This window comes from Lissotriton helveticus, assembly GCF_964261635.1.
Source record: "Lissotriton helveticus chromosome 1_1 unlocalized genomic scaffold, aLisHel1.1 SUPER_1_unloc_49, whole genome shotgun sequence".
Taxonomy (NCBI): Eukaryota; Metazoa; Chordata; class Amphibia; order Caudata; family Salamandridae; genus Lissotriton; species Lissotriton helveticus.
In genome coordinates, this window is record NW_027611691.1 from 363,753 (window position 1) to 507,931 (window position 144,179).

Genomic DNA, 144,179 nt, shown 5'->3' on the forward strand with positions numbered 1-144,179 from the left:
TTATTAGACAGTTAATTAAGAACTTTAATATCATGCGCTGAATCTCGGCTTTCCTTTGAGACATGGCATCACTAATACTTTGTGGGTCATCCCCTGTACGGATGAAACGATATATCCTGTCTAGATCTTCTTTCATATTCGGCAGGGTGACTAGATACTCGGTCACTCTCCTTACGCGTACGGAATATAAAACCATATTAAACTCGCCTGGAACTGGGTCATAGACACATTCGCCAAGGGTTTGCCTGATCTCTGCAACAGACTTATTATTTTTAGGAGTACGCTGTGATGCTTGAGCATGTAATTCGAGTGCTGATAAACGCTTGTATGGCGGCGGGGTTTGAGGAAGACCTCCTCCTGCAGCCCCTAAACTAGAATCATCAACTGATGCTTTTCGTCCTGGCAGGGTGGGTAATTGTAACGTGGGCTGGACTTGTATGGCGGGCTGACCCGGGGGGGCTGTTAAGGGCACCCCGGTGTCTGGGGGAGTAGGAATTACCTGATTTACAGGGACTGGCGGAGCGCGGACAGGATTTACATATTCAGGGATTGTGTCGTCCAAATAGGACGAGATGAAAATATCAGCTGCGGTCGGTTTGTGACGTAGCTTGGTCGGAACTAACGGTGGCGGGAAATTACTGGATGCCTCTGGGGTCGCTTTTGGCAAGCCCTCGGCAAGAAGAGGATACATACCCTTAATAAGGGCATGCCTCTGTCTGTCTGATTGCTCAGTTCTAACTCGTTCACCTATCTCGATTAATTCCCTTTCTTGGGCTCGTTCTTGGGATTCTCTACTTAGTTCTGACTTTCTGATTTCTTTTTCGGTTCTTTTATGAGCTTCTTTGCGCCATAGCTCGATGGCATCTTTCTGTGATTGTCTGGCTTTCTTTTTCCATAATGCCTCTTCTACTCGCATGATGCACTCAGCATCCCATGTACCCGATACGGGCCATCTATACTTTTCTTCTAACTGTTTGGTATACTCTACCCATAAATCTAAATACAATATGGCGTTTATGCCATGTTTCTGATACATAAAGTGACTTGGACTGTCCCTAGGCGGGACGGGAACTGCTGCTTCCAGCAGACCCTTTCTAGTTTTTAACTGACGTAACTTGGAAAATATGGGCATGACTGAACTGTAATCTAGACACAATATAATACACAATGAACACGATACTTATACCCCATTCATACCACGACATTAAAATACATGAAAAACATTTAAAAAATAACAGTTCGAACAGAATACTACCTGGAAATACTGAGAACAGAACACATACATTTTCTCGAGTACAGAACTGACTAGAACAGAAACTAGATGCACTGCTGAAACAGTACGAAACTTACCGGTCTCTTAAAGAGACACGTCAGGACCCGCATCCACCGAAGTGGACACTTCGTTTGTGGGACTGTGTACCACCAACCCACAGACCAGAGTCAATTAAATTGACCCTGTCTAGATACCACCCCAGTAACGGTACTCACCGGGCAGCAAGAACGGAAGGCCTCGGACTGGACTGGACTGCTACGACGACGGACGACGAACTTCGGACTTCAGTTACGGGTGGACCTCCGGATACCTCGGACCTTGTACTCTTGGCTTGGGCTCTGGTCGGGACTCGCCGCGTTCCTCCACCGTCTCGTTTGGATGCTGGACCGCCTCCTCCGTCTTCTCCGTGGGTCTGAGGGATACTTGAGCAGAAATATCTGCCACTGCGCAGAAGAGTTCCGTCACGACTGCAGAGGGTCAGGGGGTCGGCGTGGCTTCACCGACGCGCGGGGAAAGGGCAAGTCCCTATTCGGGCGCCATTATGTGGTAAATAAATAAATAATACCCTATTTTTGACTAGACATATATCATAACAGATAGCTCAATAAATAAGAGTCAAGATTCGAGGTAGTAGGAGTTTTGCAGGTTTAATACAGCATAAGGACAGGAACAGGACAACCTGCATAGGAATAGGATGACAGGGCCCAGCAGCTGCTGGGGCTGGATCTGGGATGAGCGCGCTGACTTTTAATAACAATACATGAGCATATATACATAACGCAAACACATAGCATTACATTGCAGTAGGCGTAGCAGTGGGTGGAGCAAGAGGCATGACGCGAAACAGTCGCGAAAGATAAGGGCTAAAGAGGGTGTAACTGGGTGTGCACATAGACATGTGATGCAAATGTAACAGAATATGTCATGAATGGGCGGAAACATTGGAGGGGGCTACCTAAGGAGCCGGGACCTCTAACCTGGTGGTGCGCGCAAACTGGCAATGACGTATTACTAGGAGAAGCTGGGGGCTATGAACTCTGTGCTAGGAGCAGAGACTGAAGTCTGGAGGGTCGGAGCGACATGTACCTAAACCCTATCTAGTATCTGATGTTTAGGGAACATGTTGATATGAACTAGAAGTTAGGAGGGGAAAGGCTAACTTGATTCTAAGACTGGACCATGCATTATTCTACATGTAGTGCGTGATGAAGAATATGAAGAATATGAAATGACCATTAAATGCAGTATTGCTCTAACATGGAGACGTGAAGGCTAGACAATGACGGAAACTATTGATGCGATTCAGCAGCTTGGGAATGCAGAGAAGGAGGACTAAACTGATAGCTGGAATCATAACATAGTCTTGGCAGACTCAGAGGCAGAGCCAAGCTGCACCGGGCACTGCGAGGCAGGAAGTAAGTGAAAGGTCGAGGATACAGGTGGGGGCTGTATCGCTCCTCAGCGAGGCTTCAGGAGACAGGAGCTGAATCTGGTGTCCGGGCCCTGTTGAGGCCTAGAAACGGGGACTTTCAATGAATTAACGTGCACACTGAGAAACGTGGCAACATAACTTTACATAGGCCTGACACTCATATTACTCACGAGAACTGGGAAATGACATACCAGAGGTGGACACAACTATAATTGCGTCATTAATCGGACATGGGGAATACATATGCATATTTAATCATGCACACATAACATATGATGGATGACACGTAGGGACATAGAACATGACAAAATTTACTTTTCCACAGTGCAATGGTCAAGTGCTGAGTCTGTGTTCGGTTTAAAAGAACTTCCACGGAGTGTGGAACTTGTACTGTCAGGGAGTGTCCTAATACTATGGAATCACTTTGTCTGATTGCTAGAGCTGTGGCTGCAACTGACTTGAGGCACGCAGGCAAAGTCTGGGCTACTGGATCTAATGTGCTCGAAAAAAAAGCACAAGGCTTGTACTGTCCGGCTTGATCTTGTGTGAGAACAGATAATGCAGTACCATCACGTTCTGTGACAAAAAGTGTAAAAGGCTTACTGTAGTTCGGTGTAGCTAGAACAGGTGCTTGGCATAAAGCTTTCTTTAACTCATTAAAACTAAGTGTATGTTCAGATGTCCAAGGGAGGACAGTCGATATGGCTGCCTCCTGTGTCGTTAACTGTATCAGTGGCTTTGCTAGAAATGCATACTGAGGAATCCATTGTCTGCAATAAGAAGTGAGGCCAATAAAAGCACGTACCTCCTTCTGTGTCTTGGGCTGTGGAAGACTCGCTATTAACTGGATACGGTCTGGTGTCAACTGCCTACCCCACTTGGACAGTAAGTGGCCTAAGTAGATCACTTGCTGGACACAGAATTGAAGCTTCGAAGGGGACACCTTGTGCCCCATCTCGGCTAGGAAATACAGAACTGTAAGTGACGCTCGCTCGCAGTCACGTTCAGAACGGGCTGTGATCAGTAGATCATCTACATACTGGAGCAGGGCAGTGTCAGTTGGCATGTGAATATTGTCTAGTTGTCTTTTAAGTGCTTGACTGTAAATACTAGGGCTTTCTGTGAAACCTTGAGGAGCTCGTGTGAATTTATAGCTCCTTCCATTTAAACAAAAACCGAAAAGGTACTGGCTGTCTGGATGAATCGGGACACTGAAAAATGCATTCTTGAGGTCTATAACAGTAAAAAATGTAGCTTCAGAATCAATAGCTGTCAATAGAGATGAAATATCTGGGACTACTGGATACTGGGGTATGATACATTTATTAAGTTCTCGAAGGTCAATCACTAATCGATATACTGGAGGTGCATTTGGATCAGTACGTTTCATGACTGGAATGATAGGATAATTACATACATTGGAGTCAGTTTCTACGACTACTCCTTGAGCAATGAGCTCGTCAATAATTTTGGAAAAGGCTGCTACAGCCTCAGGTGGCAATCTGTACTGTCTGATCCGTGGCAAGACTATACCTTGCTTGAGGGTCACACGATGGGGTGTGATTCGCATAAAACCTACATCAGTTGGACCTTGCGCCCATAAATGCTGTGGAACATTGGACAATCTTGGATCAAAATCACGTAATACATAATGACCTTTAAAGTCTCTTAAAAACAATCGTATTCCTTCTGGAGAGCAGCAAATAACTGCACCTAATTCTTTTAATGTTTTAATGCCTAACAAATTTTCTGGACATGACTTCGTAAGTAACAAATCAGTAGTTCGGGACAATGGACCAACTTCTAGAGTAACTGGCTTTGAAATCTCGTTAACAATAGGCTTTCCTGAAAATCCAAGGGAAACATTTCTAGAGCCTGAGAGCGGAGCCCCTGGAACCTCGTCATGACTGATAGTAGTCCTACTTGCCCCTGTATCAATCAAAAACTTTCTGTCTTTCCCCAATACTTGACTATGTACATAGGGACCCTCTTGATCTACAGGTATCTCGATGAGAGGCAAGCCTACCTCCCTCTCTAGGCTGTTTCATGAATACGGTTGATACTCTGGATACTCTGTCTGGGCATACTGGTACATCTGCTGTGTAACATGCTGTGTTGCAGCAATAGGCTGCGGTGCTGGAACTGTCTGTTGTGCATTCTGTGGTGTCTGGGAAGTCTGTGAAACTTGTTCTTGTCTAGGCGGACGTGGTCTTTCTTTAGTCTTACCAGTTGCTATGTTGTGTTTCAGAACTGCACACTCGTTTATAAAATGACCTGGTTGTTTACAATAATTGCATGTCCCTTTAACGGGAGCTGCAGGATGACTGGCTTGATTCGGACCCCTCTTCTGACTGTCTTGTGGAACAGATTGTGCAACTAGTACTTTCATTTTCGTGTCTTTCATACGTCTCCTTTCGTGTTCTTGCTCTTCCCTGATTCTATTCTGGTGATACTGGAGCATCTGTAACATTTGTGACGGGGTACTAGCTTGCCAGGTACTTTCGACTTTCAAAACTCGATTTTTAACTTGTGGGCTTGAATTCTCGACTAGTTTAGTAACAAAAAGATGAGGGTATGACTCGCTACCTGTCTTCAAACCACTGTTAATAATAAAACATTTTTCAAATCTAGAATAAAAATCACTAGTATCTTCATCCTGTTTCTGTTTACATGCTGAGATTGCATCCCAATCTTCCTTTTTCGTGGCTAATAACCTTGGCAAAACTTGTATCAATAACTCGGGCAATTCTTTACATTTGTCCCCAAGACCGGTACCTGGTACTCGTATTTTATCTTCAGCTTCTAGAGCTGTCCAATCAATCTTTTTCTCTCCCACCTCCCATTCCTTTTCCTTGAGTTTTTCATATACCCCTGCGGGCAACAGGACCTTTAACATTTTAATGATATCTGGATACGTGTATTCTCCCATACGGAGCATGTCTTTTAATTCTCGATGGAACCCTGCTGGATCTTTGTCGTGACAGGGAATTAATTTCTTCATCTCTAAGAGTTCCATCTATGTGATAGGGGTGTAAACAAATACTCGTTGCATTTCACCACCCGGTGTCCTAACTGGGTGTACTTCTCGTAACGGATGCTGTCTATCTATGTAAAATGGTTTACTTTCTGGAGGTGAGACGTGAACAAAATGCGGGTTCAGAAACGTTCTATATTTGTGGCGCTGTTCTAGAATGACACTACTTAAATCGGTACCTAAACCTTTCCATTTATACTGGAGTAACTCGTTCAGAATATCATGTAACGGATCTGGATCAGAATGTTGTCCTTCATATAGTGTAATGAGGTGCTGGATCATATACATACCCACCAGTCGTTGCTCGGCTGGGGGCAGTTTCAGAAACATTTGTGCCACTATTTCGTCTGGAAAAGTGGTAGAATCAGTAATCCATCGGACTGCTGATCGGGCTAGTTCTTGTTCATGCATGGTACTAAGTTCACTATAACCGATTCGTGATTTCAGAATGTGATCGGTAGCTTGAAATACTTGTTCTAGAGAATATTGTTCTGGTGCTGGAAGATGAAAGACTTTCTTGTGTTCTAGGCGTGAATGTCGGTCTGGAAATCTAGATTTACCTACATACGCTATTCTGCCGGTATTCTCGTCTTCTACTTCTTCAGTATCAGAGTTATCTTCTTTCTCGCTTACTTGTGCTGTTTTGCGTTTCTCGTGTAACCTTATTATTTCCTTACGAATTTTCTTGTACATACTGTCTATACTACTGAGTGTCTTGTGTCTTCCCTCGGCTATATGATCACTCCACTTTGTCAGGACTTTCATTTCGATTGGATCTTTGTCTGGATAATCTTGTTCCCTTATTAAACAATTGATTAGAAACTTTAATAGCATGAGCTGAGTCTCAGCTTTCCTTAGAGACATGATTTCGCCAATACTTTCTGGATCTTCTCCTGTACGGATGAAACGATATATTCTGTCTAGATCTTCTTTCATATTCGGTAGGGTGTCCAAATACTCGGTCACCCGTCTTGCGCGCAATGAATATATAACCATATTATCATCGCCTGGGACTGGATCATAACGGCATTCGGTGAGAGCTCGCCTGATATCTGCAACGGACTGATGTTTGGGCGTACGCTGTAACGCACGTTCATGTAACTCGACTAACGTTATACGTTTGTGTGGCGGCGGGGTACCCGGAGGACCTCCTCCCGCGGCCCCTAAACTGGAATCGTCGACTGATACTCTTCGTGCTGGCAGAGTGACCGATGTAGCGGGAACTTGTACTATGGACTGGACCGGGGGTACCGTAACAGGTGCTGTAACAGGTGCCCCGGTGGCTGGAGGAACAGGAATTACATTATTTACCGGAGCTGGCGGAGCAGGATTCGCATATTCTGGGACTGTGTCGTCCAAATAGGACGAGAGAAAAATATCAGCTGCGGTCGGTTTGTGACGTAGCTTAATCGGAACTAATGGCGGCGGAAAATTACATGGTGCTTCCGGGGTTGCTTTTGGCAAACCCTCGGCAAGAAGAGGATACATACCCTTAATGAGGGCATTTCTCTGTCTGTCTGACTGTTCGGCTTTAACTCGTTCACCTACTTCAATTAATTCCCTTTCTTGGGCTCTTTCTGAGGATTCTCTACTTAATTCAGACTTTATGATTTCTTTTTCTGTTCTTTTATGAGATTCTTTGCGCCATAACTCGATGGCGTCTCTCTGGGACTGTCTGGCTTTCTTTTTCCATAATGCTTCTTCTACTCGCATGATGCACTCGGCATCCCACGTACCTGATACGGGCCATCTATACTTTTCCTCTAATTCCTTGGTGTACTCCACCCATAAATCTAGATATAATATGGCACTTATGCCATGCTTTTGATACATAAAATGACCTGGACTGTCCCTAGGCGGGACAGGAACTGCTTCCTCGAGCAGACCTTTTCTAGTTTTTAACTGACGTAACTTTGAGAACAGAGGCATAACTAGGCTGGAGTCTGGACACAATACAATACACGATAAACACAATAATAACTGAAAAACGAATCATTCATACCACGACATTGAAAACACATGAAATAACATTTTGGACAGAATATTACCTGAAATACTGAAAACAGAATACATGAATTTCTCAAAAACAGAACTTACTGGAACAGAAACTTACTAGAATGACTAGATGCACTGCTAAAACAGTACGAAACTTACCGGTCCCATAAAGAGACACGTCAGGACCCGCATCCACCTAAGTGGACACTTCGTGTTGGATCTGTGTACCCAAACCCACGGACCAGAGACAAATCAATTGACCCTGTCTAGATACTACCCCAGCAATGGTACTCACCGGGCAGCAAGAACGGAAGGCCTCGGACTGGACTGGACTGCTACGACGACGGACGGACGAACCTCGGACTTTAGTTACAGGTGGGCCTCCGGATACCTCGGACCTTGGACTCTCGGCTTGGGCTCTGGTCGGGACTCGCCGCGTTCCTCCACCACCTCGTCTGGACGCTGGACCGCAACCTCCGTCTCCTCCGTGGGCCTGAGGGATACTTGAAGCAGAAATATCTGCACGTGCACGGTATGGTTCCGTCACGGCTGCAGAGGATCAGGGGGCCTGCGTGGCTTCTCCGGCGCGTGGGGAAAGGGCAAGTCCCTATTCGGGCGCCATTATGTGGTAAATAAATAATTAATTACCGGTTCTATTTTTCGGGATACTCATACAAACAGATAGCTCAATAAATAAGAGTCAAGATTCGAGGTAGCTAGAGTGTACAGGCTTTAATCAGGCATAAAAGGACAGGAACAGGACAGCCTGCATGGGAATGGGATGGCAGGGCCCGACAGCTGCCGGGGGCAGGATCTGGGAATGATGCGCATAACTTTTAATAACAGAACATTAGTATATATAGTTAAACAAAATACATTGCATTCAATACAGTAGGCGTAGCAGTAGGCGGAGTTTGTAGCAGTCGCGAAAGATAAGGGCAAAATGAGGTAACAAGAAGGCGTGTACAGGGCGTATACACAGACATGTGATGTAAACGTAACAGAATATGTCATAAACGGGGCGGAAACATGGAGGGGGCTACCTGAGCAGCTGGGACCTCTAACCTAGTGGTGCGCGCAAACTGACAATGACGTGTTACCAGGGAGAACTGGGGGGCTATGACTTCTGCGCTAGAAGAGGAGACTAAAGTCTGGAGTGTCAGAGCGACATGTACCCAGGCATATCTAGTATCTGGTGTTTAGAGTACATGTTGATAGAATCCAAAAGTTATCAGAGTAAAGGCTAACAGACATTAAGACTGGTGCATGCATAATTCTACATGTAGTGCGTGTGCGGGGAATATTCTATAAATATTAATACAGTATTTCTCTTACATGGAGACATAAAGGCTAGACCATGACGGAAACTATTGATGCGATTCAGTAGCTTAGGAATGGAGAGAAGGAGGGCTGGACTGATAACTAGAAACATAACATATTCTTGGCAGACTGGGAGGCAGAGCCAGGCCGAGCCGGGCACTGCGAGGCATGAAAGTAAGCTAAGAGTCAGGGATACAGGTGGGGGCTGTATCGCTCCTTGGAGAGGGTTCAGAAAACAGGAGCTGAATCTAAGTCCGGGCCCTTTTGAGGCCTAGAAACGGGGATAATTCAATGAATTAACGTGCACACTGTAAAACGTGGCAACGTAGCTTTACATAGGCCCGATATTCGTTGTATTCACGAAAACTGGAAACTGGCATACTAGAGATGGACACAACTATAATTGCGTCTTTAATCGATCATAGGGGAATACATGCATATCGATCATGCACATATAACATAACATAGGGAACACGTAGGCACATACAACATGGCAAAATTTACTTTTCCACAAAGGGGTGGGTATAAATAACAGGAGAGTGAAGGTTACTTACTTTGTTATTGAGAGTGATAGATTTAGTGAGTTAATTAGTGGGAGATAGTTAGTGAGAGATTGAGAGAGTTAGTAAGAGTGATGAAATTAGTGAGAGAGTTAGTGAGAGTGAGAGAGTTAGCGAGTGAGTTAGTTAGTGAGAGAGAGTTATTGAGTTAGTGAGAGTGAGTGAGATTTAGTTAGTGAGAGTGAGAGAGTTAGCGAGTGAGTTATTGAGAGTGAGTTAGTTATGATCACCAATTATAAGTGAAATGGGAATGTCAGAATTTCATTGCTCCGGTTTACTCCACCCAGGAGTAAAGAAAAAACAACAACTCCACTAACCCATGTCATACACTAACTACAGACAGCCAGTAAAGCTGTACCGGGGCCACACCGGCGTGACGGTGAAGCACCCTCTACAGGGACAGGCTACAGACGGTAAATTCTCTACTCTGTCCACCCAACGGCAAGGACAGGATACAGCATCCAAGGCCGAGTCTACTCAGGACAGAGGTGAGGGACCCGAAGGCATGCACAAAATACAGCAATTTGTTAACATGCTTTGTAAGGTCCACCCCGGAGCAACAGGAGCTCCCCTAGCAGGGGTGGATAGCAGACCCTGCTCTGGGAGGAGTAAAGTTTAATAGATGACTGACTTGGAAGAGGGGTGCAGAGAAGGATCTGCTTTATTCCAAGCCCCATCCAGCGAAGATGTAATGGCAAGAAGAGGAATTTGCCTTTCTGCCATTCAACAGACACCAGAGCTCAACGCCCTGGCAGTGGCGGGCAGGTAGGGGCAGTGCAAGGATTTCAGTGGTGCAGGCGCGTAGTGCAAACAGTATGCATGGGAGGGGGTGGGCCAGGTGGATAGAAGGGACACCAGCAGGTAGCTACAAGGCCTTCAACACCCACTCCACTCAAAAACAGCCGGTGTGGAAGGAAAAAGCAGGATGCACCGCACAGCACACACGGACTACAACTCCCACTCCACTCAAAAGCAGCCGGTGTGAAGGAAAAAGCAGGATGCACCGCACAGCACACACGGACTACAACTCCCACTCCACTCAAAAGCAGCCGGTGTGGAAGGAAAAAGCAGGATGCACTGCACAGTACACACGGACTACAACTCCCCCTCTACTCAAAAGCAGCCGGTGTGGAAGGAAAAAGCAGGATGCACTGCACAGCACACACGGACTACAACTCCCACTCCACTCAAAAACAGCCGGTGTGGAAGGAAAAAGCAGGATGCACTGCACAGCACACACGGACTACAACTCCCACTCCACTGAAAAGCAGCGGGTGTGGAAGGACAAAGCAGGATGCACCGTACAATACACACAGACTACAACTCCCAATCCACTCAAAAAGAGCCGGTGTGGAAGGAAAAAGCAGGATGCACTGCACAGCACACACGGCCTACAACTCCCACTCCACTCAAAACAGCCAGTGGGGAAGGAAAAAGCAGGATGCACCGCACAGCACACACGGCCTACAACTCCCACTCCACTCAAAAACAGCCGGTGGGGAAGGAAAAAGCAGGATGCACCGTACAGCACGCACGGCCTACAACTCCCACTCCTTTCAAAAACAGCCAGTGTGAAAGGAAAAAGCAGGATGCACCGCACAGCACACATGGACTACAACTCCCACTCCACTCAAAAACAGCCGGTGTGGAAGGAAAAAGCAGGATGCACCGCACAGCAAACACGGACTACAACTCCAACTCCACTCAAAAACAGCCGGTGTGGACGGAAAAAGCAGGATGCACCGCACAGCACACACGGACTACAACTCCACTGTACATGTCGAAGTGACCGGTCACCTGTGGACTGCGGCAGCGCAAGCAAGCAGCATCTCGCCAACCTCTTAAGACACAGCAGAAGCCTTTCATGATCGTGGCCTCCACATAGCATGCACCTCACCCGATGAACAGCGCCTAGACGCCGGCGTAGCACTTCATAAAGGTTATTATTGTAGCAGACGAGACAGCTCTCGTGGTCTCACTTCACCAGATGGTGAATAGTGAGACTAGTACAATATAAGGCAAGGGAGACACTTCTAGGCATGGCTGGTCCCAAACAGATACTCTTGATGTTGAGGTTCAGTCTGCTGCCGGTGCTCGCCAGGTAGAGAGCGAGAGGTGCAGGACGAGACATTCGTGTCACAGGTTCATGCAATCGTGGTCAAGTGGGGAAGCCAAGGTTACGATCACACCCTTCAGACATCATCTCATCAACATCGCCTTTTACTGATCACCTTGAATGATGTACATTTAGGGGTCACCTGGGGTGGGGATTACCATCCACAGTGCCCCCTGAGAGCCCCCCCATGCAGGCCGAAGCAACAAACTCTGAGTTCCAGAAACAAAGTGGGGACTATAGGAAAAGCGCCACCTCGAGTCTGCATAAACATGCCACAGGCTGGCCAGCATAGACTTCATTGCACGTCTACAAATAACAAATCCCTCGATTCATGCCGCCCTTCGAGGCTCTAGCTTGCTGCAGGAGTTCTTACCAACAGTAGCTAATAACAAGATCAAGCAAGCATTTGCAAAACCAATGGTGCTAGTGTAGAAACTAAGGTCGGGGACAATCGGTATTTGCCCGGCGGTATCGCCTCTTTAACCCACGAAACATTAATCAATGAAGAGGCAGGCGCTGGAGACTGGAAGGCAGGAAACAAGGTTTATTCTCTCCGGAGGAGAACACGACAAATCAGACAGCAGGTATCGTCATGAGGTGCTCTAACTTATTTCTGAGGCCTGGCCCCTTATATACAGGTTTTTGTGGCTTTATTACAGTTTACATATTCATGGCAATGCTTTGATGTACGGAAAGACATTCCCGGAATCTCCCCTTCGGGCCCGTTCCCACACACATTTACAGTAGAAGTCCCCACCCCGGTCACAACAGGTGATGGTTATCGCGCAGCTGGATATTCCGCCGATTCATGGAGTGTGGGGGGTTCGATCGGATCTCGTGGGGTGGGGGCTCTGATCAACTCGGGGGTCCTTTGATGAGGGAAGCTTTCAACTGTACGGGGAGGGGCAAGGAATAGTATCGGCAGAGCTAGGTGTCGGCCTGGGAACAAGGAAGACAAACGGGCACAGGAAAAGGGGTTTTTTTTGTATCAAAGGGCCGGGGACTATGAAAAGAATGAAGGGAGGGGTCGCGCTGGGAACAGGATGGGGCTTTGAGGCAGAACTGCGCTGAAGAGGGGTTTATGACTCAAAGCATGTGCGAGCGAGGGGGGGTTGGTCAGCGTGCAGGCTTGGCGAGAGCGAAGGGCTATGTTGGGGGCCAGTGGCGTGCAAAAGGGATGGTCCTGATCGAGGCACCTAAAAAAATGGCGGGCGCGCACGACAAAAGTGTGGCATCAGGGGAAAAGGCAAGATGGCGCAGATAATGTTTACCAAACCGTACTAATTTTCCACAGTCCTCCCTTTAACATATTCAAGACATCTTGCTGATCTATTTCCTATTCAAGTCTATTATGGTGGGCATAAGAAAAAGCAGTAGGACCCCAGGTGAAGGAGTCGTAAACACTACATTTAAGATCTCTAGTTTTAGGAGGCGGGCCTATTGAAAAACTTTGATAAACTTGTTAGCAGGAAAGTCATAGTAAGGTAATACAAAAAATGATTCTGTAGCGAGCAGTCAGTACATTGCATACAGGTTATTATATACAGGCTCCGTATATATTTGGTTGGAGCATAATCAATACAATGGTGGCTGGGAGAGAAACGAGACGTAGCAGAAACGATGATTGAGGGTGTCAATGTTCGAAGTTACTGAGTTCTCAGTCCTTTGTTGGCGCTGTGGAGCACCGGCGGTGGAGCTAAGGGTCCAGCTCTATTCTAGGTCCCGTGTTGCAGGGCACGACCTTTTCCTCGCGTTTCTGGTCGAAAAGGTCTTTTTCGCCCTGTGTCTTTCGGAGTCGATAGTCAAAAAGTTCAGGTGGAAGAAGAGTGTACAAATAGTCCATAGGGTAGGTCGGAGAAAAAGGGGGGTGGAGCAATGGCCAGGTCGGGAACAAACTAGGGGAACGAGAGATTTCAGGTAGGCGGGCTTATGACCGAGTTTAGGGAGCGGGGACCTTTCGGCACACATTTGAACATTGGACAGGGGCATCAGGTCAGCCCTCTCCTCTTGTTTTGTCGGAAATAGTGCCTCGTCCTGCAGCTCCGTTCTGTCGTGGTCTCGCCTTGGCCCATGCCGCAGACGTTCCATAGTCTGTAGTCAGGCCACGTGCTCCCACATCCGGTCCTTCTTTCCTCCGACAGCTGTACCCTTGAAGGAGTTTGAAAAGACAGTCTTTAGAGAATGGGCAGAGGAAGGTAATCACACAAGTCTATTTCTCTCCCAGCTCCAGGTAAATGACAATAGAAACGTCCGTTATATTAGGGTTCACAACTGACATATAAATGATCGATGGTGGGCCTGCTGGATTTACTATGACTTTCCTTCACAACTGTTTACTATAGTCACGACAGTTCATCTGATGGAGACCCACCTTCGTAATACAAGCCTGACAAAGCTATACCGTTCTCTAGGGGTTTATATTTACAAAAGGGTGTTGTGAGCTATCAACATGGTACTAATAGGTATCTCGCTGAGGGACGAACATAGGCTAAACATCTTTCATTTTATCAATGCATCCTGCCTTTTAACTAAACATTTTCGCTTTCGACAAGGTTCATTGTAATGGTTTTCTTCGCTTCGGTCTAATCTTTAACTTTGTAAAACATCATTCTGGTTCCTATGCAGCCTCTCGCGGCCTGATTACTAAATTAGAAAAGACAGGGGTCTCATGGGAAAATAACTAGGGACATAGAAAACTGTGATGGGGGGGCATCATCTTACTTTGGGTTATAAGGGTACTATCGGCAGAAGGCCACAGTTCAGTTGGTGAGCGTTCAGTGGCATTTCTCGAATTCCAAACTCTGAAATTTGCCTATCGAAAAAATCATTTCTAGGGACCACAGCTGGCCTGCGTTAGTCGCAAGTCGACCCATCTCTTACGATCGGGGGGTGAAGGATAGTTAAAAACTCTTATCGGGGGCAACTGAACGCAATACTGGGTGCGTCCTGGGAAGATGGGGAGGTTTCGATTACCTTTACGGTTTGGGTATTGCGACAATTCGGAACGGGGAAGGTCGCGTCATCTGAGGCATTTTATCTCATAATAGGACCCGCTGACATGTAGTTCCCTCATTACGGGTCAGATTAGGGAACCTCAGTCGTCTTACCTGTCCTTTCCCTTATGGCCAATTCTCGGTTTCGTCAATTTAGCAGAAAGGAGAGGTAGTGACACGGTCTCATGGTGATTTTATTAAAGACAAGTTTTGTGCAAATACTGGCGGTATTTGGAGCCAATTGGGTGGTGCGCTAGGGGTGGCAGTCTGCCAATTTCGGAGCTAATCGCTCGGAAGAGTGGGAGTGTGAAGGAGAGAGAGAGAGAGAGAGAGAGTGCAACAGCAGGCTAAATAGTACACGTGCGACATGGAGAGTGGCAGTGTATTTAAGAAAGGCTATTTAGTGCATTACACGGCAAAGGACATTTACGGGTCTGCGTTAGAATCTTGAAAGCATGCAGTTTGAGGTGGACGAGCATTAGACAGGGTAGAGGGGACATGCTTTGAGAAAAAGGAAAACGGGTACCACTGTGTCGCACTTTCTTGCATTCTTGGTCCTTCGACCAGTTGAGTCAACGCTTCAGTCACACACACACATTCTCTCATAGTTTCGAATCATACGTGACATGGGTTCATTCGTGCAGCATGGGTTAAGGGTGATCATTTTTCATCAGATCATACTAAATTTATGGGCTCGTTTGCTACGTGAGTAGTTTGTGGGCGTGCTTAGGCGCCACCTTGCAGCGTTGGTCCGCTTCGCGTATCAGACGGGGCAAGGCTTCAGATCTTCGCCATACCTCGGTTGCGGCCCCTGATGTAACCTGTAGAGGGAGGGAAAAGAGGGGAAGGGAGGGGGACAACATTCGCGCATATCAAATACATGGATTCGAGAGTCCTTTACTTACCTCATACTCGTCTTTCCTCCTCGGGGTAGAATCCCTGGGGTATGGTTTCTGGAGTCGGGGGGGGCAGTGTGTCCTTATAGGTCGTGTGCAGGGAAACGTAAAAAGGAAACCAGAGGTACCTAGTGCGAGGTATCTAGTTAGTAGATGTATCTCACTATCGGGATCCTTAAATCTCCTTCAATGCTGTGACGTTCTAAGGTTCTTCAGTTCTTTGGTCAGCTCTGTTCCCTAATACCTTTGAGCGTCGTACTTTATAACATTTACATCGTTTTATTTTACCCTTCTTTTACATTCCATTATTTATACCGTTTCGTTTTACCCATCCTCAGAAGTCGAGGTCTTTTCTCCACGCGAGAGTTCATGAGTCAGTCGCGTACCTTGAAGGCAGAGTATCGTGTCGTAGATCCGATCCTTCCTCCGGGGCTGGGCAACCATCTTCTAATAACCTTAAAGAGAGAGCAGGGTAGGGTGCACAGAAAAGAACTCTCCCGCCGATCCCATATTTCAAATAAAGCATGCAATACCCGTTCATAATTTCGAAAACCTTTATTTTTGCAAAATCATAGTACGTGGATTTATGAGGGTGCAGTCGTATTTGGCCGGACACGGCAATGGCTAAAGTGCGTACAGTGGGGGGTGTTGTTTTGCAGCAATAAAAAACATTAGCAAGTTTTATCAATTCATTTGTAGCAAACTAAAACGTCTATCAACTGGCTGGGGGGGTTCGGGGGCATTTATTTCATAATTTAGAAGCATAGTCAGACTAGTTGCAATCAGATTTCCTATATGCATACCGTGTGCGTGCGTCATAAGCGAGGTTATAAATCAGCTATATATATATAAAAAATATAATACATTGTACATTTGTAATCATCATTTTTAACGGGATCCTTTTTACATGTTCGTCGAGTGAGCTCTCCTTTCTTCTTGTCAAGTGTACAAAGGATCATATACATGTCTCAGAACATCAAGTTTTTTTTTATTTAGCAAAAAGAAACACCACGAGGTGTTCGTAAGTTCCTATTGATACCGGCGCCATTTTGGGCGGGGCCGGGTCAGTCCGGAAGTAGCATCAGGAAAAAGTTTCCTACAACCGGCAGTTGGACCAGAGTCCTTTTCGGCAGTTCAAGAATTCATGCTAACAGAAGGAGTGGCAATGTCATGTTTATTTTGTTGGCGATCAAGGCAGTTGTCCCTTACCGGAAGCCTGCAGGGGCCGAGGGCTCCGCCGGGTACCTTTGCAGACTCTTCAAGGCTGTGGAGATGTTGTCGGAGGTGGGGGCTCGTGTCCCGGTGGGCAAGCGACCGAGTTACATTGCTGTTCAAAGTTACTCTAGCGGCCGAGACCCGCCTTCCAGCGGACCCAGACGCCATTTTGAGGCCCTGCAGCAGTCCCCTCTCATCGAGTCTGCAAGAGTGGAAGAGACCTTTCTGAGGACAAAATAGGGAGTGGAACTCTGTGTTGTGGAAGCGGGACATTCGGCTGGGGTGCGGCTGTGATGCCCCCGCCTGGGGGGGGCAAGGGAGACTCGTTCGCGCCGTCTCCTTCTCCCGGTGCACTCTAGGCCGTTCTCTTTCATGGGCATGCACGATGGTCTCTCCACACCCTGTGCTCCACAAGGCCCATGCCCAGTGCTACGGAGGTATGGCCACCTGCGGCGCACGTTCGGTGCTGCGCAAGTATCGGTGCAGTCATTGCATATTCGGTGCTCCGAAAATATGGGCACCGTTGCACGTTCGGTGCTGCGCAAGTACTGGGGCACCACCATGGTATGTTCGGTGCTACGAAAATATGGCACCACCGCCTGGCTGGGGGAGTTCGGCGTTGGGCCGGGGGCTGGGAGACCTCCTATCCGTGGAGGTGGGAGAGGCTTGTCCGCGTCGCCTCTCCCTCCCAGCCCAACTTGGACAAATTTCTGCAGAGGTATGGACAGGACATCCCGCCGCCCAGAGCTGCTGCGGCTGTCACGGAGGGGAAAAGGAAGAGGTGTCTCGTTCTTCTCTGGACCGGGCTTGTAGGAGAGTAGGGTCTGCTATCCTATGGTCACCCCAAATTTTTGCTTTTTGCTTCACTGGTTTTCGACTACTGAGGCTGTGGGCCTGCTGATCAGACCCCCAGCCTGCTGTTCTCTCACTAAATTAATGACACATGTGCTATAGGCACATACCAATTGGAAATGGACTCCTTGTCAGCCCCTGTAGAATGCACTATAGGTGCACAGGGCACAGGAGCCACTAAGGCCTACCAGGGGCTGCAGCATATCTTTTGCCACCCCTGGCTGGTTCTTAAATTGACACAACTGGCTGATCACTCAGCTGGGGTAAGGTGGTGTACACACCCCTTGCTTAGATATAGTACACCTATGTCTAAACCTACATCTGGACACATGTAAACCTGTGAGCCACTCCTATAGACAGGCCTCACCAATCCTGGAGGCTGGGTGCATGGTTTTTATGTGAGATGGAGCTCTAGCATGAGCTGAGCCTGTCTGCAGCCGTCGGGAACAAATCCCTAAGCTGTTTCAGGATAATGCCATACCATATACTATTAAGTGCCTTATAATCCTCGCGGTTATTTAGCAACTCTGGTTTGGCTTTATCAAAACATGTCGTGTAAGGTGTCATACGCTTTGGAATACCATCCCCTCGCCAGTTCTGGCGACGGGGATGGCATTCCACCCCTCTAGAGGGGTAAGACATGTTACTTCACTTTAATGCGGTTGATTTCTCCAAAGGCCTTAAGATCCACAAAATGGATGCCTCTGCCACAGACAAATGTCTGGACCCCTGGAGCTGACCGAAACCCAGTCAAGGGGGTCCTGGACAAAGGGTTTCCTGTCACAGGAGGGTGTCACCGCCCTCCAGACAGGAGATAGTGTATTGTAGCAGGGAGGTTTGAAAGAAACCAGACACTGCCTGGGGCGCACAAGGCTGCCCCTTGCATAATCCGGCCAAACCGGTTCTGGGGCACTCCAGCCCTCGTGCCAGGGCGGCCTGGATCAAAGGAAGGGGGTGTATCCACCCACTTCCTGGGTCCCACCCATAGGAGGGGACCTAGCAGGTAATCACGCCCACCAGATTCGAATAAGAGTGGGAGCAGTGCCAATGCACATCAGATTTCCTGGAAGAAACATTTGAAACGATATTCTGGACCCTTCGCCCTCCATCTCAACGTGGAAGCCCGAAGAATCTCCCTTGTGGTCAAGGAGTGACCACCCTGCAGCAGCAGGCACCATCCAGCCCTCGACGTCTACTTAGTTGCAGTTCCCGCCGGAACTCGAGCGACTGAGATCGACGAGATCAAGCCTGCCCAGCTTCTAACAGCCCGATCCACAGTCCCTGCAAAGCTGAGACCCGTGGAGGCGACCGGAAGCGTGGGGCACGCCATCTTGAAGTGACCACGAGACGCTGACCGTGCAGCCCACGAGTGACCCTCGAAGCTGTACACCGGGGTTTGAGAAGCCCCCACCCTGAGCTACTCCTGAGCCGAAGTTCAGCCCTCCACACTCGACGAGTGCTGCGTGGGGCCCTTTGGCACGATTTGGCTCAACGCGTTGGCCCGGTCACTTGCCAGCTGGCTTGTGGTCCCTGTGCCGACGAACTACCAAAGAAGACTCGTGAATCTGGTTGCTCCAGATCCACACCAGCTCCCCTGGAAAGGAGCCCCGACTCTGACCTTCCTGGTCCGAGTGAGAAGCAATCTTCCGATCCTGCGTGGATTGCTCTTACCAAGGCTTGTTTGCTCCAAACCTGAAGCCGACTGCACCGACGGTGAGAGCCTGCGTGGGACAGATCGTGACCTGCTCCTGGACGTCGCAGATGCCCCAGAGCCCACGTGACAGCGGAGAGAAGCTCCTCGACGACCACCTGATTGCGCCCGACATTGCCTGGTTCCGTCCTGGTTCCACCCTGGTCACTGCTGAGTGACCCAGACTCTGTCCCCTCTGCTTTCAGGTACTCTACAACTTGAGTCCACCCTTGGACTCCACCGGACACTTCGTCTTCACCCTGCCTGCAGCCCTTTCAGCTTCAAGCACCAAGAGCCTGCGTGTCAAAACCCGACGCCACTTCGACCCTGTGCACCCACTTCCTGTGGGTGAGGTAACTTTGCTCCGCCGGTGTTCCCACACTGGTGCACACCTCTAGGGTCTGTGTGTTAAGTTTTGTTCCTCTAGGTTCAGCGGAAGTGTCCTTAAACTTTAACTATTTGACTTTTACGCACCATTGGTTAACATTGGTGCATGCGTGCGCTTTCCGCACATCTCCCGAATCCCGAGGGCCATTCCCGACTTCAGCATTGCTTGTCCTGACTGCTCCCAGCGATTCCCTAGGCCCTAGGCCTAACCACTGTTCGAGTGGCCTCTCTTATACCACTTGTTTAGTATATGGTTTGAGTGGCCCCCTGCCCTCATCCATAATTGTGCAACTTGTATGTTTAAACAGTGCTTTTGATTTAACGCTTGTGCCCCTTTATTCATAAAGAATACTGGGGATTGTTTTTAGTAATAAACACATATATTTTTATAATATATACTTGTGTGGTGTCCTTTCATTTGGTATTACAGGATTGTATGTGGTAAAACAGCTCGCTTAACACGACCTCTTAAGTTAAGCCTTTAGGCTGCTTAGTCCATGCTACCCCTAGGATAGCTTGTCTAATAAGGTTGACTTACAACCAGACACCATAAGGGATTGTTTGGTCAGGTAGTAGGTGGTTCCAGAATTGGAAACATCCCCTACCAGGCCAACTTCTCACATTGGTGAGCAGCGGTGCGGATTTGAGCTTGCTGTTGTTTTACCATTGCAATCTTTATATCAAATTGAAAGATCACATCAAGTACCTCTAGGTACATATAAAATCAAAAGCTTAGCATATTAAGTTCTACTGAACTTAGTAGTTGTAGGTTGAAGGGATTAGCACACCCTGACTACAACTAACTAGCAAGGTACAGTAGGAAAACACTTAGTGTAGGTAAGTGCACCACTTACACCTCACTAGTAACCATGTCTGACACAGGAAAAGCCTCAGGGTCTGCTCCTGTGACAGTTGACCCTACCCAGGCAACTTTTGGATATGACAAACTAACCCGCAGAGACTTGATTGCCTTGTGCAAAGCAAGAGGGTTAAAAAGGGGCAGAAGCCCCACCTGCCTAACCCTGGTAGAAATCCTAGAACAGGATGACTTAGAGAAGGCTAAAGCAGCTTCCCTAGACACAGGAAATGGAGAGAACCCCCCTGTAGTTGATCCCCCTGAAGAGGAGGATGATGATGACTTGGATGAGGACTCAGATGTTGGGGACTTAGAAGTACAGGATCAGGGTAGCCAGGTTCCAGTTGGTAGGCTTAGCCAGGCCAACTTGGACCTACTGGGGAATGGAGAGGGCCAGCACCTCCCCAGAACCCAACATGTGATTCTCCCAGGCAACAGAAGAGTGAGATCTCCCTCAGGGGACTCTCATCTTTCTAGTGCCTCCAGAGAATCAGAGAGAGGCATGAGTGCTTCTCAGAAAGCTGAGCATAGGGCTAGAATGAGGGCTGTCAGACTCCAGATAGAGAGAGAGGAGGTAGCCCTGAGTCAAGCTAAGCTTACCTTAGCTCAAGCTAAACTTGCCTTGGCAAGAGAGCAGAAATTAAGTGGCTTAGATGTCACTGGTGGCAGCAATTTTCCAAGAGAAAAAGACAGGGCCTATGACAATAGAAACCTGACCAAGATTGTGCCCCCCTTTAAAGAAGGGGATGACATCCACAAATGGATGACTGCTCTTGAGAGAGCCTGCATGGTACAGCAGGTTCCTGAGAATCAGTGGGCTGCAATTTTGTGGTACTCCTTTTCTGAGAAAGGGAGGGACAGGCTCCTCACAGTTAGACCTGAGGATGCCAAAAACTACTCTGTTTTGAAGAGTGCTCTCATTGAAGGGTATGGCCTAACCACTGAGCAATACAGGTTGTTGTTCAGAGACACCCAGAAAGCACAGACTCAAGACTGGACTGATTTTGTGGAGTGTGCCACTAAGGCTTTGGAGGGTTGGTTACAGGGAAGTAAAGTTTCAGACTATACAGGATTGTACAATCTTATGATGAGAGAACAGATCCTTAATAACTGTACAAACCAGCTGTTGCATCAATACCTTATTGACTCTGATCTGACCTCTCCCCAAGAATTGGGAAAGAAGGCAGACAAATGGGTCAGAACAAGGATTAAGCAGAAACCCCAGAACCAAGGTGGTGACCAGAAGAAAACAGACCAGAAGGGTGGTAATCAGAATCAGAAAGATAAAGAAAAAGACCAGAAGTCTTCAGGCCCCCAAACTAATAGTAAGGAGGGTGGTTCCCAAAATGGTAACAAGAAGAAGAAGAACAAAGGTCCAAAGACACCTTGGTGTAATACCTGCAAATCAGTTTCACACTGGGGCAGTGAGTGCACCAAGGCAAATCCAGTTCCCACCACTACAGCTCCTAAAGCAACTGCAACCCCAAGTACAGTAAGCAGTGGTGGAACACAGTCCAAGGGTGTAGCTGGGTTGACCCTGGGTATTGAAGTAGGATCTGGCCTAGTCAGAGTCCCTACACAGGCAGTTCTCCTGTATGATGTGGACATTGAGTTGCCCACTGCAGTAAGCCCCACTAACCTGGGCAAATACAGGCAGACTCCCTTAATAAATGAGAAACTGGCTCAAGCTTACAGGGACACATGTGCTAGTGTCACCATGGTGACCCCTGGCTTTGTGGACCCTGGACAGATTGTACTAGGAGAGAGCTACCTAGTAACCAATGCAAGCAACTCCACTACCTCCCATAGTGTGGCAGTTGTGAACTTCTCCTGGGGAGGGGTTGATGGCCTAAAGAAAGTTGTGGTGAGTGCAGACCTACCAGTAGACTGTCTGTTAGGCAATGACCTTGAAAGCTCAGCATGGTCAGAAGTGGAGTACAGGACTCATGCAGAAATGCTAGGGATTTCAGAGCATGTCCTTGCCATGACAAGGGCTCAGGCTAAGAAGTGCCTTCCTGAACCAGTGGTGGATCTTGAGACAATAGACCAGCCACAACCCAAGAGAAGGAGCAAGAGAGGAAAGGCCTCGCCTTCCACCTTGCCCCAGGTTGAGGATCAGGTTTCAGAGGAAACTGATTCTGCAGCCCAAGAGGAGACTGTCTCTGAGGAGCTTGAACCTGACCAGGTTGAGTTTCTGGGGACAGGGGGACCCTCAAGGGCAGACCTGAGGCAGGCTCAATTAGATTGCCCTTCCCTTGAACCCCTCAGACAGCAGGCTGCTGCTGAGGCTGCTGGGGATGCCCAAGGTACCCATACTGTGTATTGGGATGAGGGACTCCTTTACTCAGAGGCTAGAGCCCCCAAGCCTGGCATGACCAGGAGGTTGGTGATACCTCTGCAGTTTAGGGGATTCCTCCTTACCTTGGCCCATGATATTCCCCTTGCAGGACACTTAGGCCAGAACAAGACGTGGGACAGGCTTGTTCCACACTTTCACTGGCCTCACATGTCAGAGGATGTCAAGGAGTTTTGTCGCTCCTGTGTCACTTGCCAAGCCAGTGGTAAGTCAGGTGGCACAACAAAGGCCCCCCTAATACCACTACCTGTGGTGGGGGTCCCCTTTGAGAGAGTTGGAATTGATATTGTGGGTCCAATGGACCCCCAAACAGCATCTGGGAACAGATTCATACTGGTGGTAGTGGATCATGCCACCAGGTACCCAGAGGCTATTCCCCTAAGGACCACCACAGCACCTGTGGTGGCAAAAGCCCTCATTGCAGTTTTCTCAAGAGTGGGCTTTCCTAAGGAGGTACTATCAGATAGAGGGACAAATTTTATGTCCAGCTATCTAAAAGCAATGTGGAAGGAATGTGGAGTAAACTATAAGTTTACCACCCCATATCATCCACAATGCAATGGGCTTGTGGAGAGATTTAACAAGACCCTTAAAGGCATGATAAAAGGATTACCAGAGAAGCTCAGGCGGAAATGGGACATTCTTTTACCCTGCCTGCTCTTTGCTTACAGAGAGGTCCCACAGAAGGGGGTTGGCTACAGCCCTTTTGAACTTTTGTTTGGCCACCCTGTGAGAGGTCCATTGTGTTTGGTGAAGGAAGGATGGGAGTTACCTCTCAAAAAGCCCAAACTAGACATAGTGGACTATGTACTTGGTCTCCGCTCCAGGATGGCTGAGTACATGGAAAGAGCATCCAAAAACCTGGAGGCCAGCCAAGAATTGCAGAAAGCTTGGCATGACCAAAAGGCTGTGCTGGTAGAGTTCCAACCAGGACAGAAGGTATGGGTACTGGAGCCAGTGGCTCCAGCAGCACTCCAAGACAAATGGAGTGGACCCTATCCTATTATTGAGAAGAAAGGGGAAGTCACCTACTTGGTAGACTTTGGAACACCCAGGAGCCCTCACAGGGTAATCCATGTGAATCGCTTGAAAGCATTTGTAGACAGGGAGGACATGAGCTTGCTCATGGCCACAGATGGGGAACAGGAGGAAGAGAGTGACCCTCTCCCAGACCTGCTTTCCCAGAACCCTGATGATGGTTCAGTTGATGGAGTAGCCTTGGCAGGCAGCCTCACTGACCAGCAACAGAGGGACTGCAGACAAGTTTTGCAGGCTCACAGGCAAATGTTTTCACTCACACCCAGCCAAACTGACTGGTGTACCCATGTTGTGGACACTGGTGACAGTCTGCCTGTCAAGAATAAGATCTACAGGCAACCTGATCATGTCAGGGATTGCATCAAGGCTGAGGTGCAAAAGATGTTGGAGCTTGGAGTGATTGAGCCATCAGAGAGCCCATGGGCCAGCCCAGTAGTCCTGGTGCCAAAACCTCATACCCAAGATGGTAAGAGAGAAATGAGGTTTTGCGTGGATTACAGGGGTCTCAATGCTGTCACTAGGACAGATGCTCACCCCATTCCAAGAGCAGATGAGCTCATTGACAGATTGGCTTCTGCCAAGTTTCTGAGCACATTTGATCTGACAGCTGGCTACTGGCAAATCAGACTAGCTGAGGAGTCAAAGGCCAAGACAGCATTCTCTACCCCTAGTGGGCATTATCAGTTTGTGGTAATGCCCTTTGGTTTGAAGAATGCACCTGCCACTTTCCAAAGGTTGGTGAACCAAGTCCTTACTGGGTTGGATGACTTTTGTGCAGCTTATCTGGATGATATTGCTGTCTTTAGCTCCACCTGGGAGGATCACCTGATCCACCTGAAGAAAGTTTTGGAGGCCCTGCAAAAGGCAGGCCTAACTATCAAGGCCACAAAGTGCCAGATAGGGCAGAGTAAGGTTGTATACCTGGGCCACCTAGTAGGTGGAGGCCAGGTTCAGCCACTGGAAAGCAAAATCCAGGCCATACAGGACTGGGCTCCTCCAGTTACCCAGACACAAGTCAGAGCCTTCTTGGGCCTGACTGGGTATTACAGAAAGTTTGTGAAAAACTATGGGTCTATAGTGACACCATTAAATGACTTGACATCCAAGAAGATGCCAAAAAAGGTTCAGTGGACAGTTAGCTGTCAGAAGGCATTTGAAGACCTGAAGAAGGCCATGTGCTCTGCACCTATCCTAAAGAGTCCTGACTACTCCAAACAGTTCATTGTTCAGACAGATGCTTCTGAGTTGGGGGTGGGAGCTGTACTCTCACAACTTAATCAAGATGGTCAAGACCAGCCAATTGCTTTCATTAGCAGGAGGCTAACCCCAAGAGAAAAACGTTGGTCAGCCATTGAGAGGGAGGCCTTTGCTGTGGTTTGGGCATTAAAGAAGTTGAGGTCCTACTTGTTTGGAACTCACTTCCTGGTGCAAACAGACCATAAGCCCCTCTTATGGCTTAATCAGATGAAGGGTGAAAATCCCAAACTGCTCAGGTGGTCCATTTCCCTACAGGGGATGGACTTTACAGTGGAGCACCGCCCAGGGACTGACCATGGTAATGCAGATGGTCTCTCCAGGTACTTCCACTTAGAACATGAAGACTTATCTGGTCAAGGTTAGTTTAATGTCCCTGCGTTTGGGGGGGGGTTGTGTAGGAGAGTAGGGTCTGCTATCCTATGGTCACCCCAAATTTTTGCTTTTTGCTTCACTGGTTTTCGACTACTGAGGCTGTGGGCCTGCTGATCAGACCCCCAGCCTGCTGTTCTCTCACTAAATTAATGACACATGTGCTATAGGCACATACCAATTGGAAATGGACTCCTTGTCAGCCCCTGTAGAATGCACTATAGGTGCACAGGGCACAGGAGCCACTAAGGCCTACCAGGGGCTGCAGCATATCTTTTGCCACCCCTGGCTGGTTCTTAAATTGACACAACTGGCTGATCACTCAGCTGGGGTAAGGTGGTGTACACACCCCTTGCTTAGATATAGTACACCTATGTCTAAACCTACATCTGGACACATGTAAACCTGTGAGCCACTCCTATAGACAGGCCTCACCAATCCTGGAGGCTGGGTGCATGGTTTTTATGTGAGATGGAGCTCTAGCATGAGCTGAGCCTGTCTGCAGCCGTCGGGAACAAATCCCTAAGCTGTTTCAGGATAATGCCATACCATATACTATTAAGTGCCTTATAATCCTCGCGGTTATTTAGCAACTCTGGTTTGGCTTTATCAAAACATGTCGTGTAAGGTGTCATACGCTTTGGAATACCATCCCCTCGCCAGTTCTGGCGACGGGGATGGCATTCCACCCCTCTAGAGGGGTAAGACATGTTACTTCACTTTAATGCGGTTGATTTCTCCAAAGGCCTTAAGATCCACAAAATGGATGCCTCTGCCACAGACAAATGTCTGGACCCCTGGAGCTGACCGAAACCCAGTCAAGGGGGTCCTGGACAAAGGGTTTCCTGTCACAGGAGGGTGTCACCGCCCTCCAGACAGGAGATAGTGTATTGTAGCAGGGAGGTTTGAAAGAAACCAGACACTGCCTGGGGCGCACAAGGCTGCCCCTTGCATAATCCGGCCAAACCGGTTCTGGGGCACTCCAGCCCTCGTGTCAGGGCGGCCTGGATCAAAGGAAGGGGGTGTATCCACCCACTTCCTGGGTCCCACCCATAGGAGGGGACCTAGCAGGTAATCACGCCCACCAGATTCGAATAAGAGTGGGAGCAGTGCCAATGCACATCAGATTTCCTGGAAGAAACATTTGAAACGATATTCTGGACCCTTCGCCCTCCATCTCAACGTGGAAGCCCGAAGAATCTCCCTTGTGGTCAAGGAGTGACCACCCTGCAGCAGCAGGCACCATCCAGCCCTCGACGTCTACTTAGTTGCAGTTCCCGCCGGAACTCGAGCGACTGAGATCGACGAGATCAAGCCTGCCCAGCTTCTAACAGCCCGATCCACAGTCCCTGCAAAGCTGAGACCCGTGGAGGCGACCGGAAGCGTGGGGCACGCCATCTTGAAGTGACCACGAGACGCTGACCGTGCAGCCCACGAGTGACCCTCGAAGCTGTACACCGGGGTTTGAGAAGCCCCCACCCTGAGCTACTCCTGAGCCGAAGTTCAGCCCTCCACACTCGACGAGTGCTGCGTGGGGCCCTTTGGCACGATTTGGCTCAACGCGTTGGCCCGGTCACTTGCCAGCTGGCTTGTGGTCCCTGTGCCGACGAACTACCGAAGAAGACTCGTGAATCTGGTTGCTCCAGATCCACACCAGCTCCCCTGGAAAGGAGCCCCGACTCTGACCTTCCTGGTCCGAGTGAGAAGCAATCTTCCGATCCTGCGTGGATTGCTCTTACCAAGGCTTGTTTGCTCCAAACCTGAAGCCGACTGCACCGACGGTGAGAGCCTGCGTGGGACAGATCGTGACCTGCTCCTGGACGTCGCAGATGCCCCAGAGCCCACGTGACAGCGGAGAGAAGCTCCTCGACGACCACCTGATTGCGCCCGACATTGCCTGGTTCCGTCCTGGTTCCACCCTGGTCACTGCTGAGTGACCCAGACTCTGTCCCCTCTGCTTTCAGGTACTCTACAACTTGAGTCCACCCTTGGACTCCACCGGACACTTCGTCTTCACCCTGCCTGCAGCCCTTTCAGCTTCAAGCACCAAGAGCCTGCGTGTCAAAACCCGACGCCACTTCGACCCTGTGCACCCACTTCCTGTGGGTGAGGTAACTTTGCTCCGCCGGTGTTCCCACACTGGTGCACACCTCTAGGGTCTGTGTGTTAAGTTTTGTTCCTCTAGGTTCAGCGGAAGTGTCCTTAAACTTTAACTATTTGACTTTTACGCACCATTGGTTAACATTGGTGCATGCGTGCGCTTTCCGCACATCTCCCGAATCCCGAGGGCCATTCCCGACTTCAGCATTGCTTGTCCTGACTGCTCCCAGCGATTCCCTAGGCCCTAGGCCTAACCACTGTTCGAGTGGCCTCTCTTATACCACTTGTTTAGTATATGGTTTGAGTGGCCCCCTGCCCTCATCCATAATTGTGCAACTTGTATGTTTAAACAGTGCTTTTGATTTAACGCTTGTGCCCCTTTATTCATAAAGAATACTGGGGATTGTTTTTAGTAATAAACACATATATTTTTATAATATATACTTGTGTGGTGTCCTTTCATTTGGTATTACAGGATTGTATGTGGTAAAACAGCTCGCTTAACACGACCTCTTAAGTTAAGCCTTTAGGCTGCTTAGTCCATGCTACCCCTAGGATAGCTTGTCTAATAAGGTTGACTTACAACCAGACACCATAAGGGATTGTTTGGTCAGGTAGTAGGTGGTTCCAGAATTGGAAACATCCCCTACCAGGCCAACTTCTCACAGGGCTTCCTTAGGTTATCGGCTGCAGCCGGCCTCAGTTGGCCCCCCGTCGGTCCCTGGCCATGGGTGGTCGGACCGGGTGGACATGTGGCGGGACTACCTGCAACTACCCAGGGCCGCTGCGGCTGGACTCCGCTGGCCCCTGCCTCTCCTCCGGCTCCCCCATATGTTAAGATTTCCTGACCAAGTGTTGGCAGCAGGGCCCGCCTTATATGGGTTGCCGCCAGTTGGGCGTAGCCGTAACCCTGCCCTACTTTGGAAGGTTCCAGAATGTGGGGGGGGGGTGGGGGGGGGGGGGAGGAATGTTCTGTTGACTTTCATTTTCTACAGTTTACCGTTCTTGTTTCTAGCGTTATTGTTCCTTGCTTGTTATGTTAATTAAAAGTTTGTGTTCATCAGTGGCTTACTGATTTCGTTTCCCATTCCTTTCTTTCCAGGTTGTTTCAAGCTAAATTTTCTTTCCATACGACGCGATTTTCAATTTGCGGCCATCTGGTCGTCCCATTGAAATGGATAGGATATTATACATAGCAGAATGTGCCCTATAATTCTTGAAGCATATAAGTTAAAGACTTAATTTCAATTGCAGATTCTAGCTAAGATTCGTATGCATTATTGTACCAATTCTTATGCATGTGGCCCACATAGAAAGTGCACGAAATGGAAGTTGAATCCATACGAGGCGATTTTCGATTTCCGGCCATCTGGTCACCCGAATCTCAAAGATTATTGTTAATAATTCAGTGTGTTTTTATGCTATTTAGCTAATAATGCATGAACCTGTTTATTAACATGTGCATAATGAGATACCAAAGAGAAAATAATGAAAATGTATTGGTAAACCGTATTTTGGTAGACTTTAAAAAACCCCATTGAAAAACACATGCATCACCAATGCTGCTTTTTGCTTGTGCCTAAAACGAAAATGTGTTATTAAAAAGTGAATATAACACATAGAGATGTTTTTTCTTTTGTTTATGAAGCCTAATGTGAAGGCAGGTCACACCTATGTTTTACTTTGAAAAAATCTCTTTTCTAAAATTTACGGCGTTACCTTGTTTTTTAATATAGCTAAAAAACAATTGTTAAAGTCGCTTATAAAAAAGTGATCGTAAATGCTATTTTGTTTTTTTTTTCAGCTTGAGGTTCAGTTTAATATGAGTCTTAATTTGATGTATCACTTGCCCTAGTAAACAATCCCCAAAGTCTATTTTTTTTTCAATTTTCCCAAGCTCAATGTTAAACACATGCATCACCAATGATGCAAAAAGTCAAGTCAGAAATTTCAAACAGCAATAAAAAAGTGAGAAAAACAGATATTTGAAAAATTCCTTTTGTTTATGCGGCCTTATGTCCAAAGCCATCCAACAAGAGCATTTTTTTTTTATTCGGTCGATTTAAAAAAAATTTGCGAACTATTTTATTTCTCTCAAAAAAGTGCCAAAAAGTGACTTTTTGTGCAAAAAAGTGCCTGTACAATATTTTTTCATCTAATAAACTTTTTATGACTCAGAATACACTTAGGCTTCAGGTCAATGTGTTTTCGTTTGGGGGAGGGGCCCAGGGAAAAAAACACCTTTTTTTTTCTCGGATTGGTCAAAGGTCAGGCTACCAGCTTGACTCTTGTTGCACCAGTGCTGCTTCGGCTGCACCAGTGCTGCTTCGGCTGCACTGGTGCAGCTTCTCAGACTTGAGGCGTTGCACCAGTGCAGCATAGAAAAGAAACTTTTTAATAAAAGGATTTAAAACTAATTCAAGATATACATTATCTAAGGAATGTTATAAAAACTCAGATATGGAGAATATTTTTCATTTTCGTCCATTTTTGACCGTTTTGGAGCACTTTGAAGCACTGATGCAGCTTTGGGATTTTTATGGTTATTTTGATCAGAGATGCTCCTAATGTGTTTAAAATTCATGTGGGATGTATCCAAGACACTGCAATCACACCTATATAGTTTTTAAATGATTTTGATGTATTAAAATTTTGACCTCCTTAAGGGGGGAAAGGTTGAACTTTTACCCCGCTCGGAGTTCCATGACTTTCGTGACCTTGTCCCCCTGAAATTTAAAATTGCATTTTCAAAGTAATGTGTACAACTATTCATTCTGTGTCATTCATTGTGTGTTTAGCATGCTATTGGGCCACTGTAGCACTTGTTTTTTTTCGTTTTTATGCATTTTTGACCGTTTTTGAACACTTTGATGCTCCAAATGGTCTTTGGACTTAGTCACTTTTTGCTTCATGGAGACTTCAAAAGTGTTAGAAAGTCACTTTGGAGGCACACAGGACAGTGCAAATGCACCTATATAGCAATCAGGACACTCCAATCACACCTATATAGTTTTTAAATGATTTTGATGGATTAAAAATTTTGACCTCCATGAGGGGTGGAAAGTTTGAACTTTTACCCCGCTCGGAGTTCCATGACTTCTGTGACCTCGTCCCCCTGAAATTTAAAATAGCATTTTCCAAGTAATTTGTAAATATATTCATTCTGGGTCATTCATTGTGTGTTTAGCTTGCTATTGGGCCAGTGTAGCACTTTGTTTTTTTCATTTTTATGCATTTGTGACCGTTTTTAAACACTTTCATGCACCAATGATGTCTTTGTACTTCGTCATTTTTCACTTCATGGAGACTTCAAAAGTGTTAGAAATTCATTTTGGAGGCACACAGAACAGTGCAAATGCAGTTACATAGCATTCAGGACACTGCAATTACACCTATATAGTTTTTAAAAGATTTTGATGTAATAACATTTTTGACTTCCATGGGGAGGGCCCTTAAGCTGAACTTTTACCCAGCTCGGAGTTCCATGACTTCCATGACCTTGTCCCCCTGAAATTGAAAATCGAATTTTCAAAGTGTTTAGTAAAACTGTTCATTCTGTGTCATTCGTTATGTCTTTAGCCTGCTATTGGACCACTGCAGCACTATGTTTTGTTAATTTTAACCCAATGTTGACCTTTTTTGACCACTTTGATGCACCAGTGAAGTTTTAGGACTTGGTCATTTTTCACTTCATGGAGACTTCAAAAGTGTTAGAAATTCATTTTGTAAATACCTAGAACGGTGCAAATGCAGCCATATAGAATTCAGGGCACTACAATTACACCTATATAGTTTTTAAATGATTTTGATGCAATAACATTTTTGACCTCCATGGGGAGGGCACTCAAGCTAAACTTTTACCCAGCTCCGAGTTCCACGACCTCGGGTGGAAAAAGTGACTTTGCCCCCTTAAACCCAAAAACTTCAAAAAGTCACCCCTGGAGGCCAGAAATGGGTCTTAGACACTCTTGGTATGTCATCTGAGGTATACTATGGTGTTCTTGGGTCCAGAACTAGAAATGTGATGTGACTCTGATATCTAAGGCCTATAATGGAAAAAATGAATTTGACACCAAACACCTCAAAATGTCTGAAATAGGACTCAGACATGTACCTGGAGGCTGGAAATGAGCCCTAGACACTCTTGCTATATCACCTGAGATATAATATAGGGTCCTGGTGGCCACAGGGACCCAAAAACAGTCAGGTGGGTTGATACTGAAAATTAGCAAAAATCGTCCAAAACATTTTTTTGACAAGATTTGCTAATTTTCCAAATAGCTCAGAATGGATATCAGAGACACTGTTTGAGTGCGCAAGATACGAATACACTTGTTAGAAAGGTCAGCTCTGATGCTTTCATGTGATATATATAACTTTGATATTATATAAAGTTTTTTTTCCGCTACCAGCCAAGGGAAACACCTGATATCGTACCCGATTTTGAGAACATTGGGCTGGGTGGAAAAAGTCACTTTGCCCCCTTAAACCCAAAAACTTCAAAAAGTCACCCCTGGAGGCCAGAAATGGGTCTTAGACACTCTTGGTATGTCATCTGAGGTATACTATGGTCTTCTTGGGTCCAGAACTAGAAATCTGATGTGACTCTGATATCTAGAAGCTATAATGGAAAAAAAAGAATTTGACACCAAACACCTCAAAATGTCACAAATAGGAGTCAGACATGTACCTGGAGGCTGGAAATGAGCCCTAGCCACTCTTCTTATATAATCTGAGATATATTATGGGGTCCATTATTGAGCATGGAGGCTGTCAAGGTTAAATATGATGTTGGTGCTCATGCCTGGCTCTAGACCAGTCTTGCCCAGACAGCACGCAGGAAGGCCCAGCTCATCAGAAATGTCATAACTTCAATCGACGATACTGTAGTGTTTAAACATTCAACGTTGCAGAATATTGCACTGCTAGGCAATTACCTCTCAGCACGGGAGAATTATAGCTGATGTCCAGCTTTCTGCCCAGATTTTGTTGGGTTTTTCCCAAGCACAGAGCTGTTTTCCATGGACAAGTTTCATAAGGTTTTACCTGACCAAATGTGTCCATGAGAAACCCACAAAGTGCAGTACTGTTACTCTTTTTGCAACACCCCTTAGATCAGAAACTCCAGTTTCTGCGCAAAATCGAATTTACAAACTTGTAATGAAGGTGTTTTTGGTGTCACAATGAAGGCATGATGTAATGTCAAGGCTTTTTGCTCAAATAACATTTGAGTTCTAAGATTGACAGTTCTATTTTGTAAAGGATGTTCTAAGTTTGGAATGAGAGTTCTAATTTAGAATTGAAAGAATTCCTTTAGAATGTAGATTGGAACACCGCTTCTAATTTGGAACGTTCGAACTATGTATGGAATGCAAATTCTACATTTGGAATGCCTCTTGCACAAAACATACATGTTTTTTTAAGGTTGAAGCAGCCAGCAGCTATGTGTGATATCTTAATTTTGGGAGTAGGAAACAGTACATCCCAAGACTACATATTCCTTGGGCACCATGACCCCCCAGGGTACCCAGAACTACCTTCTATTGAATGGATGTGTGTGTGCAATGCTCTTGAAGCCGTGTGTAGTTACACAAGAAGGAGTCTATGGGAGGCCAGGCCAGCAGACAGGCTAACACAGACGAAGACTCAGAGCCCAGCCATAAGACCGCTGCCAGGCTCTGCTAGTCTGTGCAGAAGACTGATGTAAGGTGTCTTCTAACCCTTAGATCCCACCCTGCCATTTGAATACCTGAATCACACCTGTGAAATGGGCAGAGCAGATAGGAAGAAACAGAATGACAAGCTGTGCATTCCTATGCAGTACACTAGGCCCATCTCACCATCGCCTTTACAGATTCTGTTAACATGTATGCAATAAAGAGAAAACAGGAAACCTTAATAATACGATTATTGTAACTGACTTCCTTCGCTCAATCTTCTGCTTCCGTGATGTTATGCGAAAGATGGACCTATATCTACCAACATAATGTATCACTGGTCCCCAAAGGCAGCCTTGAGTGTTATCAGCATTTCCCATCAATCGGTTGTGATGTCATCTCCTACACCACACCCCTGACCCTGGCAGGTTTGTGACATCATGTACTACATCACACCCCTGGGTCTGGCAGGCTTTATGACATCATTCACCTCTTTGGTATATATAGAGTTAATGAAGGTGTTTTTGGTGTCACAATGAAGGCATGATGTAATGTCCAGGCTTTTTGCTCAAATAACATTTGAGTTCTAAGATTGACAGTTCTATTTTGTAAAGGATGTTCTAAGTTTGGAATGAGAGTTCTAATTTGGAATTGAAAGAATTCCTTTAGAATGTAGATTGGAACAGCGCTTCTAATTTGGAACGTTCGAACTATGTATGGAATGCAAATTCTACATTTGGAATGCCTCTTGCACAAAACATTCATTTTTTTAAGGTTGAAGCAGCCAGCAGCTTTGTGTGGTATCTTGATTTTGGGAGTAGAAAACAGTACATCCCAAGACTACATATTCCTTGTGCACCTTGACCCCCCAGGGTATCCAGAACTACCTTCTATTGAATGCATGTGTGTGTGCAATGCTCTTGAAGCCGTGCATAGTTACACAAGAAGGAGTCTATGGGAGGCCAGGCCAGCAGACAGGCTAACACAGACGAAGACTCAGAGCCCAGCCATAAGACCGCTGCCAGGCTCTGCTAGTCAGTGCAGAAGACTGATGTAAGGTGTCTTCTAACCCTTAGATGCCACCCTGCCATTTGAATACCTGAATCACACCTGTGAAATGGGCAGAGCAGATAGGAAGAAACAGAATGACAAGCTGTGCATTCCTGTGCAGTACACTAGGCCCATCTCACCATCGCCTTTACAGATTCTGTTAACATGTATGCAATAAAGAGAAAACAGGAAACCTTAATAATAAGATTATTGTAACTGACTTCCTTCGCTCAATCTTCTGCTTCCGTGATGTTATGCGAAAGATGGACCTATATCTACCAACATAATGTATCACTGGTCCCCAAAGGCAGCCTTGAGTGTTATCAGCATTTCCCATCAATCGGTTGTGATGTCATCTCCTACACCACACCCCTGACCCTGGCAGGTTTGTGACATCATGTACTACATCACACCCCTGGGTCTCGCAGGCTTTATGACATCATTCACCTCTTTGCTATATATAGAGGTATAGTCGGAGATGCCTGCAGTGTGTGTGCAGTCTGTGGACTGGGCTATGAATGGTGTGAAAGAGGGGTGAATGGGGGACTTGGGGGCACCGAGCTAACATCAGACTCACAGGATGGCCGCGGCAGTTTTGCTTCTCGTGGCCTCTGCCATGTGTTGTTTGGTCGTTCAGTGGGAGAAAACAGGCAGCACCTCGCAGACCGCCAGAGAGATGCACTTTGAGGTGGGGGCGGAGCCTTCCATAAGGTGTGGTAAGGGCTTATGAGGTTCCTTGTCGTTGCAGTAAACAGCTTTTAATAGCAATTCCTGGGGTTCTCTTTGCAGGTGAATTGAATTTTGCCTTGAGCGCCAGGAACTTTGGCACCGCCCCTATCTGGAGCTGGGTGCGGAATGTCTGTGGGTCTAATGGGAAGCACGGTAGTATGAATGAAGGTGTGAATGGGGGACTTGGGGGCACTGAGCTAACATCAGACTCACAGGATGGCCGCGGCAGTTCTGCCTCTCAAGGCCTCTGCCATGTGTTGTTTGGTTGTTCAGTGGGAGAAAACAGGCAGCACCTCGCAGACCACCAGAGAGATGCACTTTGAGGTGGGGGGGGACGGAGCTTTCCATAAGGTGTGGGAAGGCCTTATGAGGTTCCGTGTAGTTGCAGTAAACAACTTTTAATAGCAATTCCTGGGGTTCTCTTTGCAGGCAAATTGAATTTTGCCTTTCGCTCCAAGAACTCTGGCACCGCCCCTATCTGGAGCGGGGTGCGGAATGTCTGTGAGTCTAATGGGAAGCACGGTAGTATGAATGAAGGTGTGAATGGGGGACTTGACCAGATCAGATGCAATTTGTTTCCCTGACATAATTTTAGATTGAGTACAAAGAAATCAAATATTTCCCAAAAAACAATCATCCATGTTGTGTTTCATTATTTCATGATCACCAGGACCTCCCAGGGGCAAGGCGACGGCGACAGAGACTCCGGTGGCAGAAGGTGAACAGGAGCAGTCCCTTGCAGGCTCTTCTGCTGGCCCCAGTAAGTTGTTCTATTGTTATATTAATACTTATACTTCCCTAACTTTTACAGCTCCTATTCATTACAAACTGGTTCCTAATAATTCTATGTTTTACAAAATAGTCTTTGATCTTCTTCTAATGTGGACTACTTTCTACATTCTTATCCTGCCTCTACCATCACTCTCTGTGCTACTACTATTTACAATTATGAGTCGGTCTGTGTAGGTAGCTAAGCTTGTCCATTCGGCAAACGGTGTGAAACAAAACTCTGATACAGCAATAGCTCTAGGCACTGAGTGCAGTCCTCTGGGTTGCCCTTGCTGTCTATTCCAGTCTTCCTAATGTAAGTGCTTTGACAATTTCCAACAACAAAATGTCATTGTTTACACCAAGTAAAAGGTAGCAGTTGCCTTTTTGATTTGAGAGGAGCACATCCCATACCGCTACTGTTTCAGGGACTATTCTTCACACAAAGAAGTATGAACAAGATAAATAGGACATTGTTGATGATAGGTGCAGTTCGACTTTCGACATACCTCAGTCCGAACAGAAGTTGAACCCCCATTCCCCTGACCGACTATCTAGAATGTCTGACCAATGATTTTACGACCCAGAAGAACAGAAGAAGAGAGACTACCTCCGAGTCCTGGCCTATCTGAGTTACTGAAACATGACTGCCAAGTGCAGTAGTTCAAACCATTCCGCTCACTCACTCGTGAACAAAAACCACACAGTGTTTGTTAGTTTTTAATTTTTATTTTCAATTGAGAAATGAAAACATTATTTCTTTTTTTTTAATAGCGTAGTATTCTTATGGATGAAGATGACGTTAAAGTTTACTTTAAACAACATTCCCATGAATGAAATTAGTATGACTCAAACTTAAAAATAGTTAACACTAACAGACACAGGAAATTAGTAGAATAACTGTGTGTGAGCCCCCACCTTCTTTAAAGTACTTAAGTACTGCTGGTGGTGACTCAGTAGTAGTTGGTGAATCGTCTGGCTGAAGGGCAATGGAATCTTCTTTCTGTAATGAGAAAAATGGTGCACGTTAAGCAAGCATTAATCAGTTGTCAAAAGAAGAAGTGTAGCATTTAATGGAATAAGCATCTAAAAGGTTAACACCCTCCCCAAAACCGTAACATTTTTTCAATCCCAGTAATACAAAATGTGTTATGTAACATTTCCTTCCATTACGAGACAAAATAGGGGGTTGTGTATGGCATCTGAAAATATGACATGTTTTTCCTAGACGTCACAACATCTGATGCGGCACAGATGACCATCCGTGCTGGGGCCAGCAGTGCGGAGGGGTCCACTCTGGATGCGGCGGTGCCAACAGGAGGAGCTGGGGGGGAAGGCTCAGCGGCGGCGGATGGTGGTAAGTTATTATACTACTTACTTATTATATTTTTTTTGAGTAGGCTCGTAAAGGAGTGTATGATGTACTGTACAGTAGTACACAGTACACTAGTATAAGTACACTGTACTGTCAAGAACATTTACTAATTTATAACTACTTTTTGGGCTATCACGGAGAAGACAGTCAACCTTGACTTGTAATAGCATTAGTGGCTGTACTTCTCTGGTAACCAATGGTCCCCTCTATTTCACTTGAACTCAGCTGGCCAATTTTTATTTTAAAGCCAAGTCATATCAGATCAGATGTAGTTTAGGGATGTGAAGAACGAAAAGCTAAAGAAGAGTGAAACGAAGGACGAGCGAGTCTTAATATTTATTTATGACTGTAAAAAATGGTTTTGTTGAATGCAATTCAACATAAGAAAGAATACAGCGGTTTCCAAAATATAATGAAAAGGGTGTAAGTTGGTTGTTAACAAAAAGAAATTTTGGTACATTTGAGACATTAAGAAGAATCATAGACGTACTTTGTAAGCCTGGATGTTATCTTCTTTATCCTCCTCGTCGATAGCAGAGGTGTATGATGTAGTAGCGCAGACGCTGAGTGGATGAAGTATGGCCAGTGGCAGTGCCACCCCTATAGAAAAGTAAGACATTCCTATTCCCACCTGCATGTACTGCTTAAAGTACTGCGAGTCTGCATCATCATGGCCTGTGTCTGTATTTCTTGGGTTAAAGCTGAGTGAGCTGCCATTATGGCGGCTACCACAAGTTCACGTACCAGTAATTTCTTTTGCAAAACAAGAGAAAAAAGTAAAAAGGCATTTTTTAGTACTATCTGACTATGTATGTACTAGTAGTGAGTCCACCTATAGTGCTGCTTGTGGAATTCCTGAAACTCACAGTGTCACAGGCTTACAAAGACGGCGGAAAGATACAGGCCAAAATGTTTTACTGTGTTTGCTACTTGCTGGTGTTACTGAGTGTCACAGGCTCTGTAGAAATGACTGTCCCCTTTTTGGAGCCTCGCTGGGCTCTGAATAAACAAATGGCCCCTGAGAATCTCTGGGCTCTCAAAGATAGTTGTGGCGCCTGAGCCCCTCGTGGGCTCTCAGTAAATCAAAATGCCCCCTTGAGCCTTTCAGGCTCATACACAAAATACGGCCGTTGGAGTCCCTCCGGGACTCAAGAGAACAAATGGCTCTGGGCGTTGGAGTCCCTCTTCGGGGGACTCGAAAGGAAATGATGCCACCCAGAGCCTCTCGCGGCCCTGAAGAAATGCCCCAGTAACGTAGGAGCCCGCCCGGGGCTCAAATCTGCAGGGAGGCCCCCCCGGGGCCTCTCAGGCTCTTTGACAACAAAGCCCTGGTACTGGAGGGGAGGGCGGGCGCCGGCAATGTGCCCCGACGCCCTCCTCCCTAGACGGGAACACCGAGCCCCACTTACCCGGTTTCTGGTGGGCGCTCCCAGGGTCTCCAGGCTCCTTCTATTCCTCGGCAGCTGCGGGGCTCTCCCCACACCACGGTTGCCCCGCTGCTGGACAGAAGGCTTCTCTCTCTCCTGGGTGAGTGCACCGGATCCCAGGGTCGGCTCCCGGTAGCTTCCGGCTCCCTCCTTCCTGTCCCGGGCTGGCAGCCAATCAGAGCGCGGCCTGGGGAATGAGGTCACGGCCTGCCTGACTTCCTGTACGGCCGGGCGGCGACGGGGAAAACTTCACAGGGCAATGCCGGGTGGGCACCGGCCTTAAGCTCAATAAAGCGCTCCCAAAGCGCTCGTGACAGGGTAAAGCACAAGGTCCTTGGCAGGGTGGGCACCTGCCAGGGGACTGTCAAATCGGCAAAAAGTGGCGTGGGCAGCCACGAAAAGGGAAAGTAAAGCGCTCCCAGCGCTCAAAGACGATTCGCAGCGCTCTCAGCGCTAGGGGTGCAGGCACAGCGCTCCCAAGCGCTAGGGGCACAGCAAAGTTCCTTAAAGCAGGCAGGGGGCAAGGCTGGGCCCAGAGCCAGCTCACTGGGTCTCCAGGCAGGGAGATAATCCAAGTGGCGGTCTTCCTGGCCCCAGCAACAGCAGCAGCCCCCTCAGGCAGGATCCTGGCAGAGAACAGTTTGTGTGGCGACACAGCCCCATTTTTATGCACCACATTCCTTTGTCTGTAGGTGCAGGGTGGGGGAGAAAACAGTCACAGCTGGTTTTGGAGCACCCTTGATGTGCTCATCACCTCACTCTATTCACTGGCAGGGCTAGGGTCGTTAGACGCACCACAGGGGGCGGGGCCAGCATTGTGTGGGGAAAGCCCAGCCCCATCAGGAACCAGGTGCAGCCCTCCCCTCACATCAGCATGCTGATCTGAGCACTCACCACTGGGCAGACCCATCCAGACATCCTGGATCCTGGTATCCCAGCCAACTCCAGCCAATCACACACCAGCACCCTCACAGCCATCTACCACTTCGCCGCGCTGGCGCTGCTACTAGCGCTGCTACTAGCGCCGAGTACTTTTTAAAACTTCCTGTTTTGCATTTGGGTTCGTTTTTCTGTTTCATTCTTCCCTGATTTTAGCCTGCCTGCTTGCTGCCAGCGCCCCCTTCTCCCCTTACCTGCACCTTAAAAACGGCATTTTCTGCCTGCCAAGCACCACCACTTTGGTGGGTCCGGGTCCTGGGGGTCATTTTGGGCGCCATCTTTGTTTGGGCTACTTCAGCCAGCGGCGGCCGCCATCTTGGAGCGGACTCGCACGCTCAGGCTTGATTGGAGCGCCTACTGAAGGCGGGCTCTAGCGTGGTGCTGGTTAGACCATCTACCACTTCGCCGCGCTCGCGCTGCTACTAGCGCCGAGTACTTTTTAAAACTTCCTGTTTTGCATTTGGGTTCGTTTTTCTGTTTCATTCTTCCCTGATTTTAGCCTGCCTGCTTGCTGCCAGCGCCCCCTTCTCCCCTTACCTGCACCTTAAAAACGGCATTTTCTGCCTGCCAAGCACCACCACTTTGGTGGGTCCGGGTCCTGGGGGTCATTTTGGGCGCCATATTTGTTTGGGCTACTTCAGCCAGCGGCGGCCGCCATCTTGGAGCGGACTCGCACGCTCAGGCTTGATTGGAGCGCCTACTTAAGGCGGGCTCTAGCGTGGTGCTGGTTAGACCATCTACCACTTCGCCGCGCTCGCGCTGCTACTAGCGCCGAGTACTTTTTAAAACTTCCTGTTTTGCATTTGGGTTCGTTTTTCTGTTTCATTCTTCCCTGATTTTAGCCTGCCTGCTTGCTGCCAGCGCCCCCTTCTCCCCTTACCTGCACCTTAAAAACGGCATTTTCTGCCTGCCAAGCACCACCACTTTGGTGGGTCCGGGTCCTGGGGGTCATTTTGGGCGCCATCTTTGTTTGGGCTACTTCAGCCAGCGGCGGCCGCCATCTTGGAGCGGACTCGCACGCTCAGGCTTGATTGGAGCGCCTACTTAAGGCAGGCTCTAGCATGGTGCTGGTTAGACCATCTACCACTTCGCCGCGCTCGCGCTGCTACTAGCGCCGAGTACTTTTTAAAACATCCTGTTTTGCATTTGGGTTCGTTTTTCTGTTTCATTCTTCCCTGATTTTAGCCTGCCTGCTTGCTGCCAGCGCCCCCTTCTCCCCTTACCTGCACCTTAAAAACGGCATTTTCTGCCTGCCAAGCACCACCACTTTGGTGGGTCCGGGTCCTGGGGGTCATTTTGGGCGCCATCTTTGTTTGGGCTACTTCAGCCAGCGGCGGCCGCCATCTTGGAGCGGACTCGCACGCTCAGGCTTGATTGGAGCGCCTACTTAAAGTCGCTCCCTCACGCGCAGCGTGACGCGCAGGTGGACGCCCTCGCTTAGCCTGAGTCGTGCCGGAGTCCTGCCCGTCTGCGCCCGTCAGCGTCCCGGAGGCGTCGGGGCGGCGGGGGACCCCGGTCCGGCAATACTCTGGCTGAGATGATTTGCTATTCTTCTGCGTCATTGCGGGACATGCGGGGCCATTCTAGCTCTTGCCGCTCCATTTTCCCGGGGCGGTTTAGGGGCAAACGACGCTGTCCGGGCTGTGGTTGGACGCCTTCCTGGATTTGTGCTACGGTTCCTCACCCGGCAACAGCTGGCGTGAAGCATCTTTGCCTGCTGCTGAACACGAGGTCGGTAGGGCGCCACGCCCTGCACATTTACGATCTTCTGGTCAGGGAAAATCCCCTGTGCTTGCTACTGACCGAAACTTGGCTGGGAGAGGCTTCCAATCCGGACGTCTTCTCAGCCATTCCTCCTGCGTACAATATCTTCCGGCAGGACAGAGTTAAGGGCAGGGGAGGGGGAGTGGCGGTTGTGGTGAAAAAGAGCGTCTCCTGCTCGGTGCTTCCCCTGAACTCCATTGGGAATGCCGAGTCGCTCGCCTTCACGCTCAGACTGTCCCCAGGTCAGGCCTTGAAGGGGTTGTTGGTTTATAGACCACCAGGCCCGGTGGGTTCCTTTTTGGAGGATCTGCAGACAGCCGTCTCTGAGCTGGCGCTGACCACACAGCATTGTGTTGTGGCCGGTGATTTCAACTTCCACCTTGACACGGCGGACGACCCTGTTGCGGCCAAATTGCTGGATGTAGCCGTACGCTATATAAAAGCTACTTAACATAACAACATAACATAACATAACAGCACACGTACAGCCATGTCTAGAAGTGGTACTTCCCCACTAGACACTGTAGGAAGGTGGCTACCTGACTATGGTTACCCCAGATTTGTTGCCTGTGTTTAGCTGGTTTTTTGACTTAGTTGACCTGGTTCCCTGCTAATCAGGGCCCCAGGCCATCTGCTCTCTCTGTAAAATGGATTCCATGTACCCTAGGTACATACCACAATTGAAAATGGACTCCTTGTCAGCCCCTGTATAATGCACTATAGGTGCCCAGGGCATAGGAGCCACCAAGGCCTACCAGGGGCTGCAGCATATCTTTTGCCACCCCTGGCTGGTTCTTAAATTTACACAACTGGCTGATCACTCAGCTGGGGTAAGGTGGTGTAATCACCCCTTACTTAGATATAGTATACCTATATCTAAACCTATATCTGGACACATATAAACCTGTGAGCCACTCCTATGGAAGGCCTCATCAATCCTGGAGGCAGAGTGCGTGGTTTAATGTGAGATGGAGCTCTAGCATGAGCTGAGCCTGTCTGCAGCTGTCGGGAACAACTCCCTAAGCTGTTTCAGGATAATGCCATACCATATACTCTTAAGTGCCTTATAATCCTCGCGGTTATATAGCAACTCTGGTTTGGCTTTATCAAAACATGTTGTGTAAGGTGTTCTGGCGACGGGGATAGCATTCCACCCCTCTAGAGGGGTAAGACATGTTACTTTACTTAAATGCGGTTAATTTCTAAAAGGACCTTAGATCCACAAAATGGATGCCTCTGCCTCAGACAAGAGTCTGACCCCCTGCAGCTGACCGAAACTCAGCCAAATGGGGCCTGGACAAAGGGTTTCCTGTCGTAGGGGGGTGTTACCACCCTCCAGACAGGAGATAGTGGATTGTAGCAGGGAGGTTTGAAAGAAACCAGACACTGCTTGGGGCGCACAAGGCTGCCCCTTGCATAATCCGGTCAAACCAGTTCTGGGGCACTCCAGCCCTCGTGCCAGGGCGGCCTGGATCAAAGGAAGGGGGTGTATCCACCCACTTCCTGGGTCCCACCCATAGGAGGGGACCTAGCAGGTAATCCAGCCCCCCAAATTAGTATAAGACTGGGAGCAGTGCCAATGCACTTTAGATTTCCTGATGAAACATAAGAAACGAAACTCTGGACCCTTCGACATCCTACTCAACGTAGAAGACTGAAGAATCTCCCTTGTGGTCAAGGAGTGACCACCCTGTGCAAACAGGCACCATCCAGCCATCGACATCTGCTTTGTCGCAGTTCCCGCCGGAACCCGAGCGACAGAGATCGACGAGATCAAGCTTGCCTGCCTTCCAACAGCCCGATCCACAGTCCCTGCAGAGCAGAGACCCGTGGAGGCGACCGGAAGCGTGGGGCACGCCATCTTTAATTGACCACGAGACGCTGACCGTGCAGCCCGTGAGTGACCCTCGAAGCTGTACACCGGGGTTTGAGAAGCCCCAACCCTGAGCCACTCTTGCACTGAAGTTCAGCCCTCCACACTCGACGAGTGCTGCGTGGGGCCCTTCTGCTCCATTTGGCTCAACGCGTTGGCCCAGTCACTTGCCAGCCGGCTAGTGGCCCCTGTACCGACGAACTTTGAAATTCGACCTGCAAATCTGGTTGCTCCAGATCTGCACCAGCTCCCCTGAAAAGGAGCCCCCACTCTGACCCTCCTGGTTCAAGTGAGAAGCAATCTCCCGGTTCCGCATGGATTGCTCTTGCCAAGTGTTGTTTGCTCCAAACTTGAAGCCGACTGCGCCGACGGTGAGAGCCCTTGTGGGACAGATCGTGACCCGCTCCTGGACGTCGCAGATGCCCCAGAGCCCACGTGACAGCGGAGAGAAGCTCCTCGACGACCACCTGATTGCGCCCGACATTGCCTGGTTCCGTCCTGGTTCCACCCTGGTCACTGCTGAGTGACCCAGACTCTGTCCCCTCTGCTTTCAGGTACTTTTCGACTCGAGTCCACCCTTGGACTCCACCGGACACTTCTCTTTCACCCCGCCTGCAGCCCTTTCAGCTCCAAGCACCAAGAGCCTGCGTGACGAAACCCGACTCAACTTCGACCCTGTGCACCCGCTTCCTGTGGGTGAGGTAACTTTGCTCCGCCGGTGTTCCCACACTGGTACACATCTCTAGGGTCTGTGTCTTAAGTTTTGTTCCTCTAGGTTCAGCGGAAGTGTCCTTAAACTTTAACTTTACAACTTTTACGCACCATTGGTTAACATTGGTGCACGCGTGCGCTTTCCGCACTGCTCCCGAATCCCGTGGGCCTCTCCCGACTTCAGCATTGCTTGTCTCGACTGCTCCCAGCGATTCCCTAGGCCCTAGGCCTAACCACTGTTCGATTGGTATCTCTTATACCACTTGTTTAGTATATGGTTAGAGTGGCCCCCGCCCTCATCCATAATTGTGCAACTTTGTATGTTTAAACTGTGCTTTTGATTTAACGCTTGTGCCCCTTTATTCATAAAGAATACTGGGGATTGTTTTTAGTAATAAATACATATATTTTTATAATATATACTTGTGTGGTGTCCTTTCATTTGATATTACAGGATTGTATGTGGTAAAACAGCTCGCTTAACACGACCTCTTAAGTTAAGCCTTTAGGCTGCTTAGTCCATGCTACCCCTAGGATAGCTTGTCTAACAAGGTTGACTTACAACCAGACACCATAAGGGATTGTTTGGTCTGATAACCGGTGGTTCCAGAATTGGAAACATCACCTATCAGGCCAACTTCTCACATTGGTGAGCAGCGGTGGGATTTGAGCTTGCTGTTGTTTTACCATTGCAATCTTTTATCAAATTGAAAGATCACATCAAGTACCTCAAGGTACATATAAATCAAAAGCTTAGCATATTTAAGTTCTACTGAACTTAGTAGTTGTAGATTAAAGGGATTAGCACACCCTGACTACAACTCACTAGCAAGGTACAGTAGGAAAACACTTAGTGTAGGTAAGTGCACCACTTACACCTCACTAGTAGTCATGTCTGACACAGGAAAAGCCTCAGGGTCTGCTCCTGTGACAGTTGACCTTACCAAGGCAACTTCCAGCTATGACAAATTAACCCGAAAGGACTTGATTGCCTTGTGCATATCAAGAGGGTTAAAAAGGGGCACAAGTCCCACATGTCCTATCCTGATAGCCATTCTAGAACAGGATGACTTAGAGAAGGCGAATGAAGTTCCCTTAGAGTCAGGAGATGGAGTGAACCCCCCTGTAACTGATACCCCTCCAGAGGAAGGAGAAGAGGAGGAAGAAGAGGAGGAGGAGGACTCAGATGTAGAGGACCCAGAAGATCAGGATCAGAGGGGTAGCCAGGTCCTAGTTGCCAGGCTTAACCAGGCCAACTTAGACCTACTGGGAAATGGAGAGGGCCAGCACCTCCCCAGATCCCACCATATCATTCTCCCAGGCAACAGAAGAGTGAGATCTCCCTCAGGGGACTCTCATATTTCTAGTGCCTCAAGAGAATCTCAGAGAGGTATGACTGCCTCTCAGAAGATAGAGCATAGGTCCAGAATGAGGGCTGTCAAACTCCAAATAGAGAGGGAGGAGGTAGCCTTGGCTCAAGCTAGACTTGCCTTGGCAAGAGAGCAAAAATTGTGTGGCTTAGATGCCACTGGTGGCAGCAATATTCCTAAAGAGAAACCCAGGTCCTATGATAGTAGCAACCTGACAAAGATTGTGCCCCCCTACAAGGAAGGGGATGACATCCACAAGTGGATAACTGCTCTTGAGAGAGCCTGCATGGTACAGCAGGTTCCTGAGGAACAGTGGGCAGCAATCTTATGGTACTCCTTTTCAGAGAAAGGGAGAGATAAGCTCCTCACTGTTAGACATGAGGATGCAAACAATTACAAAGTCCTTGTAGGAAGGTGGCTACCTGACTATGGTTACCCCAGATTTTTTGCCTGTGTTTAGCTGGTTTTTTGACTTAGTTGACCTGGTTCCCTGCTAATCAGGGCCCCAGGCCATCTGCTCTCTCTGTAAAATGGATTCCATGTACCCTAGGTACATACCACAATTGGAAATGGACTCCTTGTCAGCCCCTGTATAATGCACTATAGGTGCCCAGGGCATAGGGGCCACCAAGGCCTACCAGGGGCTGCAGCATATATTTTGCCACCCCTGGCTGGTTCTTAAATTGACACAACTGGCTGATCACTCAGCTGGGGTAAGGTGGTGTAATCACCCCTTACTTAGATATAGTATACCTATATCTAAACCTATATCTGGACACATATAAACCTGTGAGCCACTCCTATGGAAGGCCTCATCAATCCTGGAGGCAGAGTGCGTGGTTTAATGTGAGATGGAGCTCTAGCATGAGCTGAGCCTGTCTGCAGCTGTCGGGAACAACTCCCTAAGCTGTTTCAGGATAATGCCATACCATATACTCTTAAGTGCATTATAATCCTTGCGGTTATATAGCAACTCTGGTTTGGCTTTATCAAAACATGTCGTGTAAGGTGTAATACGATTTGGAATACTATCCCCTCGCCAGTTCTGGCGATGGGGATAGCATTCCACCCCTCTAGAGGGGTAAGACATGTTACTTTACTTAAATGCGGTTAATTTCTAAAAGGACCTTAGATCCACAAAATGGATGCCTCTGCCACAGACAAGAGTCTGACCCCCTGAAGCTGACCGAAACTCAGCCAAATGGGGCCTGGACAAAGGGTATCCTGTCGCAGGGGGGTGTTACCACCCTCCAGACAGGAGATAGTGGATTGTAGCAGGGAGGTCTGAAAGAAACCAGACACTGCCTGGGGCGCACAAGGCTGCCCCTTGTATAATCAGGCCAAACCGGTTCTGGGGCACTCCAGCCCTCATGCCAGGGCGGCCTGGATCAAAGGAAGGGGGTGTATCCACCCACTTCCTGGGTCCCACCCATAGGAGGGGACCTAGCAGGTAATCCAGCCCCCAAAATTAGTATAAGACTGGGAGCAGTGCCAATGCACTTCAGATTTCCTGATGAAACATAAGAAACGAAACTCTGGACCCTTCGACATCCTACTCAACGTAGAAGACTGAAGAATCTCCCTTGTGGTCAAGGAGTGACCACCCTGTGCAAACAGGCACCATCCAGCCATCGACGTCTGCTTTGTCGCAGTTCCTGCCGGAACTCAAGCGACAGAGATCGACGAGATCAAGCTTGCCTGCCTTCCAACAGCCCGATCCACAGTCCCTGCAGAGCTGAGACCCGTGGAGGCAACCAGAAGCGTGGGGCATGCCATCTTGAATTGACCACAAGACGCTGACCGTGCAGCCCACGAGTGACCCTCGAAGCTGTACACCGGGGTTTGAGAAGCCCCATCCCTGAGCCACTCTTGCACCGAAGTTCAGCCCTCCACACTCGACGAGTGCTGCGTGGGGCCCTTCTGCTCCATTTGGCTCAACACGTTGGCCCGGTCACTTGCCAGCCGGCTAGTGGCCCCTGTACCGACGAACTTTGAAATTCGACCTGCAACTCTGGTTGCTCCAGATCTGCACCAGCTCCCCTGAAAAGGAGCCCCCACTCTGACCCTCCTGGTTCGAGTGAGAAGCAATCTCCCGGTTCCGCGTGGATTGCTCTTGCCAAGTGTTGTTTGCTCCAAACTTGAAGCCGACTGCGCCGACGGTGAGAGCCCTCGTGGGACAGATCGTGACCCGCTCCTGGACGTCGCAGATGCCCCAGAGCCCACGTGACAGCGGAGAGAAGCTCCTCGACGACCACCTGATTGCGCCCGACATTGCCTGGTTCCGTCCTGGTTCCACCCTGGTCACTGCTGAGTGACCCAGACTCTGTCCCCTCTGCTTTCAGGTACTTTTCGACTCGAGTCCACCCTTGGACTCCACCGGACACTTCTCTTTCACCCCGCCTGCAGCCCTTTCAGCTTCAAGCACCAAGAGCCTGCGTGACGAAACCCGACTCAACTTCGACCCTGTGCACCCGCTTCCTGTGGGTGAGGTAACTTTGCTCCGCCGGTGTTCCCACACTGGTACACATCTCTAGGGTCTGTGTCTTAAGTTTTGTTCCTCTAGGTTCAGCGGAAGTGTCCTTAAACTTTAACTCTACAACTTTTACGCACCATTGGTTAACATTGGTGCATGCGTGCGCTTTCCGCACTGCACCCGAATCCCGCGGGCTTTTCCCGACTTCAGCACTGCTTGTCCCGACTGCTCCCAGCGATTCCCTAGGCCCTAGGCCTAACCACTGTTCGATTGGTATCTCTTATACCACTTGTTTAGTATATGGTTTGAGTGGCCCCCCGCCCTCATCCATAATTGTCAACTTTGTATGTTTAAACTGTGCTTTTGATTTAACGCTTGTGCCCCTTTATTCATAAAGAATACTGGGGATTGTTTTTAGTAATAAATACATATATTTTTATAATATATACTTGTGTGGTGTCCTTTCATTTGATATTACAGGATTGTATGTGGTAAAACAGCTCGCTTAACACGACCTCTTAAGTTAAGCCTTTAGGCTGCTTAGTCCATGCTACCCCTAGGATAGCTTGTCTAATAAGGTTGACTTGCAACCAGACACCATAAGGGATTGTTTGGTCTGATAACCGGTGGTTCCAGAATTGGAAACATCACCTATCAGGCCAACTTCTCACAGTCCTGAAGAGTGTCCTAATAGATGGGTTTGGCTTAACCACTGAACAGTACAGGTTGAAGTTCAGAGACACCCAGAAGACACAGACTCAGGACTGGACTGATTTTGTTGATTGTGCAACTAAGGCTCTGGGGGGTTGGCTACATGGCAGCAAAGAACATGACTTTACAGGATTGTATAATTTGATTATGAGGGAGCAGATCCTAAGTAATTGTCAGAACCAGCTCTTACACCAGCACCTGGTGGACTCTGATCTGACCTCTCCCCAAGAATTGGGAAAGAAGGCAGACAAGTGGGTCAGAACCAGGATTAGGCATAAGAATCAGGACAGTAACCAGAAGAAGGAGTCTACCAAGCCTCAAGATAAGGGTGGGGATAAAAATAAAGAAAAGACTTCCACAGGGCCCCAAAACTCCAAGAATGGGGGTGGGTCCCAAGACACTTCTTCAACAGAGAAAAAGCCTTATTGTCATGTCTGTAAACAGGTTCAACAAGTTCAAAAGGGCTGTAGCCAACCCCCTTCTGTGGGACCTCTCTGTAAGCAAAGAGCAGGCAGGGTAAAAGAATGTCCCATTTCCGCCTGAGCTTCTCTGGTAATCCTTTTATCATGCCTTTTAGGGTCTTGTTAAATCTCTCCACAAGCCCATTGCATTGTGGATGATATGGGGTGGTAAACTTATAGTTTACTCCACATTCCTTCCACATTGCTTTCAGATAGCTAGACATAAAATTCGTGCCTCTATCTGATAGTACCTCCTTAGGAAAGCCCACTCTTGAGAAAACTGCAATGAGGGCCTTTGCCACCACAGGGGCTGTGGTGGTCCTTAGGGGAATAGCCTCTGGATACCTGGTGGCATGATCCACTACCACCAGTATGAATCTGTTCCCAGATGCTGTTTGGGGGTCCATTGGACCCACAATATCAATTCCAACTCTTTCAAAGGGAACTCCCACCACAGGTAGTGGTATTAGGGGGGCCTTTGTTGTGCCACCTGACTTACCACTGGCTTGGCAAGTGACACAGGAGCGACAAAACTCCTTGACATCCTCTGACATGTGAGGCCAGTGAAAGTGTGAAACAAGCCTGTCCCACGTCTTGTTCTGGCCTAAGTGTCCTGCAAGGGGAATATCATGGGCCAAGGTAAGGAGGAACCCCCTAAACTGCAGAGGTATAACCAACCTCCTGGTCATGCCAGGCTTGGGGGCTCTAGCCTCTGAGTAAAGGAGTCCATCATCCCAATACACAGTATGGGTACCTTGGGCATCCCCAGCAGCCTCAGCAGCAGCCTGCTGTCTGAGGGGTTCAAGGGAAGGGCAATCTAATTGAGCCTGCCTCAGGTCTGCCCTTGAGGGTCCCCCTGTCCCCAGAAACTCAACCTGGTCAGGTTCAAGCTCCTCAGAGACAGTCTCCTCTTGGACTGCAGAATCAGTTTCCTCTGAAACCTGATCCTCAACCTGGGGCAAGGTGGAAGGCTGAGCCTTTCCTCTCTTGCTCCTTCTCTTGGGTTGTGGCTGGTCTATTGTTTCAAGATCCACCACTGGTTCAGGAAGGCACTTCTTAGCCTGAGCCCTTGTCATGGCAAGGACATGCTCTGAAATCCCTAGCATTTCTGCATGAGTCCTGTACTCCACTTCTGACCATGCTGAGCTTTCAAGGTCATTTCCTAACAGACAGTCTACTGGTAGGTCTGCACTCACCACAACCTTCTTTAGGCCATCAACCCCTCCCCAGGAGAAGTTCACAACTGCCACACTATGGGAAGTAGTGGAGTTGCTTGCATTGGTTACTAGGTAGCTCTCACCTAGTACAATCTGTCCAGGGTCCACAAAGTCAGGTGTCACCATTGTGACACTGGCACATGTGTCCCTGTAAGCTTGAGCCAGTTTCTCATTAATTAAGGGAGTCTGTCTGTATTTGCCCAGGTTACTGGGGCTTATTGCAGTGGGCAACTCAATGTCCACATCATACAGGAGAACTGCCTGTGTAGGGATTCTGACTAGGCCAGATCCTACTTCAATACCCAGGGTCAACCCAGCTACACCCTTGGACTGTGTTCCACCACTGCTTACTGTACTTGGGGTTGCAGTTGCTTTAGGAGCTGGAGTGGTGGGGACTGGATTTGCCTTGGTGCATTCACTGCCCCAGTGTGAAACTGATTTGCAGGTATTACACCAAGGTGTCTTTGGACCTTTGTTCCTTCTTCTTCTTGTTTCCATTTTGGGAACCACCCTCCTTACTATTAGTTTGGGGGCCTGAAGACTTCTGGTCTTTTTCTTTATCTTCCTGATTACCACCCTTCTGGTCTGTTTTCTTCTGGTCACCACCTTGGTTCTGGGGTTTCTGCTTAATCCTTGTTCTGACCCATTTGTCCGCCTTCTTTCCCAATTCTTGGGGAGAGGTCAGATCAGAGTCAATAAGGTATTGATGCAACAGCTGGTTTGTACAGTTATTAAGGATCTGTTCTCTCATTATAAGATTGTACAATCCTGTATAGTCTGAAACTTTACTTCCCTGCAACCAACCCTCCAAAGCCTTAGTGGCACACTCAACGAAATCAGTCCAGTCTTGAGTCTGTGCTTTTTGGGTGTCTCTGAACAACAACCTGTATTGCTCAGTGGTTAGGCCAAACCCTTCAATAAGAGCACTCTTCAAAACAGAGTCGTTTTTGTCATCCTCAGGTCTAACTGTGAGGAGCCTGTCCCTCCCTTTCTCAGAAAAGGAGTACCATAAAATTGCAGCCCATTGATCTTGAGGAACCTGCTGTACCATGCAGGCTCTCTCCAGAGCAGTCATCCATTTGTGGATGTCATCCCCTTCTTTAAAGGGGGGCACAATTTTTGTCAGGTTTCTATTGTCATAGCCCCTGTCTTTTTCTCTTGGAAAATTGCTGCCACCAGTTCCATCTAAGCCACTTAATTTCTGCTCTCTTGCCAAGGTAAATCTAGCTTGAGCCAAGGTAAGTTTAGCTTGAGCCAGGGCTACCTCCTCCCTCTCTATTTGGAGTCTGACAGCCCTCATTCTGGCCCTATGCTCAGTCTTTTGAGAGGCAGTCATACCTCTCTCAGATTCTCTGGAGGCACTAGAAATATGAGAGTCCCCTGAGGGAGATCTCACTCTTCTGTTGCCTGGGAGAATAAGACTGTGGGATCTGGGGAGGTGCTTCGGCTGCACCAGTGCTGCTTCGGCTGCACTGGTGCAGCTTCTCAGACTTGAGGCGTTGCACCAGTGCAGCATAGAAAAGAAACTTTTTAATAAAAGGATTTAAAACTAATTCAAGATATACATTATCTAAGGAATGTTATAAAAACTCAGATATGGAGAATATTTTTCATTTTCGTCCATTTTTGACCGTTTTGGAGCACTTTGAAGCACTGATGCAGCTTTGGGATTTTTATGGTTATTTTGATCAGAGATGCTCCTAATGTGTTTAAAATTCATGTGGGATGTATCCAAGACACTGCAATCACACCTATATAGTTTTTAAATGATTTTGATGTATTAAAATTTTGACCTCCTTAAGGGGGGAAAGGTTGAACTTTTACCCCGCTCGGAGTTCCATGACTTTCGTGACCTTGTCCCCCTGAAATTTAAAATTGCATTTTCAAAGTAATGTGTACAACTATTCATTCTGTGTCATTCATTGTGTGTTTAGCATGCTATTCGGCCACTGTAGCACTTGTTTTTTTTCGTTTTTATGCATTTTTGACCGTTTTTGAACACTTTGATGCTCCAAATGGTCTTTGGACTTAGTCACTTTTTGCTTCATGGAGACTTCAAAAGTGTTAGAAAGTCACTTTGGAGGCACACAGGACAGTGCAAATGCACCTATATAGCAATCAGGACACTCCAATCACACCTATATAGTTTTTAAATGATTTTGATGGATTACAAATTTTGACCTCCATGAGGGGTGGAAAGTTTGAACTTTTACCCCGCTCGGAGTTCCATGACTTCTGTGACCTCGTCCCCCTGAAATTTAAAATAGCATTTTCCAAGTAATTTGTAAATATATTCATTCTGGGTCATTCATTGTGTGTTTAGCTTGCTATTGGGCCAGTGTAGCACTTTGTTTTTTTCATTTTTATGCATTTGTGACCGTTTTTAAACACTTTCATGCACCAATGATGTCTTTGTACTTCGTCATTTTTCACTTCATGGAGACTTCAAAAGTGTTAGAAATTCATTTTGGAGGCACACAGAACAGTGCAAATGCAGTTACATAGCATTCAGGACACTGCAATTACACCTATATAGTTTTTAAAAGATTTTGATGTAATAACATTTTTTACCTCCATGGGGAGGGCCCTTAAGCTGAACTTTTACCCAGCTCGGAGTTCCATGACTTCCATGACCTTGTCCCCCTGAAATTGAAAATCGAATTTTCAAAGTGTTTAGTAAAACTGTTCATTCTGTGTCATTCGTTATGTCTTTAGCCTGCTATTGGACCACTGCAGCACTATGTTTTGTTAATTTTAACCCAATGTTGACCTTTTTTGACCACTTTGATGCACCAGTGAAGTTTTAGGACTTGGTCATTTTTCACTTCATGGAGACTTCAAAAGTGTTAGAAATTCATTTTGTAAATACCTAGAACGGTGCAAATGCAGCCATATAGAATTCAGGGCACTACAATTACACCTATATAGTTTTTAAATGATTTTGATGCAATAACATTTTTGACCTCCATGGGGAGGGCACTCAAGCTAAACTTTTACCCAGCTCCGAGTTCCACGACCTCGGGTGGAAAAAGTGACTTTGCCCCCTTAAACCCAAAAACTTCAAAAAGTCACCCCTGGAGGCCAGAAATGGGTCTTAGACACTCTTGGTATGTCATCTGAGGTATACTATGGTGTTCTTGGGTCCAGAACTAGAAATGTGATGTGACTCTGATATCTAAGGCCTATAATGGAAAAAATGAATTTGACACCAAACACCTCAAAATGTCTGAAATAGGACTCAGACATGTACCTGGAGGCTGGAAATGAGCCCTAGACACTCTTGCTATATCACCTGAGATATAATATAGGGTCCTGGTGGCCACAGGGACCCAAAAACAGTCAGGTGGGTTGATACTGAAAATTAGCAAAAATCGTCCAAAACATTTTTTTGACAAGATTTGCTAATTTTCCAAATAGCTCAGAATGGATATCAGAGACACTGTTTGAGTGCGCAAGATACGAATACACTTGTTAGAAAGGTCAGCTCTGATGCTTTCATGTGATATATATAACTTTGATATTATATAAAGTTTTTTTTCCGCTACCAGCCAAGGGAAACACCTGATATCGTACCCGATTTTGAGAACATTGGGCTGGGTGGAAAAAGTCACTTTGCCCCCTTAAACCCAAAAACTTCAAAAAGTCACCCCTGGAGGCCAGAAATGGGTCTTAGACACTCTTGGTATGTCATCTGAGGTATACTATGGTCTTCTTGGGTCCAGAACTAGAAATCTGATGTGACTCTGATATCTAGAAGCTATAATGGAAAAAAAAGAATTTGACACCAAACACCTCAAAATGTCACAAATAGGAGTCAGACATGTACCTGGAGGCTGGAAATGAGCCCTAGCCACTCTTCTTATATAATCTGAGATATATTATGGGGTCCATTATTGAGCATGGAGGCTGTCAAGGTTAAATATGATGTTGGTGCTCATGCCTGGCTCTAGACCAGTCTTGCCCAGACAGCACGCAGGAAGGCCCAGCTCATCAGAAATGTCATAACTTCAATCGACGATACTGTAGTGTTTAAACATTCAACGTTGCAGAATATTGCACTGCTAGGCAATTACCTCTCAGCACGGGAGAATTATAGCTGATGTCCACCTTTCTGCCCAGATTTTGTTGGGTTTTTCCCAAGCACAGAGCTGTTTTCCATGGACAAGTTTCATAAGGTTTTACCTGACCAAATGTGTCCATGAGAAACCCACAAAGTGCAGTACTGTTACTCTTTTTGCAACACCCCTTAGATCAGAAACTCCAGTTTCTGCGCAAAATCGAATTTACAAACTTGTAATGAAGGTGTTTTTGGTGTCACAATGAAGGCATGATGTAATGTCAAGGCTTTCTGCTCAAATAACATTTGAGTTCTAAGATTGACAGTTCTATTTTGTAAAGGATGTTCTAAGTTTGGAATGAGAGTTCTAATTTAGAATTGAAAGAATTCCTTTAGAATGTAGATTGGAACACCGCTTCTAATTTGGAACGTTCGAACTATGTATGGAATGCAAATTCTACATTTGGAATGCCTCTTGCACAAAACATACATGTTTTTTTAAGGTTGAAGCAGCCAGCAGCTATGTGTGATATCTTAATTTTGGGAGTAGGAAACAGTACATCCCAAGACTACATATTCCTTGGGCACCATGACCCCCCAGGGTACCCAGAACTACCTTCTATTGAATGGATGTGTGTGTGCAATGCTCTTGAAGCCGTGTGTAGTTACACAAGAAGGAGTCTATGGGAGGCCAGGCCAGCAGAAAGGCTAACACAGACGAAGACTCAGAGCCCAGCCATAAGACCGTTGCCAGGCTCTGCTAGTCTGTGCAGAAGACTGATGTAAGGTGTCTTCTAACCCTTAGATCCCACCCTGCCATTTGAATACCTGAATCACACCTGTGAAATGGGCAGAGCAGATAGGAAGAAACAGAATGACAAGCTGTGCATTCCTATGCAGTACACTAGGCCCATCTCACCATCGCCTTTACAGATTCTGTTAACATGTATGCAATAAAGAGAAAACAGGAAACCTTAATAATACGATTATTGTAACTGACTTCCTTCGCTCAATCTTCTGCTTCCGTGATGTTATGCGAAAGATGGACCTATATCTACCAACATAATGTATCACTGGTCCCCAAAGGCAGCCTTGAGTGTTATCAGCATTTCCCATCAATCGGTTGTGATGTCATCTCCTACACCACACCCCTGACCCTGGCAGGTTTGTGACATCATGTACTACATCACACCCCTGGGTCTGGCAGGCTTTATGACATCATTCACCTCTTTGGTATATATAGAGTTAATGAAGGTGTTTTTGGTGTCACAATGAAGGCATGATGTAATGTCAAGGCTTTTTGCTCAAATAACATTTGAGTTCTAAGATTGACAGTTCTATTTTGTAAAGGATGTTCTAAGTTTGGAATGAGAGTTCTAATTTGGAATTGAAAGAATTCCTTTAGAATGTAGATTGGAACAGCGCTTCTAATTTGGAACGTTCGAACTATGTATGGAATGCAAATTCTACATTTGGAATGCCTCTTGCACAAAACATTCATTTTTTTAAGGTTGAAGCAACCAGCAGCTTTGTGTGGTATCTTGATTTTGGGAGTAGAAAACAGTACATCCCAAGACTACATATTCCTTGTGCACCTTGACCCCCCAGGGTATCCAGAACTACCTTCTATTGAATGCATGTGTGTGTGCAATGCTCTTGAAGCCGTGCATAGTTACACAAGAAGGAGTCTATGGGAGGCCAGGCCAGCAGACAGGCTAACACAGACGAAGACTCAGAGCCCAGCCATAAGACCGCTGCCAGGCTCTGCTAGTTAGTGCAGAAGACTGATGTAAGGTGTCTTCTAACCCTTAGATGCCACCCTGCCATTTGAATACCTGAATCACACCTGTGAAATGGGCAGAGCAGATAGGAAGAAACAGAATGACAAGCTGTGCATTCCTGTGCAGTACACTAGGCCCATCTCACCATCGATTTTACAGATTCTGTTAACATGTATGCAATAAAGAGAAAACAGGAAACCTTAATAATACGATTATTGTAACTGACTTCCTTCGCTCAATCTTCTGCTTCCGTGATGTTATGCGAAAGATGGACCTATATCTACCAACATAATGTATCACTGGTCCCCAAAGGCAGCCTTGAGTGTTATCAGCATTTCCCATCAATCGGTTGTGATGTCATCTCCTACACCACACCCCTGACCCTGGCAGGTTTGTGACATCATGTACTACATCACACCCCTGGGTCTCGCAGGCTTTATGACATCATTCACCTCTTTGCTATATATAGAGGCATAGTCGGGGATGCCTGCAGTGTGTGTGCAGTCTGTGGACTGGGCTATGAATGGTGTGAAAGAGGGGTGAATGGGGGACTTGGGGGCACCGAGCTAACATCAGACTCACAGGATGGCCGCGGCAGTTTTGCTTCTCGTGGCCTCTGCCATGTGTTGTTTGGTCGTTCAGTGGGAGAAAACAGGCAGCACCTCGCAGACCGCCAGAGAGATGCACTTTGAGGTGGGGGCGGAGCCTTCCATAAGGTGTGGTAAGGGCTTATGAGGTTCCTTGTCGTTGCAGTAAACAGCTTTTAATAGCAATTCCTGGGGTTCTCTTTGCAGGTGAATTGAATTTTGCCTTGAGCGCCAGGAACTTTGGCACCGCCCCTATCTGGAGCTGGGTGCGGAATGTCTGTGGGTCTAATGGGAAGCACGGTAGTATGAATGAAGGTGTGAATGGGGGACTTGGGGGCACTGAGCTAACATCAGACTCACAGGATGGCCGCGGCAGTTCTGCCTCTCAAGGCCTCTGCCATGTGTTGTTTGGTTGTTCAGTGGGAGAAAACAGGCAGCACCTCGCAGACCACCAGAGAGATGCACTTTGAGGTGGGGGGGGACGGAGCTTTCCATAAGGTGTGGGAAGGCCTTATGAGGTTCCGTGTAGTTGCAGTAAACAACTTTTAATAGCAATTCCTGGGGTTCTCTTTGCAGGCAAATTGAATTTTGCCTTTCGCTCCAAGAACTCTGGCACCGCCCCTATCTGGAGCGGGGTGCGGAATGTCTGTGAGTCTAATGGGAAGCACGGTAGTATGAATGAAGGTGTGAATGGGGGACTTGACCAGATCAGATGCAATTTGTTTCCCTGACATAATTTTAGATTGAGTACAAAGAAATCAAATATTTCCCAAAAAACAATCATCCATGTTGTGTTTCATTATTTCATGATCACCAGGACCTCCCAGGGGCAAGGCGACGGCGACAGAGACTCCGGTGGCAGAAGGTGAACAGGAGCAGTCCCTTGCAGGCTCTTCTGCTGGCCCCAGTAAGTTGTTCTATTGTTATATTAATACTTATACTTCCCTAACTTTTACAGCTCCTATTCATTACAAACTGGTTCCTAATAATTCTATGTTTTACAAAATAGTCTTTGATCTTCTTCTAATGTGGACTACTTTCTACATTCTTATCCTGCCTCTACCATCACTCTCTGTGCTACTACTATTTACAATTATGAGTCGGTCTGTGTAGGTAGCTAAGCTTGTCCATTCGGCAAACGGTGTGAAACAAAACTCTGATACAGCAATAGCTCTAGGCACTGAGTGCAGTCCTCTGGGTTGCCCTTGCTGTCTATTCCAGTCTTCTTAATGTAAGTGCTTTGACAATTTCCAACAACAAAATGTCATTGTTTACACCAAGTAAAAGGTAGCAGTTGCCTTTTTGATTTGAGAGGAGCACATCCCATACCGCTACTGTTTCAGGGACTATTCTTCACACAAAGAAGTATGAACAAGATAAATAGGACATTGTTGATGATAGGTGCAGTTCGACTTTCGACATACCTCAGTCCGAACAGAAGTTGAACCCCCATTCCCCTGACCGACTATCTAGAATGTCTGACCAATGATTTTACGACCCAGAAGAACAGAAGAAGAGAGACTACCTCCGAGTCCTGGCCTATCTGAGTTACTGAAACATGACTGCCAAGTGCAGTAGTTCAAACCATTCCGCTCACTCACTCGTGAACAAAAACCACACAGTGTTTGTTAGTTTTTAATTTTTATTTTCAATTGAGAAATGAAAACATTATTTCTTTTTTTTTAATAGCGTAGAATTCTTATGGATGAAGATGACGTTAAAGTTTACTTTAAACAACATTCCCATGAATGAAATTAGTATGACTCAAACTTAAAAATAGTTAACACTAACAGACACAGGAAATTAGTAGAATAACTGTGTGTGAGCCCCCACCTTCTTTAAAGTACTTAAGTACTGCTGGTGGTGACTCAGTAGTAGTTGGTGAATCGTCTGGCTGAAGGGCAATGGAATCTTCTTTCTGTAATGAGAAAAATGGTGCACGTTAAGCAAGCATTAATCAGTTGTCAAAAGAAGAAGTGTAGCATTTAATGGAATAAGCATCTAAAAGGTTAACACCCTCCCCAAAACCGTAACATTTTTTCAATCCCAGTAATACAAAATGTGTTATGTAACATTTCCTTCCATTACGAGACAAAATAGGGGGTTGTGTATGGCATCTGAAAATATGACATGTTTTTCCTAGACGTCACAACATCTGATGCGGCACAGATGACCATCCGTGCTGGGGCCAGCAGTGCGGAGGGGTCCACTCTGGATGCGGCGGTGCCAACAGGAGGAGCTGGGGGGGAAGGCTCAGCGGCGGCGGATGGTGGTAAGTTATTATACTACTTACTTATTATATTTTTTTTGAGTAGGCTCGTAAAGGAGTGTATGATGTACTGTACAGTAGTACACAGTACACTAGTATAAGTACACTGTACTGTCAAGAACATTTACTAATTTATAACTACTTTTTGGGCTATCACGGAGAAGACAGTCAACCTTGACTTGTAATAGCATTAGTGGCTGTACTTCTCTGGTAACCAATGGTCCCCTCTATTTCACTTGAACTCAGCTGGCCAATTTTTATTTTAAAGCCAAGTCATATCAGATCAGATGTAGTTTAGGGATGTGAAGAACGAAAAGCTAAAGAAGAGTGAAACGAAGGACGAGCGAGTCTTAATATTTATTTATGACTGTAAAAAATGGTTTTGTTGAATGCAATTCAACATAAGAAAGAATACAGCGGTTTCCAAAATATAATGAAAAGGGTGTAAGTTGGTTGTTAACAAAAAGAAATTTTGGTACATTTGAGACATTAAGAAGAATCATAGACGTACTTTGTAAGCCTGGATGTTATCTTCTTTATCCTCCTCGTCGATAGCAGAGGTGTATGATGTAGTAGCGCAGACGCTGAGTGGATGAAGTATGGCCAGTGGCAGTGCCACCCCTATAGAAAAGTAAGACATTCCTATTCCCACCTGCATGTACTGCTTAAAGTACTGCGAGTCTGCATCATCATGGCCTGTGTCTGTATTTCTTGGGTTAAAGCTGAGTGAGCTGCCATTATGGCGGCTACCACAAGTTCACGTACCAGTAATTTCTTTTGCAAAACAAGAGAAAAAAGTAAAAAGGCATTTTTTAGTACTATCTGACTATGTATGTACTAGTAGTGAGTCCACCTATAGTGCTGCTTGTGGAATTCCTGAAACTCACAGTGTCACAGGCTTACAAAGACGGCGGAAAGATACAGGCCAAAATGTTTTACTGTGTTTGCTACTTGCTGGTGTTACTGAGTGTCACAGGCTCTGTAGAAATGACTGTCCCCTTTTTGGAGCCTCGCTGGGCTCTGAATAAACAAATGGCCCCTGAGAATCTCTGGGCTCTCAAAGATAGTTGTGGCGCCTGAGCCCCTCGTGGGCTCTCAGTAAATCAAAATGCCCCCTTGAGCCTTTCAGGCTCATACACAAAATACGGCCGTTGGAGTCCCTCCGGGACTCAAGAGAACAAATGGCTCTGGGCGTTGGAGTCCCTCTTCGGGGGACTCGAAAGGAAATGATGCCACCCAGAGCCTCTCGCGGCCCTGAAGAAATGCCCCAGTAACGTAGGAGCCCGCCCAGGGCTCAAATCTGCAGGGAGGCCCCCCCGGGGCCTCTCAGGCTCTTTGACAACAAAGCCCTGGTACTGGAGGGGAGGGCGGGCGCCGGCAATGTGCCCCGACGCCCTCCTCCCTAGACGGGAACACCGAGCCCCACTTACCCGGTTTCTGGTGGGCGCTCCCAGGGTCTCCAGGCTCCTTCTCTTCCTCGGCAGCTGCGGGGCTCTCCCCACACCACGGTTGCCCCGCTGCTGGACAGAAGGCTTCTCTCTCTCCTGGGTGAGTGCACCGGATCCCAGGGTCGGCTCCCGGTAGCTTCCGGCTCCCTCCTTCCTGTCCCGGGCTGGCAGCCAATCAGAGCGCGGCCTGGGGAATGAGGTCACGGCCTGCCTGACTTCCTGTACGGCCGGGCGGCGATGGGGAAAACTTCACAGGGCAATGCCGGGTGGGCACCGGCCTTAAGCTCAATAAAGCGCTCCCAAAGCGCTCGTGACAGAATAAAGCACAAGGTCCTTGGCAGGGTGGGCACCTGCCAGGGGACTGTCAAATCGGCAAAAAGTGGCGTGGGCAGCCACGAAAAGGGAAAGTAAAGCGCTCCCAGCGCTCAAAGACGATTCGCAGCGCTCTCAGCGCTAGGGGTGCAGGCACAGCGCTCCCAAGCGCTAGGGGCACAGCAAAGTTCCTTAAAGCAGGCAGGGGGCAAGGCTGGGCCCAGAGCCAGCTCACTGGGTCTCCAGGCAGGGAGATAATCCAAGTGGCGGTCTTCCTGGCCCCAGCAACAGCAGCAGCCCCCTCAGGCAGGATCCTGGCAGAGAACAGTTTGTGTGGCGACACAGCCCCATTTTTATGCACCACATTCCTTTGTCTGTAGGTGCAGGGTGGGGGAGAAAACAGTCACAGCTGGTTTTGGAGCACCCTTGATGTGCTCATCACCTCACTCTATTCACTGGCAGGGCTAGGGTCGTTAGACGCACCACAGGGGGCGGGGCCAGCATTGTGTGGGGAAAGCCCAGCCCCATCAGGAACCAGGTGCAGCCCTCCCCTCACATCAGCATGCTGATCTGAGCACTCACCACTGGGCAGACCCATCCAGACATCCTGGATCCTGGTATCCCACCCAACTCCAGCCAATCACACACCAGCACCCTCACAGCCATCTACCACTTCGCCGCGCTGGCGCTGCTACTAGCGCTGCTACTAGCGCCGAGTACTTTTTAAAACTTCCTGTTTTGCATTTGGGTTCGTTTTTCTGTTTCATTCTTCCCTGATTTTAGCCTGCCTGCTTGCTGCCAGCGCCCCCTTCTCCCCTTACCTGCACCTTAAAAACGGCATTTTCTGCCTGCCAAGCACCACCACTTTGGTGGGTCCGGGTCCTGGGGGTCATTTTGGGCGCCATCTTTGTTTGGGCTACTTCAGCCAGCGGCGGCCGCCATCTTGGAGCGGACTCGCACGCTCAGGCTTGATTGGAGCGCCTACTTAAGGCGGGCTCTAGCGTGGTGCTGGTTAGACCATCTACCACTTCGCCGCGCTCGCGCTGCTACTAGCGCCGAGTACTTTTTAAAACTTCCTGTTTTGCATTTGGGTTCGTTTTTCTGCTTCATTCTTCCCTGATTTTAGCCTGCCTGCTTGCTGCCAGCGCCCCCTTCTCCCCTTACCTGCACCTTAAAAACGGCATTTTCTGCCTGCCAAGCACCACCACTTTGGTGGGTCCGGGTCCTGGGGGTCATTTTGGGCGCCATATTTGTTTGGGCTACTTCAGCCAGCGGCGGCCGCCATCTTGGAGCGGACTCGCACGCTCAGGCTTGATTGGAGCGCCTACTTAAGGCGGGCTCTAGCGTGGTGCTGGTTAGACCATCTACCACTTCGCCGCGCTCGCGCTGCTACTAGCGCCGAGTACTTTTTAAAACTTCCTGTTTTGCATTTGGGTTCGTTTTTCTGTTTCATTCTTCCCTGATTTTAGCCTGCCTGCTTGCTGCCAGCGCCCCCTTCTCCCCTTACCTGCACCTTAAAAACGGCATTTTCTGCCTGCCAAGCACCACCACTTTGGTGGGTCCGGGTCCTGGGGGTCATTGTGGGCGCCATCTTTGTTTGGGCTACTTCAGCCAGCGGCGGCCGCCATCTTGGAGCGGACTCGCACGCTCAGGCTTGATTGGAGCGCCTACTTAAGGCAGGCTCTAGCATGGTGCTGGTTAGACCATCTACCACTTCGCCGCGCTCGCGCTGCTACTAGCGCCGAGTACTTTTTAAAACATCCTGTTTTGCATTTGGGTTCGTTTTTCTGTTTCATTCTTCCCTGATTTTAGCCTGCCTGCTTGCTGCCAGCGCCCCCTTCTCCCCTTACCTGCACCTTAAAAACGGCATTTTCTGCCTGCCAAGCACCACCACTTTGGTGGGTCCGGGTCCTGGGGGTCATTTTGGGCGCCATCTTTGTTTGGGCTACTTCAGCCAGCGGCGGCCGCCATCTTGGAGCGGACTCGCACGCTCAGGCTTGATTGGAGCGCCTACTTAAAGTCGCTCCCTCACGCGCAGCGTGACGCACAGGTGGACGCCCTCGCTTAGCCTGAGTCGTGCCGGAGTCCTGCCCGTCTGCGCCCGTCAGCGTCCCGGAGGCGTCGGGGCGGCGGGGGACCCCGGTCCGGCAATACTCTGGCTGAGATGATTTGCTATTCCTCTGCGTCATTGCGGGACATGCGGGGCCATTCTAGCTCTTGCCGCTCCATTTTCCCGGGGCGGTTTAGGGGCAAACGACGCTGTCCGGGCTGTGGTTGGACGCCTTCCTGGATTTGTGCTACGGTTCCTCACCCGGCAACAGCTGGCGTGAAGCATCTTTGCCTGCTGCTGAACACGAGGTCGGTAGGGCGCCACGCCCTGCACATTTACGATCTTCTGGTCAGGGAAAATCCCCTGTGCTTGCTACTGACCGAAACTTGGCTGGGAGAGGCTTCCAATCTGGACGTCTTCTCAGCCATTCCTCCTGCGTACAATATCTTCCGGCAGGACAGAGTTAAGGGCAGGGGAGGGGGAGTGGCGGTTGTGGTGAAAAAGAGCGTCTCCTGCTCGGTGCTTCCCCTGAACTCCATTGGGAATGCCGAGTCGCTCGCCTTCACGCTCAGACTGTCCCCAGGTCAGGCCTTGAAGGGGTTGTTGGTTTATAGACCACCAGGCCCGGTGGGTTCCTTTTTGGAGGATCTGCAGACAGCCGTCTCTGAGCTGGCGCTGACCACACAGCATTGTGTTGTGGCCGGTGATTTCAACTTCCACCTTGACACGGCGGACGACCCTGTTGCGGCCAAATTGCTGGATGTAGCCGTACACTATATAAAAGCTACTTAACATAACAACATAACATAACATAACAGCACACGTACAGCCATGTCTAGAAGTGGTACTTCCCCACTAGACACTGTAGGAAGGTGGCTACCTGACTATGGTTACCCCAGATTTGTTGCCTGTGTTTAGCTGGTTTTTTGACTTAGTTGACCTGGTTCCCTGCTAATCAGGGCCCCAGGCCATCTGCTCTCTCTGTAAAATGGATTCCATGTACCCTAGGTACATACCACAATTGAAAATGGACTCCTTGTCAGCCCCTGTATAATGCACTATAGGTGCCCAGGGCATAGGAGCCACCAAGGCCTACCAGGGGCTGCAGCATATCTTTTGCCACCCCTGGCTGGTTCTTAAATTTACACAACTGGCTGATCACTCAGCTGGGGTAAGGTGGTGTAATCACCCCTTACTTAGATATAGTATACCTATATCTAAACCTATATCTGGACACATATAAACCTGTGAGCCACTCCTATGGAAGGCCTCATCAATCCTGGAGGCAGAGTGCGTGGTTTAATGTGAGATGGAGCTCTAGCATGAGCTGAGCCTGTCTGCAGCTGTCGGGAACAACTCCCTAAGCTGTTTCAGGATAATGCCATACCATATACTCTTAAGTGCCTTATAATCCTCGCGGTTATATAGCAACTCTGGTTTGGCTTTATCAAAACATGTTGTGTAAGGTGTTCTGGCGACGGGGATAGCATTCCACCCCTCTAGAGGGGTAAGACATGTTACTTTACTTAAATGCGGTTAATTTCTAAAAGGACCTTAGATCCACAAAATGGATGCCTCTGCCACAGACAAGAGTCTGACCCCCTGCAGCTGACCGAAACTCAGCCAAATGGGGCCTGGACAAAGGGTTTCCTGTCGCAGGGGGGTGTTACCACCCTCCAGACAGGAGATAGTGGATTGTAGCAGGGAGGTTTGAAAGAAACCAGACACTGCTTGGGGCGCACAAGGCTGCCCCTTGCATAATCCGGTCAAACCAGTTCTGGGGCACTCCAGCCCTCGTGCCAGGGCGGCCTGGATCAAAGGAAGGGGGTGTATCCACCCACTTCCTGGGTCCCACCCATAGGAGGGGACCTAGCAGGTAATCCAGCCCCCCAAATTAGTATAAGACTGGGAGCAGTGCCAATGCACTTTAGATTTCCTGATGAAACATAAGAAACGAAACTCTGGACCCTTCGACATCCTACTCAACGTAGAAGACTGAAGAATCTCCCTTGTGGTCAAGGAGTGACCACCCTGTGCAAACAGGCACCATCCAGCCATCGACATCTGCTTTGTCGCAGTTCCCGCCGGAACCCGAGCGACAGAGATCGACGAGATCAAGCTTGCCTGCCTTCCAACAGCCCGATCCACAGTCCCTGCAGAGCAGAGACCCGTGGAGGCGACCGGAAGCGTGGGGCACGCCATCTTTAATTGACCACGAGACGCTGACCGTGCAGCCCGTGAGTGACCCTCGAAGCTGTACACCGGGGTTTGAGAAGCCCCAACCCTGAGCCACTCTTGCACTGAAGTTCAGCCCTCCACACTCCACGAGTGCTGCGTGGGGCCCTTCTGCTCCATTTGGCTCAACGCGTTGGCCCGGTCACTTGCCAGCCGGCTAGTGGCCCCTGTACCGACGAACTTTGAAATTCGACCTGCAAATCTGGTTGCTCCAGATCTGCACCAGCTCCCCTGAAAAGGAGCCCCCACTCTGACCCTCCTGGTTCGAGTGAGAAGCAATCTCCTGGTTCCGCATGGATTGCTCTTGCCAAGTGTTGTTTGCTCCAAACTTGAAGCCGACTGCGCCGACGGTGAGAACCCTTGTGGGACAGATCGTGACCCGCTCCTGGACGTCGCAGATGCCCCAGAGCCCACGTGACAGCGGAGAGAAGCTCCTCGACGACCACCTGATTGCGCCCGACATTGCCTGGTTCCGTCCTGGTTCCACCCTGGTCACTGCTGAGTGACCCAGACTCTGTCCCCTCTGCTTTCAGGTACTTTTCGACTCGAGTCCACCCTTGGACTCCACCGGACACTTCTCTTTCACCCCGCCTGCAGCCCTTTCAGCTCCAAGCACCAAGAGCCTGCGTGAAGAAACCCGACTCAACTTCGACCCTGTGCACCCGCTTCCTGTGGGTGAGGTAACTTTGCTCCGCCGGTGTTCCCACACTGGTACACATCTCTAGGGTCTGTGTCTTAAGTTTTGTTCCTCTAGGTTCAGCGGAAGTGTCCTTAAACTTTAACTTTACAACTTTTACGCACCATTGGTTAACATTGGTGCACGCGTGCGCTTTCCGCACTGCTCCCGAATCCCGTGGGCCTCTCCCGACTTCAGCATTGCTTGTCTCGACTGCTCCCAGCGATTCCCTAGGCCCTAGGCCTAACCACTGTTCGATTGGTATCTCTTATACCACTTGTTTAGTATATGGTTAGAATGGCCCCCCGCCCTCATCCATAATTGTGCAACTTTGTATGTTTAAACTGTGCTTTTGATTTAACGCTTGTGCCCCTTTATTCATAAAGAATACTGGGGATTGTTTTTAGTAATAAATACATATATTTTTATAATATATACTTGTGTGGTGTCCTTTCATTTGATATTACAGGATTGTATGTGGTAAAACAGCTCGCTTAACACGACCTCTTAAGTTAAGCCTTTAGGCTGCTTAGTCCATGCTACCCCTAGGATAGCTTGTCTAACAAGGTTGACTTACAACCAGACACCATAAGGGATTGTTTGGTCTGATAACCGGTGGTTCCAGAATTGGAAACATCACCTATCAGGCCAACTTCTCACATTGGTGGCAGCGGTGGGATTTGAGCTTTCTGTTGTTTTACCATTGCAATCTTTTATCAAATTGAAAGATCACATCAAGTACCTCAAGGTACATATAAATCAAAAGCTTAGCATATTTAAGTTCTACTGAACTTAGTAGTTGTAGATTAAAGGGATTAGCACACCCTGACTACAACTCACTAGCAAGGTACAGTAGGAAAACACTTAGTGTAGGTAAGTGCACCACTTACACCTCACTAGTAGTCATGTCTGACACAGGAAAAGCCTCAGGGTCTGCTCCTGTGACAGTTGACCTTACCAAGGCAACTTCCAGCTATGACAAATTAACCCGAAAGGACTTGATTGCCTTGTGCATATCAAGAGGGTTAAAAAGGGGCAGAAGTCCCACATGTCCTATCCTGATAGCCATTCTAGAACAGGATGACTTAGAGAAGGCGAATGAAGTTCCCTTAGAGTCAGGAGATGGAGTGAACCCCCCTGTAACTGATACCCCTCCAGAGGAAGGAGAAGAGGAGGAAGAAGAGGAGGAGGAGGACTCAGATGTAGAGGACCCAGAAGATCAGGATCAGAGGGGTAGCCAGGTCCTAGTTGCCAGGCTTAACCAGGCCAACTTAGACCTACTGGGAAATGGAGAGGGCCAGCACCTCCCCAGATCCCACCATATCATTCTCCCAGGCAACAGAAGAGTGAGATCTCCCTCAGGGGACTCTCATATTTCTAGTGCCTCAAGAGAATCTCAGAGAGGTATGACTGCCTCTCAGAAGATAGAGCATAGGTCCAGAATGAGGGCTGTCAAACTCCAAATAGAGAGGGAGGAGGTAGCCTTGGCTCAAGCTAGACTTGCCTTGGCAAGAGAGCAAAAATTGTGTGGCTTAGATGCCACTGGTGGCAGCAATATTCCTAAAGAGAAACCCAGGTCCTATGATAGTAGAAACCTGACAAAGATTGTGCCCCCCTACAAGGAAGGGGATGACATCCACAAGTGGATAACTGCTCTTGAGAGAGCCTGCATGGTACAGCAGGTTCCTGAGGAACAGTGGGCAGCAATCTTATGGTACTCCTTTTCAGAGAAAGGGAGAGATAAGCTCCTCACTGTTAGACATGAGGATGCAAACAATTACAAAGTCCTTGTAGGAAGGTGGCTACCTGACTATGGTTACCCCAGATTTTTTGCCTGTGTTTAGCTGGTTTTTTGACTTAGTTGACCTGGTTCCCTGCTAATCAGGGCCCCAGGCCATCTGCTCTCTCTGTAAAATGGATTCCATGTACCCTAGGTACATACCACAATTGGAAATGGACTCCTTGTCAGCCCCTGTATAATGCACTATAGGTGCCCAGGGCATAGGGGCCACCAAGGCCTACCAGGGGCTGCAGCATATATTTTGCCACCCCTGGCTGGTTCTTAAATTGACACAACTGGCTGATCACTCAGCTGGGGTAAGGTGGTGTAATCACCCCTTACTTAGATATAGTATACCTATATCTAAACCTATATCTGGACACATATAAACCTGTGAGCCACTCCTATGGAAGGCCTCATCAATCCTGGAGGCAGAGTGCGTGGTTTAATGTGAGATGGAGCTCTAGCATGAGCTGAGCCTGTCTGCAGCTGTCGGGAACAACTCCCTAAGCTGTTTCAGGATAATGCCATACCATATACTCTTAAGTGCATTATAATCCTTGCGGTTATATAGCAACTCTGGTTTGGCTTTATCAAAACATGTCGTGTAAGGTGTAATACGATTTGGAATACTATCCCCTCGCCAGTTCTGGCGATGGGGATAGCATTCCACCCCTCTAGAGGGGTAAGACATGTTACTTTACTTAAATGCGGTTAATTTCTAAAAGGACCTTAGATCCACAAAATGGATGCCTCTGCCACAGACAAGAGTCTGACCCCCTGAAGCTGACCGAAACTCAGCCAAATGGGGCCTGGACAAAGGGTTTCCTGTCGCAGGGGGGTGTTACCACCCTCCAGACAGGAGATAGTGGATTGTAGCAGGGAGGTCTGAAAGAAACCAGACACTGCCTGGGGCGCACAAGGCTGCCCCTTGTATAATCAGGCCAAACCGGTTCTGGGGCACTCCAGCCCTCATGCCAGGGCGGCCTGGATCAAAGGAAGGGGGTGTATCCACCCACTTCCTGGGTCCCACCCATAGGAGGGGACCTAGCAGGTAATCCAGCCCCCAAAATTAGTATAAGACTGGGAGCAGTGCCAATGCACTTCAGATTTCCTGATGAAACATAAGAAACGAAACTCTGGACCCTTCGACATCCTACTCAACGTAGAAGACTGAAGAATCTCCCTTGTGGTCAAGGAGTGACCACCCTGTGCAAACAGGCACCATCCAGCCATCGACGTCTGCTTTGTCGCAGTTCCTGCCGGAACTCAAGCGACAGAGATCGACGAGATCAAGCTTGCCTGCCTTCCAACAGCCCGATCCACAGTCCCTGCAGAGCTGAGACCCGTGGAGGCAACCAGAAGCGTGGGGCATGCCATCTTGAATTGACCACAAGACGCTGACCGTGCAGCCCACGAGTGACCCTCGAAGCTGTACACCGGGGTTTGAGAAGCCCCAACCCTGAGCCACCCTTGCACCGAAGTTCAGCCCTCCACACTCGACGAGTGCTGCGTGGGGCCCTTCTGCTCCATTTGGCTCAACACGTTGGCCCAGTCACTTGCCAGCCGGCTAGTGGCCCCTGTACCGACGAACTTTGAAATTCGACCTGCAACTCTGGTTGCTCCAGATCTGCACCAGCTCCCCTGAAAAGGAGCCCCCACTCTGACCCTCCTGGTTCGAGTGAGAAGCAATCTCCCGGTTCCGCGTGGATTGCTCTTGCCAAGTGTTGTTTGCTCCAAACTTGAAGCCGACTGCGCCGACGGTGAGAGCCCTCGTGGGACAGATCGTGACCCGCTCCTGGACATCGCAGATGCCCCAGAGCCCACGTGACAGCGGAGAGAAGCTCCTCAACGACCACCTGATTGCGCCCGACATTGCCTGGTTCCGTCCTGGTTCCACCCTGGTCACTGCTGAGTGACCCAGACTCTGTCCCCTCTGCTTTCAGGTACTTTTCGACTCGAGTCCACCCTTGGACTCCACCGGACACTTCTCTTTCACCCCGCCTGCAGCCCTTTCAGCTTCAAGCACCAAGAGCCTGCGTGACGAAACCCGACTCAACTTCGACCCTGTGCACCCGCTTCCTGTGTGTGAGGTAACTTTGCTCCGCCGGTGTTCCCACACTGGTACACATCTCTAGGGTCTGTGTCTTAAGTTTTGTTCCTCTAGGTTCAGCGGAAGTGTCCTTAAACTTTAACTCTACAACTTTTACGCACCATTGGTTAACATTGGTGCATGCGTGCGCTTTCCGCACTGCACCCGAATCCCGCGGGCTTTTCCCGACTTCAGCACTGCTTGTCCCGACTGCTCCCAGCGATTCCCTAGGCCCTAGGCCTAACCACTGTTCGATTGGTATCTCTTATACCACTTGTTTAGTATATGGTTTGAGTGGCCCCCCGCCCTCATCCATAATTGTCAACTTTGTATGTTTAAACTGTGCTTTTGATTTAACGCTTGTGCCCCTTTATTCATAAAGAATACTGGGGATTGTTTTTAGTAATAAATACATATATTTTTATAATATATACTTGTGTGGTGTCCTTTCATTTGATATTACAGGATTGTATGTGGTAAAACAGCTCGCTTAACACGACCTCTTAAGTTAAGCCTTTAGGCTGCTTAGTCCATGCTACCCCTAGGATAGCTTGTCTAATAAGGTTGACTTGCAACCAGACACCATAAGGGATTGTTTGGTCTGATAACCGGTGGTTCCAGAATTGGAAACATCACCTATCAGGCCAACTTCTCACAGTCCTGAAGAGTGTCCTAATAGATGGGTTTGGCTTAACCACTGAACAGTACAGGTTGAAGTTCAGAGACACCCAGAAGACACAGACTCAGGACTGGACTGATTTTGTTGATTGTGCAACTAAGGCTCTGGAGGGTTGGCTACATGGCAGCAAAGAACATGACTTTACAGGATTGTATAATTTGATTATGAGGGAGCAGATCCTAAGTAATTGTCAGAACCAGCTCTTACACCAGCACCTGGTGGACTCTGATCTGACCTCTCCCCAAGAATTGGGAAAGAAGGCAGACAAGTGGGTCAGAACCAGGATTAGGCATAAGAATCAGGACAGTAACCAGAAGAAGGAGTCTACCAAGCCTCAAGATAAGGGTGGGGATAAAAATAAAGAAAAGACTTCCACAGGGCCCCAAAACTCCAAGAATGGGGGTGGGTCCCAAGACACTTCTTCAACAGAGAAAAAGCCTTATTGTCATGTCTGTAAACAGGTTCAACAAGTTCAAAAGGGCTGTAGCCAACCCCCTTCTGTGGGACCTCTCTGTAAGCAAAGACCAGGCAGGGTAAAAGAATGTCCCATTTCCGCCTGAGCTTCTCTGGTAATCCTTTTATCATGCCTTTTAGGGTCTTGTTAAATCTCTCCACAAGCCCATTGCATTGTGGATGATATGGGGTGGTAAACTTATAGTTTACTCCACATTCCTTCCACATTGCTTTCAGATAGCTAGACATAAAATTCGTGCCTCTATCTGATAGTACCTCCTTAGGAAAGCCCACTCTTGAGAAAACTGCAATGAGGGCCTTTGCCACCACAGGGGCTGTGGTGGTCCTTAGGGGAATAGCCTCTGGATACCTGGTGGCATGATCCACTACCACCAGTATGAATCTGTTCCCAGATGCTGTTTGGGGGTCCATTGGACCCACAATATCAATTCCAACTCTTTCAAAGGGAACTCCCACCACAGGTAGTGGTATTAGGGGGGCCTTTGTTGTGCCACCTGACTTACCACTGGCTTGGCAAGTGACACAGGAGCGACAAAACTCCTTGACATCCTCTGACATGTGAGGCCAGTGAAAGTGTGAAACAAGCCTGTCCCACGTCTTGTTCTGGCCTAAGTGTCCTGCAAGGGGAATATCATGGGCCAAGGTAAGGAGGAACCCCCTAAACTGCAGAGGTATAACCAACCTCCTGGTCATGCCAGGCTTGGGGGCTCTAGCCTCTGAGTAAAGGAGTCCATCATCCCAATACACAGTATGGGTACCTTGGGCATCCCCAGCAGCCTCAGCAGCAGCCTGCTGTCTGAGGGGTTCAAGGGAAGGGCAATCTAATTGAGCCTGCCTCAGGTCTGCCCTTGAGGGTCCCCCTGTCCCCAGAAACTCAACCTGGTCAGGTTCAAGCTCCTCAGAGACAGTCTCCTCTTGGACTGCAGAATCAGTTTCCTCTGAAACCTGATCCTCAACCTGGGGCAAGGTGGAAGGCTGAGCCTTTCCTCTCTTGCTCCTTCTCTTGGGTTGTGGCTGGTCTATTGTTTCAAGATCCACCACTGGTTCAGGAAGGCACTTCTTAGCCTGAGCCCTTGTCATGGCAAGGACATGCTCTGAAATCCCTAGCATTTCTGCATGAGTCCTGTACTCCACTTCTGACCATGCTGAGCTTTCAAGGTCATTTCCTAACAGACAGTCTACTGGTAGGTCTGCACTCACCACAACCTTCTTTAGGCCATCAACCCCTCCCCAGGAGAAGTTCACAACTGCCACACTATGGGAAGTAGTGGAGTTGCTTGCATTGGTTACTAGGTAGCTCTCACCTAGTACAATCTGTCCAGGGTCCACAAAGTCAGGTGTCACCATTGTGACACTGGCACATGTGTCCCTGTAAGCTTGAGCCAGTTTCTCATTAATTAAGGGAGTCTGTCTGTATTTGCCCAGGTTACTGGGGCTTACTGCAGTGGGCAACTCAATGTCCACATCATACAGGAGAACTGCCTGTGTAGGGATTCTGACTAGGCCAGATCCTACTTCAATACCCAGGGTCAACCCAGCTACACCCTTGGACTGTGTTCCACCACTGCTTACTGTACTTGGGGTTGCAGTTGCTTTAGGAGCTGGAGTGGTGGGGACTGGATTTGCCTTGGTGCATTCACTGCCCCAGTGTGAAACTGATTTGCAGGTATTACACCAAGGTGTCTTTGGACCTTTGTTCTTCTTCTTCTTGTTTCCATTTTGGGAACCACCCTCCTTACTATTAGTTTGGGGGCCTGAAGACTTCTGGTCTTTTTCTTTATCTTTCTGATTACCACCCTTCTGGTCTGTTTTCTTCTGGTCACCACCTTGGTTCTGGGGTTTCTGCTTAATCCTTGTTCTGACCCATTTGTCCGCCTTCTTTCCCAATTCTTGGGGAGAGGTCAGATCAGAGTCAATAAGGTATTGATGCAACAGCTGGTTTGTACAGTTATTAAGGATCTGTTCTCTCATTATAAGATTGTACAATCCTGTATAGTCTGAAACTTTACTTCCCTGCAACCAACCCTCCAAAGCCTTAGTGGCACACTCAACGAAATCAGTCCAGTCTTGAGTCTGTGCTTTTTGGGTGTCTCTGAACAACAACCTGTATTGCTCAGTGGTTAGGCCAAACCCTTCAATAAGAGCACTCTTCAAAACAGAGTCGTTTTTGTCATCCTCAGGTCTAACTGTGAGGAGCCTGTCCCTCCCTTTCTCAGAAAAGGAGTACCATAAAATTGCAGCCCACTGATCTTGAGGAACCTGCTGTACCATGCAGGCTCTCTCCAGAGCAGTCATCCATTTGTGGATGTCATCCCCTTCTTTAAAGGGGGGCACAATTTTTGTCAGGTTTCTATTGTCATAGCCCCTGTCTTTTTCTCTTGGAAAATTGCTGCCACCAGTGGCATCTAAGCCACTTAATTTCTGCTCTCTTGCCAAGGTAAATCTAGCTTGAGCCAAGGTAAGTTTAGCTTGAGCCAGGGCTACCTCCTCCCTCTCTATTTGGAGTCTGACAGCCCTCATTCTGGCCCTATGCTCAGTCTTTTGAGAGGCAGTCATACCTCTCTCAGATTCTCTGGAGGCACTAGAAATATGAGAGTCCCCTGAGGGAGATCTCACTCTTCTGTTGCCTGGGAGAATAAGACTGTGGGATCTGGGGAGGTGCTGGCCCTCTCCATTTCCCAGTAGGTCTAAGTTGGCCTGGTTAAGCCTGGCAACTAGGACCTGGCTACCCCTCTGATCCTGATCTTCGGTGTCCTCAACATCTGAGTCCTCCTCCCCCTCCTCTCCATCTTCCTCCTGAGGGGTGTCAGTTACAGGGGGTTTCTCTCCACTTCCTGACTGTAAGGGAATTCCATTCACCTTCTCTAAGTCATCCTGTTCTAGGATGTCTATCAGGATTTGGCAGGTGGGACTTCTGCCCCTTTTTAACCCTCTTGATTTGCACAAGGCAATCAAGTCCCTTCGGGTTAGTTTGTCATAGCTGGAAGTTGCCTGGGTAAGGTCAACTGTCACAGGAGCAGACCCTGAGGCTTTTCCTGTGTCAGACATGACTCTAGTGTGGTGTAAGTGATGCACCTACCTACACTAAGTGTTTTCCTACTGTACCTTACTAGTGAGTTGTAGTCAGGGTGTGCTAATCCCTTCAACCTACAACTACTAAGTTCAGTAGAACTTAATATGCTAAGCTTTTGATTTTATATGTACCTAGAGGTACTTGATGTGATCTTTCAATTTGATACAAAGATTGCAATGGTAAAACAACAGCAAGCTCAAATCCGCACCGCTGCTCACCAATGTGAGAAGTTGGCCTGGTAGGGGATGTTTCCAATTCTGGAACCACCTACTACCTGACCAAACAATCCCTTATGGTGTCTGGTTGTAAGTCAACCTTATTAGACAAGCTATCCTAGGGGTAGCATGGACTAAGCAGCCTAAAGGCTTAACTTAAGAGGTCGTGTTAAGCGAGCTGTTTTACCACATACAATCCTGTAATATCAAATGAAAGGACACCACACAAGTATATATTATAAAAATATATGTGTTTATTACTAAAAACAATCCCCAGTATTCTTTATGAATAAAGGGGCACAAGCGTTAAATCAAAAGCACTGTTTAAACATACAAAGTTGCACAATTATGGATGAGGGCAGGGGGCCACTCAAACCATATACTAAACAAGTGGTATAAGAGAGGCCACTCGAGCAGTGGTTAGGCCTAGGGCCTAGGGAATCGCTGGGAGCAGTCAGGACAAGCAATGCTGAAGTCGGGAATGGCCCTCGGGATTCGGGAGAGGTGCGGGAAGCGCACGCACGCACCAATGTTAACCAATGGTGCGTAAAAGTTGTAAAGTTAAAGTTAAAGGACACTTCCGCTGAACCTAGAGGAACAAAACTTAACACACAGACCCTAGAGGTGTGCACCAGTGTGGGAACACCGGCGGAGCAAAGTTACCTCACCCACAGGAAGTGGGTGCACAGGGTCGAAGTGGCGTCGGGTTCTGACACGCAGGCTCTTGGTGCTTGGAGCTGAAAGGGCTGCAGGCGGGTTAAAGATGAAGTGTCCGGTGGAGTCCAAGGGTGGACTCAAGTCGAAGAGTACCTGAAAGCAGAGGGGACAGAGTCTGGGTCACTCAGCAGTGACCAGGGTGGAACCAGGACGGAACCAGGCAATGTCGGGCGCAATCAGGTGGTCGTCGAGGAGATTCTCTCCGCTGTCACGTGGGCTCTGGGGCATCTGCGACGTCCAGGAGCAGGTCACGATCTGTTCCACGCAGGCTCTCACCGTCGGTGCAGTCAGCTTCAAGTTTGGAGCAAACAAGCCTTGGCAAGAGCGATCCACGCGGGATCAGAAGATTGCTTCTCACTCGGACCAGGAAGGTCAGAGTCGGGGCTCCTTTTCAGGGGAGCTGGTGTGGATCTGGAGCAACCAGATTCACGAGTCTTCTTAGTCGTTTCGTCGGCACAGGGACCACTAGCCAGCTGGCAAGTGACCGGGCCAACGCGTTGAGCCAAATAGAGCCAAAGGGCCCCACGCAGCACTCGTCGAGTGTGGAGGGCTGAACTTCGGCTCAGGAGCAGCTCAGGGTGGGGGCTTCTCAAACCCCGGTGCACAGCTTCGAGGATCACTCGTGGGCTGCACGGTCAGCGTCTCGTGGTCAATTCAAGATGGCGTGCCCCACGCTTCCGGTCGCCTCCATGGGTCTCAGCTTTGCAGGGACTGTGGATCGGGCTGTTAGAAGGCAGGCAGGCTTGATCTCGTCAATCTCAGTCGCTCGAGTTCCGGCGGGAACTGCAACTAAGTAGACGTCGAGGGCTGGATGGTGCCTGCTGCTGCAGGGTGGTCACTCCTTGACCACAAGGGAGATTCTTCGGGCTTCCACGTTGAGATGGAGGGCGAAGGGTCCAGAATTTCGTTTCAAATGTTTCTTCCAGGAAATCTGATGTGCATTGGCACTGCTCCCACTCTTATTCGAATCTGGGGGGCGTGATTACCTGCTAGGTCCCCTCCTATGGGTGGGACCCAGGAAGTGGGTGGATACACCCCCTTCCTTTGATCCAGGCCGCCCTGGCACGAGGGCTGGAGTGCCCCAGAACCGGTTTGGCCGGATTATGCAAGGGGCAGCCTTGTGCGCCCCAAGCAGTGTCTGGTTTCTTTCAAACCTCCCTGCTACAATCCACTATCTCCTGTCTGGAGGGCGGTGACACCCTCCTGTGACAGGAAACCCTTTGTCCAGGACCCATTTGGTTGAGTTTCGGTCAACTGCAGGGGTCCAGACATTTGTCTGTGGCAGAGGCATCCATTTTGTGGATCTTAAGGTCTTTGGAGAAATTAACCGCATTTAAGTGAAGTAACATGTCTTACCCCTCTAGAGGGGTGGAATGCCATCCCCGTCGCCAGAACTGGCGAGGGGATGGTATTCCAAATCGTATGACACCTTACACGACATGTTTTGATAAAGCCAAACCAAAGTTGCTATTTAACCGCGAGGATTATAAGGCACTTAAGAGTATATGGTATGGCATTATCCTGAAACAGCTTAGGGAGTTGTTCCCGACAGCTGCAGACAGGCTCAGCTCATGCTAGAGCTCCATCTCACATAAAACCACGCACTCTGCCTCCAGGATTGATGAGGCCTTCCATAGGAGTGGCTCACAGGTTTACATGTGTCCAGATATAGGTTTAGACATAGGTATACTATATCTAAGCAAGGGGTGTGTACACCACCTTACCCCAGCTGAGTGATCAGCCAGTTGTGTCAATTTAAGAACCAGCCAGGGGTGGCAAAAGATAGGCTGCAGCCCCTGGTAGGCCTTGGTGGCCCCTATGCCCTGGGCACCTATAGTGCATTATACAGGGGCTGACAAGGAGTCCATTTCCAATTGGTATGTGCCTATAGCACATGTGTCAGTAATTTAGTGAGAGAACAGCAGGCTGGGGGTCTGATCAGCAGGCCCACAGCCTCAGTAGTCGAAAACCAGTGAAGCAAAAAGCAAAAATTTGGGGTGACCATAGGATAGCAGACCCTACTCTCCTACACCTGCCTTCTGCAGGGCCTCCAAAACTTTCTTCAGGTGGATCAGGTGATCCTCCCAGGTGGAGCTAAAGACAGCAATATCATCTAGATATGCTGCGCAAAAGTCATCCAACCCAGTAAGGACTTGGTTCACCAACCTTTGGAAAGTGGCAGGTGCATTCTTCAAACCAAAGGGCATTACCACAAACTGATAATGACCACTAGGGGTAGAGAATGCTGTTTTGGCTTTTGACTCCTCAGCTAGTCTGATTTGCCAGTAGCCAGCTGTCAGATCGAATGTGCTCAGAAACTTGGCAGAAGCCAATCTGTCAATGAGCTCATCTGCTCTTGGAATGGGGTGAGCATCTGTCCTAGTGACAGCATTGAGACCCCTGTAATCCACGCAAAACCTCATTTCTCTCTTTCCATCTTGGGTATGAGGTTTTGGCACCAGGACTACTGGGCTGGCCCATGGGCTCTCTGATGGCTCAATCACTTCAAGCTCCAACATCTTTTGCACCTCAGCCTTGATGCAATCCCTGACATGGTCAGGTTGCCTGTAGATCTTATTCTTGACAGGCAGACTGTCACCAGTGTCCACTACATGGGTACACCAGTCAGTCTGGCTGGGTGTGAGTGAAAACAAATGCCTGTGGGCCTGCAAAACTTGTCTGCAGTCCATCTGTTGCTGGTCAGTGAGGCTGCCTGCCAAGGCTACTCCATCCACTGAACCATCATCAGGGTTCTGAGAAAGCAGGTCTGGGAGAGGGTCACTCTCTTCCTCCTGTTCCCCATCTGTGGCCATGAGCAAGCTCATGTCCTCCCTGTCCACAAATGCTTTCAAGCGATTCACATGGATTACCCTGTGAGGGCTCCTGGGTGTTCCAAAGTCCACCAAGTAGGTGACTTCCCCCTTCTTCTCAATAATAGGATAGGGTCCACTCCATTTGTCTTGGAGTGCTGCTGGAGCCACTGGCTCCAGTACCCACACCTTCTGTCCTGGTTGGAACTCTACCAGCACAGCCTTTTGGTCATGCCAAGCTTTCTGTAATTCTTGGCTGGCCTCCAGGTTTTTGGATGCTCTTTCCATGTACTCAGCCATCCTGGAGCGGAGACCAAGTACATAGTCCACTATGTCTAGTTTGGGCTTTTTGAGAGGTAACTCCCATCCTTCCTTCACCAAACACAATGGACCCCTCACAGGGTGGCCAAACAAAAGTTCAAAAGGGCTGTAGCCAACCCCCTTCTGTGGGACCTCTCTGTAAGCAAAGAGCAGGCAGGGTAAAAGAATGTCCCATTTCCGCCTGAGCTTCTCTGGTAATCCTTTTATCATGCCTTTTAGGGTCTTGTTAAATCTCTCCACAAGCCCATTGCATTGGGGATGATATGGGGTGGTAAACTTATAGTTTACTCCACATTCCTTCCACATTGCTTTCAGATAGCTAGACATAAAATTCGTGCCTCTATCTGATAGTACCTCCTTAGGAAAGCCCACTCTTGAGAAAACTGCAATGAGGGCCTTTGCCACCACAGGGGCTGTGGTGGTCCTTAGGGGAATAGCCTCTGGATACCTGGTGGCATGATCCACTACCACCAGTATGAATCTGTTCCCAGATGCTGTTTGGGGGTCCATTGGACCCACAATATCAATTCCAACTCTTTCAAAGGGAACTCCCACCACAGGTAGTGGTATTAGGGGGGCCTTTGTTGTGCCACCTGACTTACCACTGGCTTGGCAAGTGACACAGGAGCGACAAAACTCCTTGACATCCTCTGACATGTGAGGCCAGTGAAAGTGTGAAACAAGCCTGTCCCACGTCTTGTTCTGGCCTAAGTGTCCTGCAAGGGGAATATCATGGGCCAAGGTAAGGAGGAACCCCCTAAACTGCAGAGGTATAACCAACCTCCTGGTCATGCCAGGCTTGGGGGCTCTAGCCTCTGAGTAAAGGAGTCCATCATCCCAATACACAGTATGGGTACCTTGGGCATCCCCAGCAGCCTCAGCAGCAGCCTGCTGTCTGAGGGGTTCAAGGGAAGGGCAATCTAATTGAGCCTGCCTGTAGGAGAGTAGGGTCTGCTATCCTATGGTCACCCCAAATTTTTGCTTTTTGCTTCACTGGTTTTCGACTACTGAGGCTGTGGGCCTGCTGATCAGACCCCCAGCCTGCTGTTCTCTCACTAAATTAATGACACATGTGCTATAGGCACATACCAATTGGAAATGGACTCCTTGTCAGCCCCTGTAGAATGCACTATAGGTGCACAGGGCACAGGAGCCACTAAGGCCTACCAGGGGCTGCAGCATATCTTTTGCCACCCCTGGCTGGTTCTTAAATTGACACAACTGGCTGATCACTCAGCTGGGGTAAGGTGGTGTACACACCCCTTGCTTAGATATAGTATACCTATGTCTAAAACCTATATCTGGACACATGTAAACCTGTGAGCCACTCCTATAGTCAGGCCTCACCAATCCTGGAGGCTGGGTGCATGGTTTTATGTGAGATGGAGCTCTAGCATGAGCTGAGCCTGTCTGCAGCCGTCGGGAACAAATCCCTAAGCTGTTTCAGGATAATGCCATACCATATACTATTAAGTGCCTTATAATCCTCGCGGTTATTTAGCAACTTTGGTTTGGCTTTATCAAAACATGTCGTGTAAGGTGTCATACGCTTTGGAATACCATCCCCTCGCCAGTTCTGGCGACGGGGATGGCATTCCACCCCTCTAGAGGGGTAAGACATGTTACTTCACTTTAATGCGGTTGATTTCTCCAAAGGCCTTAAGATCCACAAAATGGATGCCTCTGCCACAGACAAATGTCTGGACCCCTGGAGCTGACCGAAACTCAGTCAAGGGGGTCCTGGACAAAGGGTTTCCTGTCACAGGAGGGTGTCACCGCCCTCCAGACAGGGGATAGTGTATTGTAGCAGGGAGGTTTGAAAGAAACCAGACACTGCCTGGGGCGCACAAGGCTGCCCCTTGCATAATCCGGCCAAACCGGTTCTGGGGCACTCCAGCCCTCGTGCCAGGGCGGCCTGGATCAAAGGAAGGGGGTGTATCCACCCACTTCCTGGGTCCCACCCATAGGAGGGGACCTAGCAGGTAATCACGCCCACCAGATTCGAATAAGAGTGGGAGCAGTGCCAATGCACATCAGATTTCCTGGAAGAAACATTTGAAACGATATTCTGGACCCTTTGCCCTCCATCTCAACGTGGAAGCCCGAAGAATCTCCCTTGTGGTCAAGGAGTGACCACCCTGCAGCAGCAGGCACCATCCAGCCCTCGCCGTCTACTTAGTTGCAGTTCCCGCCGGAACTCGAGCGACTGAGATCGACGAGATCAAGCCTGCCCAGCTTCTAACAGCCCGATCCACAGTCCCTGCAAAGCTGAGACCCGTGGAGGCGACCGGAAGCGTGGGGCACGCCATCTTGAAGTGACCACGAGACGCTGACCGTGCAGCCCACGAGTAACCCTCGAAGCTGTGCACCGGGGTTTGAGAAGCCCCCACCATGATCTACTCCTTAACCGAAGTTCAGCCCTCCACACTCGACGAGTGCTGCGTGGGGCCCTTTGGCACGATTTGGCTCAACGCGTTGGCCCGGTCACTTGCCAGCTGGCTTGTGGTCCCTGTGCCGACGAACTACCTAAGAAGACTCGTGAATCTGGTTGCTCCAGATCCACACCAGCTCCCCTGAAAAGGAGCCCCGACTCTGACCTTCCTGGTCCGAGTGAGAAGCAATCTTCCGATCCTGCGTGGATTGCTCTTACCAAGGCTTGTTTGCTCCAAACTTGAAGCCGACTGCACCGACGGTGAGAGCCTGCGTGGGACAGATCGTGACCTGCTCCTGGACGTCGCAGATGCCCCAGAGCCCACGTGACAGCGGAGAGAAGCTCCTCGACGACCACCTGATTGCGCCCGACATTGCCTGTTTCCGTCCTGGTTCCACCCTGGTCACTGCTGAGTGACCCAGACTCTGTCCCCTCTGCTTTCAGGTACTCTACAACTTGAGTCCACCCTTGGACTCCACCGGACACTTGGTCTTCACCCTGCCTGCAGCCCTTTCAGCTCCAAGCACCAAGAGCCTGCGTGTCAAAACCCGACGCCACTTCGACCCTGTGCACCCACTTCCTGTGGGTGAGGTAACTTTGCTCCGCCGGTGTTCCCACACTGGTGCACACCTCTAGGGTCTGTGTGTTAAGTTTTGTTCCTCTAGGGTCAGCGGAAGTGTCCTTAAACTTTAACTCTTTGACTTTTACGCACCATTGGTTAACATTGGTGCATGCGTGCGCTTTCCGCACATCTCCCGAATCCCGAGGGCCATTCCCGACTTCAGCATTGCTTGTCCTGACTGCTCCCAGCGATTCCCTAGGCCCTAGGCCTAACCACTGCTCGAGTGGCCTTTCTTATACCACTTGTTTAGTATATGGTTTGAGTGGCCACCCGCCCTCATCCATAATTGTGCAACTTGTATGTTTAAACAGTGCTTTTTGATTTAACGTTTGTGCCCCTTTATTCATAAAGAATACTGGGGATTGTTTTTAGTAATAAACACATATATTTTTATAATATATACTTGTGTGGTGTCCTTTCATTTGGTATTATAGGATTGTATGTGGTAAAACAGCTCGCTTAACACGACCTCTTAAGTTAAGCCTTTAGGCTGCTTAGTCCATGCTACCCCTAGGATAGCTTGTCTAATAAGGTTGACTTACAACCAGACACCATAAGGGGATTGTTTGGTCAGGTAGTAGGTGGTTCCAGAATTGGAAACATCCCCTACCAGGCCAACTTCTCACATTGGTGAGCAGCGGTGCGGATTTGAGCTTGCTGTTGTTTTACCATTGCAATCTTTATATCAAATTGAAAGATCACATCAAGTACCTCTAGGTACATATAAAATCAAAAGCTTAGCATATTAAGTTCTACTGAACTTAGTAGTTGTAGGTTGAAGGGAGTAGCACACCCCTGACTACAACTCACTAGCAAGGTCCAGTAGGAAAACACTTAGTGTAGGTAAGTGCACCACTTACACCTCACTAGTAACCATGTCTGACACAGGAAAGGCCTCAGGGTCTAGTCCTGTGACAGTTGACCCTACCCAGGCAACTTTTGGATATGACAAACTAACCCGCAGAGACTTGATTGCCTTGTGCAAAGCAAGAGGGTTAAAAAGGGGCAGAAGCCCCACCTGCCTAATCCTGGTAGAAATCCTAGAACAGGATGACTTAGAGAAGGCAAAAGCAGCTTCCCTAGATACAGGAACTGGAGGGAACCCCCCTGCAGTTGATCCCCTTGAAGAGGAGGATGATGATGACTTGGATGAGGACTCAGATGTTGAGGACTTAGGAGTACAGGATCAGGGTAGCCAGGTTCCAGTTGGTAGGCTTAGCCAGGCCAACTTGGACCTACTGGGGAATGGAGAGGGCCAGCACCTCCCCAGAACCCAACATATGATTCCCCCAGGCAACAGAAGAGTGAGATCTCCCTCAGGGGACTCTCATCTTTCTAGTGCCTCCAGAGAATCAGAGAGAGGCATGAGTGCTTCTCAGAAAGCTGAGCATAGGTGTGAGAAGTTGGCCTGGTAGGGGATGTTTCCAATTCTGGAACCACCTACTACCTGACCAAACAATCCCTTATGGTGTCTGGTTGTAAGTCAACCTTATTAGACAAGCTATCCTAGGGGTAGCATGGACTAAGCAGCCTAAAGGCTTAACTTAAGAGGTCGTGTTAAGCGAGCTGTTTTACCACATACAATCCTGTAATACCAAATGAAAGGACACCACACAAGTATATATTATAAAAATATATGTGTTTATTACTAAAAACAATCCCCAGTATTCTTTATGAATAAAGGGGCACAAGCGTTAAATCAAAAGCACTGTTTAAACATACAAGTTGCACAATTATGGATGAGGGCAGGGGGCCACTCGAACCATATACTAAACAAGTGGTATAAGAGAGGCCACTCGAACAGTGGTTAGGCCTAGGGCCTAGGGAATCGCTGGGAGCAGTCAGGACAAGCAATGCTGAAGTCGGGAATGGCCCTCGGGATTCGGGAGATGTGCGGAAAGCGCACGCATGCACCAATGTTAACCAATGGTGCGTAAAAGTCAAATAGTTAGAGTTTAAGGACACTTCCGCTGAACCTAGAGGGACAAAACTTAACACACAGACCCTAGAGGTGTGCACCAGTGTGGGAACACCGGCGGAGCAAAGTTACCTCACCCACAGGAAGTGGGTGCACAGGGTCGAAGTGGCGTCGGGTTTTGACACGCAGGCTCTTGGTGCTTGAAGCTGAAAGGGCTGCAGGCAGGGTGAAGACGAAGTGTCCGGTGGAGTCCAAGGGTGGACTCAAGTTGTAGAGTACCTGAAAGCAGAGGGGACAGAGTCTGGGTCACTCAGCAGTGACCAGGGTGGAACCAGGACGGAACCAGGCAATGTCGGGCGCAATCAGGTGGTCGTCGAGGAGCTTCTCTCCGCTGTCACGTGGGCTCTGGGGCATCTGCAACGTCCAGGAGCAGGTCACGATCGGTCCCACGCAGGCTCTCACCGTCGGTGCAGTCGGCTTCAGGTTTGGAGCAAACAAGCCTTGGTAAGAGCAATCCATGCAGGATCGGAAGATTGCTTCTCACTCGGACCAGGAAGGTCAGAGTCGGGGCTCCTTTTCAGGGGAGCTGGTGTGGATCTGGAGCAACCAGATTCACGAGTCTTCTTCGGTAGTTCGTCGGCACAGGGACCACAAGCCAGCTGGCAAATGACCGGGCCAACGCGTTGAGCCAAATCGTGCCAAAGGGCCCCACGCAGCACTCGTCGAGTGTGGAGGGCTGAACTTCGGCTCAGGAGTAGCTCAGGGTGGGGGCTTCTCAAACCCCGGTGTACAGCTTCGAGGGTCACTCGTGGGCTGCACGGTCAGCGTCTCGCGGTCACTTCAAGATGGCGTGCCCCACGCTTCCGGTCGCCTCCACGGGTCTCAGCTTTGCAGGGACTGTGGATCGGGCTGTTAGAAGCTGGGCAGGCTTGATCTCGTCGATCTCAGTCGCTCGAGTTCCGGCGGGAACTGCAACTAAGTAGACGTCGAGGGCTGGATGGTGCCTGCTGCTGCAGGGTGGTCACTCCTTGACCACAAGGGAGATTCTTCGGGCTTCCACGTTGAGATGGAGGGCGAAGGGTCCAGAATATCGTTTCAAATGTTTCTTCCAGGAAATCTGATGTGCATTGGCACTGCTCCCACTCTTATTCCAATCTGGGGGGCGTGATTACCTGCTAGGTCCCCTCCTATGGGTGGGACCCAGGAAGTGGGTGGATACACCCCCTTCCTTTGATCCAGGCCGCCCTGGCACGAGGGCTGGAGTGCCCCAGAACCGGTTTGGCCGGATTATGCAAGGGGCAGCCTTGTGCGCCCCAGGCAGTGTCTGGTTTCTTTCAAACCTCCCTGCTACAATACACTATCTCCTGTCTGGAGGGCGGTGACACCCTCCTGTGACAGGAAACCCTTTGTCCAGGACCCCCTTGACTGGGTTTCGGTCAGCGCCAGGGGTCCAGACATTTGTCTGTGGCAGAGGCATCCATTTTGTGGATCTTAAGGCCTTTGGAGAAATCAACCGCATTAAAGTGAAGTAACATGTCTTACCCCTCTAGAGGGGTGGAATGCCATCCCCGTCGCCAGAACTGGCGAGGGGATGGTATTCCAAAGCGTATGACACCTTACACGACATGTTTTGATAAAGCCAAACCAGAGTTGCTAAATAACCGCGAGGATTATAAGGCACTTAATAGTATATGGTATGGCATTATCCTGAAACAGCTTAGGGATTTGTTCCCGACGGCTGTAGACAGGCTCAGCTCATGCTAGAGCTCCATCTCACATAAAAACCATGCACCCAGCCTCCAGGATTGGTGAGGCCTGTCTATAGGAGTGGCTCACAGGTTTACATGTGTCCAGATATAGGTTTAGACATAGGTATACTATATCTAAGCAAGGGGTGTGTACACCACCTTACCCCAGCTGAGTGATCAGCCAGTTGTGTCAATTTAAGAACCAGCCAGGGGTGGCAAAAGGTATGCTGCAGCCCCTGGTAGGCCTTAGTGGCTCCTGTGCCCTGTGCACCTATAGTGCATTCTACAGGGGCTGACAAGGAGTCCATTTCCAATTGGTATGTGCCTATAGCACATGTGTCATTAATTTAGTGAGAGAACAGCAGGCTGGGGGTCTGATCAGCAGGCCCACAGCCTCAGTAGTCGAAAACCAGTGAAGCAAAAAGCAAAAATTTGGGGTGACCATAGGATAGCAGACCCTACTCTCCTACACAACCCCCCCCCAAACGCAGGGACATTAAACTAACCTTGACCAGATAAGTCTTCATGTTCTAAGTGGAAGTACCTGGAGAGACCATCTGCATTACCATGGTCAGTCCCTGGGCGGTGCTCCACTGTAAAGTCCATCCCCTGTAGGGAAATGGACCACCTGAGCAGTTTGGGATTTTCACCCTTCATCTGATTAAGCCATAAGAGGGGCTTATGGTCTGTTTGCACCAGGAAGTGAGTTCCAAACAAGTAGGACCTCAACTTCTTTAATGCCCAAACCACAGCAAAGGCCTCCCTCTCAATGGCTGACCAACGTTTTTCTCTTGGGGTTAGCCTCCTGCTAATGAAAGCAATTGGCTGGTCTTGACCATCTTGATTAAGTTGTGAGAGTACAGCTCCCACCCCCAACTCAGAAGCATCTGTCTGAACAATGAACTGTTTGGAGTAGTCAGGACTCTTTAGGATAGGTGCAGAGCACATGGCCTTCTTCAGGTCTTCAAATGCCTTCTGACAGCTAACTGTCCACTGAACCTTTTTTGGCATCTTCTTGGATGTCAAGTCATTTAATGGTGTCACTATAGACCCATAGTTTTTCACAAACTTTCTGTAATACCCAGTCAGGCCCAAGAAGGCTCTGACTTGTGTCTGGGTAACTGGAGGAGCCCAGTCCTGTATGGCCTGGATTTTGCTTTCCAGTGGCTGAACCTGGCCTCCACCTACTAGGTGGCCCAGGTATACAACCTTACTCTGCCCTATCTGGCACTTTGTGGCCTTGATAGTTAGGCCTGCCTTTTGCAGGGCCTCCAAAACTTTCTTCAGGTGGATCAGGTGATCCTCCCAGGTGGAGCTAAAGACAGCAATATCATCCAGATAAGCTGCACAAAAGTCATCCAACCCAGTAAGGACTTGGTTCACCAACCTTTGGAAAGTGGCAGGTGCATTCTTCAAACCAAAGGGCATTACCACAAACTGATAATGCCCACTAGGGGTAGAGAATGCTGTCTTGGCCTTTGACTCCTCAGCTAGTCTGATTTGCCAGTAGCCAGCTGTCAGATCAAATGTGCTCAGAAACTTGGCAGAAGCCAATCTGTCAATGAGCTCATCTGCTCTTGGAATGGGGTGAGCATCTGTCCTAGTGACAGCATTGAGACCCCTGTAATCCACGCAAAACCTCATTTCTCTCTTACCATCTTGGGTATGAGGTTTTGGCACCAGGACTACTGGGCTGGCCCATGGGCTCTCTGATGGCTCAATCACTCCAAGCTCCAACATCTTTTGCACCTCAGCCTTGATGCAATCCCTGACATGATCAGGTTGCCTGTAGATCTTATTCTTGACAGGCAGACTGTCACCAGTGTCCACAACATGGGTACACCAGTCAGTTTGGCTGGGTGTGAGTGAAAACATTTGCCTGTGAGCCTGCAAAACTTGTCTGCAGTCCCTCTGTTGCTGGTCAGTGAGGCTGCCTGCCAAGGCTACTCCATCAACTGAACCATCATCAGGGTTCTGGGAAAGCAGGTCTGGGAGAGGGTCACTCTCTTCCTCCTGTTCCCCATCTGTGGCCATGAGCAAGCTCATGTCCTCCCTGTCTACAAATGCTTTCAAGCGATTCACATGGATTACCCTGTGAGGGCTCCTGGGTGTTCCAAAGTCTACCAAGTAGGTGACTTCCCCTTTCTTCTCAATAATAGGATAGGGTCCACTCCATTTGTCTTGGAGTGCTGCTGGAGCCACTGGCTCCAGTACCCATACCTTCTGTCCTGGTTGGAACTCTACCAGTACAGCCTTTTGGTCATGCCAAGCTTTCTGCAATTCTTGGCTGGCCTCCAGGTTTTTGGATGCTCTTTCCATGTACTCAGCCATCCTGGAGCGGAGACCAAGTACATAGTCCACTATGTCTAGTTTGGGCTTTTTGAGAGGTAACTCCCATCCTTCCTTCACCAAACACAATGGACCTCTCACAGGGTGGCCAAACAAAAGTTCAAAAGGGCTGTAGCCAACCCCCTTCTGTGGGACCTCTCTGTAAGCAAAGAGCAGGCAGGGTAAAAGAATGTCCCATTTCCGCCTGAGCTTCTCTGGTAATCCTTTTATCATGCCTTTAAGGGTCTTGTTAAATCTCTCCACAAGCCCATTGCATTGTGGATGATATGGGGTGGTAAACTTATAGTTTACTCCACATTCCTTCCACATTGCTTTTAGATAGCTGGACATAAAATTTGTCCCTCTATCTGATAGTACCTCCTTAGGAAAGCCCACTCTTGAGAAAACTGCAATGAGGGCTTTTGCCACCACAGGTGCTGTGGTGGTCCTTAGGGGAATAGCCTCTGGGTACCTGGTGGCATGATCCACTACCACCAGTATGAATCTGTTCCCAGATGCTGTTTGGGGGTCCATTGGACCCACAATATCAATTCCAACTCTCTCAAAGGGGACCCCCACCACAGGTAGTGGTATTAGGGGGGCCTTTGTTGTGCCACCTGACTTACCACTGGCTTGGCAAGTGACACAGGAGCGACAAAACTCCTTGACATCCTCTGACATGTGAGGCCAGTGAAAGTGTGGAACAAGCCTGTCCCACGTCTTGTTCTGGCCTAAGTGTCCTGCAAGGGGAATATCATGGGCCAAGGTAAGGAGGAATCCCCTAAACTGCAGAGGTATCACCAACCTCCTGGTCATGCCAGGCTTGGGGGCTCTAGCCTCTGAGTAAAGGAGTCCCTCATCCCAATACACAGTATGGGTACCTTGGGCATCCCCAGCAGCCTCAGCAGCAGCCTGCTGTCTGAGGGGTTCAAGGGAAGGGCAATCTAATTGAGCCTGCCTCAGGTCTGCCCTTGAGGGTCCCCCTGTCCCCAGAACTCAACCTGGTCAGGTTCAAGCTCCTCAGAGACAGTCTCCTCTTGGACTGCAGAATCAGTTTCCTCTGAAACCTGATCCTCAACCTGGGGCAAGGTGGAAGGCGAGGCCTTTCCTCTCTTGCTCCTTCTCTTGGGTTGTGGCTGGTCTATTGTCTCAAGATCCACCACTGGTTCAGGAAGGCACTTCTTAGCCTGAGCCCTTGTCATGGCAAGGACATGCTCTGAAATCCCTATTTATTTTATTATTATTTATTTAAAGATTTCTAAAGCGCGTAGTCACCCAGGGGGTATCCCAGCGCTGAACCTATGACATCTAAGCCACTTAATTTCTGCTCTCTTGCCAAGGCAAGTTTAGCTTGAGCTAAGGTAAGCTTAGCTTGACTCAGGGCTACCTCCTCTCTCTCTATCTGGAGTCTGACAGCCCTCATTCTAGCCCTATGCTCAGCTTTCTGAGAAGCACTCATGCCTCTCTCTGATTCTCTGGAGGCACTAGAAAGATGAGAGTCCCCTGAGGGAGATCTCACTCTTCTGTTGCCTGGGAGAATCACATGTTGGGTTCTGGGGAGGTGCTGGCCCTCTCCATTCCCCAGTAGGTCCAAGTTGGCCTGGCTAAGCCTACCAACTGGAACCTGGCTACCCTGATCCTGTACTTCTAAGTCCCCAACATCTGAGTCCTCATCCAAGTCATCATCATCCTCCTCTTCAGGGGGATCAACTACAGGGGGGTTCTCTCCATTTCCTGTGTCTAGGGAAGCTGCTTTAGCCTTCTCTAAGTCATCCTGTTCTAGGATTTCTACCAGGGTTAGGCAGGTGGGGCTTCTGCCCCTTTTTAACCCTCTTGCTTTGCACAAGGCAATCAAGTCTCTGCGGGTTAGTTTGTCATATCCAAAAGTTGCCTGGGTAGGGTCAACTGTCACAGGAGCAGACCCTGAGGCTTTTCCTGTGTCAGACATGGTTACTAGTGAGGTGTAAGTGGTGCACTTACCTACACTAAGTGTTTTCCTACTGTACCTTGCTAGTTAGTTGTAGTCAGGGTGTGCTAATCCCTTCAACCTATAACTACTAAGTTCAGTAGAACTTAATATGCTAAGCTTTTGATTTTATATGTACCTAGAGGTACTTGATGTGATCTTTCAATTTGATATAAAGATTGCAATGGTAAAACAACAGCAAGCTCAAATCCGCACCGCTGCTCACCAATGTGAGAAGTTGGCCTGGTAGGGGATGTTTCCAATTCTGGAACCACCTACTACCTGACCAAACAATCCCTTATGGTGTCTGGTTGTAAGTCAACCTTATTAGACAAGCTATCCTAGGGGTAGCATGGACTAAGCAGCCTAAAGGCTTAACTTAAGAGGTCGTGTTAAGCGAGCTGTTTTACCACATACAATCCTGTAATACCAAATGAAAGGACACCACACAAGTATATATTATAAAAATATATGTGTTTATTACTAAAAACAATCCCCAGTATTCTTTATGAATAAAGGGGCACAAGCGTTAAATCAAAAGCACTGTTTAAACATACAAGTTGCACAATTATGGATGAGGGCAGGGGGCCACTCGAACCATATACTAAACAAGTGGTATAAGAGAGGCCACTCGAACAGTGGTTAGGCCTAGGGCCTAGGGAATCGCTGGGAGCAGTCAGGACAAGCAATGCTGAAGTCGGGAATGGCCCTCGGGATTCGGGAGATGTGCGGAAAGCGCACGCATGCACCAATGTTAACCAATGGTGCGTAAAAGTCAAATAGTTAGAGTTTAAGGACACTTCCGCTGAACCTAGAGGGACAAAACTTAACACACAGACCCTAGAGGTGTGCACCAGTGTGGGAACACCGGCGGAGCAAAGTTACCTCACCCACAGGAAGTGGGTGCACAGGGTCGAAGTGGCGTCGGGTTTTGACACGCAGGCTCTTGGTGCTTGAAGCTGAAAGGGCTGCAGGCAGGGTGAAGACGAAGTGTCCGGTGGAGTCCAAGGGTGGACTCAAGTTGTAGAGTACCTGAAAGCAGAGGGGACAGAGTCTGGGTCACTCAGCAGTGACCAGGGTGGAACCAGGACGGAACCAGGCAATGTCGGGCGCAATCAGGTGGTCGTCGAGGAGCTTCTCTCCGCTGTCACGTGGGCTCTGGGGCATCTGCGACGTCCAGGAGCAGGTCACGATCGGTCCCACGCAGGCTCTCACCGTCGGTGCAGTCGGCTTCAGGTTTGGAGCAAACAAGCCTTGGTAAGAGCAATCCACGCAGGATCGGAAGATTGCTTCTCACTCGGACCAGGAAGGTCAGAGTCGGGGCTCCTTTTTAGGGGAGCTGGTGTGGATCTGGAGCAACCAGATTCACGAGTCTTCTTTGGTAGTTCGTCGGCACAGGGACCACAAGCCAGCTGGCAAGTGACCGGGCCAACGCGTTGAGCCAAATCGTGCCAAAGGGCCCCACGCAGCACTCGTCGAGTGTGGAGGGCTGAACTTCGGCTCAGGAGTAGCTCAGGGTAGGGGCTTCTCAAACCCCGGTGTACAGCTTCGAGGGTCACTCGTGGGCTGCACGGTCAGCGTCTCGTGGTCACTTCAAGATGGCGTGCCCCACGCTTCCGGTCGCCTCCACGGGTCTCAGCTTTGCAGGGACTGTGGATCGGGCTGTTAGAAGCTGGGCAGGCTTGATCTCGTCGATCTCAGTCGCTCGAGTTCCGGCGGGAACTGCAACTAAGTAGACGTCGAGGGCTGGATGGTGCCTGCTGCTGCAGGGTGGTCACTCCTTGACCACAAGGGAGATTCTTCGGGCTTCCACGTTGAGATGGAGGGCGAAGGGTCCAGAATATCGTTTCAAATGTTTCTTCCAGGAAATCTGATGTGCATTGGCACTGCTCCCACTCTTATTCCAATCTGGGGGCGTGATTACCTGCTAGGTCCCCTCCTATGGGTGGGACCCAGGAAGTGGGTGGATACACCCCCTTCCTTTGATCCAGGCCGCCCTGGCACGAGGGCTGGAGTGCCCCAGAACCGGTTTGGCCGGATTATGCAAGGGGCAGCCTTGTGCGCCCCAGGCAGTGTCTGGTTTCTTTCAAACCTCCCTGCTACAATACACTATCTCCTGTCTGGAGGGCGGTGACACCCTCCTGTGACAGGAAACCCTTTGTCCAGGACCCCCTTGACTGGGTTTCGGTCAGCGCCAGGGGTCCAGACATTTGTCTGTGGCAGAGGCATCCATTTTGTGGATCTTAAGGCCTTTGGAGAAATCAACCGCATTAAAGTGAAGTAACATGTCTTACCCCTCTAGAGGGGTGGAATGCCATCCCCGTCGCCAGAACTGGCGAGGGGATGGTATTCCAAAGCGTATGACACCTTACACGACATGTTTTGATAAAGCCAAACCAGAGTTGCTAAATAACCGCGAGGATTATAAGGCACTTAATAGTATATGGTATGGCATTATCCTGAAACAGCTTAGGGATTTGTTCCCGACGGCTGTAGACAGGCTCAGCTCATGCTAGAGCTCCATCTCACATAAAAACCATGCACCCAGCCTCCAGGATTGGTGAGGCCTGTCTATAGGAGTGGCTCACAGGTTTACATGTGTCCAGTTATAGGTTTAGACATAGGTATACTATATCTAAGCAAGGGGTGTGTACACCACCTTACCCCAGCTGAGTGATCAGCCAGTTGTGTCAATTTAAGAACCAGCCAGGGGTGGCAAAAGGTATGCTGCAGCCCCTGGTAGGCCTTAGTGGCTCCTGTGCCCTGTGCACCTATAGTGCATTCTACAGGGGCTGACAAGGAGTCCATTTCCAATTGGTATGTGCCTATAGCACATGTGTCATTAATTTAGTGAGAGAACAGCAGGCTGGGGGTCTGATCAGCAGGCCCACAGCCTCAGTAGTCGAAAACCAGTGAAGCAAAAAGCAAAAATTTGGGGTGACCATAGGATAGCAGACCCTACTCTCCTACAATAGGGCTAGAATGAGGGCTGTCAGACTCCAGATAGAGAGAGAGGAGGTAGCCCTGAGTCAAGCTAAGCTTACCTTAGCTCAAGCTAAACTTGCCTTGGCAAGAGAGCAGAAATTAAGTGGCTTAGATGTCACTGGTGGCAGCAATTTTCCAAGAGAAAAAGACAGGGCCTATGATAATAGAAACCTGACCAAAATTGTGCCCCCCTTTAAAGAAGGGGATGACATCCACAAATGGATGACTGCTCTTGAGAGAGCCTGCATGGTACAGCAGGTTCCTGAGAATCAGTGGGCTGCAATTTTGTGGTACTCCTTTTCTGAGAAAGGGAGGGACAGGCTCCTCACAGTTAGACCTGAGGATGCCAAAAACTACTCTGTTTTGAAGAGTGCTCTCATTGAAGGGTATGGCCTAACCACTGAGCAATACAGGTTGTTGTTCAGAGACACCCAGAAAGCACAGACTCAAGACTGGACTGATTTTGTGGAGTGTGCCACTAAGGCTTTGGAGGGTTGGTTACAGGGAAGTAAAGTTTCAGACTATACAGGATTGTACAATCTTATGATGAGAGAACAGATCCTTAATAACTGTACAAACCAGCTGTTGCATCAATACCTTATTGACTCTGATCTGACCTCTCCCCAAGAATTGGGAAAGAAGGCAGACAAATGGGTCAGAACAAGGATTAAGCAGAAACCCCAGAACCAAGGTGGTGACCAGAAGAAAACAGACCAGAAGGGTGGTAATCAGAATCAGAAAGATAAAGAAAAAGACCAGAAGTCTTCAGGCCCCCAAACTAATAGTAAGGAGGGTGGTTCCCAAACTGGTAACAAGAAGAAGAAGAACAAAGGTCCAAAGACACCTTGGTGCAATACCTGCAAATCAGTTTCACACTGGGGCAGTGAGTGCACCAAGGCAAATCCAGTTCCCACCACTACAGCTCCTAAAGCAACTGCAACCCCAAGTACAGTAAGCAGTGGTGGAACACAGTCCAAGGGTGTAGCTGGGTTGACCCTGGGTATTGAAGTAGGATCTGGCCTAGTCAGAGTCCCTACACAGGCAGTTCTCCTGTATGATGTGGACATTGAGTTGCCCACTGCAGTAAGCCCCACTAACCTGGGCAAATACAGGCAGACTCCCTTAATAAATGAGAAACTGGCTCAAGCTTACAGGGACACATGTGCTAGTGTCACCATGGTGACCCCTGGCTTTGTGGACCCTGGACAGATTGTACTAGGAGAGAGCTACCTAGTAACCAATGCAAGCAACTCCACTACCTCCCATAGTGTGGCAGTTGTGAACTTCTCCTGGGGAGGGGTTGATGGCCTAAAGAAAGTTGTGGTGAGTGCAGACCTACCAGTAGACTGTCTGTTAGGCAATGACCTTGAAAGCTCAGCATGGTCAGAAGTGGAGTACAGGACTCATGCAGAAATGCTAGGGATTTCAGAGCATGTCCTTGCCATGACAAGGGCTCAGGCTAAGAAGTGCCTTCCTGAACCAGTGGTGGATCTTGAGACAATAGACCAGCCACAACCCAAGAGAAGGAGCAAGAGAGGAAAGGCCTCGCCTTCCACCTTGCCCCAGGTTGAGGATCAGGTTTCAGAGGAAACTGATTCTGCAGTCCAAGAGGAGACTGTCTCTGAGGAGCTTGAACCTGACCAGGTTGAGTTTCTGGGGACAGGGGGACCCTCAAGGGCAGACCTGAGGCAGGCTCAATTAGATTGCCCTTCCCTTGAACCCCTCAGACAGCAGGCTGCTGCTGAGGCTGCTGGGGATGCCCAAGGTACCCATACTGTGTATTGGGATGAGGGACTCCTTTACTCAGAGGCTAGAGCCCCCAAGCCTGGCATGACCAGGAGGTTGGTGATACCTCTGCAGTTTAGGGGATTCCTCCTTACCTTGGCCCATGATATTCCCCTTGCAGGACACTTAGGCCAGAACAAGACGTGGGACAGGCTTGTTCCACACTTTCACTGGCCTCACATGTCAGAGGATGTCAAGGAGTTTTGTCGCTCCTGTGTCACTTGCCAAGCCAGTGGTAAGTCAGGTGGCACAACAAAGGCCCCCCTAATACCACTACCTGTGGTGGGGGTCCCCTTTGAGAGAGTTGGAATTGATATTGTGGGTCCAATGGACCCCCAAACAGCATCTGGGAACAGATTCATACTGGTGGTAGTGGATCATGCCACCAGGTACCCAGAGGCTATTCCCCTAAGGACCACCACAGCACCTGTGGTGGCAAAAGCCCTCATTGCAGTTTTCTCAAGAGTGGGCTTTCCTAAGGAGGTACTATCAGATAGAGGGACAAATTTTATGTCCAGCTATCTAAAAGCAATGTGGAAGGAATGTGGAGTAAACTATAAGTTTACCACCCCATATCATCCACAATGCAATGGGCTTGTGGAGAGATTTAACAAGACCCTTAAAGGCATGATAAAAGGATTACCAGAGAAGCTCAGGCGGAAATGGGACATTCTTTTACCCTGCCTGCTCTTTGCTTACAGAGAGGTCCCACAGAAGGGGGTTGGCTACAGCCCTTTTGAACTTTTGTTTGGCCACCCTGTGAGAGGTCCATTGTGTTTGGTGAAGGAAGGATGGGAGTTACCTCTCAAAAAGCCCAAACTAGACATAGTGGACTATGTACTTGGTCTCCGCTCCAGGATGGCTGAGTACATGGAAAGAGCATCCAAAAACCTGGAGGCCAGCCAAGAATTGCAGAAAGCTTGGCATGACCAAAAGGCTGTACTGGTAGAGTTCCAACCAGGACAGAAGGTATGGGTACTGGAGCCAGTGGCTCCAGCAGCACTCCAAGACAAATGGAGTGGACCCTATCCTATTATTGAGAAGAAAGGGGAAGTCACCTACTTGGTAGACTTTGGAACACCCAGGAGCCCTCACAGGGTAATCCATGTGAATCGCTTGAAAGCATTTGTAGACAGGGAGGACATGAGCTTGCTCATGGCCACAGATGGGGAACAGGAGGAAGAGAGTGACCCTCTCCCAGACCTGCTTTCCCAGAACCCTGATGATGGTTCAGTTGATGGAGTAGCCTTGGCAGGCAGCCTCACTGACCAGCAACAGAGGGACTGCAGACAAGTTTTGCAGGCTCACAGGCAAATGTTTTCACTCACACCCAGCCAAACTGACTGGTGTACCCATGTTGTGGACACTGGTGACAGTCTGCCTGTCAAGAATAAGATCTACAGGCAACCTGATCATGTCAGGGATTGCATCAAGGCTGAGGTGCAAAAGATGTTGGAGCTTGGAGTGATTGAGCCATCAGAGAGCCCATGGGCCAGCCCAGTAGTCCTGGTGCCAAAACCTCATACCCAAGATGGTAAGAGAGAAATGAGGTTTTGCGTGGATTACAGGGGTCTCAATGCTGTCACTAGGACAGATGCTCACCCCATTCCAAGAGCAGATGAGCTCATTGACAGATTGGCTTCTGCCAAGTTTCTGAGCACATTTGATCTGACAGCTGGCTACTGGCAAATCAGACTAGCTGAGGAGTCAAAGGCCAAGACAGCATTCTCTACCCCTAGTGGGCATTATCAGTTTGTGGTAATGCCCTTTGGTTTGAAGAATGCACCTGCCACTTTCCAAAGGTTGGTGAACCAAGTCCTTACTGGGTTGGATGACTTTTGTGCAGCTTATCTGGATGATATTGCTGTCTTTAGCTCCACCTGGGAGGATCACCTGATCCACCTGAAGAAAGTTTTGGAGGCCCTGCAAAAGGCAGGCCTAACTATCAAGGCCACAAAGTGCCAGATAGGGCAGAGTAAGGTTGTATACCTGGGCCACCTAGTAGGTGGAGGCCAGGTTCAGCCACTGGAAAGCAAAATCCAGGCCATACAGGACTGGGCTCCTCCAGTTACCCAGACACAAGTCAGAGCCTTCTTGGGCCTGACTGGGTATTACAGAAAGTTTGTGAAAAACTATGGGTCTATAGTGACACCATTAAATGACTTGACATCCAAGAAGATGCCAAAAAAGGTTCAGTGGACAGTTAGCTGTCAGAAGGCATTTGAAGACCTGAAGAAGGCCATGTGCTCTGCACCTATCCTAAAGAGTCCTGACTACTCCAAACAGTTCATTGTTCAGACAGATGCTTCTGAGTTGGGGGTGGGAGCTGTACTCTCACAACTTAATCAGGATGGTCAAGACCAGCCAATTGCTTTCATTAGCAGGAGGCTAACCCCAAGAGAAAAACGTTGGTCAGCCATTGAGAGGGAGGCCTTTGCTGTGGTTTGGGCATTAAAGAAGTTGAGGTCCTACTTGTTTGGAACTCACTTCCTGGTGCAAACAGACCATAAGCCCCTCTTATGGCTTAATCAGATGAAGGGTGAAAATCCCAAACTGCTCAGGTGGTCCATTTCCCTACAGGGGATGGACTTTACAGTGGAGCACCGCCCAGGGACTGACCATGGTAATGCAGATGGTCTCTCCAGGTACTTCCACTTAGAACATGAAGACTTATCTGGTCAAGGTTAGTTTAATGTCCCTGCGTTTGGGGGGGGGTTGTGTAGGAGAGTAGGGTCTGCTATCCTATGGTCACCCCAAATTTTTGCTTTTTGCTTCACTGGTTTTCGACCACTGAGGCTGTGGGCCTGCTGATCAGACCCCCAGCCTGCTGTTCTCTCACTAAAATAATGACACATGTGCTATAGGCACATACCAATTGGAAATGGACTCCTTGTCAGCCCCTGTAGAATGCACTATAGGTGCACAGGGCACAGGAGCCACTAAGGCCTACCAGGGGCTGCAGCATATCTTTTGCCACCCCTGGCTGGTTCTTAAATTGACACAACTGGCTGATCACTCAGCTGGGGTAAGGTGGTGTACACACCCCTTGCTTAGATATAGTATACCTATGTCTAAACCTATATCTGGACACATGTAAACCTGTGAGCCACTCCTATAGACAGGCCTCACCAATCCTGGAGGCTGGGTGCATGGTTTTTATGTGAGATGGAGCTCTAGCATGAGCTGAGCCTGTCTGCAGCCGTCGGGAACAAATCCCTAAGCTGTTTCAGGATAATGCCATACCATATACTATTAAGTGCCTTATAATCCTCGCGGTTATTTAGCAACTCTGGTTTGGCTTTATCAAAACATGTCGTGTAAGGTGTCATACGCTTTGGAATACCATCCCCTCGCCAGTTCTGGCGACGGGGATGGCATTCCACCCCTCTAGAGGGGTAAGACATGTTACTTCACTTTAATGCGGTTGATTTCTCCAAAGGCCTTAAGATCCACAAAATGGATGCCTCTGCCACAGACAAATGTCTGGACCCCTGGAGCTGACCGAAACCCAGTCAAGGGGGTCCTGGACAAAGGGTTTCCTGTCACAGGAGGGTGTCACCGCCCTCCAGACAGGAGATAGTGTATTGTAGCAGGGAGGTTTGAAAGAAACCAGACACTGCCTGGGGCGCACAAGGCTGCCCCTTGCATAATCCGGCCAAACCGGTTCTGGGGCACTCCAGCCCTCGTGCCAGGGCGGCCTGGATCAAAGGAAGGGGGTGTATCCACCCACTTCCTGGGTCCCACCCATAGGAGGGGACCTAGCAGGTAATCACGCCCACCAGATTCGAATAAGAGTGGGAGCAGTGCCAATGCACATCAGATTTCCTGGAAGAAACATTTGAAACGATATTCTGGACCCTTCGCCCTCCATCTCAACGTGGAAGCCCGAAGAATCTCCCTTGTGGTCAAGGAGTGACCACCCTGCAGCAGCAGGCACCATCCAGCCCTCGATGTCTACTTAGTTGCAGTTCCCGCCGGAACTCGAGCGACTGAGATCGACGAGATCAAGCCTGCCCAGCTTCTAACAGCCCGATCCACAGTCCATGCAAAGCTGAGACCCGTGGAGGCGACCGGAAGCGTGGGGCACGCCATCTTGAAGTGACAACGAGACGCTGACCGTGCAGCCCACGAGTGACCCTCGAAGCTGTACACCGGGGTTTGAGAAGCCCCCACCCTGAGCTACTCCTGAGCCGAAGTTCAGCCCTCCACACTCGACGAGTGCTGCGTGGGGCCCTTTGGCACGATTTGGCTCAACGCGTTGGCCCGGTCACTTGCCAGCTGGCTTGTGGTCCCTGTGCCGACGAACTACCAAAGAAGACTCGTGAATCTGGTTGCTCCAGATCCACACCAGCTCCCCTGAAAAGGAGCCCCGACTCTGACCTTCCTGGTCCGAGTGAGAAGCAATCTTCCGATCCTGCGTGGATTGCTCTTACCAAGGCTTGTTTGCTCCAAACCTGAAGCCGACTGCACCGACGGTGAGAGCCTGCGTGGGACAGATCGTGACCTGCTCCTGGACGTCGCAGATGCCCCAGAGCCCACGTGACAGCGGAGAGAAGCTCCTCGACGACCACCTGATTGCGCCCGACATTGCCTGGTTCCGTCCTGGTTCCACCCTGGTCACTGCTGAGTGACCCAGACTCTGTCCCCTCTGCTTTCAGGTACTCTACAACTTGAGTCCACCCTTGGACTCCCCCGGACACTTCGTCTTCACCCTGCCTGCAGCCCTTTCAGCTTCAAGCACCAAGAGCCTGCGTGTCAAAACCCGACGCCACTTCGACCCTGTGCACCCACTTCCTGTGGGTGAGGTAACTTTGCTCCGCCGGTGTTCCCACACTGGTGCACACCTCTAGGGTCTGTGTGTTAAGTTTTGTTCCTCTAGGTTCAGCGGAAGTGTCCTTAAACTCTAACTATTTGACTTTTACGCACCATTGGTTAACATTGGTGCATGCGTGCGCTTTCCGCACATCTCCCGAATCCCGAGGGCCATTCCCGACTTCAGCATTGCTTGTCCTGACTGCTCCCAGCGATTCCCTAGGCCCTAGGCCTAACCACTGTTCGAGTGGCCTCTCTTATACCACTTGTTTAGTATATGGTTTGAGTGGCCCCCTGCCCTCATCCATAATTGTGCAACTTGTATGTTTAAACAGTGCTTTTGATTTAACGCTTGTGCCCCTTTATTCATAAAGAATACTGGGGATTGTTTTTAGTAATAAACACATATATTTTTTGTAGGAAGGTGGCTACCTGACTATGGTTACCCCAGATTTTTTGCCTGTGTTTAGCTGGTTTTTTGACTTAGTTGACCTGGTTCCCTGCTAATCAGGGCCCCAGGCCATCTGCTCTCTCTGTAAAATGGATTCCATGTACCCTAGGTACATACCAATTGGAAATGGACTCCTTGTCAGCCCCTGTAGAATGCACTATAGGTGCACAGGGCATAGGGGCCACTAAGGCCTACCAGGGGCTGCAGCATATCTTTTGCCACCCCTGGCTGGTTCTTAAATTGACACAACTGGCTGATCACTCAGCTGGGGTAAGGTGGTGTACACACCCCTTGCTTAGATATAGTATACCTATGTCTAAACCTATATCTGGACACATGTAAACCTGTGAGCCACTCCTATAGAAAGGCCTCATCAATCCTGGAGGCTGAGTGCGTGGTTTTATGTGAGATGGAGCTCTAGCATGAGCTGAGCCTGTCTGCAGCCGTCGGGAACAAATCCCTAAGCTGTTTCAGGATAATGCCATACCATATACTATTAAGTGCCTTATAATCCTCGCGGTTATTTAGCAACTTTGGTTTGGCTTTATCAAAACATGTCGTGTAAGGTGTCATACGATTTGGAATACCATCCCCTCGCCAGTTCTGGCGACGGGGATGGCATTCCACCCCTCTAGAGGGGTAAGACATGTTACTTTGCTTTAATGCGGTTGATTTCTCCAAAGACCTTAAGATCCACAAAATGGATGCCTCTGCCACAGACAAATGTCTGGACCCCTGGAGCTGACCGAAACTCAGCCAAAGGGGTCCTGGACAAAGGGTTTCCTGTCACAGGAGGGTGTCACCGCCCTCCAGACAGGAGATAGTGTATTGTAGCAGGGAGGTTTGAAAGAAACCAGACAGTGCCTGGGGAGCACAAGGCTTCCCCTTGCATAATCCGGTCAAACCGGTTCTGGGGCAGCCCAGCCCCAGCTCCAGTGAGACCTGGACAAAGGAAAGGGGGTGTAACCACCCCCCTTCCTGGTCCCACCCATAGGGAGGGACCTAGCAGGAGATCCACCCCTCAGATTGGAATAAGAGTGGGAGCAGTGCCCTAGCACAGCAGATCATCCTGAAATCACCTTTAAACTAAGAAGACGACTGGACTTCGACATTCTGATGATAGAAGACTGAAGAGAATCTCCCTTGTGGCCTAGGAGGGGCCACCCTGTGAACACAGGCACCACCCAGCACCTCGACATCTGCTTTGCCGCCGCCTCCCGCCGGAGCCCGAGTGCAGAGCCTGACAAGACCCAGTTTCCCAGACTTCTCCCAGCCCGATCCACAGTCCCTGCAAAGAAGGGACCCGTGGAGGCACCGAGAGACGTGGGAGCGGACATCTTGAAAGACCCCCGAGACGCTGACTGCGCAGCACCCGAGGCACCCTCGACTCTGTGCTTTAGGGTTTGAGAAGCCCCACAATCGAGCAGCATTTGCACCAAAGATCAGCCCTCCAGCATCTCCACGATCTGCGTGGGGCCCTTTTGCTTTGTGCCACTCGACTCGCCATCCCGGCCGCTTGTCACGTAGTCAGCGGCCATCTTGGCGACGAAACCTACGATTTACACTGTGGGTCTGGTTGCTCCAGACCTGCCCTCGCTCCTGTAGAAAGGAGTACCCGCTCTGACCTTGCTGGTCCGAGTAATAAGCCTTTTTTACTTTCCCCGTGGCTTGCATTAGCCAAGGCTTGTTTGCTTCAATCGAGTTGCCAACACCGCCATCAGCTAGAGCCTTCGAGGGACAGCTCGTGATCGACTCCTGGACGTCCTTGACCTCTTCGTGTCCACGTGGCTGCAGAGAGAAGCAACCCCTCATCACCTGTTTGCACCCGACTTTGCCTGGTTCCAATCTGGTTCCACGGTGGTCACTGGCCAGTGACTTTGAACACTGTCCCCTCTGCTTTCAGGTCTTAACCACTTCAGATCCACCCTTGGATCCACCGGACACTTCTCCTTCACATCGCCTGCAGCGTCTTCAGCTTCAAGCGCCAAGAACCTGCGTGTCAAAACCCGACGCCACATCGACCCTGTGCACCCACTTCCTGTGGGTGAGGTAACTTTGCTCCGCCGGTGTTCCCACACTGGTGCACACCTCTAGGGTCTGTGTGTTAAGTTTTGTTCCTCTAGGTTCAGCGGAAGTGTCCTTAAACTTTAACTCTATAACTTTTACGCACCATTGGTTAACATTTGTGCATGCGTGCGCTTTCCGCACATCTCCCGAATCCCGAGGGCCATTCCCGACTTCAGCATTGCTTGTCCAGACTGCTCCCAGCGATTCTCTAGGCCCTAGGCCTAACCACTGCTCGAGTGGCATCTCTTATACCACTTGTTTAGTATATGGTTTGAGTGGCCACCCGCCCTCATCCATAATTGTGCAACTTGTATGTTTAAACAGTGCTTTTGATTTAACGCTTGTGCCCCTTTATTCATAAAGAATACTGGGGATTGTTTTTAGTAATAAACACATATATTTTTATAATATATACTTGTGTGGTGTCCTTTCATTTGGTATTACAGGATTGTATGTGGTAAAACAGCTCGCTTAACACGACCTCTTAAGTTAAGCCTTTAGGCTGCTTAGTCCATGCTACCCCTAGGATAGCTTGTCTAATAAGGTTGACTTACAACCAGACACCATAAGGGGATTGTTTGGTCAGGTAGTAGGTGGTTCCAGAATTGGAAACATCCCCTACCAGGCCAACTTCTCACATTGGTGAGCAGCGGTGCGGATTTGAGCTTGCTGTTGTTTTACCATTGCAATCTTTATATCAAATTGAAAGATCACATCAAGTACCTCTAGGTACATATAAAATCAAAAGCTTAGCATATTAAGTTCTACTGAACTTAGTAGTTGTAGGTTGAAGGGAGTAGCACACCCCTGACTACAACTCACTAGCAAGGTCCAGTAGGAAAACACTTAGTGTAGGTAAGTGCACCACTTACACCTCACTAGTAACCATGTCTGACACAGGAAAAGCCTCAGGGTCTACTCCTGTGACAGTTGACCCTACCCAGGCAACTTTTGGATATGACAAGTTAACCCGTAGAGACTTGATTGCCTTGTGCAAAGCAAGAGGGTTAAAAAGGGGCAGAAGCCCCACCTGCCAAATCCTGGTAGAAATCCTAGAACAGGATGACTTAGAGAAGGCAAAGGCAGCTTCCCTAGACACAGGAAATGGAGGGAACCCCCCTGAAACTGATCCCCCTCAGGAGGAGGAGGATGATGATGACTTAGATGAGGACTCAGATGTTGAGGACTTAGAAGTTCAGGATCAGGGTAGCCAGGTTCCAGTTGCCAGGCTTAGCCAGGCCAACTTGGACCTACTGGGGAATGGAGAGGGCCAGCACCTCCCCAGAACCCAACATGTTATTCTCCCAGGCAACAGAAGAGTGAGATCTCCCTCAGGGGACTCTCATGTTTCTAGTGCCTCCAGAGAATCACAGAGAGGCATGAGTGCTTCTCAAAAGCTAGAGCATAGGGCCAGAATGAGGGCTGTCAAACTCCAAATAGAGAGGGAGGAGGTAGCCTTGGCTCAAGCTAAACTTGCCTTGGCAAGAGAGCAAAAATTGTGTGGCTTAGATGCCACTGGTGGCAGCAATATTCCTAAAGAGAAACCCAGGTCCTATGATAGTAGAAACCTGACAAAGATTGTGCCCCCCTACAAGGAAGGGGATGACATCCACAAGTGGATAACTGCTCTTGAGAGAGCCTGCATGGTACAGCAGGTTCCTGAGGAACAGTGGGCAGCAATCTTATGGTACTCCTTTTCAGAGAAAGGGAGAGATAAGCTCCTCACTGTTAGACATGAGGATGCAAACAATTACAAAGTCCTGAAGAGTGTGCTGATAGATGGGTTTGGCTTAACCACTGAACAGTACAGGTTGAAGTTCAGAGACACCCAGAAGACACAGACTCAGGACTGGACTGATTTTGTTGATTGTGCAACTAAGGCTCTGGAGGGTTGGCTACATGGCAGCAAAGTACATGACTTTACAGGATTGTATAATTTGATTATGAGGGAGCAGATCCTAAGTAATTGTCAGAACCAGCTCTTACACCAGCACCTGGTGGACTCTGATCTGACCTCTCCCCAAGAATTGGGAAAGAAGGCAGACAAGTGGGTCAGAACCAGGATTAGGCCTATGTAGGAAGGTGGCTACCTGACTATGGTTACCCCAGATTTTTTGCCTGTGTTTAGCTGGTTTTTTGACTTAGTTGACCTGGTTCCCTGCTAATCAGGGCCCCAGGCCATCTGCTCTCTCTGTAAAATGGATTCCATGTACCCTAGGTACATACCAATTGGAAATGGACTCCTTGTCAGCCCCTCTAGAATGCACTATAGGTGCACAGGGCACAGGAGCCACTAAGGCCTACCAGGGGCTGCAGCATGTCTTTTGCCACCCCTGGCTGGTTCTTAAATTGACACAACTGGCTGATCACTCAGCTGGGGTAAGGTGGTGTACACACCCCTTGCTTAGATATAGTATACCTATGTCTAAACCTATATCTGGACACATGTAAACCTGTGAGCCACTCCTACAGACAGGCCTCACCAATCCTGGAGGCTGGGTGCATGTTTTTTATGTGAGATGGAGCTCTAGCATGAGCTGAGCCTGTCTGCAGCCGTCGGGAACAAATCCCTAAGCTGTTTCAGGATAATGCCATACCATATACTATTAAGTGCCTTATAATCCTCGCGGTTATTTAGCAACTCTGGTTTGGCTTTATCAAAACATGTCGTGTAAGGTGTCATACGCTTTGGAATACCATCCCCTCGCCAGTTCTGGCGACGGGGATGGCATTCCACCCCTCTAGAGGGGTAAGACATGTTACTTCACTTTAATGCGGTTGATTTCTCCAAAGGCCTTAAGATCCACAAAATGGATGCCTCTGCCACAGACAAATGTCTGGACCCCTGGAGCTGACCGAAACCCAGTCAAGGGGGTCCTGGACAAAGGGTTTCCTGTCACAGGAGGGTGTCACCGCCCTCCAGACAGGAGATAGTGTATTGTAGCAGGGAGGTTTGAAAGAAACCAGACACTGCCTGGGGCGCACAAGGCTGCCCCTTGCATAATCCGGCCAAACCGGTTCTGGGGCACTCCAGCCCTCGTGCCAGGGCGGCCTGGATCAAAGGAAGGGGGTGTATCCACCCACTTCCTGGGTCCCACCCATAGGAGGGGACCTAGCAGGTAATCACGCCCACCAGATTCGAATAAGAGTGGGAGCAGTGCCAATGCACATCAGATTTCCTGGAAGAAACATTTGAAACGATATTCTGGACCCTTCGCCCTCCATCTCAACGTGGAAGCCCGAAGAATCTCCCTTGTGGTCAAGGAGTGACCACCCTGCAGCAGCAGGCACCATCCAGCCCTCGACGTCTACTTGGTTGCAGTTCCCGCCGGAACTCGAGCGACTGAGATCGACGAGATCAAGCCTGCCCAGCTTCTAACAGCCCGATCCACAGTCCCTGCAAAGCTGAGACCCGTGGAGGCGACCGGAAGCGTGGGGCACGCCATCTTGAAGTGACCACGAGACGCTGACCGTGCAGCCCACGAGTGACCCTCGAAGCTGTACACCGGGGTTTGAGAAGCCCCCACCCTGAGCTACTCCTGAGCCGAAGTTCAGCCCTCCACACTCGACGAGTGCTGCGTGGGGCCCTTTGGCACGATTTGGCTCAACGCGTTGGCCCGGTCACTTGCCAGCTGGCTTGTGGTCCCTGTGCCGACGAACTACAAAAGAAGACTCGTGATTCTGGTTGCTCCAGATCCACACCAGCTCCCCTGAAAGGGAGCCCCGACTCTGACCTTCCTGGTCCGAGTGAGACGCCATCTTCCAATCCCGCGTGGATTGCTCTTACCAAGGCTTGTTTGCTCCAAACCGGAAGCCGACTGCACCGACGGTGAGAGCCTGCGTGGGACAGATCGTGACCTGCTCCTGGACGTCGCAGATGCCCCAGAGCCCACGTGACAGCGAAGAGAAGCGCCTCGACGACCACCTGATTGCGCCCGACATTGCCTGGTTCCGTCCTGGTTCCACCCTGGTCACTGCTGAGTGACCCAGATTCTGTCCCCTCTGCTTTCAGGTACTCTACAACTTGAGTCCACCCTTGGACTCCACCGGACACTTCGTCTTCACCCTGCCTGCAGCCCTTTCAGCTTCAAGCACCAAGAGCCTGCGTGTCAAAACCCGACGCCACTTCGACCCTGTGCACCCACTTCCTGTGGGTGAGGTAACTTTGCTCCGCCGGTGTTCCCACACTGGTGCACACCTCTAGGGTCTGTGTGTTAAGTTTTGTTCCTCTAGGTTCAGCGGAAGTGTCCTTAAACTTTAACTATTTGACTTTTACGCACCATTGGTTAACATTGGTGCATGCGTGCGCTTTCCGCACATCTCCCGAATCCCGAGGGCCATTCCCGACTTCAGCATTGCTTGTCCTGACTGCTCCCAGCGATTCCCTAGGCCCTAGGCCTAACCACTGTTCGAGTGGCCTCTCTTATACCACTTGTTTAGTATATGGTTTGAGTGGCCCCCTGCCCTCATCCATAATTGTGCAACTTTGTATGTTTAAACAGTGCTTTTGATTTAACGCTTGTGCCCCTTTATTCATAAAGAATACTGGGGATTGTTTTTAGTAATAAACACATATATTTTTATAATATATACTTGTGTGGTGTCCTTTCATTTGGTATTACAGGATTGTATGTGGTAAAACAGCTCGCTTAACACGACCTCTTAAGTTAAGCCTTTAGGCTGCTTAGTCCATGCTACCACTAGGATAGCTTGTCTAATAAGGTTGACTTACAACCAGACACCATAAGGGGATTGTTTGGTCAGGTAGTAGGTGGTTCCAGAATTGGAAACATCCCCTACCAGGCCAACTTCTCACATTGGTGAGCAGCGGTGCGGATTTGAGCTTGCTGTTGTTTTACCATTGCAATCTTTATATCAAATTGAAAGATCACATCAAGTACCTCTAGGTACATATAAAATCAAAAGCTTAGCATATTAAGTTCTACTGAACTTAGTAGTTGTAGGTTGAAGGGAGTAGCACACCCCTGACTACAACTCACTAGCAAGGTCCAGTAGGAAAACACTTAGTGTAGGTAAGTGCACCACTTACACCTCACTAGTAACCATGTCCGACACAGGAAAGGCCTCAGGGTCTAGTCCTGTGACAGTTGACCCTACCCAGGCAACTTCTGGATATGACAAACTAACCCGCAGAGACTTGATTGTCTTGTGCAAAGCAAGAGGGTTAAAAAGGGGCAGAAGCCCCACCTGCCTAACCCTGATAGAACTCCTAGAACAGGATGACTTAGAGAGGGCAAAAGCAGCTTCCCTAGATACAGGAACTGGAGGGAACCCCCCTGCAGTTGATCCCCCTGAAGAGGAGGATGATGATGACTTGGATGAGGACTCAGAGGTTGAGGACTTAGAAGTACAGGATCAGGGTAGCCAGGTTCCAGTTGGTAGGCTTAGCCAGGCCAACTTGGACCTACTGGGGAATGGAGAGGGCCAGCACCTCCCCAGAACCCAACATGTGATTCTCCCAGGCAACAGAAGAGTGAGATCTCCCTCAGGGGACTCTCATCTTTCTAGTGCCTCCAGAGAATCAGAGAGAGGCATGAGTGCTTCTCAGAAAGCTGAGCATAGGGCTAGAATGAGGGCTGTCAGACTCCAGATAGAGAGAGAGGAGGTAGCCCTGAGTCAAGCTAAGCTTACCTTAGCTCAAGCTAAACTTGCCTTGGCAAGAGAGCAGAAATTAAGTGGCTTAGATGTCACTGGTGGCAGCAATTTTCCAAGAGAAAAAGACAGGGCCTATGACAATAGAAACCTGACCAAGATTGTGCCCCCCTTTAAAGAAGGGGATGACATCCACAAATGGATGACTGCTCTTGAGAGAGCCTGCATGGTACAGCAGGTTCCTGAGAATCAGTGGGCTGCAATTTTGTGGTACTCCTTTTCTGAGAAAGGGAGGGACAGGCTCCTCACAGTTAGACCTGAGGATGCCAAAAACTACTCTGTTTTGAAGAGTGCTCTCATTGAAGGGTATGGCCTAACCACTGAGCAATACAGGTTGTTGTTCAGAGACACCCAGAAAGCACAGACTCAAGACTGGACTGATTTTGTGGAGTGTGCCACTAAGGCTCTGGAGGGTTGGCTACATGGCAGCAAAGTACATGACTTTACAGGATTGTATAATTTGATTATGAGGGAGCAGATCCTAAGTAATTGTCAGAACCAGCTCTTACACCAGCACCTGGTAGACTCTGATCTGACCTCTCCCCAAGAATTGGGAAAGAAGGCAGACAAATGGGTCAGAACCAGGATTAGGCCTAAGAATCAGGACAGTAACCAGAAGAAGGAGTCTACCAAGCCTCAAGATAAGGGTGGGGATAAAAATAAAGAAAAGACTTCCCCAGGGCCCCAAAACTCCAAGAATGGGGGTGGGTCCCAAGACACTTCTTCAACTGAGAAAAAGCCTTATTGTTATGCCTGTAAACAGGTTGGGCATTACAAAACAGACAACTGTTGTCCCAAGAATAACAATAAAGAAAATATACCTCCAAAGCCAGCTTCAACACCTCCTGTTACTGTCAGCAGTAATCCCCCAGGAAGTGGAAGCACACCCAGGAATCTGGGTGGGTTTACTTTTGGAAATCAGGTGGACCCTGGCCTATCCAGGTCCCCATCACCCGATGATCTTGTTTATGAGGTTGGCATGGGGTTTGCCAACTTCTCTGCTTGCCCAAATACTTTGAGCAAGTATAGACAAGAACCCATCATCAATGGTTTGAAAGTTGAGGCTTTTAGAGACACAGGGGCTAGCATCACCATGGTGGCTGATGGCCTAGTCCCCTCTAAGCAACTTTTACCTGGGGCCACATACCAGGTTACAAACATTGATGGAATCCAAACAAATCATCCCATGGCAGTAGTAAGTCTCAGCTGGGGAGGTGTCATTGGCCCAAAGAGAGTGGCAGTGTCACCAAACTTGCCTGTAGACTGCCTACTTGGTAATGATTTGGAGATCTCAGCCTGGGCTGAGGTTGAACAGGAAACCCATTCTAGAATGGTGAATTCCAATGGAAAGGTGTAGGAAGGTGGCTACCTGACTATGGTTACCCCAGATTTTTTGCCTGTGTTTAGCTGGTTTTTTGACTTAGTTGACCTGGTTCCCTGCTAATCAGGGCCCCAGGCCATCTGCTCTCTCTGTAAAATGGATTCCATGTACCCTAGGCACATACCAATTGGAAATGGACTCCTTGTCAGCCCCTGTAGAATGCACTATAGGTGCACAGGGCACAGGAGCCACTAAGGCCTACCAGGGGCTGCAGCATATCTTTTGCCACCCCTGGCTGGTTCTTAAATTGACACAACTGGCTGATCACTCAGCTGGGGTAAGGTGGTGTACACACCCCTTGCTTAGATATAGTATACCTATGTCTAAACCTATATCTGGACACATGTAAACCTGTGAGCCACTCCTATAGACAGGCCTCACCAATCCTGGAGGCTGGGTGCTTGGTTTTTATGTGAGATGGAGCTCTAGCATGAGCTGAGCCTGTCTGCAGCCGTCGGGAACAAATCCCTAAGCTGTTTCAGGATAATGCCATACCATATACTATTAAGTGCCTTATAATCCTCGCGGTTATTTAGCAACTCTGGTTTGGCTTTATCAAAACATGTCGTGTAAGGTGTCATACGCTTTGGAATACCATCCCCTCGCCAGTTCTGGCGACGGGGATGGCATTCCACCCCTCTAGAGGGGTAAGACATGTTACTTCACTTTAATGCGGTTGATTTCTCCAAAGGCCTTAAGATCCACAAAATGGATGCCTCTGCCACAGACAAATGTCTGGACCCCTGGAGCTGACCGAAACCCAGTCAAGGGGGTCCTGGACAAAGGGTTTCCTGTCACAGGAGGGTGTCACCGCCCTCCAGACAGGAGATAGTGTATTGTAGCAGGGAGGTTTGAAAGAAACCAGACACTGCCTGGGGCGCACAAGGCTGCCCCTTGCATAATCCGGCCAAACCGGTTCTGGGGCACTCCAGCCCTCGTGCCAGGGCGGCCTGGATCAAAGGAAGGGGGTGTATCCACCCACTTCCTGGGTCCCACCCATAGGAGGGGACCTAGCAGGTAATCACGCCCACCAGATTCGAATAAGAGTGGGAGCAGTGCCAATGCACATCAGATTTCCTGGAAGAAACATTTGAAACGATATTCTGGACCCTTCGCCCTCCATCTCAACGTGGAAGCCCGAAGAATCTCCCTTGTGGTCAAGGAGTGACCACCCTGCAGCAGCAGGCACCATCCAGCCCTCGACGTCTACTTAGTTGCAGTTCCCGCCGGAACTCGAGCGACTGAGATCGACGAGATCAAGCCTGCCCAGCTTCTAACAGCCCGATCCACAGTCCATGCAAAGCTGAGACCCGTGGAGGCGACCGGAAGCGTGGGGCACGCCATCTTGAAGTGACCACGAGACGCTGACCGTGCAGCCCACGAGTGACCCTCGAAGCTGTACACCGGGGTTTGAGAAGCCCCCACCCTGAGCTACTCCTGAGCCGAAGTTCAGCCCTCCACACTCGACGAGTGCTGCGTGGGGCCCTTTGGCACGATTTGGCTCAACGCGTTGGCCCGGTCACTTGCCAGCTGGCTTGTGGTCCCTGTGCCGACGAACTACAAAAGAAGACTCGTGATTCTGGTTGCTCCAGATCCACACCAGCTCCCCTGAAAGGGAGCCCCGACTCTGACCTTCCTGGTCCGAGTAAGACGCCATCTTCCAATCCCGCGTGGATTGCTCTTACCAAGGCTTGTTTGCTCCAAACCGGAAGCCGACTGCACCGACGGTGAGAGCCTGCGTGGGACAGATCGTGACCTGCTCCTGGACGTCGCAGATGCCCCAGAGCCCACGTGACAGCGAAGAGAAGCGCCTCGACGACCACCTGATTGCGCCCGACATTGCCTGGTTCCATCCTGGTTCCACCCTGGTCACTGCTGAGTGACCCAGACTCTGTCCCCTCTGCTTTCAGGTACTCTACAACTTGAGTCCACCCTTGGACTCCACCGGACACTTCGTCTTCACCCTGCCTGCAGCCCTTTCAGCTTCAAGCACCAAGAGCCTGCGTGTCAAAACCCGACGCCACTTCGACCCTGTGCACCCACTTCCTGTGGGTGAGGTAACTTTGCTCCGCCGGTGTTCCCACACTGGTGCACACCTCTAGGGTCTGTGTGTTAAGTTTTGTTCCTCTAGGTTCAGCGGAAGTGTCCTTAAACTTTAACTATTTGACTTTTACGCACCATTGGTTAACATTGGTGCATGCGTGCGCTTTCCGCACATCTCCCGAATCCCGAGGGCCATTCCCGACTTCAGCATTGCTTGTCCTGACTGCTCCCAGCGATTCCCTAGGCCCTAGGCCTAACCACTGTTCGAGTGGCCTCTCTTATACCACTTGTTTAGTATATGGTTTGAGTGGCCCCCTGCCCTCATCCATAATTGTGCAACTTTGTATGTTTAAACAGTGCTTTTGATTTAACGCTTGTGCCCCTTTATTCATAAAGAATACTGGGGATTGTTTTTAGTAATAAACACATATATTTTTATAATATATACTTGTGTGGTGTCCTTTCATTTGGTATTACAGGATTGTATGTGGTAAAACAGCTCGCTTAACACGACCTCTTAAGTTAAGCCTTTAGGCTGCTTAGTCCATGCTACCCCTAGGATAGCTTGTCTAATAAGGTTGACTTACAACCAGACACCATAAGGGGATTGTTTGGTCAGGTAGGAGGTGGTTCCAGAATTGGAAACATCCCCTACCAGGCCAACTTCTCACATTGGTGAGCAGCGGTGCGGATTTGAGCTTGCTGTTGTTTTACCATTGCAATCTTTATATCAAATTGAAAGATCACATCAAGTACCTCTAGGTACATATAAAATCAAAAGCTTAGCATATTAAGTTCTACTGAACTTAGTAGTTGTAGGTTGAAGGGAGTAGCACACCCCTGACTACAACTCACTAGCAAGGTCCAGTAGGAAAACACTTAGTGTAGGTAAGTGCACCACTTACACCTCACTAGTAACCATGTCCGACACAGGAAAGGCCTCAGGGTCTAGTCCTGTGACAGTTGACCCTACCCAGGCAACTTCTGGATATGACAAACTAACCCGCAGAGACTTGATTGTCTTGTGCAAAGCAAGAGGGTTAAAAAGGGGCAGAAGCCCCACCTGCCTAACCCTGATAGAACTCCTAGAACAGGATGACTTAGAGAGGGCAAAAGCAGCTTCCCTAGATACAGGAACTGGAGGGAACCCCCCTGCAGTTGATCCCCCTGAAGAGGAGGATGATGATGACTTGGATGAGGACTCAGAGGTTGAGGACTTAGAAGTACAGGATCAGGGTAGCCAGGTTCCAGTTGGTAGGCTTAGCCAGGCCAACTTGGACCTACTGGGGAATGGAGAGGGCCAGCACCTCCCCAGAACCCAACATGTGATTCTCCCAGGCAACAGAAGAGTGAGATCTCCCTCAGGGGACTCTCATCTTTCTAGTGCCTCCAGAGAATCAGAGAGAGGCATGAGTGCTTCTCAGAAAGCTGAGCATAGGGCTAGAATGAGGGCTGTCAGACTCCAGATAGAGAGAGAGGAGGTAGCCCTGAGTCAAGCTAAGCTTACCTTAGCTCAAGCTAAACTTGCCTTGGCAAGAGAGCAAAAATTGTGTGGCTTAGATGCCACTGGTGGCAGCAATATTCCTAAAGAGAAACCCAGGTCCTATGATAGTAGAAACCTGACAAAGATTGTGCCCCCCTACAAGGAAGGGGATGACATCCACAAGTGGATAACTGCTCTTGAGAGAGCCTGCATGGTACAGCAGGTTCCTGAGGAACAGTGGGCAGCAATCTTATGGTACTCCTTTTCAGAGAAAGGGAGAGATAAGCTCCTCACTGTCAGACATGAGGATGCAAACAATTACAAAGTCCTGAAGAGTGTTCTGATAGATGGGTTTGGCTTAACCACTGAACAGTACAGGTTGAAGTTCAGAGATACCCAGAAGACACAGACTCAGGACTGGACTGATTTTGTAGATTGTGCTACTAAGGCTCTGGAGGGTTGGCTACATGGCAGCAAAGTACATGACTTTACAGGATTGTATAATTTGATTATGAGGGAGCAGATCCTAAGTAATTGTCAGAACCAGCTCTTACACCAGCACCTGGTCGACTCTGATCTGACCTCTCCCCAAGAATTGGGAAAGAAGGCAGACAAATGGGTCAGAACCAGGATTAGGCCTAAGAATCAGGACAGTAACCAGAAGAAGGAGTCTACCAAGCCTCAAGATAAGGGTGGGGATAAAAATAAAGAAAAGACTTCCCCAGGGCCCCAAAACTCCAAGGATGGGGGTGGGTCCCAAGACACTTCATCAACTGAGAAAAAGCCTTATTGTTATGCCTGTAAACAGGTGGGGCATTACAAAACAGACCACTGTTGTCCCAAGAATAACAATAAAGAAAATATACCTCCAAAGCCAGCTTCAACACCTCCTGTTACTGTCAGCAGTAATCCCCCAGGAAGTGGAAGCACACCCAGGAATCTGGGTGGGTTTACTTTTGGAAATCAGGTGGACCCTGGCCTATCCAGGTCCCCATCACCCAATGATCTTGTTTATGAGGTTGGCATGGGGTTTGCCAACTTCTCTGCTTGCCCAAATACTTTGAGCAAGTATAGACAAGAACCCATCATCAATGGTTTGAAAGTTGAGGCTTTTAGAGACACAGGGGCTAGCATCACCATGGTGGCTGATGGCCTAGTCCCCTCTAAGCAACTTTTACCTGGTGCCACATACCAGGTTACAAACATTGATGGAATCCAAACAAATCATCCCATGGCAGTAGTAAGTCTCAGCTGGGGAGGTGTCATTGGCCCAAAGAGAGTGGCAGTGTCACCAAACTTGCCTGTAGACTGCCTACTTGGTAATGATTTGGAGATCTCAGCCTGGGCTGAGGTTGAACAGGAAACCCATTCTAGAATGGTGAATTCCAATGGAAAGGTTAGTGGGGCTGTAATGGCTACAGCCCCAATTCAAGATGTCCTTCCTGAAAAGGTTGGTAGGGCTGAGAAACTCTCTGCCCCATCTTTAGCAAAAGCTCTTCCTGAACAGAATAGCAAAGCTGTTATGGTAACAGCAGAAACCCAAACTGAGTCTCCTCCTGAAAAGGTTGGTGGGGCTGTGATGGCCACAGCCCAAACTCAAACTGACACGTGTGTTGTGAAACCTGAAATGATGGATAACTCCACACAAACTGAGAGCATGGAGGAGGAAGAGAAATCTCCCCCTCACCAGACTTTAGGACAGGATCAGCCTCCTCAGGGAACTGATCTTACCCCTGATGAAGGAACTGCCCCAGAGGTGGTTGGGCCTAGCCTGACAGAACCTCTGATGTCAGTGGAACCTTCTCAGGTGGGACCCAGTCTGGAGCAGGTAACCTGCCCCTCTCTACCTTGCCTTAGCCAGCCCAGGGCTGCAGAGGACAAGAAGGACAGTGAGACCCAGAGGGCCCCCTGTCAAATAAAGCACCCCCATCAAAAGATTAGGTGCACCAAAACTAGTAGCCCTAGTAAGGTGAAAACTTTAAAAACTCCTGAGGGAGCCCCCTTAAAAACAGTTAGGGACCTCCCACAGATGGATTCTGTTGGGCACAGCCAAACCTGGGACCCAAGGGGCCCAAACCTGAACTGTCCCTCCAGCAAGCCAAACAGAGGGACCCAGCCTCCAGCTTTAGGTAGCCAGAGGTTGACCCTGAGAGCACAGTGCAACTCAGTTAAAGAGAGAAAGGCACACATGGTGGAAGATAATTGGAGGAAGCTAAGCCCTAAATTAGTAGAGCCTCGCTTCAATACTCCATATCCAAACCAGCCTTTAACTTTGCATAAACACACCCAAGGTAGTGATTCCCTATGGTGGAGACCCTCTAATACCCAAAGGGTGAGGGACTGCTTAGTGGACCATGAGACAGGGGGTACCCATGCTAGTGCAGGTACTTCCTTATATGGCCACTCAGGCAATATAGGCTTACCTGGCCAAGGATAGCCTTATCTCCTTTCGTTTGGGGGGGGGTTATGTAGGAAGGTGGCTACCTGACTATGGTTACCCCAGATTTTTTGCCTGTGTTTAGCTGGTTTTTTGACTTAGTTGACCTGGTTCCCTGCTAATCAGGGCCCCAGGCCATCTGCTCTCTCTGTAAAATGGATTCCATGTACCCTAGGCACATACCAATTGGAAATGGACTCCTTGTCAGCCCCTGTAGAATGCACTATAGGTGCACAGGGCACAGGAGCCACTAAGGCCTACCAGGGGCTGCAGCATATCTTTTGCCACCCCTGGCTGGTTCTTAAATTGACACAACTGGCTGATCACTCAGCTGGGGTAAGGTGGTGTACACACCCCTTGCTTAGATATAGTATACCTATGTCTAAACCTATATCTGGACACATGTAAACCTGTGAGCCACTCCTATAGACAGGCCTCACCAATCCTGGAGGCTGGGTGCTTGGTTTTTATGTGAGATGGAGCTCTAGCATGAGCTGAGCCTGTCTGCAGCCGTCGGGAACAAATCCCTAAGCTGTTTCAGGATAATGCCATACCATATACTATTAAGTGCCTTATAATCCTCGCGGTTATTTAGCAACTCTGGTTTGGCTTTATCAAAACATGTCGTGTAAGGTGTCATACGCTTTGGAATACCATCCCCTCGCCAGTTCTGGCGACGGGGATGGCATTCCACCCCTCTAGAGGGGTAAGACATGTTACTTCACTTTAATGCGGTTGATTTCTCCAAAGGCCTTAAGATCCACAAAATGGATGCCTCTGCCACAGACAAATGTCTGGACCCCTGGAGCTGACCGAAACCCAGTCAAGGGGGTCCTGGACAAAGGGTTTCCTGTCACAGGAGGGTGTCACCGCCCTCCAGACAGGAGATAGTGTATTGTAGCAGGGAGGTTTGAAAGAAACCAGACACTGCCTGGGGCGCACAAGGCTGCCCCTTGCATAATCCGGCCAAACCGGTTCTGGGGCACTCCAGCCCTCGTGCCAGGGCGGCCTGGATCAAAGGAAGGGGGTGTATCCACCCACTTCCTGGGTCCCACCCATAGGAGGGGACCTAGCAGGTAATCACGCCCACCAGATTCGAATAAGAGTGGGAGCAGTGCCAATGCACATCAGATTTCCTGGAAGAAACATTTGAAACGATATTCTGGACCCTTCGCCCTCCATCTCAACGTGGAAGCCCGAAGAATCTCCCTTGTGGTCAAGGAGTGACCACCCTGCAGCAGCAGGCACCATCCAGCCCTCGACGTCTACTTAGTTGCAGTTCCCGCCGGAACTCGAGCGACTGAGATCGACGAGATCAAGCCTGCCCAGCTTCTAACAGCCCGATCCACAGTCCATGCAAAGCTGAGACCCGTGGAGGCGACCGGAAGCGTGGGGCACGCCATCTTGAAGTGACCACGAGACGCTGACCGTGCAGCCCACGAGTGACCCTCGAAGCTGTACACCGGGGTTTGAGAAGCCCCCACCCTGAGCTACTCCTGAGCCGAAGTTCAGCCCTCCACACTCGACGAGTGCTGCGTGGGGCCCTTTGGCACGATTTGGCTCAACGCGTTGGCCCGGTCACTTGCCAGCTGGCTTGTGGTCCCTGTGCCGACGAACTACAAAAGAAGACTCGTGATTCTGGTTGCTCCAGATCCACACCAGCTCCCCTGAAAGGGAGCCCCGACTCTGACCTTCCTGGTCCGAGTAAGACGCCATCTTCCAATCCCGCGTGGATTGCTCTTACCAAGGCTTGTTTGCTCCAAACCGGAAGCCGACTGCACCGACGGTGAGAGCCTGCGTGGGACAGATCGTGACCTGCTCCTGGACGTCGCAGATGCCCCAGAGCCCACGTGACAGCGAAGAGAAGCGCCTCGACGACCACCTGATTGCGCCCGACATTGCCTGGTTCCATCCTGGTTCCACCCTGGTCACTGCTGAGTGACCCAGACTCTGTCCCCTCTGCTTTCAGGTACTCTACAACTTGAGTCCACCCTTGGACTCCACCGGACACTTCGTCTTCACCCTGCCTGCAGCCCTTTCAGCTTCAAGCACCAAGAGCCTGCGTGTCAAAACCCGACGCCACTTCGACCCTGTGCACCCACTTCCTGTGGGTGAGGTAACTTTGCTCCGCCGGTGTTCCCACACTGGTGCACACCTCTAGGGTCTGTGTGTTAAGTTTTGTTCCTCTAGGTTCAGCGGAAGTGTCCTTAAACTTTAACTATTTGACTTTTACGCACCATTGGTTAACATTGGTGCATGCGTGCGCTTTCCGCACATCTCCCGAATCCCGAGGGCCATTCCCGACTTCAGCATTGCTTGTCCTGACTGCTCCCAGCGATTCCCTAGGCCCTAGGCCTAACCACTGTTCGAGTGGCCTCTCTTATACCACTTGTTTAGTATATGGTTTGAGTGGCCCCCTGCCCTCATCCATAATTGTGCAACTTTGTATGTTTAAACAGTGCTTTTGATTTAACGCTTGTGCCCCTTTATTCATAAAGAATACTGGGGATTGTTTTTAGTAATAAACACATATATTTTTATAATATATACTTGTGTGGTGTCCTTTCATTTGGTATTACAGGATTGTATGTGGTAAAACAGCTCGCTTAACACGACCTCTTAAGTTAAGCCTTTAGGCTGCTTAGTCCATGCTACCCCTAGGATAGCTTGTCTAATAAGGTTGACTTACAACCAGACACCATAAGGGGATTGTTTGGTCAGGTAGGAGGTGGTTCCAGAATTGGAAACATCCCCTACCAGGCCAACTTCTCACAAAAGGTTAGTGGGGCTGTAATGGCTACAGCCCCAATTCAAGATGTCCTTCCTGAAAAGGTTGGTAGGGCGGAGATACTCCCTGCCCCATCTTTAGCAAAAGCTCTTCCTGAACAGAATAGCAAAGCTGTTATGATAACAGCAGAAACCCAAACTGAGTCTCCTCCTGAAAAGGTTGGTGGGGCTGTGATGGCCACAGCCCAAACTCAAACTGACACGTGTGTTGTGAAACCTGAAATGATGGATAACTCCACACAAACTGAGAGCATGGAGGAGGAAGAGAAATCTCCCCCTCACCAGACTTTAGGACAGGATCAGCCTCCTCAGGGAACTGATCTTACCCCTGATGAAGGAACTGCCCCAGAGGTGGTTGGGCCTAGCCTGACAGAACCTCTGATGTCAGTGGACCCTTCTCAGGTGGGACCCAGTCTGGAGCAGGTAACCTGCCCCTCTCTCCCTTGCCTCAGCCAGCCCAGGGCTGCAGAGGACAAGAAGGACAGTGAGACCCAGAGGGCCCCCTGTCAAATAAAGCACCCCCATCAAAAGATTAGGTGCACCAAAACTAGTAGCCCTAGTAAGGTGAAAACTTTAAAAACTCCTGAGGGAGCCCCCTTAAAAACAGTTAGGGACCTCCCCCAGATGGATTCTGTTGGGCACAGCCAAACCTGGGACCCCAAGGGCCCAAACCTGAACTGTCCCTCCAGCAAGCCAAACAGAGGGACCCAGCCTCCAGCTTTAGGTAGCCAGAGGTTGACCCTGAGAGCACAGTGCAACTCAGTTAAAGAAAGAAAGGCACACATGGTGGAAGATAATTGGAGGAAGCTAAGCCCTAAATTAGTAGAGCCTCGCTTCAATACTCCATATCCAAACCAGCCTTTAACTTTGCATAAACACACCCAAGGTAGTGATTCCCTATGGTGGAGACCCTCTAATACCCAATGGGTGAGGGACTGCTTAGTGGACCATGAGACAGGGGGTACCCATGCTAGTGCAGGTACTTCCTTATATGGCCACTCAGGCAATATAGGCTTACCTGGCCAAGGATAGCCTTATCTCCTTTCGTTTGGGGGGGGGTTATGTAGGAAGGTGGCTACCTGACTATGGTTACCCCAGATTTTTTGCCTGTGTTTAGCTGGTTTTTTGACTTAGTTGACCTGGTTCCCTGCTAATCAGGGCCCCAGGCCATCTGCTCTCTCTGTAAAATGGATTCCATGTACCCTAGGTACATACCAATTGGAAATGGACTCCTTGTCAGCCCCTGTAGAATGCACTATAGGTGCACAGGGCACAGGAGCCACTAAGGCCTACCAGGGGCTGCAGCATGTCTTTTGCCACCCCTGGCTGGTTCTTAAATTGACACAACTGGCTGATCACTCAGCTGGGGTAAGGTGGTGTACACACCCCTTGCTTAGATATAGTATACCTATGTCTAAACCTATATCTGGACACATGTAAACCTGTGAGCCACTCCTACAGACAGGCCTCACCAATCCTGGAGGCTGGGTGCATGGTTTTTATGTGAGATGGAGCTCTAGCATGAGCTGAGCCTGTCTGCAGCCGTCGGGAACAAATCCCTAAGCTGTTTCAGGATAATGCCATACCATATACTATTAAGTGCCTTATAATCCTCGCGGTTATTTAGCAACTCTGGTTTGGCTTTATCAAAACATGTCGTGTAAGGTGTCATACGCTTTGGAATACCATCCCCTCGCCAGTTCTGGCGACGGGGATGGCATTCCACCCCTCTAGAGGGGTAAGACATGTTACTTCACTTTAATGCGGTTGATTTCTCCAAAGGCCTTAAGATCCACAAAATGGATGCCTCTGCCACAGACAAATGTCTGGACCCCTGGAGCTGACCGAAACCCAGTCAAGGGGGTCCTGGACAAAGGGTTTCCTGTCACAGGAGGGTGTCACCGCCCTCCAGACAGGAGATAGTGTATTGTAGCAGGGAGGTTTGAAAGAAACCAGACACTGCCTGGGGCGCACAAGGCTGCCCCTTGCATAATCCGGCCAAACCGGTTCTGGGGCACTCCAGCCCTCGTGCCAGGGCGGCCTGGATCAAAGGAAGGGGGTGTATCCACCCACTTCCTGGGTCCCACCCATAGGAGGGGACCTAGCAGGTAATCACGCCCACCAGATTCGAATAAGAGTGGGAGCAGTGCCAATGCACATCAGATTTCCTGGAAGAAACATTTGAAACGATATTCTGGACCCTTCGCCCTCCATCTCAACGTGGAAGCCCGAAGAATCTCCCTTGTGGTCAAGGAGTGACCACCCTGCAGCAGCAGGCACCATCCAGCCCTCGACGTCTACTTGGTTGCAGTTCCCGCCGGAACTCGAGCGACTGAGATCGACGAGATCAAGCCTGCCCAGCTTCTAACAGCCCGATCCACAGTCCCTGCAAAGCTGAGACCCGTGGAGGCGACCGGAAGCGTGGGGCACGCCATCTTGAAGTGACCACGAGACGCTGACCGTGCAGCCCACGAGTGACCCTCGAAGCTGTACACCGGGGTTTGAGAAGCCCCCACCCTGAGCTACTCCTGAGCCGAAGTTCAGCCCTCCACACTCGACGAGTGCTGCGTGGGGCCCTTTGGCACGATTTGGCTCAACGCGTTGGCCCGGTCACTTGCCAGCTGGCTTGTGGTCCCTGTGCCGACGAACTACAAAAGAAGACTCGTGATTCTGGTTGCTCCAGATCCACACCAGCTCCCCTGAAAGGGAGCCCCGACTCTGACCTTCCTGGTCCGAGTGAGACGCCATCTTCCAATCCCGCGTGGATTGCTCTTACCAAGGCTTGTTTGCTCCAAACCGGAAGCCGACTGCACCGACGGTGAGAGCCTGCGTGGGACAGATCGTGACCTGCTCCTGGACGTCGCAGATGCCCCAGAGCCCACGTGACAGCGAAGAGAAGCGCCTCGACGACCACCTGATTGCGCCCGACATTGCCTGGTTCCGTCCTGGTTCCACCCTGGTCACTGCTGAGTGACCCAGATTCTGTCCCCTCTGCTTTCAGGTACTCTACAACTTGAGTCCACCCTTGGACTCCACCGGACACTTCGTCTTCACCCTGCCTGCAGCCCTTTCAGCTTCAAGCACCAAGAGCCTGCGTGTCAAAACCCGACGCCACTTCGACCCTGTGCACCCACTTCCTGTGGGTGAGGTAACTTTGCTCCGCCGGTGTTCCCACACTGGTGCACACCTCTAGGGTCTGTGTGTTAAGTTTTGTTCCTCTAGGTTCAGCGGAAGTGTCCTTAAACTTTAACTATTTGACTTTTACGCACCATTGGTTAACATTGGTGCATGCGTGCGCTTTCCGCACATCTCCCGAATCCCGAGGGCCATTCCCGACTTCAGCATTGCTTGTCCTGACTGCTCCCAGCGATTCCCTAGGCCCTAGGCCTAACCACTGTTCGAGTGGCCTCTCTTATACCACTTGTTTAGTATATGGTTTGAGTGGCCCCCTGCCCTCATCCATAATTGTGCAACTTTGTATGTTTAAACAGTGCTTTTGATTTAACGCTTGTGCCCCTTTATTCATAAAGAATACTGGGGATTGTTTTTAGTAATAAACACATATATTTTTATAATATATACTTGTGTGGTGTCCTTTCATTTGGTATTACAGGATTGTATGTGGTAAAACAGCTCGCTTAACACGACCTCTTAAGTTAAGCCTTTAGGCTGCTTAGTCCATGCTACCACTAGGATAGCTTGTCTAATAAGGTTGACTTACAACCAGACACCATAAGGGGATTGTTTGGTCAGGTAGTAGGTGGTTCCAGAATTGGAAACATCCCCTACCAGGCCAACTTCTCACAGCCTAAGAATCAGGACAGTAACCAGAAGAAGGAGTCTACCAAGCCTCAAGATAAGGGTGGGGATAAAAATAAAGAAAAGACTTCCCCAGGGCCCCAAAACTGCAAGGATGGGGGTGGGTCCCAAGACACTTCTTCAACTGAGAAAAAGCCTTATTGTTATGCCTGTAAACAGGTTGGGCATTACAAAACAGACAACTGTTGTCCCAAGAATAACAATAAAGAAAATATACCTCCAAAGCCAGCTCCAACACCTCCTGTTACTGTCAGCAGTAACCCCCCAGGAAGTGGGAGCACACCCAGGAATCTGTGTGGGTTTACTTTTGGAGCACAGGAGGACCCTGGCCTATCCAGGTCCCCCTCCCCAAATGATCTTGTTTATGAGACTGGCAGGGGGTTTGCCAACTTCTCTGATTGCCCAAATACTTTGAGCAAATATAGACAAGAACCCATCATCAATGGTTTGAAAGTTGAAGCTTTTAGAGACACAGGGGCTAGCATCACCATGGTGGCTGACTGTATAGTCCCCTCTAAGCAACTTTTATCTGGCACCATGTAGGAGAGTAGGGTCTGCTATCCTATGGTCACCCCAAATTTTTGCTTTTTGCTTCACTGGTTTTCGACTACTGAGGCTGTGGGCCTGCTGATCAGACCCCCAGCCTGCTGTTCTCTCACTAAATTAATGACACATGTGCTATAGGCACATACCAATTGGAAATGGACTCCTTGTCAGCCCCTGTAGAATGCACTATAGGTGCACAGGGCACAGGAGCCACTAAGGCCTACCAGGGGCTGCAGCATATCTTTTGCCACCCCTGGCTGGTTCTTAAATTGACACAACTGGCTGATCACTCAGCTGGGGTAAGGTGGTGTACACACCCCTTGCTTAGATATAGTATACCTATGTCTAAACCTATATCTGGACACATGTAAACCTGTGAGCCACTCCTATAGACAGGCCTCACCAATCCTGGAGGCTGGGTGCTTGGTTTTTATGTGAGATGGAGCTCTAGCATGAGCTGAGCCTGTCTGCAGCCGTCGGGAACAAATCCCTAAGCTGTTTCAGGATAATGCCATACCATATACTATTAAGTGCCTTATAATCCTCGCGGTTATTTAGCAACTCTGGTTTGGCTTTATCAAAACATGTCGTGTAAGGTGTCATACGCTTTGGAATACCATCCCCTCGCCAGTTCTGGCGACGGGGATGGCATTCCACCCCTCTAGAGGGGTAAGACATGTTACTTCACTTTAATGCGGTTGATTTCTCCAAAGGCCTTAAGATCCACAAAATGGATGCCTCTGCCACAGACAAATGTCTGGACCCCTGGAGCTGACCGAAACCCAGTCAAGGGGGTCCTGGACAAAGGGTTTCCTGTCACAGGAGGGTGTCACCGCCCTCCAGACAGGAGATAGTGTATTGTAGCAGGGAGGTTTGAAAGAAACCAGACACTGCCTGGGGCGCACAAGGCTGCCCCTTGCATAATCCGGCCAAACCGGTTCTGGGGCACTCCAGCCCTCGTGCCAGGGCGGCCTGGATCAAAGGAAGGGGGTGTACCCACCCACTTCCTGGGTCCCACCCATAGGAGGGGACCTAGCAGGTAATCACGCCCACCAGATTCGAATAAGAGTGGGAGCAGTGCCAATGCACATCAGATTTCCTGGAAGAAACATTTGAAACGATATTCTGGACCCTTCGCCCTCCATCTCAACGTGGAAGCCCGAAGAATCTCCCTTGTGGTCAAGGAGTGACCACCCTGCAGCAGCAGGCACCATCCAGCCCTCGACGTCTACTTGGTTGCAGTTCCCGCCGGAACTCGAGCGACTGAGATCGACGAGATCAAGCCTGCCCAGCTTCTAACAGCCCGATCCACAGTCCCTGCAAAGCTGAGACCCGTGGAGGCGACCGGAAGCGTGGGGCACGCCATCTTGAAGTGACCACGAGACGCTGACCGTGCAGCCCACGAGTGACCCTCGAAGCTGTACACCGGGGTTTGAGAAGCCCCCACCCTGAGCTACTCCTGAGCCGAAGTTCAGCCCTCCACACTCGACGAGTGCTGCGTGGGGCCCTTTGGCACGATTTGGCTCAACGCGTTGGCCCGGTCACTTGCCAGCTGGCTTGTGGTCCCTGTGCCGACGAACTACAAAAGAAGACTCGTGATTCTGGTTGCTCCAGATCCACACCAGCTCCCCTGAAAGGGAGCTCCGACTCTGACCTTCCTGGTCCGAGTGAGACGCCATCTTCCAATCCCGCGTGGATTGCTCTTACCAAGGCTTGTTTGCTCCAAACCGGAAGCCGACTGCACCGACGGTGAGAGCCTGCGTGGGACAGATCGTGACCTGCTCCTGGATGTCGTGGATGCCCCAGAGCCCACGTGACAGCGAAGAGAAGCGCCTCGACGACCACCTGATTGCGCCCGACATTGCCTGGTTCCGTCCTGGTTCCACCCTGGTCACTGCTGAGTGACCCAGACTCTGTCCCCTCTGCTTTCAGGTACTCTACAACTTGAGTCCACCCTTGGACTCCACCGGACACTGCGTCTTCACCCTGCCTGCAGCCCTTTCAGCTTCAAGCACCAAGAGCCTGCGTGTCAAAACCCGACGCCACTTCGACCCTGTGCACCCACTTCCTGTGGGTGAGGTAACTTTGCTCCGCCGGTGTTCCCACACTGGTGCACACCTCTAGGGTCTGTGTGTTAAGTTTTGTTCCTCTAGGTTCAGCGGAAGTGTCCTTAAACTTTAACTATTTGACTTTTACGCACCATTGGTTAACATTGGTGCATGCGTGCGCTTTCCGCACCTCTCCCGAATCCCGAGGGCCATTCCCGACTTCAGCATTGCTTGTCCTGACTGCTCCCAGCGATTCCCTAGGCCCTAGGCCTAACCACTGTTCGAGTGGCCTCTCTTATACCACTTGTTTAGTATATGGTTTGAGTGGCCCCCTGCCCTCATCCATAATTGTGCAACTTTGTATGTTTAAACAGTGCTTTTGATTTAACGCTTGTGCCCCTTTATTCATAAAGAATACTGGGGATTGTTTTTAGTAATAAACACATATATTTTTATAATATATACTTGTGTGGTGTCCTTTCATTTGGTATTACAGGATTGTATGTGGTAAAACAGCTCGCTTAACACGACCTCTTAAGTTAAGCCTTTAGGCTGCTTAGTCCATGCTACCCCTAGGATAGCTTGTCTAATAAGGTTGACTTACAACCAGACACCATAAGGGGATTGTTTGGTCAGGTAGTAGGTGGTTCCAGAATTGGAAACATCCCCTACCAGGCCAACTTCTCACATTGGTGGCAGCGGTGCGGATTTGAGCTTGCTGTTGTTTTACCATTGCAATCTTTATATCAAATTGAAAGATCACATCAAGTACCTCTAGGTACATATAAAATCAAAAGCTTAGCATATTAAGTTCTACTGAACTTAGTAGTTGTAGGTTGAAGGGAGTAGCACACCCCTGACTACAACTCACTAGCAAGGTCCAGTAGGAAAACACTTAGTGTAGGTAAGTGCACCACTTACACCTCACTAGTAACCATGTCCGACACAGGAAAGGCCTCAGGGTCTAGTCCTGTGACAGTTGACCCTACCCAGGCAACTTCTGGATATGACAAACTAACCCGCAGAGACTTGATTGTCTTGTGCAAAGCAAGAGGGTTAAAAAGGGGCAGAAGCCCCACCTGCCTAATCCTGATAGGACTCCTAGAACAGGATGACTTAGAGAGGGCAAAAGCAGCTTCCCTAGATACAGGAACTGAAGGGAACCCCCCTGCAGTTGATCCCCCTGAAGAGGAGGATGATGATGACTTGGATGAGGACTCAGAAGTTGAGGACTTAGAAGTACAGGATCAGGGTAGCCAGGTTCCAGTTGGTAGGCTTAGCCAGGCCAACTTGGACCTACTGGGGAATGGAGAGGGCCAGCACCTCCCCAGAACCCAACATATGATTCCCCCAGGCAACAGAAGAGTGAGATCTCCCTCAGGAGACTCTCATCTTTCTAGTGCCTCCAGGGAATCACAGAGAGGCATGAATGCTTCTCAAAAGTTAGAGCATAGGGCCAGAATGAGGGCTGTCAAACTCCAGATAGAGAGGGAGGAGGTAGCCTTGGCTCAAGCTAGACTTGCCTTGGCAAGAGAGCAGAAATTAAGTGGCTTAGATGTCACTGGTGGCAGCAATTTTCCAAGAGAAAAAGACAGGGCCTATGATAATAGAAACCTGACCAAAATTGTGCCCCCCTTTAAAGAAGGGGATGACATCCACAAATGGATGACTGCTCTTGAGAGAGCCTGCATGGTACAGCAGGTTCCTGAGAATCAGTGGGCTGCAATTTTGTGGTACTCCTTTTCTGAGAAAGGGAGGGACAGGCTCCTCACAGTTAGACCTGAGGATGCCAAAAACTACTCTGTTTTGAAGAGTGCTCTCATTGAAGGGTATGGCCTAACCACTGAGCAATACAGGTTGTTGTTCAGAGACACCCAGAAAGCACAGACTCAAGACTGGACTGATTTTGTGGAGTGTGCCACTAAGGCTTTGGAGGGTTGGTTACAGGGAAGTAAAGTTTCAGACTATACAGGATTGTACAATCTTATGATGAGAGAACAGATCCTTAATAACTGTACAAACCAGCTGTTGCATCAATACCTTATTGACTCTGATCTGACCTCTCCCCAAGAATTGGGAAAGAAGGCAGACAAATGGGTCAGAACAAGGATTAAGCAGAAACCCCAGAACCAAGGTGGTGACCAGAAGAAAACAGACCAGAAGGGTGGTAATCAGAATCAGAAAGATAAAGAAAAAGACCAGAAGTCTTCAGGCCCCCAAACTAATAGTAAGGAGGGTGGTTCCCAAAATGGTAACAAGAAGAAGAAGAACAAAGGTCCAAAGACACCTTGGTGTAATACCTGCAAATCAGTTTCACACTGGGGCAGTGAGTGCACCAAGGCAAATCCAGTTCCCACCACTACAGCTCCTAAAGCAACTGCAACCCCAAGTACAGTAGGCAGTGGTGGAACACAGTCCAAGGGTGTAGCTGGGTTGACCCTGGGTATTGAAGTAGGATCTGGCCTAGTCAGAGTCCCTACACAGGCAGTTCTCCTGTATGATGTGGACATTGAGTTGCCCACTGCAGTAAGCCCCACTAACCTGGGCAAATACAGGCAGACTCCCTTAATAAATGAGAAACTGGCTCAAGCTTACAGGGACACATGTGCTAGTGTCACCATGGTGACCCCTGGCTTTGTGGACCCTGGACAGATTGTACTAGGAGAGAGCTACCTAGTAACCAATGCAAGCAACTCCACTACCTCCCATAGTGTGGCAGTTGTGAACTTCTCCTGGGGAGGGGTTGATGGCCTAAAGAAAGTTGTGGTGAGTGCAGACCTACCAGTAGACTGTCTGTTAGGCAATGACCTTGAAAGCTCAGCATGGTCAGAAGTGGAGTACAGGACTCATGCAGAAATGCTAGGGATTTCAGAGCATGTCCTTGCCATGACAAGGGCTCAGGCTAAGAAGTGCCTTCCTGAACCAGTGGTGGATCTTGAGACAATAGACCAGCCACAACCCAAGAGAAGGAGCAAGAGAGGAAAGGCCTCGCCTTCCACCTTGCCCCAGGTTGAGGATCAGGTTTCAGAGGAAGCTGATTCTGCAGTCCAAGAGGAGACTGTCTCTGAGGAGCTTGAACCTGACCAGGTTGAGTTTCTGGGGACAGGGGGACCCTCAAGGGCAGACCTGAGGCAGGCTCAATTAGATTGCCCTTCCCTTGAACCCCTCAGACAGCAGGCTGCTGCTGAGGCTGCTGGGGATGCCCAAGGTACCCATACTGTGTATTGGGATGAGGGACTCCTTTACTCAGAGGCTAGAGCCCCCAAGCCTGGCATGACCAGGAGGTTGGTGATACCTCTGCAGTTTAGGGGATTCCTCCTTACCTTGGCCCATGATATTCCCCTTGCAGGACACTTAGGCCAGAACAAGACGTGGGACAGGCTTGTTCCACACTTTCACTGGCCTCACATGTCAGAGGATGTCAAGGAGTTTTGTCGCTCCTGTGTCACTTGCCAAGCCAGTGGTAAGTCAGGTGGCACAACAAAGGCCCCCCTAATACCACTACCTGTGGTGGGGGTCCCCTTTGAGAGAGTTGGAATTGATATTGTGGGTCCAATGGACCCCCAAACAGCATCTGGGAACAGATTCATACTGGTGGTAGTGGATCATGCCACCAGGTACCCAGAGGCTATTCCCCTAAGGACCACCACAGCACCTGTGGTGGCAAAAGCCCTCATTGCAGTTTTCTCAAGAGTGGGCTTTCCTAAGGAGGTACTATCAGATAGAGGGACAAATTTTATGTCCAGCTATCTAAAAGCAATGTGGAAGGAATGTGGAGTAAACTATAAGTTTACCACCCCATATCATCCACAATGCAATGGGCTTGTGGAGAGATTTAACAAGACCCTTAAAGGCATGATAAAAGGATTACCAGAGAAGCTCAGGCGGAAATGGGACATTCTTTTACCCTGCCTGCTCTTTGCTTACAGAGAGGTCCCACAGAAGGGGGTTGGCTACAGCCCTTTTGAACTTTTGTTTGGCCACCCTGTGAGAGGTCCATTGTGTTTGGTGAAGGAAGGATGGGAGTTACCTCTCAAAAAGCCCAAACTAGACATAGTGGACTATGTACTTGGTCTCCGCTCCAGGATGGCTGAGTACATGGAAAGAGCATCCAAAAACCTGGAGGCCAGCCAAGAATTGCAGAAAGCTTGGCATGACCAAAAGGCTGTACTGGTAGAGTTCCAACCAGGACAGAAGGTATGGGTACTGGAGCCAGTGGCTCCAGCAGCACTCCAAGACAAATGGAGTGGACCCTATCCTATTATTGAGAAGAAAGGGGAAGTCACCTACTTGGTAGACTTTGGAACACCCAGGAGCCCTCACAGGGTAATCCATGTGAATCGCTTGAAAGCATTTGTAGACAGGGAGGACATGAGCTTGCTCATGGCCACAGATGGGGAACAGGAGGAAGAGAGTGACCCTCTCCCAGACCTGCTTTCCCAGAACCCTGATGATGGTTCAGTTGATGGAGTAGCCTTGGCAGGCAGCCTCACTGACCAGCAACAGAGGGACTGCAGACAAGTTTTGCAGGCTCACAGGCAAATGTTTTCACTCACACCCAGCCAAACTGACTGGTGTATCCATGTTGTGGACACTGGTGACAGTCTGCCTGTCAAGAATAAGATCTACAGGCAACCTGATCATGTCAGGGATTGCATCAAGGCTGAGGTGCAAAAGATGTTGGAGCTTGGAGTGATTGAGCCATCAGAGAGCCCATGGGCCAGCCCAGTAGTCCTGGTGCCAAAACCTCATACCCAAGATGGTAAGAGAGAAATGAGGTTTTGCGTGGATTACAGGGGTCTCAATGCTGTCACTAGGACAGATGCTCACCCCATTCCAAGAGCAGATGAGCTCATTGACAGATTGGCTTCTGCCAAGTTTCTGAGCACATTTGATCTGACAGCTGGCTACTGGCAAATCAGACTAGCTGAGGAGTCAAAAGCCAAAACAGCATTCTCTACCCCTAGTGGACATTATCAGTTTGTGGTAATGCCCTTTGGTTTGAAGAATGCACCTGCCACTTTTCAAAGGTTGGTGAACCAAGTCCTTACTGGGTTGGATGACTTTTGTGCAGCTTATCTGGATGATATTGCTGTCTTTAGCTCCACCTGGGAGGATCACCTGATCCACCTGAAGAAAGTTTTGGAGGCCCTGCAAAAGGCAGGCCTAACTATCAAGGCCACAAAGTGCCAGATAGGGCAGAGTAAGGTTGTATACCTGGGCCACCTAGTAGGTGGAGGCCAGGTTCAGCCACTGGAAAGCAAGATCCAGGCCATACAGGACTGGGCTCCTCCAGTTACCCAGACACAAGTCAGAGCCTTCTTGGGCCTGACTGGGTATTACAGAAAGTTTGTGAAAAACTATGGGTCTATAGTGACACCATTAAATGACTTGACATCCAAGAAGATGCCAAAAAAGGTTCAGTGGACAGTTAGCTGTCAGAAGGCATTTGAAGACCTGAAGAAGGCCATGTGCTCTGCACCTATCCTAAAGAGTCCTGACTACTCCAAACAGTTCATTGTTCAGACAGATGCTTCTGAGTTGGGGGTGGGAGCTGTACTCTCACAACTTAATCAAGATGGTCAAGACCAGCCAATTGCTTTCATTAGCAGGAGGCTAACCCCAAGAGAAAAACGTTGGTCAGCCATTGAGAGGGAGGCCTTTGCTGTGGTTTGGGCATTAAAGAAGTTGAGGTCCTACTTGTTTGGAACTCACTTCCTGGTGCAAACAGACCATAAGCCCCTCTTATGGCTTAATCAGATGAAGGGTGAAAATCCCAAACTGCTCAGGTGGTCCATTTCCCTACAGGGGATGGACTTTACAGTGGAGCACCGCCCAGGGACTGACCATGGTAATGCAGATGGTCTCTCCAGGTACTTCCACTTAGAACATGAAGACTTATCTGGTCAAGGTTAGTTTAATGTCCCTGCGTTTGGGGGGGGGTTGTGTAGGAGAGTAGGGTCTGCTATCCTATGGTCACCCCAAATTTTTGCTTTTTGCTTCACTGGTTTTCGACTACTGAGGCTGTGGGCCTGCTGATCAGACCCCCAGCCTGCTGTTCTCTCACTAAATTAATGACACATGTGCTATAGGCACATACCAATTGGAAATGGACTCCTTGTCAGCCCCTGTAGAATGCACTATAGGTGCACAGGGCACAGGAGCCACTAAGGCCTACCAGGGGCTGCAGCATATCTTTTGCCACCCCTGGCTGGTTCTTAAATTGACACAACTGGCTGATCACTCAGCTGGGGTAAGGTGGTGTACACACCCCTTGCTTAGATATAGTATACCTATGTCTAAACCTATATCTGGACACATGTAAACCTGTGAGCCACTCCTATAGACAGGCCTCACCAATCCTGGAGGCTGGGTGCTTGGTTTTTATGTGAGATGGAGCTCTAGCATGAGCTGAGCCTGTCTGCAGCCGTCGGGAACAAATCCCTAAGCTGTTTCAGGATAATGCCATACCATATACTATTAAGTGCCTTATAATCCTCGCGGTTATTTAGCAACTCTGGTTTGGCTTTATCAAAACATGTCGTGTAAGGTGTCATACGCTTTGGAATACCATCCCCTCGCCAGTTCTGGCGACGGGGATGGCATTCCACCCCTCTAGAGGGGTAAGACATGTTACTTCACTTTAATGCGGTTGATTTCTCCAAAGGCCTTAAGATCCACAAAATGGATGCCTCTGCCACAGACAAATGTCTGGACCCCTGGAGCTGACCGAAACCCAGTCAAGGGGGTCCTGGACAAAGGGTTTCCTGTCACAGGAGGGTGTCACCGCCCTCCAGACAGGAGATAGTGTATTGTAGCAGGGAGGTTTGAAAGAAACCAGACACTGCCTGGGGCGCACAAGGCTGCCCCTTGCATAATCCGGCCAAACCGGTTCTGGGGCACTCCAGCCCTCGTGCCAGGGCGGCCTGGATCAAAGGAAGGGGGTGTACCCACCCACTTCCTGGGTCCCACCCATAGGAGGGGACCTAGCAGGTAATCACGCCCACCAGATTCGAATAAGAGTGGGAGCAGTGCCAATGCACATCAGATTTCCTGGAAGAAACATTTGAAACGATATTCTGGACCCTTCGCCCTCCATCTCAACGTGGAAGCCCGAAGAATCTCCCTTGTGGTCAAGGAGTGACCACCCTGCAGCAGCAGGCACCATCCAGCCCTCGACGTCTACTTGGTTGCAGTTCCCGCCGGAACTCGAGCGACTGAGATCGACGAGATCAAACCTGCCCAGCTTCTAACAGCCCGATCCACAGTCCCTGCAAAGCTGAGACCCGTGGAGGCGACCGGAAGCGTGGGGCACGCCATCTTGAAGTGACCACGAGACGCTGACCGTGCAGCCCACGAGTGACCCTCGAAGCTGTACACCGGGGTTTGAGAAGCCCCCACCCTGAGCTACTCCTGAGCCGAAGTTCAGCCCTCCACACTCGACGAGTGCTGCGTGGGGCCCTTTGGCACGATTTGGCTCAACGCGTTGGCCCGGTCACTTGCCAGCTGGCTTGTGGTCCCTGTGCCGACGAACTACAAAAGAAGACTCGTGATTCTGGTTGCTCCAGATCCACACCAGCTCCCCTGAAAGGGAGCTCCGACTCTGACCTTCCTGGTCCGAGTGAGACGCCATCTTCCAATCCCGCGTGGATTGCTCTTACCAAGGCTTGTTTGCTCCAAACCGGAAGCCGACTGCACCGACGGTGAGAGCCTGCGTGGGACAGATCGTGACCTGCTCCTGGACGTCGTGGATGCCCCAGAGCCCACGTGACAGCGAAGAGAAGCGCCTCGACGACCACCTGATTGCGCCCGACATTGCCTGGTTCCGTCCTGGTTCCACCCTGGTCACTGCTGAGTGACCCAGACTCTGTCCCCTCTGCTTTCAGGTACTCTACAACTTGAGTCCACCCTTGGACTCCACCGGACACTGCGTCTTCACCCTGCCTGCAGCCCTTTCAGCTTCAAGCACCAAGAGCCTGCGTGTCAAAACCCGACGCCACTTCGACCCTGTGCACCCACTTCCTGTGGGTGAGGTAACTTTGCTCCGCCGGTGTTCCCACACTGGTGCACACCTCTAGGGTCTGTGTGTTAAGTTTTGTTCCTCTAGGTTCAGCGGAAGTGTCCTTAAACTTTAACTATTTGACTTTTACGCACCATTGGTTAACATTGGTGCATGCGTGCGCTTTCCGCACCTCTCCCGAATCCCGAGGGCCATTCCCGACTTCAGCATTGCTTGTCCTGACTGCTCCCAGCGATTCCCTAGGCCCTAGGCCTAACCACTGTTCGAGTGGCCTCTCTTATACCACTTGTTTAGTATATGGTTTGAGTGGCCCCCTGCCCTCATCCATAATTGTGCAACTTTGTATGTTTAAACAGTGCTTTTGATTTAACGCTTGTGCCCCTTTATTCATAAAGAATACTGGGGATTGTTTTTAGTAATAAACACATATATTTTTATAATATATACTTGTGTGGTGTCCTTTCATTTGGTATTACAGGATTGTATGTGGTAAAACAGCTCGCTTAACACGACCTCTTAAGTTAAGCCTTTAGGCTGCTTAGTCCATGCTACCCCTAGGATAGCTTGTCTAATAAGGTTGACTTACAACCAGACACCATAAGGGGATTGTTTGGTCAGGTAGTAGGTGGTTCCAGAATTGGAAACATCCCCTACCAGGCCAACTTCTCACACACCACATACCAGGTAACAAACATTGATGGCATCAAAACAAATCATCCCATGGCAGTAGTAAGTCTCAGCTGGGGAGGTGTCATTGGCCCAAAGAGAGTGGCAGTGTCATCAAACTTGCCTGTAGACTGCCTACTTGGTAATGATTTGGAGATCTCAGCCTGGGCTGAGGTTGAACAGGAAACCCATTCTAGAATGGTAAATTCCAATGGAAAGGTTAGTGGGGCTGTAATGGCTACAGCCCCAATTCAAGATGTCCTTCCTGAAAAGGTTGGTAGGGCTGAGAAACTCTCTGCCCCATCTTTAGCAAAAGCTCTTCCTGAACAGAATAGCAAAGCTGTTATGATAACAGCAGAAACCCAAACTGAGTCTCCTCCTGAAAAGGTTGGTGGGGCTGTGATGGCCACAGCCCAAACTCAAACTGATATGTGTGTTGTGAAACCTGAAATGATGGATAACTCCACACAAACTGAGAGCATGGAGGAGGAAGAGAAATCTCCCCCTCACCAGACTTTAGGACAGGATCAGCCTCCTCAGGGAACTGATCTTACCCCTGATGAAGGAGCTGCCCCAGAGGTGGTTGGGCCTAGCCTGACAGAACCTCTGATGTCAGTGGACCCTTCTCAGGTGGGACCCAGTCTGGTGCAGGTAACCTGCCCCTCTCTACCTTGCCTTAGCCAGCCCAGGGCTGCAGAGGACAAGAAGGACAGTGAGACCCAGAGGGCCCCCTGTCAAATAAAGCACCCCCATCAAAAGATTAGGTGCACCAAAACTAGTAGCCCTAGTAAGGTGAAAACTTTAAAAACTCCTGAGGGAGCCCCCTTAAAAACAGTTAGGGACCTCCCACAGATGGATTCTGTTGGGCACAGCCAAACCTGGGACCCAAGGGGCCCAAACCTGAACTGTCCCTCCAGCAAGCCAAACAGAGGGACCCAGCCTCCAGCTTTAGGTAGCCAGAGGTTGACCCTGAGAGCACAGTGCAACTCAGTTAAAGAGAGAAAGGCACACATGGTGGAAGATAATTGGAGGAAGCTAAGCCCTAAATTAGTAGAGCCTCGCTTCAATACTCCATATCCAAACCAGCCTTTAACTTTGCATAAACACACCCAAGGTAGTGATTCCCTATGGTGGAGACCCTCTAATACCCAAAGGGTGAGGGACTGCTTAGTGGACCATGAGACAGGGGGTACCCATGCTAGTGCAGGTACTTCCTTATATGGCCACTCAGGCAATATAGGCTTACCTGGCCAAGGATAGCCTTATCTCCTTTCGTTTGGGGGGGGGTTATGTAGGAAGGTGGCTACCTGACTATGGTTACCCCAGATTTTTTGCCTGTGTTTAGCTGGTTTTTTGACTTAGTTGACCTGGTTCCCTGCTAATCAGGGCCCCAGGCCATCTGCTCTCTCTGTAAAATGGATTCCATGTACCCTAGGTACATACCAATTGGAAATGGACTCCTTGTCAGCCCCTGTAGAATGCACTATAGGTGCACAGGGCATAGGGGCCACTAAGGCCTACCAGGGGCTGCAGCATATCTTTTGCCACCCCTGGCTGGTTCTTAAATTGACACAACTGGCTGATCACTCAGCTGGGGTAAGGTGGTGTACACACCCCTTGCTTAGATATAGTATACCTATGTCTAAACCTATATCTGGACACATGTAAACCTGTGAGCCACTCCTATAGAAAGGCCTCATCAATCCTGGAGGCTGAGTGCGTGGTTTTATGTGAGATGGAGCTCTAGCATGAGCTGAGCCTGTCTGCAGCCGTCGGGAACAAATCCCTAAGCTGTTTCAGGATAATGCCATACCATATACTATTAAGTGCCTTATAATCCTCGCGGTTATTTAGCAACTTTGGTTTGGCTTTATCAAAACATGTCGTGTAAGGTGTCATACGATTTGGAATACCATCCCCTCGCCAGTTCTGGCGACGGGGATGGCATTCCACCCCTCTAGAGGGGTAAGACATGTTACTTTGCTTTAATGCGGTTGATTTCTCCAAAGACCTTAAGATCCACAAAATGGATGCCTCTGCCACAGACAAATGTCTGGACCCCTGGAGCTGACCGAAACTCAGCCAAAGGGGTCCTGGACAAAGGGTTTCCTGTCACAGGAGGGTGTCACCGCCCTCCAGACAGGAGATAGTGTATTGTAGCAGGGAGGTTTGAAAGAAACCAGACAGTGCCTGGGGAGCACAAGGCTTCCCCTTGCATAATCCGGTCAAACCGGTTCTGGGGCAGCCCAGCCCCAGCTCCAGTGAGACCTGGACAAAGGAAAGGGGGTGTAACCACCCCCCTTCCTGGTCCCACCCATAGGGAGGGACCTAGCAGGAGATCCACCCCTCAGATTGGAATAAGAGTGGGAGCAGTGCCCTAGCACAGCAGATCATCCTGAAATCACCTTTAAACTAAGAAGACGACTGGACTTCGACATTCTGATGATAGAAGACTGAAGAGAATCTCCCTTGTGGCCTAGGAGGGGCCACCCTGTGAACACAGGCACCACCCAGCACCTCGACATCTGCTTTGCCGCCGCCTCCCGCCGGAGCCCGAGTGCAGAGCCTGACAAGACCCAGTTTCCCAGACTTCTCCCAGCCCGATCCACAGTCCCTGCAAAGAAGGGACCCGTGGAGGCACCGAGAGACGTGGGAGCGGACATCTTGAAAGACCCCCGAGACGCTGACTGCGCAGCACCCGAGGCACCCTCGACTCTGTGCTTTAGGGTTTGAGAAGCCCCACAATCGAGCAGCATTTGCACCAAAGATCAGCCCTCCAGCATCTCCACGATCTGCGTGGGGCCCTTTTGCTTTGTGCCACTCGACTCGCCATCCCGGCCGCTTGTCACGTGGTCAGCGGCCATCTTGGCAACGAAACCTACGATTTACACTGTGGGTCTGGTTGCTCCAGACCTGCCCTCGCTCCTGTAGAAAGGAGTACCCGCTCTGACCTTGCTGGTCCGAGTAATAAGCCTTTTTTACTTTCCCCGTGGCTTGCATTAGCCAAGGCTTGTTTGCTTCAATCGAGTTGCCAACACCGCCATCAGCTAGAGCCTTCGAGGGACAGCTCGTGATCGACTCCTGGACGTCCTTGACCTCTTCGTGTCCACGTGGCTGCAGAGAGAAGCAACCCCTCATCACCTGTTTGCACCCGACTTTGCCTGGTTCCAATCTGGTTCCACGGTGGTCACTGGCCAGTGACTTTGAACACTGTCCCCTCTGCTTTCAGGTCTTAACCACTTCAGATCCACCCTTGGATCCACCGGACACTTCTCCTTCACATCGCCTGCAGCGTCTTCAGCTTCAAGCGCCAAGAACCTGCGTGTCAAAACCCGACGCCACATCGACCCTGTGCACCCACTTCCTGTGGGTGAGGTAACTTTGCTCCGCCGGTGTTCCCACACTGGTGCACACCTCTAGGGTCTGTGTGTTAAGTTTTGTTCCTCTAGGTTCAGCGGAAGTGTCCTTAAACTTTAACTCTATAACTTTTACGCACCATTGGTTAACATTGGTGCATGCGTGCGCTTTCCGCACATCTCCCGAATCCCGAGGGCCATTCCCGACTTCAGCATTGCTTGTCCAGACTGCTCCCAGCGATTCTCTAGGCCCTAGGCCTAACCACTGCTCGAGTGGCATCTCTTATACCACTTGTTTAGTATATGGTTTGAGTGGCCACCCGCCCTCATCCATAATTGTGCAACTTGTATGTTTAAACAGTGCTTTTGATTTAACGCTTGTGCCCCTTTATTCATAAAGAATACTGGGGATTGTTTTTAGTAATAAACACATATATTTTTATAATATATACTTGTGTGGTGTCCTTTCATTTGGTATTACAGGATTGTATGTGGTAAAACAGCTCGCTTAACACGACCTCTTAAGTTAAGCCTTTAGGCTGCTTAGTCCATGCTACCCCTAGGATAGCTTGTCTAATAAGGTTGACTTACAACCAGACACCATAAGGGGATTGTTTGGTCAGGTAGTAGGTGGTTCCAGAATTGGAAACATCCCCTACCAGGCCAACTTCTCACATTTTTATAATATATACTTGTGTGGTGTCCTTTCATTTGGTATTACAGGATTGTATGTGGTAAAACAGCTCGCTTAACACGACCTCTTAAGTTAAGCCTTTAGGCTGCTTAGTCCATGCTACCCCTAGGATAGCTTGTCTAATAAGGTTGACTTACAACCAGACACCATAAGGGATTGTTTGGTCAGGTAGTAGTTGGTTCCAGAATTGGAAACATCCCCTACCAGGCCAACTTCTCACAGGTACCAAGCACAGCCTGGGGGACTAAGAGCAACTAGGGGGACCAAGCACAGCCTGGGGGACCAAGCACAGCCTGGGGGACCAAGAGCAACCAGGGGGACCAAGCACAGCCAGGGGTACCAAGCACAGCCAGGGGGACCAAGAGCAACCAGGGGGACCAAGCACAGCCTGGGGACCAAGCACAGCCTGGGGGACCAAGCACAGCCTGGGGGACAAAGCACAGCCTGGGGGACCAAGAGCAACCAGGGGGACCAAGCACAGCCTGGGGGACCAAGCACAAGCCTGGGGGACCAAGAGCAACCAGGGGGACCAAGCACAGCCTGGGGGACCAAGCACAAGCCTGGGGGACCAAGAGCAACCAGGGGGACCAAGCACAGCCTGGGGGACCAAGCACAGCCTGGGGGACCAAGCACAGCCTGGGGGACCATGAGCAACCAGGGGGACCAAGCACAGCTGGGGGACCAAGCACAGCCTGGGGGACCAAGCACAGCCTGGGGGACCAGGAGCAACCATGGGGACCCAAGCACAGCCTGGGGGACCAAGAGCAACCAGGGGGACCAAGCACAGCCAGGGGTACCAAGCACAGCCTGTGGGACCAAAAGCAACCAGGGGGACCAAGCACAGCCTGGGGGACCAAGCACAGCCTGGGGGACCAAGAGCAACCAGGGGGACCAAGCACAGCCTGGGGGACCAAGCACAGCCTGGTGGACCAAGAGCAACCAGGGGGACCAAGCACAGCCAGGGGTACCATGCACAGCCAGGGGGACCAAGAGCAACCAGGGGGACCAAGCACAGCCTGGGGGACCAAGCACAGCCCGGGGGACCAAGCACAGCCTGGGGGACCAAGCACAGCCTGAGGGACCAAGAGCAACCAGGGGGACCAAGCAGAGCCTGGGGGACCAAGCAGAGCCTGGGGGACCAAGCAGAGCCTGGGGTACCAAGCACAGCCTGGGGGACCAAGAGCAACCAGGGGGACCAAGCACAGCCTGGGGGACCAAGCACAGCCTGGGGGACCAAGAGCAACCGGAGGGACCAAGCACAGCCTGGGGGACCAAGCACAGCCTGGGGGACCAAGCACAGTCTGGGGGACCAAGAACAGCCTGGGGGACCAAGCACAGCCTGGGGGACCAAGAGCAACCAGGAGGACCAAGCACAGCCTGGGGTACCAAGCACAGCCTGGGGGACCAAGCACAGCCTGGGGGACCAAGAGCAACCAGGGGGACCAAGCACAGCCTGGGGGACCAAGCACAGCCTGGGGGACCAAGCACAGCATGGGGGACCAAGCACAGCCTGGGGGACCAAGAGCAACCAGGGGGACCAAGCACAGCCTGGGGGACCAAGCACAGCCTGGGGGACCAAGCACAGCCTGGGGGACCAAGAGCAACCAGGGGGACCAAGGACAGCCTGGGGGACAAAGCACAGCCTGGGGGACCAAGAGCAACCAGGGGGACCAAGCAGAGCCTGGGGGACCAAGCACAGCCTGAAGGACCAAGAGCAACCAGGGGGACCAAGCAGAGCCTGGGGGACCAAGCAGAGCCTGGGGGACCAAGCACAGCCTGGGGGACCAAGCACAGCCTGGGGGACCAAGCACAGCCTGGGGGACCAAGAGCAACCAGGGGGACCAAGCACAGCCTGGGGGACCAAGCACAGCCTGGGGGACCAAGAGCAACCAGGGGGACCAAGCACAGCCTGGGGGACCAAGCACAGCCTGGGGGACCAAGAGCAACCAGGGGGACCAAGCACAGCCAGGGGTATCACGCACAGCCAGGGGGACCAAGAGCAACCAGGGGGACCAAGCACAGCCTGGGGGACCAAGCACAGCCTGGGGGACCAAGAGCAACCAGGGGGACCAAGCACAGCCTGGGGGACCAAGCACAGCCTGGGGGACCAAGCACAGCCTGGGGGACCAAGAGCAACCAGGGGGACCAAGGACAGCCTGGGGGACAAAGCACAGCCTGGGGGACCAAGAGCAACCAGGGGGACCAAGCAGAGCCTGGGGGACCAAGCACAGCCTGAAGGACCAAGAGCAACCAGGGGGACCAAGCAGAGCCTGGGGGACCAAGCAGAGCCTGGGGGACCAAGCACAGCCTGGGGGACCAAGCACAGCCTGGGGGACCAAGCACAGCCTGGGGGACCAAGAGCAACCAGGGGGACCAAGCACAGCCAGGGGGACCAAGAGCAACCAGGGGGACCAAGCACAGCCTGGGGGACCAAGCACAGCCTGGGGGACCAAGAGCAACCAGGGGGACCAAGCACAGCCTGGGGGACCAAGCACAGCCTGGGGGACCAAGAGCAACCAGGGGGACCAAGCACAGCCAGGGGTATCACGCACAGCCAGGGGGACCAAGAGCAACCAGGGGGACCAAGCACAGCCTGGGGGACCAAGCACAGCCTGGGGGACCAAGAGCAACCAGGGGGACCAAGCACAGCCTGGGGGACCAAGTACAGTCTGGGGGACCAAGCACAGTCTGGGGGACCAAGAGCAACCAGGGGGACCAAGCAGAGCCTGGGGGACCAAGCACAGCCTGGGGTACCAAGCACAGCCTGGGGGACTAAGAGCAACTAGGGGGACCAAGCACAGCCTGGGGGACCAAGCACAGCCTTGGGGACCAAGAGCAACCAGGGGGGCCAAGCACAGCCAGGGGTACCAAGCACAGCCAGGGGGACCAAGAGCAACCAGGGGGACCAAGCACAGCCTGGGGACCAAGCACAGCCTGGGGGACCAAGCACAGCCTTGGGGACCAAGAGAAACCAGGGGGACCAAGCACAGCCTGGGGGACCAAGCACAGCCTGGGGGACCAAGAGCAACCAGGGGGACCAAGCACAGCCTGGGGGACCAAGCACAGCCTGTGGGACCAAGCACAGCCTGGGGGACCAAGAGCAACCAGGGGGACCAAGCACAGCCTGGGGGACCAAGCACAGCCTGGGGGACCAAGAGCAACCAGGGGGACCAAGCACAGCCTGGGGGACCAAGCACAGCCTGGGGGACCAAGCACAGCCTGGGGGACCAAGAGCAACCAGGGGGACCAAGCACAGCCAGGGGGACCAAGCACAGCCAGGGGGACCAGGAGCAACCAGGGGGACCAAGCACAGCCTGGGGGACCAAGCACAGCCTGGGGGACCAAGCACAGCCTGGGGGGACCAAGAGCAACCAGGGGGTCCAAGCACAGCCTGGGGGACCAAGCACAGCCTGGGGGACCAAGAGCAACCAGGGGGACCAAGCACAGCCTGGGGGACCAAGCACAGCCTGGGGGACCAAGCACAGCCTGGGGGACCAAGAGCAACCAGGGGGGCCAAGCACAGCCTGGGGGACCAAGCACAGCCTGGGGGACCAAGAGCAACCAGGGGGAACAAGCACAGCCTGGGGGACCAAGCACAGCCTGGGGGACCAAGAGCAACCAGAGGGACCACGCACAGCCTGGGGGACCAAGAGCAACCAGGGGGACCAAGCACAGCCAGGGGTACCAAGCACAGCCAGGAGGACCAAGAGCAACCAGGGGGACCAAGCACAGCCTGGGGGACCAAGCACAGCCTGGGGGACCAAGCACAGCCTGGAGGACCAAGAGCAACCAGGGGGTCCAAGCACAGCCTGGGGGACCAAGCACAGCCTGGGGGACCAAGAGCAACCAGGGGGACCAAGCACAGCCTGGGGGACCAAGCACAGCCTGGGGGACCAAGAGCAACCAGGGGGACCAAGCACAGCCTGGGGGACCAAGCACAGCCTGGGGGACCAAGAGCAACCAGGGGGACCAAGCACAGCCAGGGGGACCAAGAGCAACCAGGGGGACCAAGCACAGCCAGGGGGACCAAGAGCACCAGGGGGACCAAGCACAGCCTGGGGGACCAAGAGCAACCAGGAGGACCAAGCACAGCCTGGGGGACCAAGCACAGCCTGGGGACCAAGCACAGCCAGGTGTACCAAGCACAGCCAGGGGGACCAAGAGCAACCAGGGAGACCAAGCACAGCCTGGGGGACCAAGCACAGCCAGGGGGACCAAGAGGAACCAGGGAGACCAAGCATAGCCAGGGGGACCAAGAGCATCCAGGGGGACCAAGCACAGCCTGGGGGACCAAGCACAGCCTGGGGGACCAAGAGCAACCAGGGGGACCAAGCACAGCCAGGGGTACCAAGCACAGCCTGGGGGACCAAGAGCAACCAGGTGGACCAAGCACAGCCTGGGGGACCAAGCACAGCCTGGGGGACCAAGAGCAACCAGGGGGACCAAGCACAGCCTGGGGGACCAAGCACAGCCTGGGGGACCAAACACAGCCTGGGGGACCAAGAGCAACCAGGGGGAGCAAGCACAGCCTGGGGGACCAAGCACAGCTTGGGGACCAAGAGCAACCAGGGGGACCAAGCACAGCCTGGGGGACCAAGCAGCCTGGGGGACCAAGCACAGCCAGGGGTACCAAGCACAGCCAGGGGGACCAAGAGCAACCAGGGGGACCAAGCACAGCCTGGGGGACCAAGCACAGCCTGGGGGACCAAGAGCAACCAGGGGGACCAAGCACAGCCTGGGGGACCAAGCACAGCCTGGGGGACTGTAGGAAGGTGGCTACCTGACAATGGTTACCCCAGATTTTTTGCCTGTGTTTAGCTGGTTTTTTGACTTAGTTGACCTGGTTCCCTGCTAATCAGGGCCCCAGGCCATCTGCTCTCTCTGTAAAATGGATTCCATGTACCCTAGGTACATACCACAATTGGAAATGGACTCCTTGTCAGCCCCTGTATAATGCACTATAGGTGCCAAGGGCATAGGAGCCACCAAGGCCTACCAGGGGCTGCAGCATATCTTTTGCCACCCCTGGCTGGTTCTTAAATTGACACAACTGGCTGATCACTCAGCTGGGGTAAGGTGGTGTAACCACCCCTTACTTAGATATAGTATACCTATATCTAAACCTATATCTGGACACATATCAACCTGTGAGCCACTCCTATGGAAGGCCTAATGTGAGAAGTTGGCCTGATAGGTGATGTTTCCAATTCTGGAACCACCTATTATCAGACCAAACAATCCCTTATGGTGTCTGGTTGTAAGTCAACCTTATTAGACAAGCTATCCTAGGGGTAGCATGGACTAAGCAGCCTAAAGGCTTAACTTAAGAGGTCGTGTTAAGCGAGCTGTTTTACCACATACAATCCTGTAATATCAAATGAAAGGACACCACACAAGTATGTATTATAAAAATATATGTGTTTATTACTAAAGACAATCCCCAGTATTCTTTATGAATAAAGGGGCACAAGCGTTAAATCAAAAGCACTGTTTAAACATACAAGTTGCACAATTATGGATGAGGGCGGGTGGCCACTCAAACCATATACTAAACAAGTGGTATAAGAGATGCCACTCGAGCAGTGGTTAGGCCTAGGGCCTAGGGAATCGCTGGGAGCAGTCAGGACAAGCAATGCTGAAGTCGGGAATGGCCCTCGGGCTTCGGCTGCACCAGTGCTGCTTCGGCTGCACTGGTGCAGCTTCTCAGACTTGAGGCGTTGCACCAGTGCAGCATAGAAAAGAAACTTTTTAATAAAAGGATTTAAAACTAATTCAAGATATACATTATCTAAGGAATGTTATAAAAACTCAGATATGGAGAATATTTTTCATTTTCGTCCATTTTTGACCGTTTTGGAGCACTTTGAAGCACTGATGCAGCTTTGGGATTTTTATGGTTATTTTGATCAGAGATGCTCCTAATGTGTTTAAAATTCATGTGGGATGTATCCAAGACACTGCCATCACACCTATATAGTTATTAAATGATTTTGATGTATTAAAATTTTGACCTCCATAAGGGGGGAAAGGTTGAACTTTTACCCCGCTCGGAGTTCCATGACTTTCGTGACCTTGTCCCCCTGAAATTTAAAATTGCATTTTCAAAGTAATGTGTACAACTATTCATTCTGTGTCATTCATTGTGTGTTTAGCATGCTATTGGGCCACTGTAGCACTTGTTTTTTTTCGTTTTTATGCATTTTTGACCGTTTTTGAACACTTTGATGCTCCAAATGGTCTTTGGACTTTTTGCTTCATGGAGATTTCAAAAGTGTTAGAAATTCATTTTGGAGGCACACAGAACAGTGCAAATGCAGTTACATAGCATTCAGGAGACTGCAATTACACCTATATAGTTTTTAAAAGATTTTGATGTAATAACATTTTTGACCTCCATGGGGAGGGCCCTTAAGCTGAACTTTTACCCAGCTCGAAGTTCCATGACCTTGTCCCCCTGAAATTGAAAATCGAATTTTCAAAGTGTTTAGTAAAACTGTTCATTCTGTGTCATTCATTATGTCTTTAGCCTGCTATTGGACCACTGCAGCACTATGTTTTGTTAATTTTAACCCAATGTTGACCTTTTTTGACCACTTTGATGCACCAGTGAAGTTTTTGGACTTAGTCATTTTTCACTTTATGGTGACTTCAAAAGTGTTAGAAATTCATTTTGTAAATACCTAGAACGGTGCAAATGCAGCCATATAGCATTCAGGGCACAACAATTACACCTATATAGTTTTTAAATGATTTTGATGCAATAACATTTTTGACCTCCATGGGGAGGGCACTCAAGCTAAACTTTTACCTAGCTCCGAGTTCCACGACCTCGGGTGGAAAAAGTGACTTTGCCCCCTTAAACCCAAAAACTTCAAAAAGTCACCCCTGGAGGCCAGAAATGGGTCTTAGACACTCTTGGTATGTCATCTGAGGTATACTATGGTGTTCTTGGGTCCAGAACTAGAAATGTGATGTGACTCTGATATCTAGGGCCTATAATGGAAAAAATGAATTTGACACCAAACACCTCAAAATGTCTGAAATAGGACTCAGACATGTACCTGGAGGCTGGAAATGAGCCCTAGACACTCTTGCTATATCACCTGAGATATAATATAGGGTCCTGGTGGCCACAGGGACCCAAAAACAGTCAGGTGGGTTGATACTGAAAATTAGCAAAAATCGTCCCAAAAATTTTTTTGACAAGATTTGCTAATTTTCCAAATAGCTCAGAATGGATATCAGAGACACTGTCTGAGTGCGCAAGATATGAATACACTTGTCAGAAAGGTCAGCTCTGATGCTTTCATGTGATAGATATAACTTTGATATTATATAAAGTTTTTTTTCCGCTACCAACCAAGGGAAACACCTGATATCGTACCCGATTTTGAGAACATTGGGCTGGGTGGAAAAAGTCACTTTGCCCCCTTAAACCCAAAAACTTCAAAAGGTCACCCCTGGAGGCCAGGAATGGGTCTTAGACACTCTTGGTATGTCATCTGAGGTATACTATGGTCTTCTTGGGTCCAGAACTAGAAATCTGATGTGACTCTGATATCTAGGAGCTATAATGGAAAAAAATGAATTTGACACCAAACACCTCAAAATGTCACAAATAGGAGTCAGACATGTACCTGGAGGCTGGAAATGAGCCCTAGCCACTCTTGTTATATAATCTGAGATATATTATGGGGTCCTGGTGGCTACAGGGACCTGAAAACAGTCATGAGGGTTGATACCGAAAATTAGCAAAAATCGTCCAAAAAAGTTTTTTTGACAAGATTTGCTAATTTTCCAAATAGCTCAGAATGGATATCACAGTCACTTTGTGAGTACCCAGGACCTAAATATACTTGTTAGAAAGCTCAGATCTGATGCTTTCATTTGATCTATCTACCTTTGCTATTATCTGAAGTTTTTTTTTCAGCTTCCAGCCATGGGAAAAACCTGACATTGTACGCGATTTTGAGCACCTTAGGCTGGATGGAAGAAGTGACTTTGCCCCCTTAAACCCCAAAACTTCAAAAAGTCATCCCTGGAGGCCAGAAATGGGTCTTAGACACTCCTGGTATGTCATCTGAGGTATACTAAGGGGTCCTTAGGTCCAGAACTAGAAATTTGATGTGACTCTGAGCTCAATGTGATGTGACTCTGAGCTATATGGCCTATAATGGAAAAAATGAGTTTGACCCCAAACACCTCGAAATGTCACAAATAGGAGTCAGACATGTACCTGGAGGCTGGAAATGAGCCCTAGCCACTCTTGTTAT